This window comes from Microtus pennsylvanicus, chromosome 20 (assembly GCF_037038515.1).
Source record: "Microtus pennsylvanicus isolate mMicPen1 chromosome 20, mMicPen1.hap1, whole genome shotgun sequence".
Taxonomy (NCBI): domain Eukaryota; kingdom Metazoa; phylum Chordata; class Mammalia; order Rodentia; family Cricetidae; genus Microtus; species Microtus pennsylvanicus.
In genome coordinates this window covers 8,929,446-9,051,718 of record NC_134598.1, presented here as the reverse complement: position 1 = coordinate 9,051,718, position 122,273 = coordinate 8,929,446, and the positions used below count along the sequence as shown (strand labels likewise).

Below are 122,273 nucleotides of genomic sequence, written 5' to 3'. Positions count from 1 at the left end.
GTGGGGGCGAGAGAGGGTGGAGCACCAGGCGGTGCCATGGCAACCGGGCCAACCGGCGCTCAACACTGGGCTCAAGGCCGAGCCTGAGCGCATCTTTAGTCTCACTACACGTCTGTACGTGGGCGGGAGGTCGGGGTGCTAGTGGGAGATCCTGGTACCAGAGATGGTGCTGTCATATTTCCACTCCACCGCCATGGGGAAACATTCGTATTTGTGTCTTTGTTTTACTCATTCATTCAACAAAATTTTACCAAGTGCTTCTTCCTTTCACTTGGTATGCGATGTTTTTGTTTTGGTGTTTCAAGTCAGTCGCCTTTTAAAGTAACGCCAAGGATAGCTAACGTAGGCGAGTGTGGTCTTAAGAAGGGGAGGAGACACTTTCTATCTGAGGGGGAAACTAGGATTAAAAGATGGACGGAAGAAAAGATTAATATAGTTAGCCACTGTAGGGGAAGAGTAGCCCTCCCCTCTTCCAACTTGTAAACCTCCCTGGGAATATTCAAAGCAGCAAGGAGTTATTGGCAATAAGGACACTTGATCGTAAAAGGCTCTTAACACTCAGATTCTGTATTCTGTTACATGTGTGTGATTGTACATATGAACAGACAACAACATGTACAAGCGTGGTCACCAGCTCCACTGCAGACCACCACGTTGCCTGAGAATCTCGTGTCTCTGCAAACCTGGACTCTTCATTGGTGTCACATTCCTTTTAGCTTTCAGGGCAGCCTTCAGCTCTACCCTTGCCTAAACAGCATTTCTCAAGTGGTGTGTCTGCCCACAGAAATCTAGGTAGACAGGTATATTTGACATTGTCTTATGGGCTCCAACTCTTTTATTGTTCCCCATCATTAAGGCATATGGGAATAAAGAACCATGTACTCATTTGTGGGAAACAACCTAAAATCTCGAGATAATTTAAAACTGATTTTTAACCAGGCAATGGTGGTGCATGCACGTCTTTAATCCCAGAACTCCGAACGCAGAGGGAGGTGGATCTCTGTGAGTTTGAGGCCAGCCTGGTCTACAGAGAGAGTTCCAGGACAGCCTGGGGCTACACAGAGAAACCCTGCCTCAAAATAATAAATAAATAAATAAATAAATAAATAAATATTGGTTTCTAGTGCTAGGAATTGGAGTCGGTGTTTTTAATTTTTTAATGTAGTAAGCATGTGTTCAGTCACTGTGCTATACTCTGAAACCCTAAACTGAAATCATGTTTGAGACGTATATAGCCGAGGCTGGCCTTAAATTCACAGCAGTTGTTGTGCCTTAGCCTCCTAAATGCTGTTTTTACAGACTTGAGTAGCAACTATGGCTCTGCTTTATTTATTTATTTATTTATTTATTTATTTATGTGGAATTTTGTTTTAATGGGAAGGTCAACCCAGGTTGACCTTGAAACAGACACAAAGCTAGGCTAGCCTCAAATGTTTGATTGCTTGGTCCTACTGCTCCAAGAAGGTTAGTGGCATGCACTATGATCAATTTTGTTTCTTTCTTTTCTTCTTCTTCTTCTTCTTCTTCTTCTTCTTCTTCTTCTTCTTCTTCTTCTTCTTCTTCTTCTTCTTCTTCTTCTTCTTCTTCTTCTCCTTCTCCTCGACAGAGTCTTTTCCTTGTAGCCCAGGCTGGCTCCAGATTCTCTGAAGCCCAAGTGCTTGAGCCACAACTAGCCTGAAACCATTTTAGCATCTGGTTTGCCATGTGTTCAATTCTTACTTTTATCCTTACTTTCCTGGTTGAGAATGTAACAGTGGTGGGATGTGGTGGGGCGTGGTGGGGCATGGTGGGGCATGGTGGGGCGTGGTGGGGCGTGGTGGGGCGTGGTGGGGCATGGTGGCACACATCTTTAATCCCAGGGGGGGTCTGGGAGGCAGAGGCAGAGGCAGGTGGATGGCCAGCCTGATCTAGTTAGTGAGTTCCAGGCTAGCCAGGACCACACAATCAAACCTTGTGTGAGAGGGGGGTGGGGAGTGGAAACACACAGTCAATGTAACAGCAGCAACTCAATATTAATGTAACTCATAATCTAGAACAAAATGGAAGGCACATAAGGCAGATTTCCTCTCTTGCTTGTGCCAAGGAGACTGTAAGAAAAAGATCAGGGGGGGCTGGAGAGATGGCTCAGAGGTTAAGAACACTGATTGTTCTTCCAGAGGTCCTGAGTTCAAGTCCCAGCAACCACATGGTGGCTCACAACCATCTGTAATGAAATCTGGTGCCCTCTTCTGGCCTACAGGCATACATGCAGACAGAACACTGTAAACAATAAATAAATAAATAAATCTTTAAAAAAAAAAAAAAAAAAGAAAAAGATCAGGGCTAAGGGGCTGGAGAGGTGGGTGTTTTGTTGGCTACATTCCTAGGGCTGTATGGGGTTTTTAGTTGTCTGAAAGGCTAGGTGTCTGTGAGCTTATTAAACTCCTAACACAGTTTTGGTTTTCCTGAGACAGGGTCCCACTGTGTAGCCCCAGTTGTCCTGGAAATTGGTAGACCAGGTTGGCCTCCAACTGACAGACAGCGCCTGCCTCTGGCTTCTGAATGCGAAAATTAAAGACCATCACTGACCGGCTTTATTTATTTATTTTTGTTGGTTGGTTTGGTTTGGTTTTCCCAGTGCAGGTATTACCTGCTTCATCTTGCCGCTCATACGAGCACACTGCACAGCTCGCTGTGCTTACAAGGGAAAACTCTCTTCTTTGTCTTTAACTCACAGACTTCCCCTCTGCTTCATTCATTGGTCCACCCAAAGCACTCGGATGTTTTGCACAAACATGACTGTCTTCGCTACCACTTTCCATTGAGGAGTCTTAATGTGGCAATCTGTCCCTGGTTCGACTTGCTCATTCCCTCCCTTCTCTGTTAATTACTCTTTTACTAATTAATTTTTTTTTGTGTCTTTGACCCAGTGGGTTCCCGGGGAATCCTTTTTCCCTCAGCTTCACAAAGAGGCTGAGAGGGAAGGTGTAAACATAAAGCCGGGGGGGAAAAAATGATAGGCTGGGAGTAGCTCTAGGGGTCAACTTGAAACAAAGATTTACGCGTGTATGTGTGGTACTCACTTCAAAGTAGTGGAGCTGAGGGCAGGGGGGCATCAAGCAAGACACGCCCATCCTTTGGTATTCCTTTTTCTGCTCACTCACCACCTTCACACATTAGAATCAATCGCTCGTGTCTCACACACTCTGATTCCATTCCTGCACACCACCATCTCACGGTCCCGTACCCGGCACCCTCTACAATCTTTTGTGTGCTACTAGGGGCCATCTCCTGCCCACTCAACGCCCGTACACCTCTAACCCCTTGCGGAGCTCTTTCTCTGCACACTCCCATTGTGCACACACCTCTGGGCCTCGTTACACCTGCAGCCTCTGACGACTCACCTTCCATCCTCACGCCCACCCGCGCGCACACACCTATTCTTCTACCAGGGTACACACTCCCCTTCCTTAGCCACTCCCCTCCTTCCTTGTCTCGCACACTCGCCCCGCCCCTGGGGACACCTGCTCGTGCTGGGCAGGGCGGGGATGCGCAGCCGCGGCCCCTTCTCCTCCGCTCCCCCTCCCCGCCCCACCCCTCCCTCCATCCCTCACCGGCTCCCCGGCTCCCGCCCCGCCCGCCCGCCGCTCCGGGGGGGTCTCCGCCGCCGCCGCCGCCGGAAGGAGCCGCCATTTGCCACCGCCGAGCGCACGGGCCGAGCCGAGCCGGATTCGGGAGTCGGAGCGGGACTGGGGCTGGGAGGACGGCGATGGGGGGCGGCCCCGCCGCAGGAAGACCGGGGCGCGTAAGCCCCGGCGCCCGGCCGGCTCCGGACCCCGACCCGCGGGGCGCGGCACCCTGAGCCCCTTCCCCGCCCCCTGCCCCTGCTCGGGCCATGCCTGTCCACCCTGCCATCCCCGGGCTGATGGCCCTCTCGGCCCCGCGAGCCCTGGAGCCCCGGCGGTGGCAGCAGTGAGCGGCGCTTGCAGGCCGCGGAGACCCCGGCCCGGTCCGGCGCTCCCGCGCGCGCCCCCTTCCCGGCCTTGTCCTCGCCCCTCCCCCCGCCGCCCGGGAGCCCCCCTCGCTCGCCGCCCCCCGCCCCCCGGTGCCCGGACGATGCTCAAGTCTCGGCTCCGCATGTTCCTGAACGAGCTGAAGCTGCTGGTGCTGACGGGCGGGGGGCGGCCCCGGGCCGAGCCGCAGCCCCGGGGGGGCGGGGGAGGCGGCTGCGGCTGGGCGCCCTTCGCTGGCTGCTCCGCCCGGGACGGCGACGGCGACGAGGAAGAGTACTACGGGTCGGAGCCGCGGGCCCGGGGCCTGGCCGGCGACAAGGAACCGCGGGCCGGACCCCCGCCGCCGCCCGCGCCGCCGCCGCCGCCCCCAGGCGCGCTGGACGCCCTGTCGCTGAGCAGCAGCCTGGACAGTGGGCTCCGAACCCCCCAGTGCAGGATCTGCTTCCAAGGCCCGGAGCAGGTCAGGCTTGCCCGAGCACCTGGCTGGGCGGGGAGGGGTGGGGGCGCGCACCTGGGGTGTCCGCGGAGACCGGAGCAGGGGGCGGGGCCTGGGGCAGCTGGGCGGGACCCAGGACCCCGAGTGGGAGTGGGGTGAGCTTGGCCTGTCTGGAGACTGCTGGAGTGTGTCAAGATTGGGGCAGGGGGAGTCGGGGGCTCCCAGGATGGGGTGGGGCTTTCTCCTAGGAGGGCTCAGGATCTCTGTCACCCATTATCAGGACAGCTGTTAGCACCTGCTCCCCTCACCTTAGGGTCATTGTCATTAGCTGAGGGAGCCCGTTTTTTCCCCCCCGAGGTGGGCCGAGAGGAGAGTACATTTGTTCGCACCTTGAGAGGAGGGGCCGGCCAGGACCCTGCCTCACTCAGTCTCTCCTCTGGTGAGGCACTTTTTGCTCCATTCTGCAACTTTCCACTTCGTTCTAAAGAGCCTCCTTTGTTTAATTTTATAGGTAAAGTTGTCCCGGGATAGTACCTGTGCAGTGAGAAATGACTGCTTGACTAAAAGGGACCATGTCCTACTCTTGACCGCAGAACGTCTCCCCATTGTAGTGTGGAAGCCACGATCGGTTTTATCCATCCCAGTTGGCACCAGACCTATATGCTGGAAGTACCGTGGAGTGGGTGAAGGAAGGCATAGCTCAGCTGCTCTGACTCTCCTCTCCCTCCAGATCCTTAGGGAGAGGCTGTCATAATCACCTTTGCAGTTTCTAGGCAAGGGGAGAATGGGCTTCCCTCGCACCCCAAATTGAATTCCTTTGGTTGCAGAAGTTTTTCTTGAGCTCTGACTTCTTACTTTTATACTGCAGCCATAGCTTCTTTGCTTCTTTCTTAACCCTGCTTTGGGTTAAAAGCCGGAGCATTTAAATGTAGTAGTGTAAGCGGTTTCCTCTCCAGGAGTGCAGCAGAAGGGGTCCGGGTGATGATGGCTGACTGGGGCCCTCCCCTCTCTTCCTCCAGGGGGAGCTCCTGAGTCCTTGCCGCTGTGACGGCTCAGTGCGTTGTACACACCAGCCCTGCCTCATCCGCTGGATCAGTGAGAGGGGCTCTTGGAGCTGTGAACTCTGCTACTTCAAGTACCAGGTCCTGGCGATCAGCACCAAGAACCCATTGCAGGTGAGGAGCCGAGAGAGGACTCAGAATGGGCAAAGGCCGGGTCCATTTTATTTACTGTTTTCCTCCCTGTAGCGTTATAGCATTCCAAGACACTGGTCTGGCGCTATTCTAGGGACCTTAGAACAACAGGGAGGGAAAAGATGATGCTGGCGATGATAGTGCATGCACTCTGTTTCCTGTGTGCCGTTTGTTGTATATTAACTCTTTTAACTGGGTACCATGATTATGCCTGTCTTTAGAAACACAGGCACTGACTCACGTAGAATTACTCAACTAGTAAGAGATGGAATTAAGATTGGAGTGCCAATGTATATGTTTGGGTTTCAAAGCTCTTGTCCAATTGTGCCTTTCTAGAATAAGCTGGACTAGTTGTCTCAGGTTAGATCACCGTATGGAGAAGACAGATTGTTAGTCCTGCCTGGGGTTTAGGGAAGGCGTCTGAAGTCTTCTCTTTGCCCCGCTGCCTATCCCTTCCTGTGACTTTTTGGAACATTTTCTCCCAAACAGTGGCAGGCCATCTCCTTGACTGTCATCGAGAAGGTCCAGATTGCAGCCATAGTTCTGGGCTCACTGTTCCTCGTCGCCAGCATATCCTGGCTCATCTGGTCCTCACTCAGCCCTTCAGCCAAGTGGCAGCGCCAGGATCTCCTCTTCCAGATCTGCTACGGCATGTACGGCTTCATGGACGTCGTCTGCATAGGTGAGGACACCTCCCTGCTCTCCCCCTACCTGCTTAGCATCGCCTTTACTCACTTGCCTGGCTCCCTGCCCATCTTTCGGTTCCATAGTCCTAACCCTACCCCTGGAGACTGTCAGGGCTATCCTGGGTCCGTCCTCTATGGCTCTGTCTTCTCAGTCTGCAGACACGAATGCTCATGGACCTGTGGCCTGTACGTGGGCAGCGGTTCACCCTGGTTTTCTCATCCCTCTTCTTCAGGCCTCATTGTTCATGAAGGCTCTTCCGTCTACCGCATCTTCAAGCGCTGGCAAGCAGTGAACCAACAGTGGAAGGTCCTGAATTATGACAAGACCAAGGACATAGGAGGAGATGCAGGGGGAGGGACAGCAGGGAAACCAGGCCCCAGGACCTCACGGACCAGCCCCCCAGCTGGGGCCCCCAGCCGGCCCCCAGCTGCCCAGCGCATGCGGACGCTCTTGCCTCAGCGCTGTGGTTATACAATCCTGCATCTCCTTGGACAGCTACGGCCACCGGATGCCCGTTCCAGCTCTCATTCTGGTCGAGAGGTTGTCATGAGGGTCACTACAGTTTGACCTGGACTCCAGGGGCAGGGATCTCAACTCAGAGCGGCAGCCAGAGATGAGCTCTCCTGGCTGCTGAAGGTACGACCTACACAAGGTGTTTGGGGCACAGCGGGCCCACCACTGAGGATCTCTGTGGACAGCCTCAAGCTTGGAGACATTGTCTGGCCTCTACTGCCCACAGAGTAGAGACACCTGGATGACATTCCAGCTCTCACCGACACCACCTCGTGCTCATCTTGAGGATGGCCGGCCAGCAGGCAGGCGGGCAAGCAGCATTTCTTCTTGGAGAGAACCATCTTTACCTCAGCTCTAGGGCCTCCAGTCCCCTGGCTCCACCATGGTGACTTGGTAAAGGGAGACCAATGCCAGAACACAGGGGCTGTAGACCCCCATTCCCCACCCCACGGCCACAGGGCATCTGGCAATAAGACTAGTAAACATTGACCTCCCGTTCCCTGCATGAGGGCGGGGGACTTCCCCCTGCCCCACCCCCCATTGCATGGGGGAAGGGCATAAAGAATCATTTATACGCACGTGGAGACTCCTTTCTCATGGGGGCTTTTCTGAAGGCTGGAGGGTGTGGGGAGGCTCCTCAGCACAGGTTCGGAGTCCAAGCGTGGCTGCTCATTGGTAGCTGGAGGAGGGACCCCTGCTTGCTGACGAATAGTTCACGCTGGCCACTAGGTGGCAGTGCTCGAGGTAGCGGAGGAAGGTGGACTTGACACCTGTGAGTTATATGACTTAGAAAAAAATCTGATTTTTTTCCCCCCCGTCTACCTCATAGACTTGGAATGAGGCTAAATGAGGGATGGGTTAAATGCCAGTACAAAGAAAATTGGTAGTGGTGGAAAAGGGTTCTGGACTAGTTGCCGTCCACTGATTTCAGGCGGTAGGTGGCATATTGTCTGAAGGGCACGGAACTTTAGCATTCCGAGTGACAGAGTTACAGCGACTGCAGGACAGTGGTTATTGTAGGAATGAGAACACTTTGACTCCCCAAACATTGGACTTGGGGCAACGCTGGAGCTACTCAGCCTGTTCTGAGAACACCTGTGTTCAGTCCTTTCCAGGGACTGCGTCCCCCCAGACATGGTGTGTGATGAACATGGACTCATTCGGAGTGACAGGGAAGGAGCCTCTTTCCCTCACAGTTAGGTCTTTAATCCCAGTTGAAATTGTGGCAGTTCAGGGTCACAGGTTTGATCCAGGTGTGCCCAGCTAGTGCTATCACTGGAAGGTAGAAGCATAGGAGAGCTGTTGTTTATTAGAGAAACGGTTTGGGAAATGTGGGTCCGAGGGCTGGGGGTGCGGGTCCGTGGTAGGAGTGCTTGCTGGTGTGCATGAGGGCCTGGGTTTAACTCCCGTACCACCAAAAAACTGTGTGGCTCAGCTTGAAGCTTGGTCCCTTTCTCCTGAAGCTGGTGGCTGGGTATTATATGAATGATGGTGTCTTTTCAGTGAACCATTCATAAGCAATTAAAAAATTCCTTCATACATTGCTAAAGTCAGCTCCAGAGGCATTTTTTATTATTTGTCCTCTAATAGAAGGTTCTGCTCTGCCTCCTCTTGGGAAAGCTTGGAAAAGAAATGTTTGTCTTTAACAGCCCACCTTCCCTGGAGCACAGGGAACAACCTTGTTTATACCTCTCCAGAAGCAGGGTGGGGGGGTGAGGTGACCTTTGGCTGCTGTCCATGGTGCTGGCATCAGTTTGGCTTGTGGGTGTAGGAACCAAAGCTGCGCTGGAGGTCTGACTGACTTCCAAGTGTCCTGAGAGGATGGGGTGAAGAGGGGACCAATGTATATCTCTCCAGCTCTCTAATAGGAAATGTTTACCAGAGACACACTCCTCCACTTCCTCCCACCAGAAGACAGAGGGCTCGGACTTTATCGATGTTAATGGAAGAGCTAGTGGCGATCGGATGGGGAACAGAAAATCAGTGATTATTCTGCAAAGGAACTCAGATAAGACAAGCATGGGACTTCTGGGCCGAGCCAAGGATGTTCATGGTGGCCCTTCATGGAAGCTAGGGCATACTTAAGAACAAACACACACACACACACACACACACGTATCCATGAGCAGTCTGAGTCCCCAAGGCCCACTTTCCCCTCCAGCACCAATGGAAGTCTTGGGATGGGGCCGTGCAGCTATCTATAGAATCTGTTGCCTGTTTCTGAATTTACAGACTCTTGTCCAGGAAAGGGATCATAGCCACTGCTGTCTTTTCAGAGTGGCATTCAGCATATCTGTATAGTCACTGGGTGGCACCGGCAGGTAGACCCTTTACTGAGTTCTGGAAGACAGGCCTCATAGCTTAGGCTGTACTCTCCCCTCCAGCTCAGATCTACTAAACCTCAGGTATTTTGAACTTGGTAATGGGTGAGTAGAAGCAGATACTGAATGTATAGTAGAGGCGAGAGGAGGCGTGAGGCATGTTCAAAAACCTTGGTCTCTGCACAGGGCTTCCAGGCATGCCCTGCTTCTCTCGGTCATGTCTGATTGGCTCTCCATGGGAAGTTCACCGGCTGACAGCTTCTGTGGCTAGGGGGCCATGTCTGATGGGCCAGAGGAAGTGTGAAGCAGAAGCTACACCCAGTTAATTGGAGTGGGAGGGAGGGAAGGAAGGAGAAAGAGGCAAGTCCTGACATGGGGAGGGTAGTCTGGGCTGCAGAGGGAGCGGTACGGAGTGCTGAGGGATCACGTGGATGAAGGATGAGTGATTGTGGATACATCATACGGGGAATACTGTGTGCGGCCTATGAGGGCGGCCAGAGAGTGCTGACTTAGGCAAACAGAGATTCTCATGCCCTGGCCCTTCTCCTGCCTCAGGGCTCCAGGGTTCCTGCCCACCTCCATTCTGCTTTCATCCTGCCTGATTGACTCCATTTCCCTGCCTGTATCCCTGTCTTCCTTTGAGGAAGAGCAGAGTGGTCAGTCTAGGATGGCCTTCGATTCTGGTGGCCCAGGCTCTGAAAGCTCCTTTGTCACCAAGAGTGGAGCCGCCTCTGAGCCATCTTGGCAGATCCATTGGCACCCAGACCCACTGTACGTGGGCTTCTGTGCCTACTGTTCACCTCTGGGAAGCCCGACTAGGCTTGGCTGTTCCCACTCAGATAGAAACTCCTCTGGGTTTGTCACAACACACTCTTCCAGACGGATCGTCCAGACCGCCCCATCCTTAAGGGAGTTACTCCCAGAGCCTAAGAAGCCAAGGTGGGAGACGGGGGTGGGAGAAAAGTAGACCCCAAACCAAGGAGTAGACATTTTATTTTAACGCTTGATAATATAAATTATTTTCAATATAAAAAAAAAAGACAGGCTGGGGGATAGGGACAAGCCAAAAGACGTGAAGTAAGATGTGGAGCAGACCACTTCAGAGTGGCTGAAGAGCCAAGGGGAGCTTTAAAATACCGTAAATGAGGCTGGGACAGACTCACTTTCCTAGAGAAAAGGGGCAGGCAGAGCCTGGTGAGTGTTCATCCCTTCTGCCGCAAGGCCCAGATTCGATCTGAGGATGTACATGGTGTGACGTAGCCAGAGATGGACCCTAAGACTGCTAAAACTGTAAGTATCCCAATCCTTGGAAAGGTGAGATAAAGAGGGTTGTGAGTTCAAAGACAGCATGAATCACACAAGTGTCTGACTCAAAAAAGAAAAAAGTAGTCTAATAAACCAATAAGACTTCATCACTCTTCTCAAAGAGCTCACGTGCTTAGACAGGGACCCACCAGGGGTACACCAGGTGCACAATCACTTAGCTCATGCCACGGTAAACGCTTAGACAGCATGCCAGCGAACGCTGTAAGCACGGGAGGAACGGGTTGAATCCCTCCCCAAGCCACCCAGGACTATTAACTATCATCCGAGCTGACTCTTTAAGGATGCGTTAAAATCTGATGGCTTTGGTCCTTGAGTGACCAGGAGAAGTACCGAGCGAGAAAAAGAGTTGTGGTTCTGTGAGGGCTGGCTGAGTCAGGTCACGCACACGCTTTACACGTAGGTCACGTCCTACTTTCTGAAGTTTGTCCAGACAGACAGGCCTCGAGGGAAGGTGTGCCTCCTGTGCCTAACAGAGAGCAGATGACTCCAGCTTCCTTCCGTGGGGCTATCTGTCTACAAACTGCAGGTTGATGCTCCTCTCAGGTACCAGGACAGTCCGGGTCATGGGTCTGACTGGGAGGGCACCCGGCTCAGGCAGCACCTCAAAATGGGTCAAGATCTAAAAAGGGAAGAAGAAGGTTATCACTATGAGTGAGCCTTGATTGGCAAAGAACATTTTTGGCATCAGAATGGCCACCGTTCGGATGGCATCTGTGGCCAGGAAGGGACTTCTTGGTCAATGAGGGCAGGAGTTATGGAAGGGAAAATGAGAGTCCAAATATCTTTGCTTATACTCCAGACCTATAATGGGAATTGGCTGAGTCTTACATGTTTCACTGTGCTTGTCAGAGGACAAGAACACCCAGTCAGGAGCTAGTATAAGTTCTACATCACTTACCTGGACCAAAGCCATTTGTAGTTCAAGCTCCGCCAGGCGCCGCCCTATGCAGCTGCGTTTGCCAAAGCCAAAAGGAAGAGATGCAAATGGGTGGGGGGCTGGGCCGCCCCCCAGCCAGCGAGCTGGATTAAAAGAATTTGGCTCTGGAAACTGGGCAGGGTCCCTTGAAGTGGCATAGTGACACAGAGAGACCAGCGTCTGAAGGGGGTAAATGCAAACTTGTCAGTTCAGTAGCCGGATTGTGAGTCCACACTTGCAGTTCTAGCCCTCAGGAAACAAGCAGGAGGATGGTGAGTTCAAGGCCAACTGAGGCTATACAGCAAGATCCTCTCCCCTCCCCACAAAGCTAACAGTTTGAGCCCGAGAGTGCAGGATGGGGGACTCTGAAGAAGATTCATGGACTAGTGTAAAAGCAGACCCTGGTTGATGGTGAGGAACTTTCTTTATTGCTCCGTTATATATTAGAGAAAGGTATGATAAAGGGGGGGGGGGTCTGGAAGGTTTAGGGGAGTGTTTGAGGATGGCTTGGGCCCACAGGGGTAAGAAATGGCTTAGCAGAAGGATCTACTCACATTTTGGGGGATAATATAATCACCTACACAGATATCTCTGTCTGGGACACGGGAATTCCCAGGTACCACAGGGTACAATCTAGGTCACAAAACAAAAGATGGATTCAGCAAGGTGCGGCTGGGGACCCAGCTCCTCCTCCTTCTCGGGAGTAGAGAGCCAGTTTTCACTGCTCTCCCTCTCGGCTTCCATCCACTGTCCGCTTCCTCGGCATTTTCTCCTCCAGCATTCTCTCTAGTTCCTAGTTTTCTACCTCCTCACCTTAACACTTCCTTGATCACAGCCTTCAACAGGCGTAGCTGGGACAAAGCTTGGGGCTGGGCATGGGAGCCAGGGACCACAGCAGCTTTGATCTCACGGTAAAGTGCGGACTGGACTTCGGGGTGCCGGGATAGCTCATAGAGCGTCCAGGAGAGTGTATTGGATACCTGGAGGAACAGGTCAGACCATCTGGTGTTAGACATGGGAATTCTGGTGAAGTGGGTAGCAAAGGGAGGGCGTGGTCTGGAACCAGACAGTTCCTAAGGCCAAGTATACACGTTCAAAGTGGATGCCCTGAATAGTGGCCCTGGAACCAGGGAAAACTGCGCTCTGGAAATGGGACTATAGAGAATCCTCACCGTGTCCACTCCAGCCAGTAGTAGCTCTGTCACGTTCCCCACGATGGACTGGACAGACAACTTTTCCCGAAAAAGGAAGTGGGTTAAGTGATGCCCAGACGGCACATCCTCCCCAAGTTTTCCCTGTTTTCTCACGGCTGCTTCGCCTTCTCGCTGCTCCACGTGCTTCTGGGCTGAGAAAGGCAGATTGATGCCTCATGATGCCGGTACAGCTTTAGATACTCTAACACGTCTCCCCTCCCCCACCCCGCCCCCAGCCAACACACACTTCTGTGCCTTACCAAAGGCGAACATTTGGTCCCAGTCTCGGCATAGGCGGGCCCAGGGTCCGGGTACAAGGCGGTGCATCCAGTTAGGCATTGCCATGGTCAAGAGTGTGGACACAAACACCGAGCCCACCGCATGGATGAAGGTCTCTGTGTCCGGAGGGACTTCAGCTTCCAGGCAGCCCAGGCGCGAACCCAGCAGCACCGCACCTATGCCTGACCGGCCGGAAGAGGGCGCAGTCAGACACCAGGCGTCTAGGTCCCAGAGCCACCGACACCTGTCCCTAACTGCTATTTTAGGATTCACCTTCTAGGCCAAATTTGTAAAACTCTCCCGCCACATCCTGAACGAGGTTGGGTAACCCAGAGCCACGACCCCGCTGGCGCCTTAGTCGTCGCACAAGGTCACGGACCACGTTGTCGAGAGTTCCTGCATAGCCAGCCGCTGCTTGAGGCCGGAGGAGTAGCGGGGCCAGGAGACTTCGGAGCCTCTGCCATTCTTCACCATCCCTGCTCGGGTGCAGAGAGCGCGCATCAGGGAGGTGAGCGTGTGTGGAGAAGGCTAGGGTGACCAGAAGTATCGTGCCTGTTCCCTCCGAGTGTAGAGTGTAGGAACCTGCTCCTGACCTTGCCCATCTTTCATCTCCCTTCTTTACTCATTTCCTGCCCAGGGATGGGAGTGGGTTCTAGGGTAAGCTGAGTCACAGAGGCTTACATTCTGTACAGAGGCTAGTACCACGGATTCTTAGGATCCTGGCCTCAAAGGGGGGCGAGGACAGGCAAGGACTCGGCTCTGCCTGAGTTTGGATGGTACAGATTGGAGAACTCGGAGATGCCAGAAGGTTGGTGGAAACTGCCGACTTCTCTCCAAGCCCAACTTGGCTGGATACAGGAGAAGGGCAGGGATGGAGGATTGGGAGGTCAAGGGATCACTCACGCTGTTAGCAATCCGCAAGCCCGTTGGTAGCGGCGACGGTGCTCTGCCCAAGATGAGAAGCTGCAGCGCTCTGGACAGGAGCTCTCTTGTCGCAGCAGCTGCTCCACAAGTGCAGGGGAGGCCACATACACAGTGCGAAGTGTCCCGAGGCTACCGGACCATATTGGCCCGTAGCGCTCAGCTCCCTGAACCTGAGAACCCGTGCAGAGGACGTTTGAACACTTGGGAGGGTGACTCTTAGTTTGGCTTGTGCCAAGGCCAAGGGCGGTGGCTAGGCTTGGTTAAGGGGAGCTTTTCCAGTGCTGGCCCAGATGTTGCAAACTTTTTCTTCCGTCCCACGAAAGTTTGGGCAGGAATGACAAAATAGAGGAACTTTGCATAAAGCAGACGTTTAGGGCTTCTTTTTGGTTATCTGGCTTTAGCCTAGGGGGAGCAGTTTCTTCAAGGCTCCTCTGCTAGATTGCACCTCAAGATGAACCTCCAGGAAAAGAAAAGGAACGTGCAGCTTTAAGCCACATCAGAAGGCTAGCACAATGCTCTCACCCCTCCCGTACTCTTGTCCTGGATCTGCAGGGTCTCCTATTATAAAGTGATAGCACACCCCTTTGCCAGATGTACCCATTCTCACTGGCCCTCCTTCTTGTGTTCTTCACTGTGGTCCTTTCTGCCATTAAAGCCAGTTCTCCCAGTTCAGTCCCACCAGGGGCAGGGGCTGTCCCTCTTACCTGCAGTTCATGTAGCCTGGACAGCCCCCCTTTGCAGAAAAGTTCTGCCAGGAATCTTGGCATAGAGGGCCCAGGGATGTTAGACAAGCTCTGGAAAGCTAAGTCAGAGCTTCTGGAGGCCAGTGAAGCATCCAGCTGTGGAGGCAGGTGCACTCGATGGAGCACTCTGGAGGCGAGGCTGACAGCCTGGGTCATGTTTTATGTGCAGGGAGTTCGCCACTTCTCCAGAGCATCTTTTGCACTTGCCTGAACCCCTTTATAACCCTTGGCCCTGGGGGTGAAGACGCTCCTGTCCAGCCCTTCAGCCAATCCCTTTTGCAGAGAGCACAGCACCCAGGAGCAGTAGGCGGGGCTTACTCCCTTGCTCGTTTGGGTCTCCTGTGGTAATGATTGCCGTCAGGGCTCCCTCAGTGCTCCTCTTGTGTGCTTTGGTCCAGCGGCAGCAGCCGAAAGTTCTCTTTCTGGGAAAGGTTACTGAGCATGGATTTCCGAAGCCAGCCCCTCATAGTCCCACTACTTCCCCGGGGAGCCAAGTCTCTTCTCTATCACCCTGAATGGAAACAAGGTAAAGGCAGGTTCGCTCCCTCTCTGCCGCAGGGATTTACCTGCGATCGCCTAGCCACAACTCTCCTCCTCCTATGTCTGACACAGACAACACCACATGTAGGTCAATGGGTTAAAATGGTTCCCCCCCTTTTTTGGTATTTTAGTGTTTTTTATGTGTATGATTTGTCTTAATCCATGTGTGACATGTGTCTGGTGACAGTGGAAGTCAGGACTTAGATCCCCTGAACTTTAATTAAGGATGGCTGAGCCACCTGTTGAGTGCCGGGAACTGAACTCAGGCTTTCTACAAGAGCAACAAGTGCTCTTAACCACTGAGCCATAGCTCGAATCCCTTTTCAAAGATTTTAAACTAAGCAGATGCATGATGGTTTGCGTGTGTGTGTGTGCACCCATGTGCATGTACATGCATGCCCAGAATCCAGGAGAGGACATCGGGTCTCCTGGAACAGGAGTTACAAGCTGTTGAGCCACCCATCTTGGGTGCTGGGAATCAATTTTGGGTCCTCTGGAAGAAAACTGAGAGCTCTTATCCACTGAGTCATCTCTCCAGACTCCATCTTTGTTTCTTGGGAGAGGGAGTGTCTTAGCTCAACAAGTCTCTTCCTTTCAGACATGATGATTAGGGTTTGAGGAAGAGAAATGAAGAGTGTCCGAGGGCTAGCAAATAAGTGAACTTGACACCAAGCCCGATGATCTGAGTTTGATTCCAGGGACCCAGAGTGAAAAACGAGAACTGAGGCCATTGGGTTGTCTTCTACCATCATACATGGGCCTGTGCACACCCTCACCTCCACACACACAAAATTTAAATAATAATACACTCCAGGCGGTGGCGCACACCTTTATCTCAGCACTCGGGAAGCAGAGGCAGGCGGATCTCTATGAGTTCAAGGCCAGCCTGGTCTACAGAGTGAGTTCTAGGACAGCCAGGGCTACACAGAGAAACCTTGTCTTGGAAAACCAATAATAATGAATCAAAGGAGTTTTGTTTTTGAAAAGTATGTAAGTTTGGAGATTCTGTCTTTGGATAGTATGAAGGCTAAGGTCACTCAGCCTCTTTTGGGCATCTTTGTGGTCAGCAGCCACATACTACTTTGAGCCACAGAATCCTCCCGTTCAGGGGCTGGAGAGATGGTTCAGCAGTTAAGAGCACTGGCTGCTCTTACAGACAAACAGGACTTGGTTCCCAGCACCCACATCAGTCTCTCACAACTGTCTGTAGCTCCAGTTCCAGGGGAACCAACTCCCTTTTCTGGCCCCCAAGGGCCCAGGCACGAGTGTAGGGCACATACCTACATGCAGGCGAATACACACATACATTTTTAAAACTGATATTCCAGTTTAGCTCCCCGCTCCTCTGTCTTTCTTCCTCCGCCTTCCCTCCCTCAGCCCATCAGGTAGTAAACCAGTCAGTTAGCTGGGAAAGTCTGGAATCAAAGGTCACCGTGGTATCCCTCTCGCCCTCCAGTACGAGACGGCAACAATAACGGCAGCACCGACGGCCGGGGGACGGGAGGAGGCACGTGACACCACCCCAGCATTCCTGGGAAACCGCAGCATGGGCACGGGCACACACACTATCCCCAGGACTGCAGAGTGAACACAACGGGGGGTGGGCAACCTGAGCCAAACACACAGCTTAGACAGCAGGGCGCTGCCCTCTTCACTCCAGCTGAGAACAAAACCCCACACCCCTCCAAATACACCCTTTGGTCCAAGGTCCTTTGACCTTCTCAGTCAGCTTCTTCTGCTTTCTTCTAACAGTGGAGGGGCAGGAACACAGAGTCAGTGATGGGTGAGAACACAGGCCACACCCAGCTTCTCGGAGAGATCATGGCTGTGTCCCAGTAGTCTGAGCAGGCCTGGGGTGGGGAGTTGATCTTTCTTCTAGTTACTAGATGAGTCCAGCTCAGGCAGGGTTAGAAGTCAGTGGTCAGGCAGGGTGGGATTGGGGGTCACTGTCTGGAGGACGGGATCCTGTATCCTTCGGAAGATGGCCGGGAAATTCTTTCCTCCATTGCGTAGAACTTTCTTTCCTTCCTCAGTGGAAGTGCCTAGATGTTCCACAATGGGATCTTCACTCTGCAGAAAGAGGTTCCAGCATGTCCTTATCCACCTTTCAAACTGCCCTGGCAGACTAGACTCCCATTCCTGCCCCTACGTTAAGTTCAAGAACTAGAGAACCACTTTGAATAGGGCTGGATTCTTGCAGTTTCCCTCAGGCATCTTACTAGCTCTTCCAGAGGCACACGCTCGAACAGTGGGTGCTCTTCAAAATGGGTGCACATCCACTGGTGTAGTTCCAGTACATCAGTGATGGTGTACACCAGGCCCTGGAGAGACAACATCATCTAGATATGGGCTGAACGCAACTGAGCAACGAGACGGGCATCTAAATGTCCCCCCAGTTAATTCTTGGTGGAGAGCCCCGGGAAGGCCACCGACACCCTCCCGCTCACCCCGACGCTCAGCACATAGGCATATTCTGCCAGGAGAGTGGCACCGACACCCTCCCGCTCACCCCGACGCTCAGCACGTAGGCATATTCCGCCAGGAGCGTGGCACTGATGATTCGCCACTTATGCTTCGTTCGCTTAAAATGTGGGTCGGGAAAGAGGAAGAACATCTTTGTCAGCTGTGGGACAGATGTGCACCAACAGGAAGGCTTGTGAGTGCCTGGCTTCCCTGCTCCACCGGCCGACCAGCCCAGCCCACCCCACCCGGGCTGCTCCCCAGACTGCACCTGGCCCTTGCGGAAGAAGTTAGGCAGGTGTTTCATGGCGTTACTGCGGAGGCAGGCAATGTTCTGGAATCCACCTCCAGGAGCGGCACGGAGGGCCCGAATCCTGTCTTGTACATAGTCCGACACCTTTACCCGGATCTCCAGACCCAGAATCAGGGTATCTGGGAAGAGTGGTGACAGTGCCACTGGGGACAGAAACGGCAAAGGGATCATCAGTGTCGTAGTTCAAGGAAGAACAAAGAGGTTTTAACACAGGAGAGAAAGTTTCTGTGTGTAGATACCTAAGCCGTGAGAGGGGTCACACCCACAGAGTTTTCTGCAGGAGACAGAAAAGACACAGAACTATCACAAGTCACAGGAGCAGTGTGGTGGCTCATGCCTTTAATCCTAAGCATTGGAAATAGGGGAAGGGGGACAGAGGCAGGTGGGATCTCTGTGAGTTCAAAGCCAGCTTGCTCCAGATAGTAAGTTCCAGACCAGACAGGGCTACACGGCAAGATCCTGTCTCAAAAAATGAAACAAAAACCAACAAAGAGATCTATCTGTCATATAGACTAGAGTAAAAGGGCAGAGACTACGAGCACAGCTGCGTGTGTTTCAGCTTCCCGATGCTGCGCAGGAGCTTTAGCTCCTCATGCTGTGCTGAGCCAACCACACAATTACTTCACTGCTACTCACAATCGTAGTTTTGCTACTGTTATGAGCTGTAATGTAAATATCTGATATGTTACCCCAAAGGGTGGCGACCCACAGGTGGAGAACCGCTGCTTGAGCGTTTTCATGACAAAGTCTCATTTGATCCTTTTCACGCTCTGTGGCAGACTGTGAAGGTGGGGAAACTGAGGGCTGGAAATGCTCACGATCATAGAACTAACAGGGGAGAACTGAGACGTGAGGCAACATTTCCAGTCTCGACCATGTCCCTCTCTCTATAGGGGAAGGGTGAAACACAGACGAGAAGTTTGGCATGCACACTCTCGAAAGCCAAGACAATACAAGAGGAACCCCAAATCCTAAGAGAGTAGGGCAGAATGTGTTCTGGCGAGAAAGCGGGTAGAAGGGAGAAGCCGGTGGAATCCCCAAGAAAGACAGTTCAGGATCAGTGCCCGCGGTAGCTGATCTCTGATGCTTGTGCTGACCGGCTCACTGACCCAGCACAGGGCAGGTGACATGGCTTGTGTAGGGACTGGAGCCAGACAGAACGGCCCAGTCCTAAGATACATTTCAGGCAGCCCCCTCCCTTCTCCAGGGCAAAGGCCACAGACCCAGGGTAGAAGAAAGGTGGAGGCTCTCCACCTGAGGTCACTGCGTCTGGTCACAGGAGGAAAGGTCAACTAACCCTGTGCCTGACCTGCTGAGGTTGCAGATCCCAGGCCTCTCCTTGTCCCAGGGAGCCGGCTGGTACCTTACCTAACAAACCACCGTAGCCACACCCTATGTCTGCAAACTCCACTTGGGCCCCAGCTTGCTTCTCTTTCTCATCCTTTGCATCATCATGGCTCTTATTTTGAGAAAGCGGAGAAAAGAACTCTGGGTAAAGCTCAGACCAGTCCATCTCTTCTGGTTTCACAGGGCTATTGGAAAGAAGACAGACACATGAGACTGTAGGGCACGCCATTGTGACCTGTTTGTGTAAGGGTGGGAGGGGGATGATGGATTTCTCAAAAAAATCCACAGTCGTGGGCCATGTGGTATCTAGAGGGCATGACAGAAAGTCCCCTGGCTCCTAGGGTGTGGATCACAGCCCTTCATGAGGCTATGATTGCTGACCTGCCAGTCTCTACTTCTGGGCAGTAACGTGCCAGGGAGCTCTCCTTTCTGGAACAAAAGTTCTTTCTCCTAGACACTGACTACCTGAGGTACTGGGACACTAATCTATTTATGTATGTGTTTTCTGTGTAGAGGATGAAGCAAGCAGTGGCCAGGAGTGTGTATATGTTTATCTTTTTATAAACTAAAAAACTAAAATAAAATAAAAAATAAAAGCAAATCGGAGCCCGGTATGGTGGGGCACGCCTTTAATCTCAGCACTCAGGAGGCTGAGGGAGGTGGATCTCCGTGAGTTCGAGGCCAGCTTGGGCTACAGAGCAAGTTCCAGGACAGCCAGGGCTGCCCAGAGAAACCCTGTCTCGAAAAATCAACTTGCTTCGCTTCTTCACTTTAGTTTCAGCAATAGTGTTTTTCTCTTCCCAGATCTGGTTGGCAAGTCCACCCAGACCTGGTCTACAACACCAGGACCCCTCCCAGCAGCCAGCCGGTCAACTCCGCCTTCTGCTCGTCTCCCTAACCCGTTCCCAGCTGACGTGTCACCCGGACAACTCTCCCGGGTCCTTCTCGGGTCCCAGGCTGCTTGAGGAGCCCTGCCTCCCTCCCGGATCCCGCCCGGCTCGCTCACTAGCGCAGCGTGTGGTCCGCCATGGGGTTGGAGTGGGCGCGCTGCCGGTAATAGCGCTTCTGCGGCTGGGGGGCCTCGGTTCCCGCCATGATGCCACAGAATCCACGTGGAGAGCCGTGGCTTCGGGCGCAGGTTGATGACGCAACCGCGGGCTGCCAGTAGGCCCCGCCCCTTAAAGAACCAGGGGCGAATTCTGCTGGACGTGACGGGAGGACCCTGAAGGGGCGAGCAGGGGAGAGCAAGCGGACTGCTGGACTGACCGAGTTCGCGGGATGAGCTCCAGGCACCCCGCCTTTTCTGTTGGCTTGCTTCTGCCTGGTCTGGGCTCCCAGATGCCTCCATGCACCTGTGCGCTCACAGGTGAGCGGGCTATGAGGATCCCGCCTCTGACAGTCGCATCAAGCATTATTTCTTTTCCCTACTCGTGGTCTCAAACCAAGTCAGCCGGGTCAGACCTGTGTGGTGCTGCATGGGTCATGGTCTGTGTGCGCCAGGGACCCGAGCTCGAGGGGTCGTCCCCATCCATCTCCAGGAAGTCCAGTTGGAGGGAGGAGGGCGAGCTGGGGAGGCGGGGCCCGGTGCCTGGGAGCAGCCCAGATGGCTGGCAGTCCCCAGCCTCAACCCAGCCACCGAGTGAGATCCGAGCGCCGGCCGACGTGCTCCTGTGCTCTCTCTGCCTGATGGCCAGCTCCCACTCGGATCCTGAACCCGAGCCCGAATCCGTGTTCCCACGGGAGGTCCGGCTCTTCACCGATTCTTACTCGGAGAGCAGCCGGTTCTGCTTCTGTGGGCACGAGCTGAGCATCACGCAGAACTTTGGGTCGCGCCTTGGGGTGGCGGCACGCGTGTGGGATGCGGTGAGAAGGGGCTGCCCTCAGTGAGGGTCCCTGAGAGATCCAGTTCCCGGACCCCGCCTCTCCCATATGGAACCACGGTCGTGACAATGTCCCTCTTTCTCTTTCTTTCCAACCCCTCGTAGGCTCTGAGCCTGTGTAACTATTTCGAGAGTCAGAATGTGGATTTTCGAGGCAAGAAAGTGATCGAACTGGGCGCTGGGACGGGCATCGTGGGAATCTTGGCTGCGCTGCAGGGTGCGTGAGCTGGCATCTCGGGAGGAGGGGGAGCCGAGTGTGGAAAGTTAATACGTGGATCCCTTAGGGTGGGCAGGACTTTTGAACTCAACTCAGTTTTTTAGTTTTAACAAACCCTTAATTTACTGTGAGGCAGACAGCGCTGATCGGAGTTCAGAACACCCAGTCTAGTTAGTACAAGGGTGGGCAAAACAAACCAAGAAATGCTGGAGATGCTCTTGCGTTAAAATGCATGTGTGGGTATTCGGAAGGGAGAAGAGACCTAGGGCGTTCAACCTCATCAAAGCTTTATAGCTTCGTTATGTTAGAGTCTTTTGAGTTTTATCTTCTTTAATCTCTCTCTCTCTCTCTCTCTCTCTCTCTCTCTCTCTCTCTCTCTCTCTCTCTCTCTCTCTCTCGGATCTGGGATGGGGTGTGGTCTAGTCGAGAAAAGTCTCTTACTGCCCAGGCTGGCCTAAAATGGTCCTCACGCCTCAATTTTCCAAGTGCTGGAATTACAGGTGCATATCACCATACCAAATACAGCTTTAGGTTTTTATTGCTAGAAGAAATAAGGGTGTGAATTTTAGAGGGCTAGGGTGTAATGGTTATATATATGTATATGATATATACACACAAATATATATTCATTTAGATGTAGGTGGTACCCTGGTTATAGATATAATAAATGATAAATCTAAAATGATATAGATATTCATTTTAGATGTAGGGGGTAATTAATAAAGAGTCAGAAACTAAAAAAGTTCCTTACCTGTGATCTAAGTCATGCAAACAAGATGTCCTTGTCATAGGGGACATAACTGGGTCACGTTGAGGGAAGGCTTTGCAGACACAGACATTCATTCTTCTGTTCATTCAGTCAACATGTATTCTAAGTCCTCTGAGTGCCAAGAGTCGTGCTGGGGGCGCTGACATGGATAACAAGGATTTCCTCTCTCCAAGAACTCGTGGTCTAGGGATAGGCAGTGTGAGAAGACGCTAAGGCACATACTCGGTGGCAGGGCTCTTGTCAGAGTTACCTTGACCGCTGAAGGGTCCATCAAGGGGAAGCTGACAGCTGAGGGGTTGTGGAGGGTGGGTGGATGAGAGTTAGAAAGTTACATTAGGAGGAGAGACGCTAAATCTAGGGGTTCATGCCTGTAATCCCAGCACTCAGGAGGCAGAGGTAGGAAGATTGGTATAAGGTCAAGGGCCAACCTGGGCTATAGCATAAGACTGTCTCAGGTAGGAAGGGAGGGAAGGAAGAAAAGGAAAATGTGTGTGTGTGTGTGTGTGCGTGTGTGTGTGTGTGTGTGTGTGCACGTGCATGAGAGAGAAAGAGGGAGAGAGCACCCACTGTCAGGCCAGCTGGGGCCTTTTTGTGCCCTGTTTAGTTGCCAAGTCTGAAATCTGGGTGTGATCTATTCTTTCGCTTTGTGTCCCAGAAATCAGGCCGGTCTTGTATTCTTAACACATGCACAACTGTCTGTCCCTTGTCCCACCATGTTTGGGTTGTCCACCACCACTTCTTGCCCCAATTTTCCTAAGTGTCTCATGATGGGAAGGGTTACCACCCCCAAACTGACCCTGTGATCTTCCCACACCAAACCTGTTTCTCCCTCAGGCTCTCCCATTACGAAGCCACCACCCACCCACCCAGTATGGAGCCTTAACGTCACCTTTGTCCCTGCTTTTTTTCCCCCATACCCTTCATGTCCTGTGGACTTTAACTCCTAAAAAATCTCTTGGATTTTCTTGTGTTTTCTCGACTCCCCTCCTGGCTCCGCAGCCTGAGCCACCATCATTTTCTGCTCAGACTATAATAAGGAGTTAAACTGGTTGGTCTTCTTGCTTTGAGTCCTGGCCCCCACCTACATCCTGGCTCACTCACACCACCCTACAATCAGAATGGCGTTTTCAAAATGCAGGTATCATCCCCACACCCCACCACACCGTACACGGTCGCCCAAGTCGTCTACCGATCCTTATTTCTTTCCGTGTAAAAGTGACCCCTTTGACCTGGCTACCAATGTCCTGCCTCCCTCTGTGGCCTCTTTCTGTTCTGCTCCCTGGCCTGTATCTATTACCTTTCTCTCCATTCTACAAACCTGCTTTGATGTCTCCTTCCTTTGGGACTTCGTGGGGGCTGCACTTTCTGCTTGAAACACTTTTACTGCTTGGCTAATGCAAATGTATTCTTCATTGCTAGGCTCAAACAGCTCTTCCTTCCTCCCCACCACCCCCAGCCCATGCTGGCTTGGATCTCTTAGTACTCACACAACTGTGCTCATAGACTCACTTTAAGCTGGTTTTCACTGAGCTCAGGTGGGTCCTTGTGCTACCCAGCTAGCTTGTCAAATTTCCTTTGCCTGCTTATTCTTCCACACTCCTCTTAGACATCTATTTCCTAACCTTCTTATTCTTCAAACTGTGGATGCCTCCTCTGCAATTACCACCCTTATCTATGTATCTATGTATCTATCTATCTATCATCTATCTATCTTCTATCGTCTATCTATCTATCATCTATTTATCTATCTTCTATCATCTATCTATCTCTCTATCTATCATCTATCTATCTATCTATCTTCTATCATCTATCTATCTCTCTATCTATCATCTATCTATCTATCTATCTATCTATCTATCTATCTATCGTCTATCTATCTATCTATCTATCTATCTATCTATCTATCATCTATTTATCTATCTTCTATCATCTATCTATCTCTCTATCTATCATCTATCTATCTATCTATCTATCTATCTATCTATCTATCTATCTATCTATCTATCTATCATCTATCTATCTATCTATCGTCTTTCATCTATCTATCTATCTATCTATCTATCTATCTATCTATCTATCTATCTATCTATCTATCTATCTATCCTTTACACACAGAGTAGTATCTACATACTGGCTGTGTATATACATGTGTGTATGATTGATATATATGTACATAGCTATGCTGAATTTCTATTGTGGGTAGGTCAGCGACCGATCCTACATCCCCTACATCCAAATGTTCACGTCACTGTAGTCCTCTCCTGTCCTTTCCCCAGTCCACCCCAGTTAGGCATTTCCTCCGGGTCTCTAGCTGGGGTTGTGTTTTGAACTCAGGACCAGTCTCTAGCACACTCCAGTTGTTTCAGCACTGACATGATACTCTTCTCTCCTTGAAATGTCCTTTGCTTTCTGGGCCAGTGCACTTCTGGCTTCCACCTACACTGCTGGCATACTTTTTCATTCTTTTTATATTAATTCCTTTTCATCCTTACAACAGAGACTTTGAGCGCCCCAGAGCTCAGGAGTAGCCCTTTTGACCCCTTATTTTTTTCTGGCTATGCTCCCTCCTGAGAAGTCACATGATTTTGTGGCTTTGAGTGTCCTTTTTATGGTGAGGACCAGGATTCTCTCATTTCTATATCCAGACTTGTTTACATAACCCATTGCCTACTCAGTATCTTCCCGGGATTGTTTGATAGACATTTCAGACTTTGCTCACAAATGAAATTGCGCTCCCGTTTCCAAGTCTGCCTCCTCTCCTGAAGCCCTCTTCATTTACATCACGGGCAATTTGGTCTGAGTTAGGCCAAATGTTCAAAAAAACATTCCCAGTCAGTGGTGCGCACACCTTTAATCCCAGCACTCGGGAGGCAGAGGCAGGCGGATCTCTGTGAGTTTGAGGCCAGCCTGGTTTACAAGAGCTAGTTCCAGGACAGGCTCCAAAGCTACAGAGAAACCCTGTCTCGATTCAAAAAAAGAATCTTTAATCAAAATAAAAATCCTTAATCAAAATCTCTGAGAAAGGAGAGAGAAAGGGGGAAGGAGAGAGAGAGAGAGAGAGAGAGAGAGAGAGAGAGAGAGAGAGAGAGAGAGAGAGAAGAGAATATCAGCTTGTTGACACTGGCAGCAGTTTCAGAATATATTCAGAATCTGCTTCTTTGTCTTTGTCACTTACCTGATTTCCAACCAAGATCATCTCGCCCCATGACAGGTACCTTTGCTGTTGCCTCCTAACTAAATTCCCCTACTTCTGTTCTTGCTCTGCTGCAGTCTTTTGCTTGTGTGTGTTTTTTAAAGATTTATTTATTTATTTGTGTGTGTTCTGCCTGCATGTGTGTACCACATGCGATCCTGGTGCCTGAAGATGTCCGAAGGAAGCACCAGATCACCTGGAACTGGGGTTGCAGATGGTTGTGAGGCACCATGTGGGTCACATGATGGGAGTCAAGCCGGGGTCCTCTGCAAGAGCAACACAAACACGTGCTCTTAACTGCTGAGCCATCTCTCCAGCCCGCTTGTGGGTTTTGTTTTGTTTTTTGTTGTTTTTTTAAATCACAACAATCAAAGTACACCTAATAAACCCTGAGTCAGTGTAGAAAGTCCTTCCACTTAAAACCGCCCCACCTTCTCTCATCACAGGAGTTGGCCCCCCTGTCCCCCTCCCTCTGCTCCTGCTGCTGTTTGTCCCTGCTGCTCCATCTTCACACCTGCCAGGCATGGTCCTGCCTCAAGCTCTCTGTGCGTGCTTGCTGATCAGGTGTTTGGTAGACTTTAGCCAGGAGGAGCCACGTGGTTTGCTCCATCCCTGCTTCTCTTTGGGTCTTTCCCAAGAATGCTTAGGGAGGATTTCCCAAGCCGTCTGTCCTCAGAGGAGTCACACCTCTTCCCTGCTTGGTGCCTCACTGTACCATGTATTTGATGTATTTGTGTGTTGTCTTACTTCTTTTCGGCGTTGTTCTTTTAGATAAGGTCTAATGTAACCCTGGTTGGCCTTAAACTGCTCATCTTCTGGCCTCTGTGTCCCAAGTGCTGGGATTATAGGTGTGAGCCACCAGGCCCTGTTTAGTTTTGGTTTGTTGACAATGTGTCTTGCCATGTAGCCCCACCTGGTCGGAGACTAACAGTCCTCCTGCCTCAGCCTCCCAAGTGCTACAATTACAGACAGGTGGGTACCACTAGGCTTGGGTATTTCATTTCTTTTAGTCATATCTTCTCTTCTTGACACTGTTTGTTGTTGTTGTTGTTTTCGAGACAGGGTTTCTCTGTGTATCCCTGGCTGTCCTGGAACCCACCCTGTAGACCAGGCTGGTCTCGAACTCAGATCAGCCTGTCTCTGCCTCCCATGTGCTGGGATTAAAGGCCTGTGCCCACCACTGTCTGGCACCGCTGTTTTTTGTTTAATTGAAAAAAGTTACATTTGTTTATTGAGGGGAGCGTACTTGTCATGGCACATGTGTGGAGGTCAAAAGAACGTTTGTGGGAGTCAGTTCTCTCCACCATATGGGGCTCAAAACTCAAACTCAGATTGTAAGACTTGGTGGCAAGCGTCTTTATCCACTGAGTTACCTTATTGACCCATTCCCCTATTTTTGAAACAGAGTCTCGTGGAGTCTAGGCTGGCTTCAAAGGACATAACCAAGGATGACTTTGAACTTCTGATTTGGCTGCCTATTCCTCTCTAGTGTTGGGATTACAGGCATGTACTATCACTTTTGGTCTAAAAATTAATTACTTAATTTATTTGGTGGAATAAAACCAAGGGCCTTATGTATTCTACCAATTGAGCTACAACCCCAGCCTGTTCCCTTTTTAAAACTAATTTATTTTGAAACATTATTATTACTATTATTAGTAGTAGTGTTTTGTTTTTTCACTCCAGCTCTCCTCTAGTTTACTGAGTCAGGGTCTTGCTGTGTAGTTGGTCTCTAAGTGATGATTGTCCCTATTCTGCTTCCCTAGTGCTAAAATCACAGGCAGGTTTTGCCACGCCTACACTATTCTATAAACTCCATGGGGGTGGATTATTATTATTATTTATTATTATCATTATTATTTTGGTTTTTAGAGACAGAGTTTCTCTGTAGTTTTGAAGCCTGTCCTGGAACTAGCTCTTGTAGACCAGGCTGGCCTCAAACTCACAGAGATCCGCCTGCCTCTGCCTCCCGAGTGCTGGGATTAAAGGTGTGTACCACCACTGCCCAGCATAAGGGGTGGATCTGTCTTGTTCACTGCTGTATTCCAGACACCTGGCACAGAGGACCCGTGATGAGGATGGATGAGTGAGATCTTACTGCTTCTGCTTTCTCTACTGTTAATCCTGCTTCCGATTAAGTAGTTACTTTTGTGATTTGTGTGTGTGTGTGTTTCCATGTCCAGAGGGAAACTTTAGGGAGGCTGCAGTTTGGTTTTTCTTCCCGTTGTGTCCCTAGCATTTAGCAAGAACTCAGTCCCCGTTTGTTGTGTGAGTAAAGTATTCTGTAATACCGATCTGATCGTCTTTACCCCAGATTCTGCTCTTCAAACCTGATTCTTGGACCGGGAGTATAGCGACTGAGTGCTTGCTCAGCATGTGAACACACTCTCAAGCCTGGCTCTCCTTAGCATGCCACAGGCCTTGGGTAGGGTCTTGACATTTTAGAGCAGTGGTTCTCAGTCTTCCTAATGCTTTAACCCTTTAATTCCATTCCTCATGCTGTGGTGACCCCCAGCCATAAAACTATTTTTGTTGTTACTTCATGCCTGTAATTTTACTGCTGTTATGAATCATATGAATCTGTGTTTTCCCATGGCCATTTGGGGGTTGAGAACCGCTCTTCTAGACTGTAGCCTTCCTTAACTATGCCGTGCCCTTTGCCTTCCAGGCCCTTGTGCTCTATTTCGTGCTTGGAAAGCTTCATCTGACCAACTTGTGCTTGTCCTCTGAGGCTCAGCTGAGGTCACGTCTTCTGAGTTTGGGTGGGTAGGTGGGTGGGGGCGCCCAGCTCGTCCCCAGCTTGGTCCTGCCCAGGCTTTTGCTGACATCTGGTTGTTGTGTGTTGGGCAGAGAGGTTGAAGATTAGCTCGGAGAGAATGTTGATGTTGTGGAATGTGGAGTAACGAGACTGGCATGGGTGAGGCTGGGGTTAGGGCAGCTAAAAGCCAAAAGTATGGACTTCGGGCTTTTCAAGGCATGAGGCCTTGAGGTCTCTGGACCCTTCGGGCAGGAGTCATGAGCCTTTTCACGGTCCCTCTGACTTGGATTTCTCCTCCTTGCTCTCCCTCAGGGGGGGATGTTACCATCACTGATCTACCATTGGCCTTACAGCAGATCCAGTATAATGTCCGCGCTAATGTACCATCTGGAGGCCGGGTGAAGGTCTGTGCCTTGTCCTGGGGAATTGACCAGCATGGCTTTCCTGGAAACTATGACTTGGTGCTGGGGGCAGATATCGTGTATCTGGAACCTACCTTCCCACTGCTGGTGGGGACCCTCCAACACCTGTGTGGGCCCCAGGGCACCATCTACCTGGCCTGCAAGATGAGAGAGGAGCATGGGACTGAGAGTTTCTTTCGGCACTTCCTGCCCCAGCACTTCCAGCTGGAGCTGGCCCAACGGGATGAGGATGTGAATATCAACATCTATAGGGCCAGGCACAGGGAAGTGAGACCTGCTGGGCTTCACCCCTGCTGCTGAGCCCAGCCCCTGCCTCAGCAGAGGATGGCATATCTCCAGAGCCATAAACATCTGGACCAAAGAGAAGGATGGATTGCCTGTCTTCTTTCTTACCTCTTCCAGTTTGCTCCCCAAGGTATTCTTGGGGAGATGCAGGAGGGGGACAGCTTGTTAAAATAGCAGAGCCCTAGAAGCATTGAGTTTAAAGCACAAAGAAGGGGCCTTCAGCGGAGGAGGATGAGATGGTGTGCAGGATATCGGGGAGGGTAAGGGAGGCAAACTGAATCATGGCTGTGAAGAGACTGCCACTGATCGCTTCTTTAAACAGAATGGACTTTTTTTGCTTGTTTTTCTGAGACAGGGTTTCTCTGTGTAGCCCTGGTTGTCCTGGAACTCTATGGACCAGACTGGCCTCGAACACAGAGATTCACCTGCCTCTGCCTCCTGAGTGCTGAGATTAAAGATGTGTGCCACCACCGCCCAGCTTCAGAAAGGACTTTTTAAAAAAGCACATTCTTTGCTTGGGGTGGCAGCATATGCCTTTAACCCTCCAGCACTCCAGAGGCAGAAGCAGGTGGACCTCTGTGAGCCTGAGGCCCGCTGGATCTACAGAGTGAGTTTGAGGCCAGCCAGAACTATATAGCGAGATCCTGCCTCAAAAAACAAAAACAGAAACAAACAAACAAACAAAAACCAAAAAAAAATTTCTTTGACATTCTTTAAGGGAAAAAATGAGCATTAATCATCTCTTCTGCACCCCCAAAATGTAGATATTGAGGGGGAGCTGGTACCAAGACACCTCAGAACACCTGCGTCTTGCCTGCTATAATAAGACTCTAAGACCTGAGACTGGGTGGGGCAAGCTGCAGAGCTGTCCCTTGGGTTATACTTCTTCATCCTTTGCAGAGTTCAAGGCCTGACCACAGATTATCACTTTGTGTCCAACCTGGACTGAGTTCTAGGTTCTTCTGATCTCCAGCTTTTCCATCCTAATTTGTCTCTGCCCTCTGAAGCGGTCTGGACGGGCCTCTTTGCTTACTGTTTAGGCACACAGCTATCTCTGGTGTGTCTACTGCCTTCCTCTTAACCTCCAAACCACTCTTCAGATTCTTGCAGCCTTCCCAAATCTGCTGGATTTAGCTTCTACTGCAGGAACGAATGCCTCTGCCTGGTACCCAGGCTACACTAGCGCTCTCACAAAATACTTTGTATTTCATTTCCTACCCCTTTGTATTGCACTATTAGCCAAATTGCTAAAGTCTTACTTGTTCCCTAGCTCTGTGGCTGCATTTCCTTACTTCTCTGCTCTTCTTACAGGAAGGGCCACTGCTTCCTGTTAAAATTCGTTCTTTGCTTCTGGAAAAACAAAACAAAAACACCCTCCTTTTGCTGGTCCTTCTGTTTGGCTGTGACTTCCTTCTTGGGAGATCTTTATCTGTATAGGGACCTTATCTTGCCATATCTGATTCTATTTTCTCACCAATAGATACCTTGGAGCACAGGGCTGTCGGTGATTTATTCATCACTAATCCCCTGAAACTGACAAGAGCCCAGGGCACACTGGTGTTCCGCAGATATTTTGCTGATTCAGTAATTATATATTCGGTTTGTTGAAGGAACTCCATGCCACCTCTCCAGGTGACTTTGGATAGTTTCCTGAGCCCACCTACCTGCTTCCCCTTTGTCCTGGGTCATAAATGAATACTGAAAATGAAAATTGGAAATAAAGAAACATAAACTATTGTCTACATGTCTTGTGTTGTTATTTTGTAACAATGTTATCGTGTCGTTTTTCTGGTTTACCCACTGAGGTCTAAGTCTTTTCTGATACAGTTTAAAAAGTCAAACCAAAGAGGCGATTATATTCCTCCGGTCTGCAGGTGGCAGCATCCTCGCTCGACACGTTCCGGGAGGAGTTTTGGCCCTCGCGCCACGCCGTAGGCCGGGCGTTTCACCTATGCGCCGGCGCGCGGGCGTGTCCAGGCTGCTAGAAAGGATGTCGCTGCTGCGGTCGCTGCGCTTCTTCCCGGTCGCGTGCACTGGTCGCTCGGTGAGGGCTCGTGGCCCAGGGGCTAACCTGCGCTCCCGGGCGCCGTGAGCGTGCCCTTCCCGTTCCCCTATCCGGGCTCCGCGCCGTCCACCCGGCAGTGCCCACGAGGGCTCGCCCTGCGGCCGTGCCCCCTCGCCTCTGTCCAGCCCCGGCCGCTCCCGACCGCTCATCCCCTTTCTCCTTCCTCCCTCCAGGCGAGGTCCGTCCTGCTTCAGTCGTCCCAGCCATGGCACACGTTTCACGCGGGCCCCTCTTTGGCATCTGCCTCCAGCAAGGAGCTCCTTATGAAGCTGCGGCGGAAAACAGGCTACTCCTTCGTCAACTGCAAGAAAGCTCTGGAGACTTGTGGCGGTGACCTCAAACAGGTGGGAGGAGGCGCTGCCCGACCTGGTGCAGCGGCTCGACATTACACTTTTCTTCCGGGGCCGTTCTGGGGATCATAGATGTGACCTACGGCCCAGCGTCCTTAACGACAGAGCCAAAGCGAAGAATTTGGCTTAAACGATTTTGTATTCAATTGACCCAGAATCCCAGAGTTGATCCCATGTTAGGGGGCTGTGGGATTTGCTACTGCTTGGTGGTAAGTGTTTGTGTAAATTTCGAAGTTAGACGCCAGAGGCCCTCATGCACCGTAATTTTGTACGTTACAATTAATCCTTTAGAGCTATGTCAGCGTTGTCTGTGTAACGAAGACACTAACCCGTAGTGGGGTTGTGAAGATTAAAGCACCGGCTACCTACGGTGCTCGGGTAGAGCACTTAGGAGGCACTAGTTTCTGTTACAGAATGTGGGAGTGCAGAAAGATCGGTTGGTTTAGATATGATCTTTGTTTTTTGTTTTTCAAGACGGATTTCTATTTGTAGCCTTGGCCGTCCTGGAACTCACTTTGTCGACCAGGCTGGTCTCGAACTCACAGGGATCCGCCTGCGTCTGTCTCCCAAGTGCTGGGATTAAAGGCATGCGCCACCACCGCCGGGCTGGTTTGGATATACTTTAAAGCACCATTCATTTCGAATTTTCCTCTTTTCCATTTGTAGGCAGAGGCCTGGCTGCACAAGCAGGCCCAGAAGGAAGGCTGGAGCAAAGCAGCCAAGCTCTATGGGAGGAAGGCCAAAGAAGGCTTGATTGGACTGCTGCAAGAGGGAAACACAGCCGTGCTAGTAGAGGTGAGTTGTTGGGGAGTCCGTGTACTAGAAACAGCTTGTCTTGGAGTACAAGGCCTGTGGTACGGGATCTGTTGAGAACTGCAGTGGTGGTTGGAGTTTTGTTCTCACGGCCTGGGTTTAGTGTAGAGATGCACAGGTGTCTTGATGGGAAACGGCCTAGCAACCTAGAACGGTTCTCAGTGTGGATGCAGTGAAGCCTTGTGACCTGGAACAGGTAGGTTTTCCTGTGATCTCAACACTTGGGAGACTGAGGCAGGAGGATTACTGTGGGTTTGAGGGCAGCTAGGCAAAAGTGAAACCCGGACCCCTTTACCCCTGAAAAAAAAATAAGAAAAAGTAAAATAGATTTTAAAGTTAGTACTTATATTAACGTGTTACTCTGTATATTGAGGACTGGTAAGTAGCGGATTTAGAGGAGGCTGGAGGGTCATTGTTGGGAGCAGTTAAACCCCAGATCCTGAATTTCTTGTAATCCCCTGATCTGAGTACCTACAGCTGCTCTGAGCACGAGACCTTCAGGAGTTCCTGATGGCAGGAGAGTGGTTTCTGGTGGGTTTGGCTGGGGCGTGGCTATCTCTATATAATCTGCCCCTGAACACAATAAAGGGGGCATTCTTGAGGAATTCAAGGATGACCTGTGTCACAGTCTCTGTCTGTGTGTCTGTGTATTTTAACCTCCAGCCCCCTTGCCCGAAGCGCGCAAACTGGGTAATAGCACACAGAGCACAGACGGGGGTGGGGGGAGGTAAGGGGGGGTAAGAGGGGTTGGGGGGGGTGCGCGGCAGGTCACGACCGACAGCAGGTGCAGAGAAGGTGACAATAAAGGAATGAGATAAACAAGTGACCGTATCAGTGGTTTGGAGGGTGGGCATGGTGGCTCCTGGGTGTGATTCTAGCACTTAGAGGCGGAGGCAGGAAGATCAGTTCAGGGTCATCCACGGCTACTCACCCACTTCACGGCCAGCCTGAGACCCTTTCACAAAACAGAAAAGGCTTGGAGTCGGACGGGGTTAATGGACGAGGTGACCGTGGTGTGTGGTGAACTTGGGAGTCCTTCAGGATGTTCTGGGGCCCTCCTAGGTAAAATGCAGGTTGTTGCCGACTCCCTGCCATGGCGACAGTCACTTCCTGGTTTCTGCCTCACCAGAACTGTGGAGCTGCAGCTTTAAACCGGGCTGTTAGTTTCTGTGGAGTCTGCAGCTTGTTCTTGGCTTAGCCTCCAACCTCAAGGACGTTTAGGGACTGTCTGTAAGCAGCTTGTGCAGCTGTACTGTTGTTCCCACAGGTAAACTGTGAGACGGATTTTGTCTCTAGAAATTTAAAGTTTCAGCAGTTGGTCCAGCAAGTCGCCCTGGGGACCCTGTCTCACTGTCAGAGCCTGCATGATCAGCTGTCCACCTACACCAAGGTGAGTCTGAAGGGCATCTCCGCTTGCTGAATTTGTCACCACGCCTTAGGGGTCTGTTCTTTTCGGGGTGACCATCTCTTTATGCAAGTGCTGGGGATCCAGTTCTCACTACCTGACCTGGTGACCACGAGGAAACCCTTCCCAGAAGATTTCCCTTCAGTGATGCTCATTTCTCAGTCCTTGCCAGCCAGTATCGACTGTCCATGTAAAGCAACACTTTCACATCGGTATTCTGGTCTCTTGATAATCACAAGCTGATTCTTCAGCCCCAGCTGATCAGAAACTGCAGATTGTTAATCCAGAATATCACATCAATGACTCTAGAGTCTTTAAAGGAACTCTCAAAACAAAGAGATATCTTATTCCTTCTCTTTTAAAGATTTTTTTTTTCTTTTTTTTTTTTGGTTTTTCGAGACAGGGTTTCTCTGTGGCTTTGGAGCCTGTCCTGGAACTAGCTCTGTAGACCAGGCTGGTCTCGAACTCACAGAGATCCGCCTACCTCTGCCTCCCGAGTGCTGGAATTAAAGGCGTGCGGCTTAAAGATTTTTTATTGCATTATTCTTATCACGATATACTGGTGTGTGTGTGTGTGTGTATGTGTATGTATGTGTATGTATGTGTATATGTATGTGTGTATGGGTGCTTGGCAGGACTCAGTTCTGTCCTTCCATTATGTTGGTTCTGCAGCTGCTCAGGTGGTCAGGCTTGGCAACACGCGCCTTTGCCCACTGAGCCGTCTCCCTGCCCCCCTCAATCCCTTTTGAATCTCATTATTTTTTGTTGTATAAGGTTTATCTTATGTTTATTTGTTTGCATGCACTTGGGTGCCCACAAAGGAAGGTGAGAAGGAGTCACAGTGGTTGTCAGCTGCCCAATATGGGTGTTGGGAACTGAATTCAGATCCTCTGTGCTCATAACCTCTGAGCTGTCTCTCCAGCCTTGAATCTCATTCTCCTTTCTTTCCTTTTTAAGATTTATTTTTACATTATGCATATGATTGTTTTACCTATATAACACACTATGTGTGTACGGTGCCCTCACAGGCCAGGAAGAGCGCTGGGTCCCTTGAACCTGGGCGTATAGACAGTTGCGAACTGCCATTTGGTGCTGGGAATTGAACACTTGTCCTCTGGAAGGGCAGTCAGTGCTTTTAACCACTGAGCCATCTCCCCAGCTTCTCGAAACCCCATTTTCATCCACTTTTGTAAATAAGTGGGCTCATTGGATCATGGTTTGACTTTTAAGTATTTCTTGTTACGAAGAACGTGTAAGTGTACATTTGATTCTGGTACAGATGGTGACGTGCACACTCGTTTTTTCACTTGCGTGTATCATGGGAACAGTTCACAGCAGTTCATAAAACTTCCTTTGTTCCACCATGTTCACTATCTCGTTGTCTTTTTTTTTTCCTAGTTGCATAGTATTCTTTTGTGTGGATTATTCAGCCAGTCTCCTGTTTTGGGCATTTAGGCTATTGCCAAAATTCAACAATTAGAAATCAAAATTCATTGCTCAATGAATAATGTTGTGTATTTGCACTTTTAAAAAACTCATCAGGGCTGGAGAGATGGCTCAGTGGTTAAGAGCATTACCTGCTCTTCCAAAGGTCCTGAGTTCAATTCCCGGCAACCTCATGGTGGCTCACATCCATCTGTAATGAGGTCTGGTGCCCTCTTCTGGCCTGCAGACATACACGCAGACAGACTATTGTATACATAACAATTTTTTTTTTAAAAACCTCATCCTTTTGTATCCTTGGAAGTTCATCATCAAGCTGGTTGTGATGTGTATTTGTAATCCCAGTGCTTGGGAGGCAGAGGCAGGAAGATTTCCAGGAGTTTGAGGTCAGCCTGGGCTACAATGTGCGTTCCAAGATTTTCAAGATTACAGAATAGGACCCTGTCCCCAGAAAACAATAATAAAAAAGGAGGAGTGTCCTCAGATGCCCCGCCCTGGGGCCCAGAGTGAAAGGGTAAGTGCTCAGCGGGAAATGGCACTGTCCTCTCCTGCTCCTGCAGTATCACGAGTTCCTGGCAGCACCCCAAACCCATGAGGTTTGATCCTCTATGATTGTGTAAAATCCTGGTCCCGGTTTCTAGGAAATCCTAAGGAGGTCGAATGGAGAAAGGTGGTGCAGTAGGAGAGTGAGGTTTGCAGGCATGGTGATGCTGTCAGTCTGTAACATCCTGGGCCTCGCGGAGGCTTCGTCTGTTTATAGATGGTCATCTTACCATCTTCCCTGGTCCAGGCTCTTTGATTCCGGCAGTGCAGCACCCGCTCACGCTTGTCTCCTGTGCGTAGGGCTTCCTGAACTCCTCTGAGCTCTCTGAACTTGCAGCTGGGCCCGGCACAGAAGGCGCTCTCAAGGACCACTTGGCCTTAGCGATTGGTGAGTATCTGAGGGTTCTGGGAAGTGAAAGTCAAGGTCTGAGTTTCCCTGATCTCTTTGATGCCCCCCCAAATCTCATTCCGTAATTGGAGGTAGGTGGTAGGAGTGAATATGATAGAAATATGTCATACGTACACATGTGTGATGCTGTCAGTAATAAATGTAATAGAGATGTGTCATATACATGTATGAAATTCTCAGTAATAACTAATAAAAAAGAATGACAAGCTTACGTGCCTCTAAGGGCAAGAGTATGTGAATCTGGGTTGGCCTTCCGGGAAGCAGCAGACACCCTAAAGAGCCAAAGGAGGCAGCATCCCCAAGCTCTAACTGGGTAGCGCATTGAGGGAACTGGAGTTCTTACCACGCACTAAACAAAGATGAGGCGGCTCTAGCTTACAGGTGACCCCTTCTGTGTATGTTGTAGGGAAAAACACACAAAAGGTGAGAAGAAAATTTAAAGGGTTGGGGGATGGCTCAGAAGTTAAGAGCCCTGGCTGTATTTCCAGAGGACCCTGGTCTGATTCCTAACACCAGCTTGGTGGCTAGTGACAATCTCTAACTCCAGTTCTAAGGGATTCTGGCTTCCAGGGGCACAACGTGCATGTGGTTCGCAGACACCCATGCAGTCAGAGCACCCTACACATTAAATAAAAAGAAATTTTTTTTTTCTAAAGAAAATGTAAGCTCGTGTGCTTTGGGAATTAGCTGGTGAGTTTATGAGGATGCCCGTCTGCAGAAGCCATTGTTGGGGAGCCCCGCCTGGTCACGGGGCTTCAGGAGGGCTGCTTGCCCCCTTTCCATGTGTCCTGATGGAGCGAGGGAAGCAGGCTGGATTTTCACTGCTGGGAGTTTTCTTGCCGTCTGCAGCTTCTAGTCAAGGCACAGTTCTGCTTTTGCAAGGTGACCTCATACTGCTGCCCAGCGAGTCCTGGGTGAGCAACCAGGCCAGCAGCTGTGTTAAGAAATCCTGAAAGAAATGGGGGTTTTGACCTTGGTAGCTTCTGGTAGTTGTCTGTTGGGTAGAATTCTGATCTGTTTTCCTGTTTACTTGATTTCTGGGTCTTTTCTCACTTTATAACCTCTAGCTAAAAGTGTGGCTGTCACTGCATCTTCCTCAGACCCTGCTGTTTGCCCGTTGTCCCTCCCTATTCTTTGTTTTGGCTTCTGTTGGACGGGGATCCTGGGGAAAAGGAGAAGACTAGAGTCTGCTTTTGGGTCTCATGAGGTTTTGAGAGTGTTATCTTTGTACTTCTGGCAGGCGGACGTTGAAACTGTCAGGGGCTTTTGGTTATAGACCTTTCCCAGATCCTGGTGGTGATGGGAGTTGTGTGTTTCTGTGTGGTTGTGTTTTCAACGGTGTGGTGGGGAGAAAATCCAGTTTCTGCTTCGGGGTCCACTCTGAGTTGGAATTCCAACTCTGCCACATATAGGTGGGTGTATCGCCTGACCTCTCTGAGCCTGAGTTTAGTCTGATGAAAGTAGCCAGGTTCTGAGTGCCCGCTATGCAGGAGACACCAGAAGACATGCTTCTTGCGTATGTCGCCTCTTTATTTCTAGCAGTAGCCCTGAAAGGTAGGTAGTATTTTCATTGTATAGGTGAGGAAGCTAAGGCTCGGGCAGTTGATAAATGCCCGAGGTCACAGAGCCAGGAAGAGGCAGAACCATGCGGTGAGTCTGTGGCAGCCAGCCCCATCTAGGTATCCTGTAGGGACCCTGCCGTTTTCCTTCCTCCCCATCCTCCTAGGATACAAGATGAGGCTCGCATCCTCCGTCTCATTGAAGATTACTGCACGGACAGAAAGGTCGCCATGCACACCTGGCCACATTCCTGCCACCCTGGTCACCACAATCCAGCGGTCGTCGTTTCTTGTTTTTGCTCTTTTATAGGGAAACTGGGAGAAAACATGATTCTTAAGCGAGCTGCCTGGGTGAAGGTGCCGTCTGGGTTCTATGTTGGCTCTTATGTGCACGGAGTAACCCAGAGCCCCTCCCTCCACAACCTGGTCCTGGGGAAGTATGCGGCCCTGGTCGTCTGCGAGACCTGTGAGCAGAGCGCAAACCTGCAGGATGTGGGCCGTCGCCTGGGGCAGCATGTGGTGGGCATGGCCCCTCTCTCGGTTGGCTCCCTGGACGATGAGCCTGGAGGAGAGACTGAGACCAGAATGCTGTCCCAGCCGTACCTGCTGGACCCTTCCATCACGCTGGGGCAGTACGTGCAGCCCCAGGGCGTGTCTGTAGTGGACTTCGTGCGCTTCGAATGTGGAGAAGTGGAAGAGGCGGCAGAGGCTGAATAGGTTCTTGGCCCAGGTGGAAATAATTTATTTTTAGATCTGGATTTCCTTATTAAAAATTATTTTCTAAATCTCTCCAACCCTCGAATTTGTTTTTTTAAAATATTTATTTATTTATTATGTATACAATATTTTGTCTGTGTGTATGCCTGCAGGCCAGAAGAGGGCACCAGACCTCATTACAGATGGTTGTGAGCCACCATGTGGTTGCTGGGAATTGAACTCAGGACCTTTGGAAGAGCAGGCAATGCTCTTAACCTCTGAGCCATCTCTCTAGCCTCCAACCCTCGAATTTGTTTTCTCTTTTTAGTTTATAATGAAATTATATACTTGCGGGTAAAGTTGTTAAATAGTAATAAAGTAGGATTTTCCTTATTTGCATAATACTGGATTTAACTGTTTTTGAAATTTTGAAAAACTGTGTATGAGCACACACATGCCGGGCTTGTTTGGTAAGCACTTTTACCCAGTGTTAGTATTCAGGCATCTGCACTGGCCTGCTCTTGGGGTCCTGACCAGATACATTCTCAGCTGCAGCCACTAAGAGCACCTCCAGTGTGCGTTCGCTATGTTCTCATTTAAAAGGTGGCCTGCCCACTCCCATCTCTTTCTCTCTCTCTCTCTCTCTTTTCTTCTGCTGCTCCCATCCCCAGAGGCTGGTCTCCTCCCTCCCCTTCCTCCTTTTTCCATTCCCTTTCCCTCAATTAAAACAAAACAAGTGATCCCTGTCACATGGCATCTTTCTTTCACCATTTTTTAAAATTACAGCACCCAGTCCCCATTGTCAGTCTATCGCATTGTTCCTTGAGTTTCTTTCAGACTCTGTCTTGTTCTGTGGCAAAACAATCTGATTCTGTGTCCGTTCTGTGACATTGTAGACCGTGCATCTTTCCTGGAGCTTCCCCTGCAGTGTATCCTATGATCAGGATTTCATACTGTTGATGTGCTAGAGTGGTCTGGAAGATGCGGGCGTGAATGCTAATGACTGCAGTGCTGAAGTGTGCACACACTAGCGTGTGCCCCTGACTACAGCGAGCCCTCTGAAGTGTGCACACACTAGTGTGTGCCCCTGACTACAGTGAGCCCTCTGAAGTGTGCACACACTAGCGAGTGCCCCTGACTACAGTGAGCCCTCTGAAGTGTGCACACACTAGCTTGTGCCCCTGACTGCAGTGTGCCCTCTGAAGTGTAGACACACTAGCATGTGCTCGTGAAATGTGTGTGATTTCCTGGGTAGCTACGAGTCAGGTTTTGACATTCTTGTGCCCGAGACAGAAATATAGTGGTTCAGTTAACTACACGACTCCACAACGTAGCCATTTATTTATTTGCTTTTGATGCTGGGAATTGAACTCAGGACCTCAGGCATACTACCGGGTAAGCAGTTTACTACTGTGCACTTTGTTTTTTTAAGATTTACTTTCATGTGTATGAGTGTTTGCCTGCATGTGTGCATATGTACCGTGTCCATGCCTGGTGCCTGCTTGAGATCAGAAGAAGACTTGGAGCCCCTGGAACTGGAGCTACAGATGTTTGTGAACCACCATGTGGGAGCTGGGGACTGGCCCTGGGTCCTCTGCAAGAACAGTAAGTGCTCTCAACCCCTGAGCCATCTCTCCTGCCCTACACTGTGCACTTTAAAAAAATACTGAGCCACACCGGGTAGTGATGGTGCACACCTTTAATCCCAGCACTCGGGAGGCAGAGGCAGGCAGATCTCTGTGAGTTTGAGGCCAGCCTGGTCTACAGAGCAACTTCCAGGGCAGGCTCCAAAGTTGCAAGGAGAAACCCTGTCTTGGAACCCCTTTCCCCACCCCACCCCCAAAATAATTCGGAGACAGGCTCTTTGTAAGTCACTGAGCTTGGCCTTGAGTTCACCCCACGGTCCTGGCAGGCCTTGACCTCACTGTGTGCCTGTCCCAGCTGATCCGGTAGCTGGGATTGCAGGTTTGTGACCCAGGCCCAGCTTCAGCATGGCCTCTGTACTTTCTCAGCACTGAAATGCTACGTAACTAAAGTCACCATAAGAAGGAAGACTGGAAAGGACGCCGATGTGCTCGTGTGGCCTCTTTATTTGAAAAGTTGAGCATGCTCTGGCACGTGGTAGACCTGGGCCTTTGGAGTCTTCAGTGCGTGCAGTAACGCCAGTGTTTGCGGGTACAGGGTGTATGTAGTTTAAAGCAAATGTGGGCCCTGAGGCATTAGGTATTTTAAGCTCAGTTTCCGGTTCTCTCTCTCTCAACCTGTCTACATTCATGCTTTCTGCTGAGGCCACAAAAGCCAAACCATGAGTAGGTAGCCTTCTAGTGTACGACAACCAAGGAACGCCAGGGTGAATGGGAAAGAGAAAAGAGCACGCCGGGACTTTCAGATCTGTTGTATCTGAAGCCGCCGAAGGCCAGGCTCAGTTGGTGTGTGACTTCTTGGCTGATGTTGGCACTGTGTGCTTGCTCTCTCCTGTGGTCGGACACCAGACGCCTGGCTTTAGAAAAGCCCCCTTTCTTTCTTCAGCTGGAGCTGTTTCCAGCCAGGCAGAGCAGTGAACTGCCCTCTTGTCATGCCGAACACAGACACAAAGTCTTGCTCCGAGAGGTAATTCTGCGAGAAAAGAAAACTTGTAGTGAGACGGAAGGCAGGGCGGGCACCAGTGCCAGCAGGTGAGGGGTGGGCTGGCGAGGCAGCTGCGCCACTGGGCGCTTGCCTAGCATGCGGACATCAGTGCCAGCAGGTGAGGGGTGGGCTGGCGAGGCAGCTGCGCCACTGGGCGCTTGCCTAGCATACAAGAGGCCCTGCCTGGCTTTGAGCCCTGGAAGGGCAGCATCAGATGGATGTCCAGGAAGAGTGTAACAGACCAAAGTTCTTCACTGGCCATGGAGTCCCACTGGGCCAGTGGGAGAAGCTGATTGGATTTGTCACAAGGTCCTGGTTCCTTGCCCCATAGGCAGTGAATGGTTTTTTTTTTTATGTTCTGGATGGATTATAAACATTTGATTTTGGAAGGATGGAGAATCGAATGGAGTGTTGTTTGCTTCGTGCCCTTAACTACCATTCTTATCGAACACTTATTTGGTGCTAGAGAGTGGCCCCAGGACTACTGTCTGAGGAGTCTGAGAATGTGCTCTACCCCTGCACTGTACCCCTAAACCCCAGAATTCTTAAAATGCAAGGTTGAGTAGCTCACACCAATCCAGTGCCCATGTTGAGGTCATTTTAAGCTACAAGCTTTATTTACTATTATTTTCTGAAATAGCGTCTCATCATAGCCCAGGCTGTCTGCAACTCACGGCAAGGCCATGCTGGCCTGGACCTATAGTGACTCCCCTGCCTTAGTCACCCTAGTGCCCGGATTACTGTCATGGGTCCCCAAGCCCAACTGACCTGTGGCCTCTGCATCTAAGAACAATGTAGTCTAGATGCTTAAGACTGGGTCATAATATCTTAAGTAAGATGTTACAGAATATCCAGACTCCTTTAATCAACTCTTTCAAGGGAAAAATCCCAATCACTCATCTGTCCATTCAGCCTGAATATATTCACTCATTTAACTAGACCGTAAACTTGACAGTCCAAGGGGCGTGTATGCTGCAGGGAGCGGGAGGTCGGGACATAGGAAACTGGCGGTCAGGGAAGGCCAACCAGAGCTGAACTCTAACCGGCAAGGGGCTGGCTCTGAGGTGTTTTAGGGACAGAGAACTCTCCCAGGAGCTAGTGTACCGACACCATGGCTGGGGTGAGCATGTTCAAGGGATAGAAAAGCAGGGCTAGGAGGATGTTGAGACCCCAAGGACAGGGCCAGGCTGGAGGGCTTTGGGGTCTTTTCAGTGGAAAGCCATTGGAGATGGTTTAAAGTTTTCTATTACATTTGTGAGGGGCATGCATTTAGAAATCAGGGGACAACTCCTTACACCATGTGGGTCCCGGGTGCCGAACTCAGGTCATTAAGTTGGATGGCAGATGCCTTTACCCTCCGAGTGGTCTTGCCAGCCGGGAGGTGTTTATTTTAAAAAGAGTGGCATCAGCTGCTTTTGAACCATCCCTGGCTGTTAATTACAATTATGCCAGGGAAGAATTTGGGGCATGGTGAGCAAACAGGTTAGTTCACAGTAGCGCACTGTGGCTGGACTGGACCAGCCGCAGAGAGGCTACCGGATGGATGCCTTTGGGGGTAGGAAGGAAGTCAAGGAGGAGCCTCCAATTGAGTCAGAAGCGCAGATGCCCCTAGAGTGCCCACCGCGTGTCCAAGCTCCTGAGCCATTTCTCGAGCTTGGTGCTTTAACCTGTGGGGAGTCCACCCCCCACCTTCAGCCCCACAGCTGCATACCTCCTTTTTGGCAGGGTTCACGTCCTCGGGCAGCCCCTGGTTCTGACTTTTCCGTAGGACTTCGATAGGGTGATACTTTGGCTCACTCTCATTAGAATTCAGGGAGAGGGTTGCGTTCTTCATATCCTACGTAAGGGAAGAGTACAAACATGGGCAGGGACTGGGGTCTCACGTGTCAGTTCTGTGTGTATAAGGTTTACATTTTGGCTTCTGCTGCTTTACTCTTTGTGATCATCTTCCAGAATGGTGGTCCCCAAACTTGGATGCATGTCAGAATGACCTTGGAAAGTTGATTCAGGAGGCCTAACATGAGTGCTTAGAGCCAGGGCAGTGTACACACCGCACTTAGGTCTTTACTGTATTTATTATGTAGTACTGTATTTATTTATGTAGTGCATACTTAGGTCTTTACTGTATTTATTTATGTAGTGCTGAGATTTGAACCCAGAGCTCGTTAGCCACCGACTCCTGCCTCCAGCCGCAAGTCTTCCCTGAACACTCTGATCGCATCCCTTTCCTTGGCATTTTTATTTAAGTCCCATGTTTCCAGTGGCTAAACGCCTTGAGACTGAAGGCACGCTTACGTCCGGTTTAAACACACTAACCGCCTCCCATTCGCTTTGGGATCTGACTTCATAGAGCACAGTGTTTGGAACACCTTGTGCCTTGCATCCCGTCCTGACGCTCCAGGGCTGCTGGCTCCACTGTTTTAGCTGTTGAAATAGGGGTCAGCAGCTTGAGCTGCTGCAGATTTCATTGTCGGAAACTAGTAAAGTATCATTTGGGTTAGAAGCGGAAAAGCTGAATAATAGGTAGGTTTTATTCTTATTCTTCCTTTCTTATTTGGTTTGGTTTTTGACACAGGGTCTCATGTATCCCAGGCTGGCCCTCTACTCAATGTGTCACCAAGGATGACCTTAAACTTGAGTTGACTTTGTACATTATGTCTGTGGGGGTGTCTATGTGCACACAAGTACAGATGCTCTTGGAGCTAGAGGAACATATACTTCTGGGGCTGTAATTAATGTCTCTTGTGAGCCACCCAACACACTTGCCGGCAGTCTGGAGGAACAGTGCATGCTCTCTCTGCTGAGCCAGATCTCCACCCCCATCCCCCTCGGCCCCCAACTAAGCCAGCTCTCTACCCTTGCCCCACCATCCCCATGTTCTGTTAGGCAGGAAATTAGGAGCTTGGCTTTTTCTCCCCCTCCTTCACCCCCCACTATTTTTGAGACGAAGGTCTTACTGTGTAGACTAGGTTGACCTAGACCTCAGGATTCTCCCATGCTTGCTTGCGACCTGCTTTTCTGCTGATTTAAAATACCTCTGAGGATAGGTGTAATTCAGCAGCAGAGTCTAGTCTGCATGTCTAGCAAAACAAAAACCTCTTCGCATCCAAGGAGACAACCGGGGGAGTCCTTAAAGGCATCGAGGGTTTGCCTGTGTGGCATTTGTAGCATATGCTGTCGCTCCATGCTTCTGGAGAGAGCCTTGTCTAAGGGGAACAGCACCCCCTTTCCCTTCCCTCGGCCGTGATTCACACGAGAGCAGTGGCAGCCTTGTCTGAGGGTAGACCCCACTTACGGCCGTGATTCGCACGATAGCAGCGGCATCTCCCAGTTCTTTCTTTAACTGCTCGTATGATTTTCCCGCCTGCAAAGAAACAGAGAAAACAGGATGAGGTATTGGCTGATAACAGGGAAAAGGCATATGAGGGACCGTGTGTATTTTCAGGAAAAGCAAAACGTGGTAGAATCTTAAAGGATTTCGGTATGCTTGAGGTTCACGTAGGGTCCAAAGGGCCTTACACGTGATCAACGTTCTTTGGTGGCAAGAAGAAGCAGGTGGCCGGCTCTCAGAGCTCAGCATTCTCCCATGGGAATGAAGCCCAAGAGAAGCAAAGCAAGGCAAGGAATTCAGAGGGAAGGGAGAGTGAGGGCCTGGTTTTACTTGGCTCTTGAGTCAGTACCCAACCCCCGCCCTGGGTTCTGAGCTCCCTGGCAGTCAGAACGGCACCCCCAGTTTCTTACACTCCACATGTGAGGATCCCATGCCAGGAACCAGCCTGTGAAGGTAGGAGGCTCAAAGCCCTGCTTGATGATCAGGATCGGTGTGTCGGGGTCTCGGCCGCTGGGGTGAGTTACCAGGTACTCCTGGGCAGTCGAGAGGGCCCCTTCCTTCTCTGTGGCATTGGCCTCGGCTCCTATCCACAGGAACACCTGTGGCACCAGTTTTATAATGTCAGTGTGGTCACGGCAAGGACTAAGTGCTGCTATGCACACCGCCCCATCCCCCCAGCCAGTCAGAGCCACAGAAAATACTCTTGGCCTCATGTGTGGTCTCAAGAGGAAGGTTCTAGAAGAAGCTTGATTTTGTGATTTTTTTTTTAAATTGCCATGTGTCTCTTCATTCCCAAACCTAAGTAAACTTCCTGAATTAACAGCCTACAAGACACTCATGTTTTCTCTGTGTTCCTCAAACCTCAGCAGAGCCAAATGTAGCCCTTCTTGTCTAAGTGCCTACTGAAATGTCCATTCTTGGTATGCCTGAGCCATCCAGACAGTCACCCTAGGCCAGAATGTCACGACAGTCAGGGCCATAGTCTATATCCAGTGAGTTACTGGACTTGCCAGCTTGACCAAGGCAGACCTCTGGCCTGTCACCACCTCTCCCTTCCCGTCACTGCTTTCGTGCAGCCAGCAGCAGCTCTTTCTGGGCCCCCATCCTGCTCTCCAGTGATTGATAGGCCAGGTCCACAGTCCACAGCTACTTCTCAGATGCTACCCTAGGGTGTATCTTAGCTCTGTCTTTCTGTTTGTTTGTCTGGTTGGTTTTGAGACAGTATCTCACTTTATAGCCCAGGCTGGCCTCAAGCTTACTCTTTCTGTCTGTAGCCAAGGCTAACCTTGAACTCACAGAAATTCTCCTGCCTCAGCCTCCCAAGTGCCGGGATTGCAAGTGTGACCCACCGTGTCAGGCTTATTTATTCTCTGGTAGGATTTCACGTCTTGCTGTCCAGGTTCCTGTTCCTCTGCCCCGGGCCCTACTCATCCAGGAGCCGTCTCCTCCAGGAGATTCCTCTCAGAGCCCTGAACCGTACTGAATGTCTTCTATACCTCATAAAGCACTGATGATTCTTTGCCTGGCCCTCCCCACTAGCCTATAAACACTGTCGGGTGGGCTCTTTACCTGGCGACATTGCTTAGCACAGTCATTAGCATGGAGGAAGCTCGCTAAGCTGATCTGAAGGCAACGACACACTCAGGGAGTGTGTCATACTTCCTAGAAGGCTTTGGAATCTGGTGTCATCCATCCTCAAATAGGGGCGGGGCATATGCTACGCTTTGCTTTCCAAAGTAAGGTGAGAAAGTTCCCAGGGTGGGGAGAGGAATTTGTTTCGTTTAAATTTTCTATTGTATCCATTTATTTAACACGTGTGGGCACGTGTGTGCCACAGTGTAGGTGTGGAGGTCAGAGGACAACTTATAGGAGTCAGAGTTCTCGCCTTCCACTGTGTGGGTCATGGGGATTGAACTCTGGTCCTCAGCTTTGGTGGCAAGCACCTTACTCACTGGGCCGTCTTGCCAGTCTATCTTCTAGGTTTAGGTTTTTGAGACAGGGACCCTGGCTGGCCTTAAACTTTGATCCTCCTGCTTCTACCTGCTGGCTGCCTGGATTCCAGGCTTGTGCAGTATACTGGCTTAAGGCTGGCGCAGTTTGAAAGAAAATGGGTCTCAAAGTGAGTGGCACTCTCAGGAAGTGTGGCCTTGTTGGAGTAGGGGTGGTCTTGTTGGAGGAAGTGTGTCACTGGGGAGGCGGGCTTTGAGGTCTCTTATATGCTCAAGCCATGTCCAGCATGGCAGACCACTTCCTGTTGCCTGTGAGTCAAGATGTAAGAACTCTCAGTTCCTTCTCTCGGAGCCATGTCCACCTGCATGCTACCTTGCTTCCCACCATGGTGACAATGGATTAAACTTCTGAACTGTAAGCGAGCCATCCCCATTAAATCTTCATTTATAAGAGTTGCTGTGGTCATGGTGCCTCGTCACAGCAATAGAAACCCTAACTAATATAGTTGGTGAGTTTCATTGTTGTTGGTTTGAGACAGGGTTTCTACATGTAGCTATCCTGAAACTCACTCTATAGACCAGGCTGGCCCCAAACTCAGAGACTGCCTGCCCCTGCCTCCCGAGGGCTGGGATTAAAGGCGTGCGCCACCACACTGGCTTAGCTGCAGAGTTTTAAACACCATTCTGTTCTGACTGTGGCATAAAGCAGTCTAGTCACCACTAGATGCCTCACTTAGTTGGCCCAGCACTAGCTTTCATCCTGGGTAGGGACGCCACACATAAACCGGCCCAAACTAGGATCTTTGCTAGTTGTCCTGAACTCTGGGGCTGTGTCTTACCTGGTCCCAGGTGTCCAGGAGCATCACATCACCTGGGTTTAGGTCATCCTGGGTGAAGTCTGTGACCTCAGTAACAAGGAACCGGCCAGTCTTATTGGAACATTCGAAGAGCCGGACCTGGACGTCCAGGATTTCTTGCTGTAACCTGCAGGACAGTCACGTGGAAGGGCAGAGCTGTACAGGAATCCTGATCATTGTGTGGGTGCCTGTGTGTGTGTGCACGTGTGTGCATGTACACACGAGGGCAGAGGTGGCTTTGGGTGTCTTCCACCCTTGTTTTGGAGACAGGGTCTCTCACAGAGCCTGGAGTGTGTCAATTTGGCTAGACTAGCTGGCCAGCAGTCTAAGGGATCCTCTTGTCTCCACCCCCACATCCACCACCCCCAGCGGCAGGATTGCACCCTGAGTTGCTGTAGCTGTTTTTTGTCTGTCTGTCTTGTAATGTACATTCTGAGGGATGGAACTCAGGCCCGACGCTTGCACAAGGACTATGCTGTGTCCCCAGCCCAGAAATCATATTTAACGCCATGAAGGATCTTAAGATCTGTGCAGGCCACAAGCCTTGAGGCCAGAGAAGCCAGGATACAGGGCTGGAGTGTTCATGTACCTTTTGTCATTAGCATAGGGTGCTTTTCCTCCCAGAAGGCCCCAGAACTCAGGTGGCTCCTGGCCCTCAGCCACAGCGTCTGCGTTGCCATCACAGAGAAGCTCGATCAGCTCCTTAGCCATTGCCCGCTCGTCCCCACTAGACCCCTGAGTGGGTGAGGGAGGCATAGGTGTTAGAAACATGAGGCTCTTTGATAGGGGACGCAAGACTTTTGAAACTGTATTGGGTCAGCTCTGAGCTGCACCGCCTAAGGACGAGGAGGGGAGGCAGGCAGGACGCACAGGCAAAGGGTAGGCCTGTTCAGGAGCCCACAGACAGAAGTCACTGCTGGTTTAGCTTCTTCTAGAATCCTAGCTCCCTGATTGCAAATATGGGGGTATTTAAGCCTAGGGTCGTGCACATGCATAGCAAATGCCTCGTATCTAGAGCAAGCACTAGAACCCCCAGGCCTCGCATGCACTTTTCAGTCTTTCTCTCAGTGGAAGTGTTTTTTTATTTTTTTGTTTTTTTAAAGATTTTTTTAAAATTTATTATGTAAACAGTGCAGGCCAGAAGAGGGCACCAGATCTCATTACAGATGGTTGTGAGCCACCATGTGGTTGCTGGGAATTGAACTTAGGACCTCTGGAAGAGCAGTCAGTGCTCTTAACCTCTGAACCATCTCTCCAGCCCAGTGGAAGGGTTTTTAAGATTGGGTTTCTCTGTATAACAGCCCTGGCTGTCCTGGAACTCACTCTGTAGACCAGGCTGGCCTCAAACTTACAGAGATTCACCTGCTTCTGCCTCCCGAGCACTGGGATTAAAGGCGTGCACAACTACCTGGTCTCTGTACTGTAATTTTTTTTAATTACAGTAAAATTGACTGTGTTGGCCTTAAAAACAGAACTTGGTTGCCACAGTGCCATTACCGTGACATTTCCTACCCCTCTGGAGGGGAGCCCTGAGTTGTGAACTCACGACAGCTGCTAAACTAGGCTGTTCTCCGTTAGAACGATCTCGCCGTGTCTAGACTCTCTTAAGTGGAAGCAAGTGACATTCCATCTCAGCGTTCGGATACTTTGAGTTCGCATGAATTGAAGACTCCTCCAGGCTGAGTGTGTGAGTGGCTGTCATCTTCACCGCCGAGTGCTCCATTGTAGGAACACTTGTGTCTATCCGGTCTCCAGATTTCTTCTTATTTGAGAGGATTGTGAATACATGTGCTCAACACAAGTGTGGACAACTCTTTGTGTAAGGGGTTTTTGTGTGCTGGGTATTTTTTTTAAGATTTATTTTATGTAATGGGAGGCTGGGAGGAGGTGGAAACTTGTTTTTTTTCTCATTTTCTCAATAAAAAAAAAAGATTTATTTTATGTGTCTGAGTGTTTTGTCCGTGTGTGTATGCACTAATGCACACAGCGCCTGTGGAGGTCAAAGAGAGCACTGGATCTCCTGGAACAAGGGCCACAGATGGCTGTGAGCCACATGTGGGAACTAGACCCAGGTCCTGTGCAAGAGGCACCTCTGCTGAGCCGTTTCTCCAGCCCCTAAAGAGTGTGTGTCTCTGTGTTCGTGTGTGTGTGTGTGTGTGTGTATGTGTGTATGTGTGTGCATATGTGTGTGTATGTCTGTATGTGTGTATATATCTGTGTATGTGTGTATATATATGTGTGTATGTGTGTGCATATATGTGTGCATATGTGTATATATGTGTATATGTGTGTGCATATATGTGTGTATGTGTATATATGTGTGTATATGTATATATGTATGTCTATGTATGTATGTATGTGCATGCCTCTGTGTGTGTGCCGGTTACTCTCAGCCTTTCATTTGCTGGGGATAGGAACCCAGGTGTTTGTGCTGTAACAGCAAAGCCCCGTACCGGGTCCACCATCTCCCCAGCCACTGAAGACAGTGGTTTAGTCTACTGCTGTAAATATGCAGGGGGCGTGTTGCTGGATTGTGTGGGAAATGTGAGTGTAATTTTTTAGAAACTGTCAGGCTCTTTTCTACAACACGCCCCATTTTGCAGCCCTACAAACAGTGCAGGAAGTTCCTGTGCCATGTTTTATATTATTTGTGTTTTCGTCATCCGATAGAAGTCTAGTGACACCTTACTATGACATTCCCCAGCAGTGATATTTGGCGTTTTTCTTAGCCAGTTCCCCATTTTTTGCTTGTTTCTTCTCTCTCTCTCTCTCTCTCTTTTTTTTTTGGCACAGGGTCTTGCTGTGCCAGGCTCTCCTTGAGTTTGAGATGTTTCCACACCAACCTCCCAAGTAGCGAGAAATACAGGTTCGTAACACCATATTCATTTCCTCTCATTTAGTTAATTGACTAATTAATTATTGTATGTGTCTTTATGATGGAGGCACGCATGCCGGAGTACCTGTATGGAGGTCAGAGGGCCACTTTTAGGAGTTAGACCTCTCTTTCTACCGTGGGATGCAGGGATCAAAGACAAGCATCTTTACCCCTTGAGCCAACCCACCGGCACCCTCTTCACCCCACCCCAGAAACTCTTTTTGTTTTTGTTTTTTTTTTTGTTGTTTTGTTTTTTGGTTTTTTCGAGACAGGGTTTCTCTGTGGTTTTGGAGCCTGTCCTGGAACTAGCTCTGTAGACCAGGCTGGTCTCGAACTCACAGAGATCCGCCTGCCTCTGCCTCCCGAGTGCTGGGATTAAAGGTGTGCGCCACCACCGCCCTGCTACTCTTTTGGTTTTTTGTTTGTTTGTTTGTTTGTTTTGTTTTTCGAGACAGGGTTTCTCTGTGGTTTTGGAGCCTGTCCTGGAACTAGCTCTGTAGACCAGGCTGGTCTCGAACTCACAGAGATCCGCCTGCCTCTGCCTCCTGAGTGCTGGGATTAAAGGCGTGCGCCACCACCGCCCGGCTACTCTTTTGGTTTTTTGAGATAGGTTCTGACTATGCTCAGACAGTCTGGCCTCGGACTCACGATCCTCCTGCCCCAGCCTCCCAAGATCTGGTTAAGCTACACATCACCACACCTGGCCCTGAATTCTCTTTTAAAGCTCGGTACAGCCTGGAGTGATGGCATCTCTTGTGCTTTGTCCTTGTCAGCCTGTCCTGCTACAGGGGACGAGCGCTGACTCAGGGTCCATGCATGGGAACACACGCCATGTCTCTGGGGGCCTGATTGCGGAATGTGGACGCTTCCTCTGAAGACTGGGGGGGCAGGCCCTCCGCTTGAGGCACCAGCCTACTCTTTAGTACCTTTCGCCTTGCTGGCGGGGCTGAGGGTGGAGCCAGGGCAAGCGTGGCAAGCTCCAGGGGCTAGGACACCAGCAGCCTTCTTACCTTGCCATACCACAGGTAATGTTCCGTCTGAGTTCGCAGCAGGAAGACATCGTTAGAGTTGAGCGAGGAAGCGAAGGCCGAGACTTCCACTGCTTTGGTGTTGGATTTGTCATTTCCTTGGATCTGGAAGAGTCTTACCGGAGGGTCAGGCTCCGCATTTCCCTTCCTGGAAGTCCCGCCCTAGAGAGAAGAAAAGTGGAGGCCAGATCCATGGAGGACCACGTGAGGTGGCTGTCATGGACCGAGATGTACTGGATCCCATCTTTACCCCTCAGGGTCTTCTAGGCTACCTGGAAATGATCCAAGTGGGAATGTTGCCCTACGCCAGTGTCTGCCACCTCTCACCGACCTCAGTCTAAGTCTGTGAAGCAGATGCCCACGAGGAAGCAGATTGGCGTCTACATGGCAAGGGACTCGATGCGACAACTGACATGTCACTGCGTTGCCTGCCCATGCTCCACCAGGGCTCCCCAGAAGTGGGCCTTAGACATCTGGGCAGTGAGGGAGGAGGAGCAGAGCAGTGTCGGAAGGGTGCAGGGTGGGCAACTGAGGCGGCTACGCCTGTACCGGTAACACGGCTCGGATTGCAAAAGACGGTGAGCACCAACTGGACAGGGGCTTGGACTCGCTAGGCATGGAGAGTCCCTTGACTATCACTGTCATTGTCCCCTGTGTCGGCCCCCTGACGCACACCCCCCTCACCCAACCCTGGCCTGTCCTGCTCTATGCGGATTCCTCAGCCCTGAGCATCCCTGCACAGGTCGTTTCGTCTGCAGGTCCTCACCTCGTAGATAACCAGTTTTCCTTTAAAGATGGCCATGAAGTGGCGTGGCTCCTTCCCCATGCTCACCCGAACCTGCACTGGGGCTCCACCAAACTGCTGGTCCACCTCCACGGCCTGGTAGGCCGAGGCTGCCAGCTCATCCTGTGAGGCGTGGCGGCCCTGCAGCGGTGAGAGAGGAGTGATGGATGGACCCCGGTCCCATGGGACCGGGGCATCTGGATCCATCACTGAGAGCTGGCTGGCCTACCTGCCAGATGTAGAGGATGTAATGGGGCTTCCCATTTACTTCGTAAGTGTAGAACACCAGATAGCAGTCTCCCCCAAAGAAGAAGCCATACCACTGATGTTCCACAGGGACCAGCTCCAGGTTTTCAATTCTCCAGACCTGGGCACAAGAGGAGACATCCTGCTCAGAGAACCCAAGGGGGATGGTGCTAACATCCACCCCAAGTACTCCCCCTCTCTCTGTGTGTCTGTTCTGCCTGGAAGGCCAATCACATTGCGTGATATGAATTCTGAGGGTGGGGGGTCACAGGTTACACTGGTCCAGTACAACCTAGGTCTTCGTAGACTGAGTGATGGCTTAGATGTGTCTTCTAGGTGACGGCCATTGTGGGGATGTGTCTCTCACTTTCCTGAATGTTGTGGGGGAACAGCCAACTCCTTAGAGAGCACAGAATCGTGGAGTGTCTGCAGAACAGGCTGTCCTCCTCTGCAGCAGGGCCATCCCAGGGGCCTAGTGTTGCCCTCGCCAGGCTCACCTCGACTTTGCCATTGCCATCGTCCACCATTCTCTCCTGGGCAGCCACTTCCGGCTTGGTGTGTAGGAGGCTCACGTCGAACTTCTCCTGGAAAACTTTAGCTGCAGAGAAAGGGGTGGAGAAGGCCAAGTGAGCGAGACACACACATGCCCCATCCTAGGGCTCTAAACGCAAGAACACACACGAGGGGAAAACTCACCAATTTTGCCAAAGCTAAATATTTTGCCCAAGCCTGTAGTCTGGTCCTTCACGGACCATTTCTGGAACAACTGTTTGAACATGGCCGACTCGGCGCCATCATTGACGGTCTCCACGTTGGTGCTGCTGGGGTAACCCTTCATCTTGATGAAATCCTACGGCACTCCCATATAAAAGCACATCAGCCAGGGCATATGCCGAGTGTTTGCTCATCTGGCAATTCATTCCTCTGAAGTCAGGTGGTAGGACCCTCCCTTCCCCGCCCTTGGGAAGCATAGCCAACTTCTACCTCACTTTTTGTCTAAGGTCCCATGTAACCTGCCACCAAAATATGCAAACACCTTGGGTCTCCCTGCTAGACTGCCATGGCTATGACCGTTATGGGTTGATTTTGCAAGACCTACTGTGTAACTCTACCGACTTTGTATCAAAGCTCAGTTATTGCTTTTTCTTAAAAGAAATTTCGAGACAGGCATTTACTGCTTTTAAGGAATCATACCTGGGTTATGTGCTAGGTCTGAAAAATTTAGTAAATGCCCCTTGAAGACTGGTCCCCTAATGTGGACATGTGACACCCCCCTCACTAACATAACTCCTGTATGGTTCTGAGTGTTTTATGACTTTTTCTTTCTGTTCGTTTTGTTTTTCGAGACAGGGTTCTCTGTGAAGCCTTTGGCTATCCTGGAACTCACTCTGTAGACCAGGCTGGCCTCAGACTTACAGAGATCTGCCTCTGCCTTCTGAGTGCTGAAATTAAAGGCATGCACCACTACCTCCCACATGGTTCTGGGAGACAGGGGTACCCCTGTTAGATATCAGGAACTGAAGCTCAGAGGTCTTGTTCACTCAGCTGGGAAAGGTAAATTATGCCTCTGTATCCCACTCGCTCTGTTTAATGTGAAGTTCTTGCCACTTGTTCTGTGCTCAGTGCCTGGTGTGTCTGGGCACATGTCTCTGGTGACCCTGGCAGAGTACTTGGGTGGTATCACACATTTACAGCTCCTACCAGGGCTTTGGACATGGCCGCCTGTTTCTCAACCTTCGTGGCTCCTTTGCCTTTCCACACATAGATCTTGGTTCCGCTTTGGTCCAGGATGTAGCAGTCCTGAGTCAGCCAGGAACAGGTATGGTTACTGATACATGAGCTGGAAGGAGGACTCTGCCCAGGGTCTGCCTTTGAAGTTACTCTGGCTTTCCCAAGCAAAGTCCCCTCCAGGTCTACTCACATCATGGTTCAGTAGGTCCTGGACCAGAGGCCTTGTTGCCACCTCTGTGATTGCCAGCTGCCCAGCTGCATCCGAGACACTGGGGAAGGAGGGAGACTAACCTGTACCTTCTCTCTGGAGAGCATCCGATAGATAGCTAAAGCCATGTTGTAGTGCACAGCTTGAGTCCAGAGGGGAAGACAAACTCTGTTCTCTGGAGGTGATAGTGTGTCCCTTCCAAACTCTATCCCATTCACATCCGCTGGTGTGGATATACCAGAGTACAGGAAGTCTCATCTAGAGGTCAGGAGACTCTAACAAGAACATAGGATAGCTACCTCCTTGAGAGGGGCTGTCTCTGAGCTGCTTGTGGGAGATACCTTTAAGAAGGCTGACCCAAGAGCACAAAAGTAGATGCCTCCACCCAAGCTGAGTGCCTGGTCTTCTAGGGGCCATCTCCCCACCCCCAGCCTCCAGCCCACTGTCAGGATTGAGTGCTCACTGATACAACATGATATTTGATTTCTGCTGCTGATCCACGATCTCGTCAGGAACTGCAGGCTGGATAATGGAGCGCCGGCCAAGGGTGTCCTGGAGGATTGTCATCAGCTCCAGGCTGGCTGCCTCTTTGTCTCCCTCAACCACTCCGATTTCAGCACGGCCCCCTCGCTCCCTGTCCCGAATGTCCTTTGCCAGAAGCATGGCCTGCCAAGGAAGCCCACGGGAGACTCAACTCACCCAGTAACCCTTCCTTCCAGATGGCTTCAGTGGGAGCCACCAAGGATTGCAGATAAATTACCCCGACGCCGAGGAGCCCCAGGGTGAGACCTGCCCTCGTTCTAGCTGTAAGCTAGGGTCTGCTCTAAGGCAGGAGTCCTCCTGGAACCTCGGAAGGTCAGCCAGCATAGAAGGCAAAGGGCAAAGGCACCCAGGAGGCCCAGCTCTAGGCTTGGAGGAGATGGGAGAGAGTGAGACCTTGAGTCGCTCCCCACTGTTGCTCTCCGGGCCGTTCCACTGGATGATAACCATTCCAAGGTCCAGCAAGAAGACGTCGCCTCGGTTAAAACTGTCCCAGCTCATCTCCACCTGTGTGGGGAAGGTCAGGGCCGTTTAGAGGGCTGGTCCTAGGCGTCGGGGCAGGACAGTCACAGGGTGGGACTCACCTCAGTGGCCCTGACGTTCCTCTTCCCTTTCACGTGTAGCAGCCGCTTCACGTCGTACGTGTTGGTCTCCACGTGCTTCATCCCAGAGGCCACGCCCCCTTTTTTGTAACTGAGGGGATAGCAATCCAGTTACTGTTGGGCGCCTGCTCCTTGCTAGGTTCTAGGAGACTGTTGTGAATTAAATGCAGTAATGACACGCGGGCATGAGTTTCTACCCACGTGGGGTATTTTGCAAATGTGCAAAGTAAATGCAGACCTGCACCTGCTCTCCCGAGGGTCTCTTGGGTGTCTAAGGCCAGGGCTGTTTTTCTGAAGGGACATTTGAGCTGAGGTATTATAATGCCAAGTCCCAAGAACCAGAAGGGCCGTGCTAAGGGCAGAGGGAACCTCACAAGTTTGGATTATAGACGTGTGTCACACCCATGTTAAGTCTATGTATCCCCACACCCACGTGCAACCTCCCAGACCTCTCCCTGACGCTTCTCATATTCTGGCAGATGAATGTCCCTTCTTCATTTAGTGAAATGTGTCCTATTGCCTGGTGCACGATTTTTTTTTAATAGAAAAAGAAGTTGGCACTCTGTTGTACATCTCAGCCTTTTGTCTGTGTGTGTGTGTGTGTGTGCGCGCGCACGCGCGCGCTAGGTGTGCATTTAATCTGCTGCTGCCTACATTGACCACAGCCTCCTCCCACCACTGTTGAGAATGCTCTGGAACAGCTGGGCAGTGGTGGCACACGCCTTTAATCCCAGCACCTTGAACTCTGCGTTCAAGGCCAGCCTGGTCTGTGAAGCGAGTTCCAGGACAGCCAAAACTGTTACACAGAGAGATTCTGACTCGAAAAACAAAAACAAAACACACACACACACACACACACACACACACACACACACACACACACACACACACACACACACACTCTCACTCAGGGCCCTAGGTGTGTCAGGGGTTTAGAGTTCTGAGAAATGAATTTGCCTCAGCAGCCCTAGTTACGCTCCAGCGTGCAATGCGGGTGCTCGCCCCGCCCAGCACTGGGCCCCGCCCCACCCCGATGGGCACAGGTGACTGCTCTGCTTTGCTCTTTGCTTCAGTCTCTCTGGTCTCTTCCAAGGCCTACCGACCCTTTAGTTTCCGCTCTCGGAAACAGCTGTGTCCGTCTCTCCCGCGCATAGACTCACATGACACCCTGCTTGAAGTAGCCCCGGAAGGTGTCCGACTCGTGGTACTGGACCTCGCGATGCTGCACGGGGCCGCCTCCCAGGTAGTCGTCCAGCTGTGTGGTGTAGATGGCCGCACAGCTCTGCTCATCCTGGGAGGAGTCCTTCCCGATCCAAAAGTGGATGTCCTGGGAGAGGAGGCTGCCCACTCTCCGGGTCTAGGAGAAGCCGGAGGCGGGTGAGGCCCACACTCCCGTCTGCCGCCCTGCTGACTTCCCCAGCAGGCAACCCTCTGCTATCTATCCGTAAGTGGGCACTAGAGCTGGCCCGACGCATCTACAGGCCTGCTTGCCCACATTGGCGGAAGGTGCAGCTTGTTCGTACGGAGGGGACTCTTTCCCCAGTTGTACTGCAGGCTTAGTCTTTAGGTCCCCTGCACTCAACAGCTGTACAGCTGCCAGCACTGTTCATGCGAGGTGTTGTTTCCTCCGCCAGAATGAACACTTTTTAAAACGTTATTTTGTAGCCCAAACTAGCTCAAACTCTCTGAGGCTGGCCCTAAACTCACAATCTTCCGGTTTCACCCCACACACAAGTGTTAGGATTGTAGGAGGGGGCCACCATCCTCCACTTTTTCGGTTTTTGTGTATATCTCGGGCTAGTCAAGAACTCACTAGGTAGCCCAGGCTAACCTTGGAGTTGGGAATCCTCCTGCCTTAGCTTCCCAAAGCGCTATGATTATAGGCCTATACCACTTGTCCTGCTTAGCTCTTCCTGACTGGTGATTGATGTGGGAGGGCCCCGCCCACTACAGGTGGAGGGCCCCACCCCATTACAGGTGGTGCCAACCCTAGGCAGGTGGCCCTGGGATATAGAAAAATAAAAGCCACGCTGTATGAAGTAAAACCCTTTCCTCCCCAAGCTGCTTTTGATCAGGACATTTATCACAGCAACAGAAACTCTCTTACCTAGCTCACAATGAGAACTTCGTGGCCACAGACAGGTTGTGTATTTGTGTGGCCCTAATCAGAACACTTCAGTGTACGGCTGACCGTGGAAGGGGGAGGCGCTGTGTGTGTGTGTGTGTGTCAGAGGCAGGGGCTTGTGCCTACCCTCCAATGCACAACCACAACCCCAGGCTTGGTGGTGGCCACTCTCAGTCAGCCTGAGGCTCTGCGTGCCATGACGGAGAATCCAGACAGACACAGGCACCCGCTTTTCTCACAGTTGGGTTTCTACGGCCTGGGAACTGCCTGCTGAGGAAGGAATTTGAACGTGGAAGATGTTGCTCACCGAAAGGATGACGTAGCAATCTCCCTCGTAGAAGTTGCCATGAGCACTCTGAGGCACCAGCACCAGCTCCATTTTCTACAAGGATTAGAAGAGAATGCAGCCATACTGTCTCCCGACCTCCCTGCAGCCTCCCTCTCTGCCGCTGGGCACGGATGGAGGAAGAGCTGTTGCCACAGCCTTGTGGGGCAGGTGGCCAACACAGCACAGGCCTGCTGCTCTGACTGGGAGCTTGCCACTAATCCCTCTGGCTCCGAATTTGCTGTGGTGTCCTCCCGGTGTCCTTCCCGTGTCCTGCTTGTTCATCCCTAGTCCTCTGGAAAGGCCTGTGAGCCTCCCCCGCCCCCCAAGGCAAGCCCGTGGAAGGGGAAGAACTGGGTGTAACTGTCAAGTAAAAGCCCCTCCTCTGGCCAACCCTCAGCTCCCCCACTGACTTAGAGCCACCAGGCTGCTCAAAGGAAGTCTGGGAAGCTGACCGAAGGGGAGGCTAATAGCAGGGAGAGAGCCAGCAGCTGGTGGTATTGAGGCTGAGTGTCTTGCACTCAGAGCCTGAGTTGGGGCCCTCCCTGATCTGCTCATTCTAGGAGGGCCATATACACAGCCTCACATGAAAAACGACACAATTTCTTCCAAGTAAGGCAAGCCTGCAGCCATATTTGTGTGTAAGTTCTGTGTAAAATCTGGATGTTAAGTGTGAAAAGATTAGATACATAACCTTTGATGAGTCCGGTTTAGCGCCTAGTCCCCCTCTCTCTTACATTTATTTATCGGGCATGCCCAAGAGCCACGCTGTACATGTGGAAGGCAGAGAAACTTGACGGAGTCCGTTCTCTTCCTCCACCGTGTGAGTTCCAGGGCTTAACTCGGGTCCAGACTTGGCTGCACAATACCTATATCCACTGAGCCACCTGGCGAGCCTTCCTATTCATTTTGAAGTAAATAGGGAGGGAGCCTTAAACACTGGAAGTAGGCTGGACTTCCCACAAGCCTCTTGGAGGCTCGCCAGAAAGCAGTGACTCACACTTTGGAATTGAGCAGGGACATGTTACTTGTGGTGTTCTAGCTGCTGCAACTGACTAGGAAGACGTGGGTGTGTCCTGTATCCAGTAGGTGACCCAGACCAGAGCTCAGAGCCACTCAGAGGAGACCAAACCCACAGGGTAAAGGGATGAGCAATGGCCATCTGTGCAGCGTACCCCCCTCCCCAAACTGGTAGGGACCAGTGTTCCTACAATGATTATGTTCTGTTTCTCTGACCAGCCGCCAAGAATCTCTGGGGAAGGTAAACATCTTCGGAGGTGTTTACTGGAAGTGCAGACTCACCAAGCAGATGGCTGGATGAAGGACAAGCTTGGTTCGGTTTGGGGACCTGCACTGAGCACAGGCTGGGAAAACCTGTGCTTGATGCTGGCCCTCAGAGGCCACAGGCTCAAATCCCAGTCGTCAGGGTGGGTGTGATTCCCATTCGGCTCACCTCAATTCTCCAGGTGATGATCCCAGGGTCATTGCCCACGGCCCTGAAAGCACTGCTTAGGGACATAGTGTCTTCCTGGAACTGAAATATCACAAAGCCGGAGGTGACACCCCTCACAGTGGACAGGGAACCGCCGCTTCTCCCAAGACTTCTGTCGCATCAGCCATGAACTGCATGCCCTTTTGGTGCCCTCCGCCCAATACCATCTCACCGCGGTAGATGGTAGTTCAAGATCATAGTGATGATCTGGCTGAACCAGCCCTGCGTCCAGAGGTTTGTTTCCACCTGCTGCTCCCTGGTCGAGAGTTCTAGCTGATAGCGATCTGTGTGTCGGTGGGTGTATGCATGGGCTGTGGGTGCCCCTGGGAGGCAGAGGTGTTAGAGTCCCTGAAGCTGGAGTTACAGGTGGTTGTGAGCCATCTAAGCAGGTGCTGGGAATCAAAGTCAGGCTCTCTGGAAGAGCAGCATCTCTCTATTGGGTGCTATCAGCTCTCTGTTGGGGGCAGGGGGTGATGTCAAGCCTGCCTTGATTCACTTTGCACACATTGTGCCATGCCCAGGCGGTGGCCCTGTCACATCCTACCACAAATGAGGGCTGAAGAGGTAGGAACTAACTTGTCTACGAGCACACACTAGAATGACATCTGTTCTGTCCATAGGGTCTCTCCACATAGCCCAGGTGATCGCAGAGTCTGCCTTGGCCTCCTGACTTGCTTCAGTTACGGACTTCTACCACTAGACCCAGCTCCATACCTTTTATTTTCGTATCTTCCTGATTGTGAAAGCCTGTTTTAGGCTCAGGGTGCCAATGGGGGAAGGTGGGTGTGGCCTCCTTGCCCCTACCCCAGCTTCTCTCCCACCTGTGCTCAGCGAGCCTGGAGGTGCCTAGCACCTGCAGGGCTGAGGAAGGCTGGGAGGGAGGAAGTGCTCTGACGACCTTGGGGACCCTTTCTACGGTCAGCTGTGGCTTGGTTAACACACACAGGGTTACCCTGGACCTGTGTACATGCCGCCCTCAAGTCCTGCTCTCAGGGAGACTGGGCTGACAGTTCCCCAAATGACTACTAGACTGCTTTCTCCTGAGACTCAAAGTAGGGATGGGATGGGTGGATTTATGAGAGATTAATAAGCAAAATTAGCTGGCGGGGGGGATTATGTGGCTGTTTGCTATCTGGTGGTACACTGGGCTGGTCAAGCATAGCACGGCTGGGATGGGGTGTAGATGGGGTGTAGTTCAAATGGTAGGACCATTTGTCATCAATAGTGTCACCCCACCCCTTAAAGGAAAGTGACCATTCTTTTCGTGATCCTTGATGGACAAAACCGGGTTTGGGGAGGATTGCCATGACCACCAAAGAGCCAGGTCCCCTTGTGCGCAGCTGGCAGCAGACTAAGGCAGAGCCGTGATGCGGAACTGCCAGTGTTTGAGGATTTAATTTGATAAATTGTGCTGCCCCACCCTGAGCGGCTCAGAATCACCAGGAAATACTCTGGTTTTCTTCAGGCTCTAAATTTTGCTTGACCCACTCAGCAAAGGGAACCAGAGCCAATCTATTCCCGATTAATCCAGTAAAGCCTAACCAACTGGCATTAGCACAGCGAGTCTCAGAACCCCCAATACAGCACCATGTCCCCCACCGACTTCAAAATCCAGGAGCTGACAAGGGACACAAGATCCAGGTACTGCCACACCCAGAAGGCCATCAAATCCACCCTCCACAACAAAGTGCCCCAAAGCTGGATCCCTTTCTTCCCAAGTCCCAGTCATCAGCCCTTTAGGGTACTCAGGGGGCTGCGAAGATCAAGGGCACAGGGTGTGGTTTGGGGATTCCAAATTAAAAGCTAGTGGTTTGTAATCTGCTGGGGTTTAAACTTTTCTTGCTCCACAGAGGAACAGATGGGGGGGGGTCTTTTCTCTCCCCCCCTACCCGCCACGTGCTCAACTTCCTCAGTGGGCTCTACAGGTACTTCCTCTAGTAAGTTCACAAAGCTCTGGTCACAAACTCCTGGCTCAATCTTTTCAACAGCTTCATTCCAGGAGACAAAAGCAAAGCAAGGTCCACCAATCCTCCACTTTCTGCCTTATCTACTCAGCATCTGACTGAGTACAGAAAGTATACAGTCAACAGACTTACCTCGCCCTCTCTGTCCGTTTGCTGGCAAAGCAGCGGGTGAAGTACTGATGAGCTACCCCCCAAAAGCAGGCGGCTTCAGGTCCTGCTGCTTCAGTTCAGCAATGGCTGCACAGACGCCGGGATATATTTGCTTGTGTTTGCATCATAACCACATTTTCCTAGCTCTGGCCAATCATAGCCAAGCTAGCCCTGGGCTTGACTTATTCAAACCAGAGGGAAAGCTTTATCTCTCTGCTCCTATTCAAAACAGAGAAAACAAGAGGAGCAGACCTTCAAGCTCCACGCCCTGGTCTATTGATTTTTTTTAAGTGCACAGACCATCAATAATTCAGCGAAAGGGAGGATATGAAATCTGCCATATTGTAGATATGAATGCATTATTCTGATGACAGAAGACAGCTAGAGCTGCCCACTGTGTGCCTGGACATTCAGGATGGCGGGCTGCCCTGTCAGAAACGGTGTTTTTCAGGGATTCTTCAGTGTCATACTGCATGCTTGGACTTCCAGGATGGCGCTGGCCGTGTTTCAGGGATTCTGTGGTGCCAGGAAGGCTTTATCTCTTGGCGTCTTTACTTGCCATCCTACTATGCTCCAGGAAACTCCAGGGCTCTGAATCTTAGGGCTCCTGCTTTGGCACATCAGAATGAACAGGAGCACCGAGCATTAAATCCCCTAGGGCTCCAGTTTAAACCCTGCAGTCAATAGGACACCAAGCATATGCTTGTTAAGCACCCGGAGATGAAGGAGTTGGCCCTAAATCAGGCTGAAGAAGAGTTAATGTAGTCTAACCCCTATAACCTTGATCAGAAACCCAGTGCGTGTTCTGCTGGGGGCTACAGCTTCATGACCAAGAGGTCATACGGGAAGGACAGTGCCCACAGAGTGACAGAAGCAGCGGCAGCAAGGAAGGCAGCTCCCATTCTTGTACAGGTTTTAAAACCAGCCTTTATTAACTAATTTTAAGTAATACAAATATTCCAAAAATATAAACAGACTCTTAATGGCATCCTACATTTCAAGTTTTTGAATACAACAAATGTATCAAATCATGAAGCAGGGTGATCAAGGATCCCATAGCCCAGTCACAGTGGGAAGCAGACCCCTCCCCTCCAAATGGCATCCTGAAAGGAGAAATAGGCAAATCTGGGGTAATTACAGGCAAAGAACATCACCAGTCTGAGAGGGGCTGTCCCAGGAACTGACCCTGCACTGAAGGTGTGGGGTGGGACAGCTGGCCAGACCTGTCACCTCTATTTTCTAAAGAGACAAAAGGGGAGCTAGGGTGTAGCTCAGTTGGTGGCGCCTGCCTAGCATGCATGCAGCCCTGGGTTGAGCCAGCACCACATGAGCCAGTATGTGGCCACACCTAGAATCCCAGCACTCAGAAGTTCAAGATCATGCCTGGCTAAACAGTGAGTTCAAACACCTGCCTGGATTCATAAAACCCTGTCTGAAAAACAAAAAACAACAAAGCTAAGGTATATATATAAAAGAAGGAACTGAGAAGTAGCCATAGTTAAGTAGCCCAAAGAGAAAACAGGCTAACCGTTCTCACACTTAGCCAGGCTGACACACTAGGGCTGCACTGCCAAGAGGCCTCTGGAACAGGGCAGGGCATGGAATCGCTGAGGATCCATTTCCCAGAGAACGGCTGTCTTGAAAGTCCCATGCTTTTAGTACGAAGCTTCTCTGAGCCACTGTTAACAGAGGGGGCTACACATTAACATAGAAATCTTTGGGAGGCAGGAGGGAGTGAAACAGGTCCCTGGTTAAATGAAGGCAAATTCACTCAACCTCTTTAATTAGGGACCCACGGGCCTACAGCGTCCCCTCTACAATGTGCAGAGTGGAAACCCTTACCCGGCCCTTTAACAAACTGGTCCTGTGTCCAAAGCTCCCCCTATAAGAGGGACACGAACATCAGGCTTTTGATTTAGAAGCCCAATCAGAGAGACACACTGTGTCCCTGAAGAGGCACCTTAAAGAGCTGAACCTGACAGCTGGGCGGACTCCTGGCATGGCTCGAGTGGGTGGATGCTAACAGCAGACCAGGTGGTCTACTGACTCCTGAAGACTAGTTTGCAATGGGAAGGCCTGTGGCAAGCCTGGCGACAGACTTCAGGATGAATTGGTTCCCCCAGCCTTGCCCTGCTCTGTGCCTGCCTGAGTTCTCTGAGCAGCACCTCCCAACCATTGCCTGCCCCTAAGACATGGAACTAGCAAACAGGACAGGTCTTTAGGTTTGGAAAGAGAGGATGGCCTCGCGGTAGCGGACTACAGGTGGGAGGGGCTCTGATGACAGACAGGCCCAGAAAGCTGGGGCTCCTTGTAGAAGCAGCAGGGCTCTTCCGTGAAGCCGCACTGGGTTTTGGTCAAGACTCAGACTCTAGTCCTTGCATATGTCTACCAGCGATGGTGGAGTGCAGGCTCTTCTTCCTCTCCAAGGTAAAACATGGAGACACAGAAGAGGGCAGAAAGGGACCTTGATATTCAACTCTGAGGCTCTTATTGCTTCATCAGGACTAGCCCTCAGAGCCTTGTGAGAGAACCCCCTCCTGTAGTGTTAGGGTGGCAGTGAGACCAGGACCTGGATCTGAAGCCACAACCAAGCTCTCGTGCTCCTGGCTAGCACCCGGAGTCCTCCCCATCACTTTGGCAGGATCCCACAGGCACCAGCAAATGATGCTGGGCATTGAGCTTGGAGAGTCTGTTCTGTTGCATCACCAAAGCAAAAGAGAAGGCGCCACAGTCTTGGACTAAGGAAGGAAGACTGCATAATGCTAGAAGGTGCCAGACAGTCAGCTTCCACTTACACCACCAAGCTCCACCACCAGGATTTCTCAAAATGGTTAGTTCCTGAGGCAGGACCTAGAGGGTAGAAACTAAAATACTATTGTATGGCTCCTGAGTGGGCGGTGACCACACCTAAACAATTCACAAATGCTGGCACCTGCCTCCAGGGAAAGCAGAGATGCAGCTAGGAACTCCACCCAGCTCAGAGAGAGGGGCAGGACTCAATTAAGGCAGTGATGCTGAGGTGGGGCAGGCACCTCAGGGGCCCCCTGTGCTGGAGCACAGCAGCACCTCCCTTCCGTTTTCAACTCTCGGAAGCGTCCTTTCTGCGACTCATCTAAAGCATTTAAGATGGAGAACCTAGAGAGCCCAGAATGCAGGTCTGTGAGGACCTCGCTTGGTCCTATTACACCAGAGGCAGGAGGCATTCGCCCATTTGGCAAACAAATGACAGCGAGCCCTGCAACCCCTCAGTCTTGGGAAAGTAGTTCTCCCAAGGCCCTGGAGAAGAAGAGAACAGCCAGGAAGGACAGAGGCTAGATCAGACGAGACAACTAGGACAGGACACCAGGGGAGACACAATACAGAGCCTGCCCGGGCAACAGGAGGGCCGCAGCAGCCTAGCAACCCTTCCTGTCCTTTGGAGCTAATGTCCTTGCATCAGCACCAGCACAGAATCCCTGAAGAGCACTTTCAGGATCTACAAGCAAGGAGACACACATTTTGCTTTGGACATTTGTTTCCCCTGTACCCTAGCACCTCCCATATGCATCTCAAGCCCAGGACTGCAGCTCGGCCAGATACAAACCAGGCCCACCACTCCATGTTTAGAAAGAATTTTTAAGGAGTTAAAAGAACAGAAATCGGTTCTCTGTCCTCTTCTAGGGCAGGTAGAAGACCTCTTTCCCCATGGGAGTAAGACGATGGCTAGGGATCGAGAAGGCTGGCTTGGTGCTGGAGCCTGCAGAGACACAGCAGGACCCATGACAGGCGCTCTGCTGGAGCCGGATGCAGCCTGGGGACCACAGGACCAGACGCCTTTGAGTACTGGCTCTGCATGCTCTCATCTTCCCTGGTATGTCTGCTGCTGCTGGCTAGTATTTCATGTTTTCAGAAAGGTGTGTGCCTGGGGCATCAAGGCAGCCTCTGGCCTCTCCTTTCTCCTTGGCACAGGCCTTGTGAAGCTGAGGAGAAGCCACGGTTTGGCAAGGGAGCCTGCAATAGTTTCTATCACTGTAAAGCTCAACAGCTCACAGGTCAGCAGGGAGACACATGACTTGGACTGAGTCTTGGATCTTTCAGCTTCTCCCCTACTGGAACACTGGACATCCTAGGCCATAGTTTACTTATGGGTGCGTACACACACACACACACACACACACACACACCACACACCACACTCTCTCTCTCTCTCTCCCCTGGAAACCAAATATAGGGTGCAGACAGCTCTGGATAGGTCTGATTTGCCTGCTCTGCATCTAACCACTTTCCAGCTCCTTCCAGACCCTCTGGGCAAGTGCTCCAGCTTCTGCTCGGCTGAGTCAGTCAGGCTGATCAGAAAGGCACAGTGTAGCAAAGTCCCCTACTGGGAAGGCCGTTTCTTGGAAGCAAGAAGGCTAAGGGGCCCGCAGCTGCCCAAGGCTGGTGTAGACATCATCCGCTCCACTCAGCTCCTCAAAGACTGGGATTAGGTTCAGCAACTCTGTGTCTGCCATGTCATCAAACCAGGACTGCACAGGCACCTGGGGTGGGAAAAGGTGATGTTAATCTGATTATTCCTTTCCTTGCTAGTACTACTGGAGGCTGCTGGGCCACACTGGGGTGGTGCACTCTGGTGAAGCCCCTCATCCCAGCCCGAGGCCGTGGGGCCTGTGTGACCACTCACTGCATTCTCTGGGTGGAAGATGTAAGATGCAGGCGAGTTGTCCAGGATGAGGGTTTTTCTCAGGTCCCTTCCCAGGCGGCTGAGGTCCTTGACGTAGCAGCCCTGGTGGAACACACACGATTCCCGAAACAGGCGGGCCCGGAACACCCCACACCGGTCCAGGAGGTCTGTCACAGGGTCTGCATACTGGAAGAAGAAGAGAGGTCTTAGCTTGGGTGCTGTGCTGGGTCCCCTGTGGCTGCTGCATCATCTCCTCTTCTTTCCTCCCATCCTCTCTTGGGTACCTTGGCTAGGCTGGCAGTGAAGAGAACACATTCAAAGAGCTCCCCCATTCGTCTCAGGAACTCATCAACGTAAGGCCTCTTGAGCACATATACCTGGAGAGGCAGAGAGGGCTGTTGGAGATACTCCATGAGGAGGTAGCACTGTCCACCTTCCCACCGGCACAGAGAAGCCATCAGGCCTAGGTATCCATGCCAAGACCTAGGAACCTCTGCCCCACCAAGGATGAGTCCAACCAGGATTCTGCTGCCTCCACAGGCCCAATCCTCAACTGCGAGGAAGGAAGGCACACCATGTCCCAGAAGCCATCTTCATTCCGGGGTGGACCATTAGCTGCCTCCAGAAACAAGTAATCAAGAATAGGCCTCACAGATGGAAATAGCCTATCCTGGATTACTTGAATCCAGCCACAGCCTCCACAGCAGCTTCTGTGCTGGATCCCAGCGGGACAGCCTGTGTAGGCCCCCATCTGGCAAGGACCTCAATACCTCGTCAGACCCATGCCCCAGAGGGTCTCTGTGAACACTAGAGCAGGGCACACTACCTGTGAGGACTCTGCCTGCATTGCTTACAGGTTCTTCAGTTGCTCGTGCCCTCCCCCCGTCTACAATCTACTGCTTTCCACCTTCAGCCTGCACAAGTGCTCCTCCGTCCATTTCTTTTTTTTTAATGATTTATTTGTGCTTTATGTGCATTGGTATTTTGTGAGGGTGTCAGATCCCCTGGAGGTAGAGTTACAGGTGGTTGTGACCTGCCATGTGGGTGCTGGGAGCCCAGGACCTCTGGAAGAACTGCCAGTGCTCTTAACTGCTGAGCCATCTCTCCAGCCCTGCGTCCATTTCTTAAAGCTCTGTCTACACTACATCCTATCACAGTGTGTGCCTGAGTTAGCCGCCAATTCCTCAGGAGAGCCCTCGCAGTTCAGGCTATTCCTCCTCATCACACACAAGCCCCCCCTCAACCATTATATCCAACATGACCTCTCCCCATCCTCTTCTCAGACCCACCCTGCACAGGCAGCCCTCCTCCTTTTCAATTCCACTAGTCTTTAATTCAAGCCTCTAGTAACCAGAAGTCCCTGCACAGATTTGCCCATGGCTGACTAGACTGAGGGAAGCTGTGATGTAGAGAGCCTGCGAAGGGATAGACCGTGACAAACCCATCAACGCCTCAAGCCAGACTTTCCCCACGAATATCTCTCCGACCAGCCCAGGAAAACAGGTATCATGCCTGCTATGACACCTGCAGCAATGGTCCCTGACCTTTAGTTCCAGACAGAGCTGAGTATACATGGCCAATGTCTACTGAGCACTTAAAGAACCCAGTGTAAAAACCCAGAAGACATGACGTCAGGGAAGGGGGCATAGGAGAGGTCTGGGCTGTGGGCATGGGGAGGAGCCCTCCAGGCAGGGAACAGAGGCTCTTTGTTTCCTGCGTCTTACAGGCAGAGACACTGTTACCAAGGGGAAAAAGGAAGTAAATCCTAACAGTGCTGTAAAAAAAAATGAGGCTCCTGTTCACTTGGCAGGGATGGTGATTAAGAAATGACAGTTACAGGGGCTGCAGAGATGGCTCAGCAGTTAAGAGCATCAGCTCCCTTCCACAGGTCGGGGCTCAGTTCCTAGCACCCACACAACAGTTCTAGGGGATCTGACTCCTCACACAGACACATGAGAAGGTAAAACACCAATGCATATTACAAAAAAAAAATCATTAAAAAAAGAAATGATGGCTATGACTATTATTTAAAACCAGCCTGGTCTTTGCAGCAAGTTCCAGGACACAGCCAGAATTAAATAAAGAAACTCTGCCTCAAAAGGAGAGAGAGAGAGAGGAGAGAGGAGAGACAGTTCTCACAGTCACATTGTGAATGTAGGCAGGCTAGGAGGAGATATGGATGAGAGTTGGAGTGTTGAATCACAATAAAATAGGAGAAGCTGAAGAAAAGGAATGCCTATTTCCCATTTGAGGCTGGTGTGGCCTGGCAGACAGCTCACCTGGTGAGTGGTCCCCTCAATCTCTACAGGCACTATGAAGTCAGCATTGTTGATTGGCTGGAAAGCAGAAGTTATTGGCATCAGCATGGCAGTGGACAGGAAACTCCCACTAAGCAGTTCTTGGACAACACAGGGTAAGTAGCCTTATGCCATTCTGGTCCCCCCCCTCCCCCATCCTACCTGAGGAATTCTACCAGAGATGAATTCCAGGGCTTTGACAGGGTCTTGCTACACAGTCCAGGCTAGCCTCTAATTCATGGTCCTATCAGTCAAAGACTTGCACCATTTGATGTCTAGCTTTTTCAAGACAGGCTCTTACTGTGCAGCTCAGGGCATCCTAGAACTTATGGTCTTCCTGCCTCAGTTTCCAAAGTGCTGGGATTGTGGAAGGGGCTCCGCACCCAATTTAAGGCCTCCTTGTGTTAAGAAATATGCTGGTAAGAAAACCCAAGAGCAAAGCAGATTGAACTATTTCCATGCTAGTGGAGACAGACAGCATGTAGGCAGTGATTTATGATGGGTGCGTGTGTGCACATGCGTGTGAAGGTTCCTAACACTCTTCAGTATGGCCTCTGGGTACCTGTGACTCCAGGGTGGCCTGGCTCCTTCCCTCCCATCACTTCTGTCTTTACCTGCAGAGCACGTCCCAGCACCTGCTGTAGAGCTCAGACAGGTCCTGAAGAAGGAGGGGCCATGTGCTGCCTTACCTTAAAGGAACTGTGCACAAGGGTCTCATCCAGGTCGATGACCACACAGATCCGTCCTTGATCTTGCTCTGTCACCTCTGGGAGCAGGCAGGTCCCAGGTATCTAAAATCAGAGTCAGGATGCTGAGATGTGCCCACCAAGAAGCACGCCCACTCCCACCTCAGCAGAAGGCTACAGAGTCAGGCTGTATGGAGAGTCACCAACCCAGGAAGACCCTGCTTAAAGGCAGAGGAAGAGGCAGCAGGTCAGTGTTAGCCATAGAAGGCTGAAAACAGTGGGACCTTTGGGTGCTGGTCAGGGCTGGTGTGGGAGAGATAGCAGAGACAAGAGGGGTCCTCGGCAAATACTCAGCATAAATGGCTTCCCGGGGTACAGGTGATCACCCCACCTGCCAGGTCGGCTAGTGCCCGGAGGGTCGGCCAGATGGACATACCTGATAAAACTGGTACTGGAGACATTGCAAGAGATCCGACTGTGGGGAGAAAGGAGGTGCTGAGTGCCAGCCTGTCAGCTCCGCCCGCCCTAACCAAGCCACTGCTTCTGCCTCTCCAAGACCCAGTCACCTAGCAGCTCCTCACAGTGACAAAAGTGACCGTTTTCTGGGGAGCTGGGCAGAAACAAGGAAGGCCTCCTCTCCATAAAGTGAGTAGGCAGGACTTAGGGACTCAAATCTACTGCTCTCTGTGGTTAACCTCTGCTTAGCCCTTAAACCTAGCTTCTTGCTGATAATGTATGTTTCCTCTTGCCTCCTTGGGGCAGGCATTCTGTGTGTAGGTACTGAAATACTGAGCACACCAGCATAAAACACTACTGGGGTGCCCGAGAATATGCATGGAGACTGAATACAGAGAGACAAAGACAGCACTGCAAATGTTACACAGTGTACCAAGTGTTCCTAAAGGAAATCTTGGAAAAAAAAAAAAGCTAAATTCTGAACTTAGAAAAACCTAGGATTGTCATTTGGGCATGTTTCTTTCAAGGACAGCCTAGCATTACCCCCCCCCCATGGTAATATATGATTTTACATTTTGATTTAACTGGGCAAATAAGTACTTCTTTACTTTTATTTATTTATGTATTTTTATTTTTTTAGGTATGAGCACTCTGACTGCATTAAGCCTTTATGCCAGCAGAGAGCACAAGATCTCATTACAGATGGTTGTGAGCCACCATGTGGTTGCTGGGAATTGAACTCTGGAAGAACAGTCAGTGCTCTTAACCTCTGAGCCATCTCTCCAGCCCCAGATAAGTATTTCTTAATTTTACTAAGAATGCTCCATAAAAATTAACTGCTTAGTAATACTGTGGGGTTGTATTTACTCAACCGTTCCTCCACTGGACCAAAGGGCTCTTTCTGCAGGCTGTTCCTGTGCACAGCCTGGCTGTGTCAGAGTCACACTAGGGTTTAGAGGAGGTGTTTTGTCACTGAGGTACAAACAGCTGCAATCTGCTGCAGGGTTTGCTTGTTGGTTGCTGCTTTTGTTTTGAAAAAAAAAAAAAAACAAAACTCACTATGTAGTTCAAGCTGGCTTTGAACTCAGATCCACCTACCTCTGCCTCCTGAGTGCTATCAGGGTTATTAAGAGCATAGGCCTTTTTAAATCCTTGGTTCCTACAAAAAATCCACTTGGAAGGCAGTTTTGAGTACTAGACAATAATAAACACAGGCTTCAGAGCCAGAGATTTGAGTTCCAATCCCACCACTATCAGCGGCTAATTTGGGGTACACTTATTACATCCCTGGACCTGAGCTTTGTCTGCAAGGGATCTTTCAGGGGTCCTGGAATCTGCACCATCTCAATTGCCCACCTCACAGATGGGAAGTATCAGAAAGGAGACAGGCTAAGGGAAGAGAGGAAGGGCCTTTAGACCAGGGATCCTCATGGCCCCAGACCAGGTCAGAATGCCCGCCCCAGCCTGCTACCTTAGCGATGGTGTTTGTCTCCTCCTTGTACGTGAGCTCGGTTGAAGAGCTTGACTGGCCAACATGCTGGGTATGGAAACAGCAGAAGAGGGCCTTGAAGATGTTCCGGCTACGGGGCTTCTTAGGTGAAGACTTGGAGACTAGGCCTAAGAGAACAAGGAATGACAAAGGCCATTAGCTACAGGGATATTAGTTTCTGTCAGCAGCTACCAAATGCACATACACCCTCCAGTCTGGGTTCTGCTGGAGTAGTGGACACTGAAATGCCACACACTAACAACAAAATCTATGTGCAGGGCTGGAGAGATGGCTCAGAGGTTAAGAGCACTGACTGTTCTTCCAGAGGTTCTGAGTTCAATTCCCAGCAACCACATGGTGGCTTACAACCATCTGTAATGAGGTCTGGTGCCCTCTTCTGGCCTGCAGGGATATGTGCAGGAAGAACCCTGTATACCTAATAAATAAATAAATCTTTAAAAAAAAAAAATCTATGTGCATCTCCTAGCATGCTCCCTTCAGTGAGGAAACAGTAGTGATCTCCACTCTCTGGTCTGAGAATGGGAGACCTGGGCTGGTTTTCATACTCTGGTGCGTCTTGAGAGAGTATCACAATGGCATTCTGTGCTCTATGGCAGTACACTACCATCCTGTAAACGAACCTGTAAGGACCCAAGATCTCTGTACCCAGTCTCTTGGAAGACTCCCAGTTCTAGGAAAGGGATCAACCATGATTCAGCTCCACGATGGCTTCCCTAAATCCTGGATCAGTGGCAACAGAACTAAGGGTTGAGTTGCCTAAAATCTCAGAAATTCCTCACAATGGACTGGCTGGCTGAGATGTCAGTGGGGAAAGATACTTGCCACCTGAGCGCCACCATATGGTGGGAGAGAAGAACAAGGCCTGCATGTTGTTCTAATGCTGCTTGCCCGTGCTCACATGCACAAATTGAACAAACAAAACAATTCCCTTCCCAAGCTCCAAGACAGGAGGCATGTTAGTTTTCTTCTCATGATTTCTAATTTTCCCTACTACTTCACTGCCCACCCACTCTCCTCTCCTGTTGCAGGGAGTCTGTTGGAAAACAGATGGTTACGGCCCCAGGTCGTACACATCCTGCAGCCTTCAGTCTGCGTCTCAGACTAAAGCTGTTCTGCCCTACCTTGGCCACCTGAGCTTTGGAAATATAAATACACTTTAACAAGAAGTTTTCCAATGCAGCTCCAGAAAGACCAAACTGACATAAAGCAAAGGGCATTACAGGCCCAGCAGCAATGGGCTTCAAATTGTCCTTTTCTTTCTTTCTTTTCTTCTTCTTCTTTTTTTTTTTTTTTTTTTGTGGTTTTTCGAGACAGGGTTTCTCTGTGGTTTTGGAGCCTGTCCTGGAACTAGCTCTTGTAGACCAGGCTGGTCTCAAACTCACAGAGATCCGCCTGCCTCTGCCTCCCGAGTGCTGGGATTAAAGGCGTGAGCCACCACCGCCCGGCCAAATTGTCCTTTTCAAATTGCTGGACTCCAGAAACTGCTCTGGTAACTGTCATACAAACAAGAAGCCGCTGCAAAGAGTATAGTGGCCAGGAGGTGGCGCTGTACATCCAATTATGGAATGGTCCCCAGCCACAGGTTCCTCCTGGGCGGCTGAGTGTCCCAGAGCCTAAGTGAGACAAGCTGGTCCACTGTGAGGCAGAGGACCAACTGTGCAGGCAAGTAAGTGCCAGAAATGCCTCTGTGAGGGAAAGCAAAACAGAATGAACCCCTAGAGCTTCCCTATGTTCTTAGGGGAGGCCACCCGTGGACATCTTTTGATCCCTCAACATCAGAAGAACCAATGGGGGATGCAGAGTTCTCTCCCCTTCTGGGTTATGGCCACTGGGAATCTCTCCAAATGCAACTGAGCCTTCCCAGGAAACTGCCTGGAAATCTGGGCGTCACTTTAAAAACCATGAAGTTAGAGGACAAATTTTTATGACCTTCCTCCCACCTGTATGTGGGTTCCAGGCTGTCAGGCCTGCAGGACAGTAAGCACTTTTACCCCTGGAACCATTTTGCTGGCCGCTTTGGCATCACTTTAACCTCTTGGCTACATATGAGGAACTAAGATTTCTTTGGGCATTCTGTCATGAAGTGTTTCTGCCAAAGCAGTCTCAAAGACCAAATTCAAAGCCAGTACTTAACAACAGAAGAAGCTGTCTATCCCTTGGAGCATCCTCCAGACACTTCCTAGTCATCTCTGCAGAAACCAGAGGGACTCAGGACAGATGCCTGACACAGAGCTCCAAGATCGAATCTGAGCCTTTCCCCTTGCTCCGTGGTTTCTTCAGGCACAACCACAACTGAAGGCTTAACCCAGGCACAGTCTTTCTTAAAAGGGCACAACCCAGGCCTTTCCTGAAGAGGTCACATCAGGAATGTGCTCAATACCTTAGTAACACAGAGAGAGAGGCCCAATTCCCAGGCCTAAGGGGGACCTTGAACTCTGCATTTCAAGAGATCACAAACACACACACTGACCTTGAGGGCAGGCTCTCAGAGCAAACACCCCACCCCCACAACTGTGTCGGGAGGCTAGTCTACCGACCCTGTCTCTCACAGGCCCCACTGCACAGCATCCTTATGTTACAAACACTACTCTTGAGGGTCATCAAGGCTGAACTCAGCTTCCCCCAACATGGCTGCTTCCCCTCAGGGCTAACAAAGGCTTTGCCTGTTATATTCCACAGCCGTTGGCCCATGGCCGGCAGGTGTTTAATAATTTCACCAACTGTCTGACTACAGGGCCTCCAGCTAAGCCCTGGAGAAGCCTGCATTCTTCTGTCATTTCCCAGAACTGGGAACAGAAAAGCCTCAGCTGGGTGACTGAACCAAGCCAGGAGGCTTTCTGGGCCACAGCCAAGTTTACAGACCTGTGTTAAGACCCCTGCCATCACAGCCCCCGATTTGCAGGAGGAAACCGAGACAGTTAGTTCATCAGTCTGTGGGGGTGGGGGTGCCACACGGAGGTATGACAGCAGAATCAGAATTTGAACCCAGAGCCACGACTCTCAGGCATTTCCCATCAGCGCCTCTGAAAGGGACACTGGTGCATGTCCATGCACTATTGCCAGCCAGGCTTGGGCAGAGCCTTCCAATGGCTCCTTATAGTTCACACTCTGCACTGTGTCCCTGAGAGCCAGGAGCAGGCCAGTTCCCTGAACAGTGTGTCATGGGGAGAACCAGTCCACCTCCCCTGGAGAGGAAGAGGGGCAGGCGCAAGAGTGATCAGGTATGAAGGGATTTTACAGTGCACAGTGTCCCCAACAAGGAGGTAGGGTCCCCCTAGAAAGCTGCTCAGCCTCCTCCCCACCCCATCCTCTGTATGATCCTGCCTCCTGAGAAGTACCTGTTCTTCTTGCCCTAAACCTTGGGATGCCTGAAAAGGCCAGCAAAGGCACAATGGGGAAGCCAGCCCTGAGCAGAAGAGCTAGGTCAGCACCTGATCACCAGCCCTCCAACTCAAGACTGCTGGCTTCCTACTGAGGCAACCTATAGAGAGAGAGGCCGCTAGGGAGGTGCCTCTCTATGGGGCTGTCTGGTTGGGGTCCAGGCTCTGCCAGCTACTGATTCAATCATGCAACCTCAGTTTCCTTGTCCATAAACCGGGTTAGTAGCAAACCTCATTCAGGGCAGTCTAAACATACGAGTAAGGTCCTGGACAGCCTCTAAAACTGAATAAAAGCAACACTACTAACTGGCAACAGCCTGGGCCTCAACTGCAGGCATCAACATGAATCGGAGCTGACATGGGTCTCATTCCAGAAGCCCAGCAACAAGGGATTAAGGGTCTCCTACCCACATCACATGGTTGAAGTTCAAGGTCAGATGAGGGAAGAGTGCCTGGGAGAAATCCCCCTACCTATTCCCCAGTCCATCAAAGAACTCGTAAACTGTAGATGGTACCCTGACAGGCATCACTTGCCGTGAACATTGCCCTCTCCCCGTGCACCCCCACAGCCTCAGTAAGAATCTCTGCCTGTAAGAAGCATGTGTTTGCACATGTGTGTGTGTGCACATGTACAAATGAGCCCTGGCCTTGCCAGGATAACAGTATTTTTAACCTTCTGAAGGTCAGGTCCAGCTACCACGGTTGCCAACAACACAGCTTTGGATCCTAGGAGTGTCTCACAGGAAATCCATGCAGCCTTGGACGGGGCAGAAGGCAACTCCTTGAGCTATGGGACTTTAACAAGACCATTCCCATACAAGGACGGTTCACTCCCCCCAACACTCCCAAGGACCCCCCCAGCTCCCATCCCCCACAGCAAAGGGCAGGGCTGGCTCCCACTATAAAATGGCCTCTCTGAGTGGCCTCCCTCCCCTCTGCTATTGGAGGAAGGAGAGTATTTGGAGCATTTCCGGCCCTTCTTGGCCTGCTGCCTGGGCCCTGCAGCCAAGACACATCTGATTGGGGATCCCTGTGGAGAGGAGTCCTCCCAGGTTGTCAGCAAGAGGCATCTGTGTCTTGGCTAAGGACTTGCTCCGAAGTGCCAGATATATGGAAGGGTCCCTTGGACCAGCAGGTAAGCGGGCAAGGAGACAAAAGAGGGCAAGAGATGCCGAGACAGCTCCATGGGCCCAGAAGACTGCAAACAACGGGAAGATACACTCCCGATCCACAATGCCCAACCACAAATGTGTTCCGCTAACATGGCAGACAGGGCAAAAAGTAGATGTGAGTCTCACTGCATGGAGTTTGCGCCACAGGACTCGGCTCACACCGGCCAGCGTGACCTATGCTGGGCGCTGGTAGTCCCCGATCCAACAGCGTTTTGGTTCCTCATCCCTGGGCAAGAGGTCGCCTCTCCTCTTTCTTTCCTGTGTATGTATCTGAGGCAGCCCAGGTAGTTCAAATTCAAGTTATCTTCAAATGCCTGCCTAGGCCTAACGGTCTCAGGGCGGGGTCAGTCTTCCGCTCCCATGCCTCACAGTCTGGTCACCCTCAGACCACTGGGGTCTCTGGTCTCAATTTCAGGGACCTTCTTCCCTTAGGAAGATCTTAGTTTTGGAAACAAGGATTCCCAGGCACCTTGATTTCAGAAGGTGCCTCTAATGGGATTATTGGTAAGAAATATAGGCAGATTTCAATATTTAAAAAAAAAAGTTTAAAGGTGTGCTGGGGGCGGGGGGCAAAATAGCAGGTTCTGGGCCAGCAGGGACAAACCTGAAATGACATTCAAAAAATTGTCAAGGGCTAGCGCCTACCTTGCCACACACAGTGCCAGCTAGAGCAGGGGACACTGCCGGGTACTGGACGGCAGGCAGCCGCAGTAGCTCTCCCACTCCCGAGGGGACAGAGCAGGCTCGCGGGTGGGCTACGAGAAACCTGACAAGCAGGACACAAACACTACCCTGGTGGCAGTTCCGTGCTGTCTTTGTGGAGAACCAGGAAGAACCAGTTTCTTCCTAGGCTTCCTTTGTTGCCTTAGGTTGTCAAGACACAGCAGGATGGGTTAAATCACCAGCAAAAATTAAAATAAGTTAATTCTGGCTTTGGCACAAGTACTGCATGTGGCCAGGAGCCTCAGTTTTTTCCATCTGTAAAATGGCAAGAGGACCACTAAATCAAAGGGTGAGGATTTTAAGGGCTTCTGAACGCGCTGGCATAAAACCCCAGGCATTAAGATCAGAGCACTTCCAGTCTTGGGCCTCAGTCTCAGAAGGTTCACAGTATGACACCACTGAGATTTATTTCAGAGGCTGCACAGCAGAACCAGTGGGACAGGGAGAGGCCTGGGAGATGGCCTTTCCTGGAACTCCACAAAACTAATTTGTCTGTGTGTCTCTGCCTCAGAGGCTGGCCAACCTGTTCCTCCTTCAGGTTCGGGCCTCCACAGTGGCTTTCTGCCCACTTTCAGGACCCCTGTTCCTTCCCACTTGCCCCTGCTTCCCCTACAAGACCCAGACAATAAGAACACACTCTTGTATTCCTGAGCAGTTCTCTGTAGCTCTGGGTTCATCTGCAGGCCAACAGGGAAAGTCTTCCTGCAGAGCACTCTGGGAAGTGACTTCAGAGCTCGGTGTAATGGCAGCAGAAGCAAGAGGGCCCTTGCAGGGCCTGGGTAAGGGTGGCTTCCACAGGCCAGTCCAAGCAAGACTGTTCAGCCCTCAGCAGACTCCTCCTCCATCTGACAAGTGGGAATTCCTTCTATCTCCTAAGGTTGCTGAGACAAAACCCTAGTCAGAGCACCAGGCCCACGGTGAGTGCTCTGTAAATACTGGCTGTGGCTATTCCTGAGTAAGCAAGGACAATCGCTCTGCCCATTCATTCACACAGAAAACTCCTCCAGTTCCCAGAAGAACCGCAGGCTTCCTGAGTGAATCTGGACCCTGAGGGGAATCTGCTCGGGCTGAGCAGGCAGTTGGCTTTGTTGAGCTTCCTGGCTCTTCTCCCAGGACACCTGTCAAGATCAGGGGGAGCATTTGGAACACACATGCCTGGCCCACCTGCTGTGCTCTGAGTCAGTGGGTCCCAGGTGTGTGTGTTGGGGGTGGGGCTGTATTTTTAGTAAGTGTCATAGGAGATTCTGACGTGCATGTCCCTGGCTGAGCGCCAGAGAATTCTAAACCCCTTCCAGGATTAGAAGGCAGTTCAGCCAAAACCCCAGCAGCCCTCTCCACATCAGATCCGATGGGTTCAGACCCTTAGGCCCAGGAGGAGTTGGACTTGAGTCTGGTTTGCCTCAAGGGCCACTTGTTTTACTCCAAAACCGAACCAAACCCCAGTCAAGAGATCTGAGTTCGCAGTACCCCTTGTCCCCTCAGTCACTAGGGAGGAGGGGCCTCCTTCCGCCGCTGAGTAAATAAGAGGTGGATGCACAGTCCCTTCCCTGTGGCACACAGCCTTTTTCTCACTGAGCTGGAGCCATGTTTGCTCCCTGGCAACAGTGCAGGTGGGTAAGAGCAAATTCAACAGGATGGAGAATCTGTCTCTAAGAGGCCGGGACAAGGTGGATCCCAGCACAGGCAGGAGGCAGAAGCTCATGGGCTCAGTCTCAACACTACAACAAAACAAAAGTGGTGTGTATGAGAAGAACCACTGGAAGGGAAAGGAAATGTCAAGTCCACTCAGATCAGGTTCAAGGCTAACTGGTAGGAAAACTAACCAATAAAAAGAGAACCCCACTCCTGCCCAGAGGGAGGCTGTCCAGGAGCCATGCTGCAGAAGGTCTCACGAAGGCTCACTCTGGCTTGAAGGGCTGGATACTCAGACAGGAAACTGTTCTACTGAGTCTCTGATTCCCAGTCTCTGTCTCCCCCTTGATGTCTACTGGTTTCTTCCTAACATCTGCCTGTTGCAAGCTCATCTACATCACAGCTGGGAACTAGCTTTCAGTGCTGAACATGTGAGAGAAACATAACCACAGCTTTTCTCAGTCATGTCTAGGCACCCCAGAACCGGCCAGCTTTAGACACGATAAAAGCAGTTCAATGCTCTCTCAATGTGTTCTACGCTCAGACCAAAGTCATAAAGGCCAAGATTAAGAATATCTACTTGTCCGGCAGTGTTATCTTATGCTTTAATCCCAACACTCAGGAGGCAGAGGTAGGTGGATCTCTGAGTCAAGGCCAGCATGGCCTACGAAGCAAGTTCCAATACAGTCACAGCTACAGAGTGAGAGAGACCCTGTATCTATTTCTTGACAAAACCTATCTTTCTCATTGTTATTAAGAGTATGTAAAAGATGGCTCAGCGGTTAAGAGCACTGGCTGCTCTTTCAGAGGACCAGGTTCAATTACCGGCAACCAAATGGCAGCCCACAACTGTCTGTAATTTAAGTTCCAATAGATCTGACTCTCTCACACCAATGCACATAAAACAAATATATATGTAAGTATTTATGTGTGTGTATTTATATGAGTGTATCTACAAGAAATCTGAATCTCGCTGAGCTCATTAACTCCAAGGCAAGTGAAGACAGTGGCAGCTATTGGTAGTTCCATCTCTAAGAAGGTTTAGAGACTCTTTAGAGGCACAAGATTCCAGCTCCCACCCCACCAAATCACACAGGCAAAGAAGCAGTCTACAAGAAGTCTGTGAAAGGCTCAGAGGCCAATGCCCTCCACATCAGTGTCCCCTCAGACCCTGGGGCACTGTCTTGGGCAGAAAACCCGCACCACTGGGTACTGTTTATACAGTGCATCTTTGGGGGTAAAGCAGGAGGGCAGACAGCAGCCAAGCTGCGCTTAGGAAACAATAACAACCAACACTAACTTCCCTACACAACCCTTGGTCTCACTGCCTCACCAATCCAAGAATCAAACATCCCAAGACAGAAATAGCGGAAGAGAGTGAAGAAGGAGATGCTGTCAGACGCACACACAGCCACTTCACACGCTGTCTCACTTTCCCATACAAACATTTCTATTAAGTCTCCACAGAAAGGTTGGGAGCATCAAATCTTTTTAGAAATTTGTCTGTCTAGTTAGTCCCCCCAACACTTTTTTTTTCAAGATAGGGTTTCTCCTTGTAACAATCCTGGCTGTCTTCAAACTCACAGAGGAGGCCCCCCTGTCTCTGCCTCCCAAGTGCTGGGATTAAAGGCATGCGCCACCCACTACCCAGCTACTATTTCCTTCAATAAAATTCACTAAGGACTGACTGGGAAGGCCTCCCAGACAGTCAGCTGCCACCTCCTTTAACTGCCCAACCTTCTCTAGCTGGGAGGAATGACACAGGCCCACCCATACATTGCCTTTTTCTTTTCTAAGATTCATTTACTATGTATAGTGTTCTGTTTGCACACCAGGAGAGGGCACCAGATCTCATTACAGAGGGTTGTGAGCCACCCTGTGGTTGCTGGGAATTGAACTCAGGTCCTCTGGAAGAGCAGTCAGTGCTCTTAACCTCTCAGCCATCTCTCCAGCTTCCCCAGGGACTTCTCACCCAGACTCTGAAGTCTTACTTAGTTTAAACCTAAGTCAGCTGGCAAACCGCAGGCCCGGTACATTTACAGACTCTGTTGTGTAGAAGCACTACCCTGGGCTCTTACCGTGCAAACGAACACTAGCTTAAAAGGATGATGGAAATCCAAAGATCGAGGAGCATCTCCACCACAGCGTCACTGTTACCTCCCACCCTTGTAGGCTGGCCGAGGAAGGCCTTACCCAACACAGATGCTGACAAAACTCCTTTCAAAGCTTTTCCTGGTAAAGGCTTAGCTGCATCTGCAGGCTCTTATGGGAAAAGGAAGACTTTTCCCCTTCTGTGGAGAGCATGAAGAAAAACTTGTCACTACGGGGCTGCAGAGATGGCTCAGAGGTTTAAAGCACTGGCTGCTCTTTCAGAGGACCTGGGTTCAATTCCCAGCGCGCGCGCGCGCGCGCGCGCGCGCGCACACACACACACACACACACACACACACACACACACACACACGGTGGCTCACAACCACCTAACTCTAGCTTCAGGGGATGGGATGCCACCTTCTGACCTTTGTGGGCACTAGGCACCCACGTGGTACACAGACATACACGCAGGCCAAACACTTATATATGTAAAATAAATTTAAGAAAAACTTGCCATCATTCTGCTTTTTAGGGATAGCAGTCTTGGAGAAGAACCCTCAGTGTAACTAGCTTCCAGACCCCGCCCAGTTCCAGATGTGAGCAGAGCAATCCAAAGCTTAGGTCACTCTTCCGAGAGTGGGCACAGGATCATCCCTTAACAAGTCTTCTCTGGACCCCCTCCCAATCTGCTGCTGACCTGAGGAGGCCTCACCCCTGTCCTCACATCGGCCTATCACAGGGTGGAGCCTTGTTTCCTTTGCTTTCCCCCATCCGTCCCAGCATCTGGGTGACATCCTCACATGATGCTGTAGGAAGTGCCCATTCTTCCCAAACGGATACTTATATTTTTGATGTCATACACAACCAGCTCCTTGCTGTATCAGGGAGACATTTCTCCCATCTGCTTGGAAAGATGATCCAATTTTGATGCTTTTATCATCAATGACTTCAGCAACTTTGTTCCACTTCCCCTACTGTAATTACTTTTGAATCATCAGCGCACACCAGGCAGTCTTTAAGCTCAGAGAACAGAACGAGAAAAAGGAAAAAACCTGCAGTGGTAAACAACTTCACTGAGAGGCCTCTCCAGCCAGAGGCAGCTTGCTCCTTTCCGAAATCAACTCATTAATAAACTGTTCCACAGTGCTCCCTTCCTCTTCCAAAGGTAGATGAGGGTTGGTTGGGGAGGGGAGGTGATGAGAGAAGGGAGGGGCAGGAACTCCTAAAGGAGAGGAGAGCATTTGCTCCCTCCCACTGCTTTGTGTTTTAAGATGCAGGTTCTGTTTGTAAACGATGTGCAACTGAGCTAGTTGGCTTGGTTGTCGGTGCCCAAGCAGTCCAAAAGAAAGCATGCCCCCCCCCATGCAATCAAATTTACAAAGGGGGGGGGCACGACCAAGAAGCAAGCCTCCTCCAGGAAGAAGTTTGAAGGGCAAACCACATACACAAAAAAGGAAAAAACAGAAAGAAAACAAAAACACAACTCCAAGAAAATCAACCAAGCCAGCAACCCGACACTTTTAGGAACTCAGCTGCTCGGCTCTGCTGCCATGGCACGGTACAGATTCCCCATCTACCCTGCTGTGGTCCTGCCACCCTCAGGACACCGCCAGGAGACCCTGCGGGTGGGATGAGGGTGGTGGGTGGGAAGGAAGCACACTCATGAGGTCCTGGTTTCCCACTACGCCCCCTTCTCTTATGTCCTTGTCCTTCCTGATTTCTTCACCTCTGCCTGAAGCCTGGGTCCTTTCCCTGGGACGAGGTTGTGAAAGGGACTGGAAGGCTCTGGCAGTAAATTATAAATAAACACAGGCAGCCTCCCTTTGCAGTCCTTAGCACCACACACAGGCCAGCAGAGGCGGTAAAGTTGCTGCCTGGATCACACAGCTGGGTCAGCGATGCAGTCAAGAACAGGGACCCTGGCAAGGAGGAGGGGGCCTTCCTGGGGCTAAGATTTGAGCAAGCAGGGCTTCACCTCCCCCCAGCACTCGCCGCTGCTTTAGACGAACTGCTCCCCTTCCCCCATCCTACTGAGGAATTCCAGTGAGGCTGGGATACCATCGCTGCGGCTCTGCCCCTAGGCTAGGCAACTTAGGTAGACTCCTTGGAAAAGTGAACCCCAAGGAAAAGTGACCTGCTGATTAATGTTAATCAATAGGGGGGATGAGGTCCTACACTCATGCCCCACAGCTGGCAGCCTTCCAGGGTCTAGGCCTCAGTCTACTGAACTGTGGCACGGGCCTTTTATGCCCCATTAGAGTAGAGAGAAAGCGTAGCAGCGCTTGGGATTTGGTCCTAAGAGCGTGCTTTCCACTCAGTCAAGGAGCCAAGTGACCGCAGTCCTAGGAGTTCACTAGGATTTAAAAAAAAAAAAAAAAGGCAACAACGCTGGTCCTTACGCTCGGCGGAAATTTCTACCAGCTAGCTATTTTGGACACAATTCTCAGAGCCAGATGAACGGAGGGAAGGGGAAGATTTTCAGGGGACCCCACTGTGATCAAACCCAGCGATTCCATCTTCTCGGCCCCAACCTCCTCCCCGCCCCCGCGGGAGGCCGAGGCCTTCGCTCCAATCCCCAAGCACACCCCAGAGAGGGCCTGCGACATCCCTGTCTTCTCCAATCCGACCCTCCCACCCTCCAGCCCCCCAAAAGGCGGGGGTCGCGAGCCCCTGCCCATAGACAACTCGCACTTTTTCGCTGCGCGATTCAGAAACACGCCGGGTCCGATGCCATCCGGCGAATTATGTAACCAGGGACACCGCTCCCGGGCTAAACAAACGCGGCTCTGTGTGTGCGTGCAGCAGCGGCCCCGGGGGAGCGCACCGGGCAGGGAGGGGCTCCGGCCGGGCCTCGGGTCGGGCTCGTGGGCTCCGACGAACCGCCCGAGTCCCGCGCCCAGCGGTGACCGCGGCCCGACCCCTCCCCCCACCGTCGCCCCCGCCTCGGGCTGGTGAACTTCGCCCGGAGTCCCCGCGCGCAGCCACGGCCGACCGCCCCGGCAGCCCGGGCTTGCGGGCCTGCGTGAGAACTCGGCTGGCGGCGGCGTTCCAGCTCGGGACCCCCCCACACCCCGTTCCCTCCCTGCGGCCCCCCGGACGGACCGGCGCGCCACGGTGGGGAGGGGGAGAAAAGTGATCACTCCAGAGCCGTGGCCCGGGTGGGGGCGGCGCGGGTGGCCTGGCGCGCCGCGCGCCCCGGGAGTCTCTGCCCCCGGGGGGGAGGGGTGGCCCGACGGGTGACAGCTGCGCGGATGACACCCTCCCGCTGGGCGCTGGCAGCCCGGGCCTCGCTCGAGCCCCCCCACGGGGGTCGGGGTGCCGACGGGTGCGCCGGGGCTGACCGACCCCGGGTCCCGCCGGATTCTCCCGCCCCTCCCCGCCCGGGGGGCGACTCAAAGTTTTGGGAAGTTGCGCCCCTACCTTGCTTGGTGAGCACCAGGGCGTCTTCCCTCCGCGCCTGGGTGATGATGGAGCCGTGTTCCATCTAACAATCCCGCGGGCCCGGGCTGGCTGGGCGGGAGGACGCGCGGGCGGGCGGCCGGGCGCGCGGGCGGGCTGGGGGGCCTGGGCGGGGGCCCGTCGGGCTCCGGCTCCCGAGACTCCGACTCCCACAGCTGCTCACATCCCCCCCACCTCGCGTTTCCTCCCCGAGTCGGGAAGGGAGGAGGCCTGCACAGAGGACGAACGGCCCAGGCAGCGGCTCCCCGGTGTCCCCAGCCCCGATCCCCCGGTGGCAGCTCCGGGCTCCTCAGTTTGGGTCCAACATGGAGAATCCGGAGCGAAAACAAGAGGAGGAAATGGGACACGGGGCGGTTTCCAGGCTCCCCCCTCCCCTCCGTACTCCAGATAAACAACCCGCGGCTGCAGCGCCCACCCCCGCGCTCCTCCCCGCTCTTGAACCGGCGTCTTCACGGCCTGCCGGCGCGTCCCGCTCCGGGTCAGCGTCCTAGGCCCCGGGACCCTCCACCAGCGAGCGGCAGGGACTGCGGACCTGGCAGAGGTTTGCTATTTTGTTACGGAAAAAGCGAATCCCCGAGGGGGGGTGGGGTGGCGGGCGGGCAAGGCTGGCGGGGGAGACTTGAAACCGCTCCGGTACTCGGATTGGTCCTCTCGCAGAAAGGGGGCGTGGCCCCTCCTTACTATGCGGTGCAAGGACCCAACAACATTCCAGTCGCCACGGCCACGCCCCCGGGCCACTCCCCGCTTGCTGGGCTGCCGCCTCCTAGTCCTCTCGGCCACACCCCCTTCCCAACTACTTAAAATGCCACTCCAAAGATTCCGTGTCCCTGTTCGGGGCCCAGGTGTTTGTGTTTCTGTACCTTTCTCGCCAAGGCTCAATGCTTCTGCCCTGCGAAACCTGGGCAGATGGAGAAGCCAAACCTGGGTTCGAGTCAATTACGGCATTTCCTGCTTAGAACCCAGCGCCTTATATAAGACTATCGCCTATAAATCTGGAAAGGAGTGTGAAGGGGACGGAACCAGGACTCCAGAGTGTAAGAAATGGAATTGACCCCTGGATTGGGCGACCTCCACACTAAAATGACCCCTTATGTGCCAGGACACCGTAGGTGCCAGTCACTCCCAAATCAGGCATCCCATTCTTCTAGCCCAGCTCCCCACCACCATCCCATAGTTCCATCCTGCCTAGTGGACGCAGACTGCCCTTCCTCATTCTTTAAGCCTCCAGGCCGGGGCTTGAACTCTCCAACTGCTCTAGGTTTCACGGGAAGGAGTTCCTTTCCTCTTCTAGGAGCAGCAGCTCCAAAGAAGCGGTTCCAACTCCATATCAGGTCATTTAAAAAATTATTGTGTGTTATATGTGCGCCCCACTGCACTGGAGGAGATCTAGGGACATTTTTCCAGAGTCTATTCTGTCCTTCCACTCTGGAAGGATCAAAACTCTGGGGATCAAACTCAGGTCATGAACACTTTCATGGGAAACGCTCTTACAGTCTGAGCCGTCCGTCTCGCTGCCCCATTTCAAGTGTTTTTTTGTGATCTGTCCTCCATAGGTTGCCTTGGGAGAAAGGGAGTTGCCCAGGTCGGTGCTGATGAGACTGTTAAAGTAGTCAAGCTGTAGGGATGACTTCAAAGTGAAGTTGAGTGGAACTCACCCTGCTAAGGAAGGCCAAGACCTTATTACATGGGAGATGGGGGCAGCAGGTATGGCTCCCCACTCTACTTCTCATAGCCTGACATTTGTTTCTCCTAATCTTGTCCAAGTAGGTCAAAACCTACAAGGTGATATCGTCATGATATATATACCCATGTTCCTTAAGAGTGCGCATGCTTGCCTGTTCCTACACACACACACACACACACACTACTTTTTTACATAACACCATTTTAATGAAAATGCTGTTTTTTCCAAAATGAAAGCAACTGTTAGAGAAGCTCTGAATGATGCTTATGTAACTCTAAACGTCTGGGTTCGGGTAGATCCTAATTCATAACGGGAAAGAAGCTGGCGGAGGAGTTCAGACAGATTTGCCTCCCACCATGAAAACAATAGGGTCGGTAAAGCTCATCTTAATGGGCGGCTAAGGGGCCTTGGTAGACTTTGGCCCAGGCCCTCTTACGAGATAGTTCAGTGCAGCGAACAGTACAGGCAGGGCTGAATACTGAGGAGACCTGCTTTCCTCTTCTGCTGGGTGAAACCTCCCTGTTCATTTCCTCATCCGTAGGTACAGTCTCTCCGCTCTTATATTAACAAAGTACTTCCATAGGTATTGTCTGGCTCCTTTGATCTTTCATTTCGAGGTTAGCAGAATGGATATGTTCATCGTACAGAAGAAGAAACATGGTCTGGAAAGGTTAATTGATTCAGCAGCAGCAGTGGGGGTGGGGTGGCGTACACCAGTAGTCTCAGCACCAGGGAAACTGAGGCAGGGGTGTCATGAGTTCAAGTCCTTCCACACACCTTAAGTAGGAACTGCCTCCCTTGAGACTGGGAGCTGTCGGTGTCTTGTGTATAACCTGATAGAACAAGAGGCACATTTGCCCCGCGCGTGTTGACTGCGTGTGTCCAGGGGCACAGCAGCTCACAGCCGGAAGTACATTTCATATTGCGAGACAATGGTGATCAGTGCTTCATGAGACTCCTCATCCTTGGAATGTGTACAGTCTGATATTTCTGATATTTCCATTGCATGTCTGTCTTCCATTGCTTTGGGTTTTGTTTCTTCAAGGAGGGTGTCGCCGTGTTAGCCCATGTTAGCCTTGAACCTACATTGATCATCCTGCCTCAGGCCCCTGAGTCATGGAATAACAAGTATCTCTCCATCCATGTCTTCTATTTTCACTTTGAAGGTGATGAACCAAAGGTGTCCTCTTTAAGACCAACCACAATCCATGTCCTCTATGTATTGAGCTCTGGGTGTCTCTGAAAGATGCAGAGGAGGGGGCCCCAAGCTTTCCTTGCTCCGAAGTCAAGGAAAGTTCATGTGTAACTAGTGAAAAGAAAGGCCGGGGCAGTGTGAACACAGCAGGAAGGGAGGAGGTGGAGGGGGCAGGTCCCTGAGAGGCCGGTCGGGACTCCTGCCCATGGAGTCGAGGAAGGTTGTGCTAGTATCACTGGAACCCCCAGACCTGGACAGAAAAACTTAGGGCACCTTTCTACTCATAGATTTCCGTTCCAGAAATCCCTCCGGGGTTTCGGTAATAGGCCCTTTTCTCAGTTAACGTGGTCGGGGAGGCGGGAGGCAAGTGGCTCTTCTAACTTTGGTCTAGCAGCTTTACAAATCATCTCCTGCCTACAAATCCTGGACCAGATACCCAGGATGTAACTTTAACTTCGAGTGGGGGCTGGAGAGACGGCTTGGCGATAAGAGCACTTGCTCTTGCAGAGGGACCAGGGTTTGATTCCTAGCACACGTGAGGGTTCATAACCACCCATAACTCTAGTTCCAGGGCCTCCAATGGCCTCTTCTGGTCTCTAGGGCACTGCATGCAAGTGATGTACAGGCATACATGAAGGCAAAACCCCCTACACCCCCAACACAGAGTAACAAGTGAAACCTGGGCTCTGTAGGCCCCAGTACCCTCTCAAGAGAGAGCCTATCGACTCTCTCCTGTCACTTGCTGGCTCCAGTCGCTGTCTCTGGCTCTGTCACCAGCAGTTGTTGAGAAGCCGATTGGAAACTGCAGCACTTCCCCCAGTACTGGGACAGAGGGGTGGGTGGGTGTGTGCATGAGGAGAGGGGGTGGGGGACGACACACAGGACGGACAGGACTCAAGTGGAGCTGCTGCCTTGTCTCCTCCGGTGATTGAGATCCTATGGGTGCTCCTGGGCCAAGCCTGGAGCAAAGGAAGCAGAACTGCAAGGGTCTGGAAGAGCGTCCTCTGGACCTGCAGGCTTATGATGCCCTCCTATAAAAAGCAAGCGGGAAGGCCAAGAGAGACCTTCCATGGCCCTCTCTGAAGTCACTGTTATGTTTTACTTATTTATTTTAAAGACTTATTTATGTATACAAGTGCTTTGTACGTTGCCTGAACACCATAAGAGGGCACTGGATGGTGAGCTGCCACGTGGTTGCTGGAAATTGAACTCAGGACCTCTGGAAGAGCAGCCAAGTGCCCTTAACCGCTGAGTCCAGCCCAGCCCAGAAATGTTATATTAAAAATTTACTACATTTTTTTTCTCGAGACAGGATCTTATGTATCCCAGGTTGTCCTCAAACTCACAAGGGTAGCTCAAGATCTTGAACTTCCTGCGTGCGCGCGTGTGTGTATGTATGTTCCCGTGAGCGTGTGCACATTGTATGTGTGCATATGGAGGCCAGAAAGCCGATCCCAGGTGTCTTTGTCAATCACTCATTCATGTTTTTTTGAGACGGGGGTCTTGTATTGAATATAGAGCAAATCAGTTGGGCTAGGTAGCAGCCGGTGAGCTCCAGGGTGGACCCCTCTGCCTCTGCTCCCCCTCTCCCTGCCAGTGTACCACCTCATCTAACGCCTACACAAATGCTGGAACTAGGAGCTCAGGGCTTCATATGCACACAGTAGGTCCTTTACCATCTCTCCGGCCATGGATGACCCTGATCCTCTATCTCAGTCTTCCAGATCCTGGGTTTCCAGATGCTTGCGTGCAAGCATGCAGTTTCTGTGTCTCTGGGGCCAGGACGGGTACATGCGTGGCAAGCACTTTACCCGTTAACCTATGCCTGAGTCCCGTTTCTCGTTATTATTTTGCTTATTTATTGATTGGTTCTTTTTGGAGACAGGGTCTCTCTCTGTGTAGCCCTGGCCAACCTCAGATTCACAAAGATTTACCTGCTTCTGCCTCCTAGTGCCTCACGAGGACTGGCCATCGTTATTATTTTAGCAACAGAAACAGTCCACAGTCGGGAGTTTGCTGTTGTTTTAGCTTTGTTTGGTTGTCCTCTGATTGTTCCCAACACCAGGGGTGCACAGCCCCCATGTGGAGCCCCTGTGGGAGGGAGACCAGAGACAGTGACTGAGCTGGGGCAGGGGGAGCTGGTGCAGAGAGCATAGCAGTGCAGACTGGGAAGTGCCCAGGGCCTTCTGATTCTGAAGGAGACGTCTGCACAGCGCTGGAGGCACGTTACCCAGCTATACCAGGTCTTCCCACTCCTTCCTCTTTCAGTTAAGATAACAGACTCCCTCATGGCTGGTTGTGAATATTCAAAAAGAAAACAGGGAAAGCTGGGCTGTGGTGGTGCCTGCCTTTAATTCCAGCACTTGGGAGGCAGAGGCAGGGCCGATCTCTGTGAGTTCGAGGCCAGCCTGGCCTACAGAGTGAGTTCCAGGACAGGCTCCAAAGCCACAGAGAAACCCTGTCTCGAAAAACCAAAAAAGAAAAGGAGGGAAGGAAGGAAAGAAGGAAGGAAGGAAGGAAGGAAGGTGAGGTGTGGGGGCCTGAAACACCACTAATAAAACCCCTTCATCAACCTGTTCATCAGTCCAGAGAGCCTAAGTCACCGTTCCCAGCAAGCCCTCCCTCTCACATCCACCTCCAGTGAGTCCTGAACACTGATGGCTCCTCCCTTTCGGTTCACACTGATGTTCTGTCAGGGGAGGCTGGCAGCAGGTGCCTCATCGGTCGTTTTCACTCTCAAGCCCAGAATCCAAATCCATCCTGCTCTCCCAGATGCGAGTCTGATGCAGTCTACATAGAATGACGCAGCAGTTCACCCGAGGCTTCCGGGATGAAGCCCAAAAGGCTGGGCTGGGCACACAAGCCCCCCCCCCTCCCGCGCCCATGTGGCTTCCCTACCTCACCCCTTCCCTTTCTTACATTCTCTACTGCTGTGAGGAAGCATCCGGGACCTGGGACACCTTGTGCCTCCATATTTTAGCTCGGGAATTTCTGCCTGCCTGGAGGCCTTCCTCTCTTTGTGGTACCGCTTTACGGTAGATGAGGTTCAGGTGCCTACTCTTCTTCAAATCCTCCCAGGTCGGTGTGTGAGTTAGGTACCTGCTGCAGCGGTCTAAGCTCAAAAGCTGTCTTGTTTTCTATGCTCCCCTCTCAGACTGACAGGGAGGCCGCTTTCCCACCATTCACGACAAGAAAAACTCAGCGCCTCAAAGCTGAGCATGCCAATACCCTGCTGACCACCTAGGCAGATGCCAGTAGCCCCAGAATCAGGTCTACATCGAATTTCTGTATTTAGACTCAAGCCTACTGAGGCTTCGCCCAAGCTTTCAGAAAGGGCACGTAGGCCGCGAAAGCCAGGGCAGGGCCGACCGGCCACCCTGACACCTCATTCAGTATGGGGGCGGAGGGAGTAAGTGTGAACTAAATGCTGAACTATTTGGGGGTCTGAATCCAACTCCCTTCCGCTGATCTGCAATGGCTCATCTTCCCCTCCCAGGTCCTGGGAGACCCACGTGAGCTGGGCGCCCAGCAATGGGGACTCAGCCTGGTCCTAAATAAGGAAGCCACAGATGCATATCAAGTTTCCCGGAGTCCAGTATTTACAGGTTCCCTGGACCAGACCAAACCTCTCTCTCCTTAGCTGCTCTCGGCTTGCCCAGTGGGGGAAAGAATAGAAGGGGCCCCTTCTGTGCCCCATCCCCCTCCCTTCCAAACAGGCGTGCCTCTCCCTCCCTCTCTCCCTCCCTGCTGCTCGCTGGCCTCTCTGGGAACACAGCTCTGGTCCCTGCATTCCAAAGCCCCAGCGGCTCTTTGAGGTCACGTGGTACAATGGGGGTGGGAAGGCAGGACGCCCCTGACCTGGCAGGAGGCCTTGACGCCAGGCGGCCTTGCAGTTTCTGGTCCCGTCCTACCCCCCCCCCTCGACCTCCCGACCTCCTAGGGTCAGCTTTGGTGGCCTCTGGCGCGTCAAGGGAGCAAACTGGGTTTTTGCCTTCCTTGTGCCTGCTGTCTGTTTTCGGGGTCTGCCTACCTTTCCCAATCCAGGACCATGGTGGGAGTCAGGAGGGTCACCTATCGGAGGGACTGGAATCTAGGCCCCTAGCCTGAAAAATGGACAGGGAAGAGAGAAAATTGGATAAAACCAGCCGCGTGGCAAAGGCCACGATCTATCCTTGTCAAGCAAAGTCTAAATGGGTACCCTCTGTTAAGTCTGGTTGAAGTTTCTGGAAGCTGTCTTTTGGGACAAGGGACTCTGAGAGGGTTGATCGGTTTCCTTCCAAAATGGGCAGAGACTTTCAAGCAAGTAACTCGGATGTAGTGTAAACTTAGAAAAACCCTGCCCTGGAATTGACCCTGATCACAGGAAGGGGTCCTGGCTTCCTCTCAGGGTCGAGGCTAGACAGGAATGGCTTGGGGAGTTGACCATACCCTACCTCCATCCTGCCTCAGAAGTGTTACCTTGTGGGAAGGAGGGAGGGACACGGAGGAACGCAAAGAGGAGAGCAGGATTCTCATGATGAGAGGGGAGTGACTTCTTCGTGAGTCATTAATTCACTCATTCTAATGTTTATTGAGGCCTCAGTAAAAATGACACGCGCGTTCATCGGGGACTCCACCGTGCACTAGGCCCTTTCATACTTAAGAGTCCTGTGGTAGGTGTAAACCGGTTACTGTGTTGTGTGGTAAAGGCTACATACAGCTGGAGGCTGGGAAGGAAGAGGAGACTGGGGAAAAGGCGATGGTTAGGAAGGAACTTTACCCGAGGCGTGAAAGAGAAGCCAGAATCTGTCAGCTGGAGAGAGAGTGGATTGGGGAAGATAAGAGAAACAGGTCAAGAAGCCTAGGGTCATGGGAACTTAAACAGTCCTGCCGCCAGCTGATGGCCACCACCGGAACAGGAACAGGAGGAGATGGGGAAATTACACGGCAGAAAGAGGAGTTAAGCTGAGGAGTTGTGCCCACCCGGGAGGATGCAGGGATGTAGCTGCCGTCCCAGCTCCACTGAGTTCTGCAGTCATGTAGCAGGGAGGCTGTGATTTCAGCACTGTAGCGGCTTTACAAAATTAATATTTATCTTATCAAAATAGCGTGCTCACGGCTTAAAAATCAAACAGTGCCAAAAGGCTTCCGACAGGATCTGAAATCCCACTGGCTTTTCTCCTAACGCTGATCCGAGTCCCTGGGGACCACCCCTTTCGTTTCCTGGCCCTTTCTTCTGCTGTCTCCTCCTTGTTTCTGTTCCCTCCTTGTTTTGGTAGAGGGGCTTTGCTTCTCTGCTGCTGGCTTTTTGGCTGTGTAACTGCTTCATCAACTTTGTAAATATTGCTGGTTCCCCTTGCAAGTTTTCTGGTTCCATCCTTTTCTATTGTGACTTTTTGTTGTCTGCTGTGTTTACATCTCCTTTTTATTACAACTGTTTTAATTTTAATATTTTTTTTTCTGTCAGCTGTCTCATTTTGTACTTGCTTGGTTTCTTTGACTCTCTGGTCCTGTCTTCCCACACCCTTCAACAGCTCCGCAAAGAACCCCCTCAGTCAGTTTCACATATGGTCAAAGCTGTCAGAATTCTGTCATCTTTTCCTCCCCTCACAGACATGTGTCCTGGGATACTCCATCCTGGCAGTTTCATTCTAGACATGCTTAGTAGGCTTATGGTACACTTGTAGGCTTTTCGAGACAGGGTTTCCCTGTGTAGCCCTAGCTTTGTAGACCAGGCTAGCCTGGAACTCACTGAGATCTGCCTACCTCTACCTCCCAAGTGCTGGGATTAAAAGCATGAGCTACTATTGCAAATATGGTTTTTGTGTGGTTATTTCGGGGCTGAGCAGCTGGGAACAAACAAGCAGCCTCCTACAACCGCCCGACTCTCTTTCCCTCTTGCTGTGAATGGAACATAGGCCCCACACATACTAGGCAGGTGCTCTCTGCATGAGCTCCCTCCCCAACTCATCTCTCTTCCTCTCTTTCTCGAACTCTGTGCTTTCTTCTTGCTTGTTTTACTCTCTTGTCTTAATGAAGCATATCCTCCAGTAGCTCCCTGAGAAAGACCGCCTAAGAGGTAACATTTTTTAATAAGACTTCTGCATATTTTAAATATTTAAATATTATTTTTGCATATTTAAAATTCCATTCTTGTACTTGATTGATAGTTTTGGCTGGGTACGGAATTTTAAGTTGAAAATTACTTTCCTTCAGAATTTTGAAGACATTGTTCCTTTATGTTTCAGTTTCTAGCAGTTGAGAAGTTCTTGTTATTTCCTTAGTTTTGAGACTTTGAATTCATCAATTCCCCTCCTTTTACTTAGTTATTTATTTTGTTTTTTTTTTTGAGACAGAGTTTCTCTATGTCACCCTGACTGTTTTGGAACTAGCTCTGTAGACCAGGCTGGCCTCGAACTCACAGAGTTCTGCCTGCCTCTGCCTCCTGAGTGCTAAGATTAAAGGTGTACGCCACCACCGCCTGACTTGTTCCCCTCCTTTTATTCCCCCTTTATTTTAAGATCTTTGTTTTTGAGACAGGATTTCTCTATGCATCCCTAGAACTTGCTCTGTAGACCAGGCTGGCCTCAAACTCACAGAGCTCCACCTGCCTCTGCCTCCTGAGTGCTGAGACTAAAGGTGTATACTGCCGTACCCAGCTGGAATGTTTGTCTTTGAGCTATACTATATTGAAAGGCTGCTGACACAGCCCAGTTTTTCATTCCCCTGTCTTGACATTTGGAGGCTCTTGCCCATCTAACACCATGCTCAAACCGTGCTCTTCAGGCCCACAGCATCAAGATGGCCTGTGGGAACATGCCAGAGATGCAGATTCTAGGCCCGGAGACAGCTCAGCAGGTAGAAGTACTCACTACCAAGTCTGATGACCTATGTTGATCCCCAGGACCCACATGGCCACAGGAGATTCGCTGATCCTCACATGTGACCTGCGGTATTCCTTCTCCAAACCCGTCCCCCGGTAGGGCGTACTAAAACAACTCTGGCCCAAAGCCTACACCTACCGAACAGCAACTCCCTCCTGGCCCATGCTGACATGGAAGACCCTCCAGGCTGTAGTGTATGCTCCTCAATCTCAAGAACTTCGTATTTATTTAAATGTCTTCCATTACTGTTTTTCTCTGTTCATACCTCTACTTTTAAATTACTTTTTTTTTTTTAAATTTGTTGTCTCTGGGCTTGACAACATATACCCGTTCTCTCGGAGCTGTCTTATTGGCACTCTGTTCTTTTCTTTTTCGAAACAGGGTCTCAGGTTGGACAAGGTGGCACGCACCTTTAATTCCAGCACTGAGAAGGCAGAGGCAGGTGGATCTCTTCAAGTTCTAGGACAGCCAGAGCTATGTACAGACCTTGTGTGTGTGTGTGTGTGTGTGTGTGTGTGTGTGTGTGTGAGAGAGAGAGAGAAAGAGAGAGAGAGAGAGAGAGAGAGAGAGAGAGGGTCTCCTGAGCGCTCCACGCATCACAGACAACACTGCCTCCTGCCTCCACCTCCTCAGTGCTGGAGAACGGGGACCCCTTACCCTGCTTTGCCCGTTCTTTCTGTAACTTCTATTATTTGGATCCTGCTTTCTTAAATGGATTCTCTGATTTTCTTTTTCTCTTTTGTTAACTGTGTCTTTGTCCTGTTCCTCCCTGGGACACATTTTCTATGTACTGTCCCAATCTGTTGACTCAGTATATTGTTAGAGCCGTTTTTCTTTTCTTTTAAATCTTATTGAGTGTTTTCAGACTGGCTAGATTTTTCTTCCTTCTTTTTAAAAAAACGGTCTCATGTTCTTTGGATGCATTCCTCTCTCTCTCTCTCTCTCTCTCTCTCTCTCTCTCTCTTTCTCTCTCTCTTTCTCTCTCTCTCTCTCTCTCTGGCTCTGACTTTGAAATTTCCCCTCTTGGTCATTGTCCCTCATTCCTTTGATTTCATGTTTCCTGTTTCTCTGATTTCTATCACATAAATGACTTTCCTCCGCAGTCTGCTACCTCTTTGCTGCCCATGAACCTCTGAGAGGAGACCTCGAGCCAGGTGGAAGCTACCCATGCAGGTTCGCGGCCCAGCAGCCCAATGCTTGGGGACTCTCCCTGGGAAGCCCCATTAGCGTGTCAGTAGCCATTTTTCTCTGGCACAGTTTGCTTTTCCCAGAAGATTTGTCAGTATCCTCCCCCTACTTACAAGTTCTAAGCCATCCACCTGCTCAGGGATTGATGGTAGAGCCCTACCCAACATGCTCAAGGCCCTGGGTTTCATCCCAACACACACACACACACACACACACACACACACACACACACACACCCTTGCTCAGAGTCCTAGAGTTGGGATGTGAACAGCAAGCTTGTGTGTGTGTGCCTAGGACGTGATCTGGTTCAGGATGCTTGCTTTCAGTTTTCGGTCCCACTCCTTTTTCTCTGGTTCCACATCTCCAACAGATCGTCCTGTCTCCCCTATGAATATTGACTGGGAGCAGGGACACAGGAGGTCCCCTGATTATTCTGGCTGTGACTGGATTTCCTGAAGCTCTAACTACTCTCTAAACAGATCTTCAGGAAGTCCCCACCTGGAAGAGAATGGTCTGAACATGTCAGAGAGGAGGGGGAATAACCCAGGGAGGAGGCAGTGTCACTCAGTAAGCCTGAAACAGGCTAGGATACAGTGATGAACAGACGGAGGAGGGACACTCGGTCTGTGTGCAACAGTAAGCGCACCATTAATAAACAGGGTAAGATAACGGAAGGCGACTTTAGGAAGTGGCTTGTGTTTATTCCTTCCTTCTCCTTTCTTTCTTCCCTTCTCATTCTGTTGTATTTCAGATAGAGTTTTGCTATGTAGCCCAGGCTGGTCTTGAACACATATCATCCTGATTCAGATTCCCACATGTTAAAGTATAATTGATTTGCTAGCTTGTTTTTGAAACAGGGTAGTCTTGGATAGCCTCAAACCTGCGATGTATTTTAGAGTGACTTAGCTCTTTTTGCCTATGCTCGCTGAGTGCTGGGATTATGGGTACATACCACCATATCTAGTTTTATTCAGTGTTTGAGATCAAACCCAGGGCTTCATTGGTGTGGGAGGTCCTTCTGTATATGTGTTGCTTTCATTGGTTGATGAATAAAGAAACTTGGCCTGTTGATAGGGCAGAACTTAGATAAGCAGAGAAAACTAAATGGCATGCTGGGAGAAAGGAGGCAGAGTCAGAGAGGAACGCCATGGAGCCGCCAGAGACAGTGGCTAGGAATTTTGCTCAGTAAGTGCCACGTGGCGATACACAGATTACTAGAAATGGGTTAAATTAATATAAGAGGGGGGCTGGAGAGATGGCTCAGTGGTTAAGAGCGTTGCCTGCTCTTCCAAAGGTCCTGAGTTCAATTCCCAGCAACCACATGGTGGCTCACAACCATCTGTAATGAGGTCTGGTGCCCTCTTCTGGCCTGCAGACATACACACAGACAGAATATTGTATACATAATAAATAAATATATTAAAAAACAGATTAAAAAAATTAATATAAGAGTTAGCCAGTAAAAAGCTAGAGCTAATAGGCCAAGCAGTGTTTTAATGAATATGCTTTCTGTGTGATTATTTCAGGGCTAAGCTAGCTAGGTGGCCAGGCTGAACAAGCGGGCCCTCCTCCTACACTTCATGAAGGCTAAGCAAACACTTTAGCAACGGATTTATTATCCTCAGCCCTGGAGGGTTAACTTAGATGGTTGCCAGGACGGCCCCTGTAAGGAGACCCAGAAGATGGAAGTAGCTAGCTCACGAGGAACCACACAAAGGCTGCGAAGAAGGAGCAGCTGCCTCCAGCCTGCCTAGGATAGTTGGAATCCAGTTGTCAGTCATTCAAGGAAGGGAAGAGATGCAGGGGCAGAGTCTTCCATGGAGGCTCCTGCAGGCCAAGAGTGATAGCAATTGGAGACTCCAGCTCCCAGGCCTAACATAAACATCGCCTCCCCTAGACAGGTCAAGCTAGGTGTCAGTATCTTTCTAGAGGCTGGAAAAGTTTGAATGGAATCTGAGGGGGAGGAGCCTATGTGTTGAAGGAGTGATACCTGGGATTCGTGAATGACCTATTGTCTCTGGGACCCAAGCACGCAGCTGCTGCCTGTCCTCCCCACCTTCACATCTGCGTAGCCACATAGCGTTTCTGAAACATTTCTTCCAGAGCTGTTTCTTCTGGCGTTTGTGTGGTGCAGACACCATGACAGAAAGCCAATTATCAGTTCAAGGAGCTTTCTAGGGTCTATGTGATGGCTCCATGGTGAAGGTGACTTCTGCAAAGCCAGATGACTTGAGTTCCAGCCCCATGACCCACATGGTAGAAACAGAGGACTGACCTCTGCAAATGTTGACCTCTGGCTTCCACATGCTAACACACACACACACACACACACACACACACACGAACCTTCTAGTCAAGATCCTATGACACCACATCTCGAACTGCAAACTGTTTGTCACCCCTGTATGGTGGGGTACACCTGTAACCCTAACATTGAAGAGGTGGAGGCAGGAGAGTCAACAGTCCAAGGTTATCCTAGCTACACACGTCCGAGGGCGTACAAACCCTATGCAGAGCTGTAGACTGTGGGTAGCAGTCACACACTGCGTTTGGTGTTTGTCTGCCATCTACTGAGTTGCTACAACCTTCTAGCCAGCTGCCAACAGCCCTTCCTTCCTCACCCACAACTCCTTTCTTCTGCCAGATCCCTTCAGTGGCATGGCGAGCTGGCATGTGATTTCCGCTCATCCTGTGTCTTCCCACCAGTCTCCTAGGGACATGGAGGGACCAGTCAACTAGGCTGGACTCTTTCTCACAGGTGATAGTGGGCTTCCTCAGAGTCCAACAGTTTGAAGATCTTCCCAGTACAAGGTCCAGATTTTTGGATGTTCCTGTAGCTGACCACACCGGAAGAAGGCTTTTCTCGCGCTGGGCCCACTGCAGGTGTGGACCGCCAACACTTGTTCTCCCTCCTTCAATTCACACACCAGTTTTCTGTGGTGGGATCTTTTGGTTGTTTCCGTTTATAGCTGAGGCAGCTAAGGAACTGGGGTGGCTTGGATGAGGATGGATCCTATAGGTTCATATATTTGAATGTTTGGTGCCCAGTTGGTGGATTGTATGTTTAGGAAGAACGTGGCCTTGCTGGAGGAGGTACCTCACTGGGGATTAGGCTTTGAGGTTTCAAAAGCCCCTGCTAGGCCCAGTCACAGTCTCTCTGCTGCCAGGTTGTGAGCTCTGAGCTGCTGTTCCAGCGCCATTGCCTACTGTCTGTCACCATGCTCCCCGCCATGATAGCCATTGACTAACCCTCTGAAGCAGCAAACAAGTCAGCGTGCAGATCCACAGCCTTTGCTTCCAGGTTCCTGCTCTGACGTCCTTTAGCGAAGTGATGTGGAAGTGTTAGCAAAACCAACCCTTTCCTTCCCAGCCTGCTTCCTCACAGCGACAGGAGCCCCAGCTAACACAGGCACATAAAGGCCAAAAACCTCTTACCTTCCTCAAACAAACTAGCAAGTGGTGGAGCCAGGATCTGACGGAACCAGAGCAGAATGACGGCTGCCACCCCCTGTCTATCCATCATGCCAAACTGCTTATTCCAGGAATTTCCCTTCTCCGGGCTTCAACACACGAATAACTGAGCTTGGGGCCCTATTGAGCAAGGACCAATCCCTGCTCCCCGCCACGAGAGGGAGGAATTCCAGGAGAGATACGCCGCCTTGGCTGGTTTTCTTGAATGTTCCCCAGAAGGAGAGCTCCAGCCTTTAATTTGCCAGGTGTCGGTTGTTGCAGTGAACGGCAGAATCAGCCTTTAGCCAGAATCCTGCCTGTAGCTGCAGTCTGTGACCCTGCGCTCAGAGGCCACCCTCTGACAGAGGACATGGCTGGGGTGGAGTTCCCTGGGCCTCATCCATAAAGTGCCAGCATGAGCCGTCCTTTTTCTGGTGGAGGCCAAGGAAACAGCGTGCAGGAAAAGGAAGAACCAGGCTAGAACGGCTCCTCTTTGCGTCTCTGGATTTTCTTCCAAAATGCTGTCAGCACTGCCAGTTGGAAAATAGTCTTCTCCTCCCTTTGTCTTCTTTCTTATTTAAAAAAAAAAAAGCCATCTGGTGTCAAATTCACTCCTGGCACATCATAAAGGGTAGCACTAAAAATGTCCCTGAAAAACTAAAAGCAAAACCACAGCCTTACACATGAATTTAATCGCAGCATCCCATAATTTCAGAGTTGCTAGGAGCCCGGAGATCAAACCCTTTCCGTACACAGGAAGAAACCGAGGCTGAGAACCATTAGGTTTATTGTGCACCTACTGTGTTCAGAGCACTCACTCCAGGTGCGAGAGAGAAATGGGTAAAATCAATCTCCGCTGCATTGGACTTGTTTGTCAGTGGGAGGGAGTCCTGCCTGGGGTCCGGGTTGATGCAGGAGCCAAGTCCTGCTCTAGTGGCAGCAACAAGCTGTGTGTACATCTTCTGCTGCTTGTGCCCCCTGTCTCCCCTCCCCGCAAAGAGCTGCCGTTAGCTGACGAGGTCTGCAGCCCGCTGCTCCTCAGAACAGTCCCCTCCGAGGCTCGGTTGTCACCTCCCCAGCTTCCTCTGGTCTCAGCTTTGACTCTGCATTCCTCACGGTTGAGCAACTTTCCCTCCCAAGGCGCAAAGCGGAGGCCAGGGGAGCCTTGTGCTGGGCCTCTCTCAGGATGCTTGGTTTTGGGCGCCAAGTTCTCCCCAGCCAAAACCTGCCTGCTGGGACACACAGTATCTGTGTGTTTGGGGGGGGGGTATCGTAGAGGTGGGGGTGAGGACGGATGACGACATCCTCTCCTTCCTGTGGCTTTGGCAAGGTGGCTGCCCAGACCAGTTGGTGTGTGGGTCTGACCCTGACCTTGACCGTGGAGTTGTTCTAAGTTGGCGACCAGGCTAAAGTCAGCCCATACTGGGGTGCTGGGTGAGCTCAGATTGTTTATTTGTCTCAGTTTTTGCCTTCAGTCCTCTTTGACAGTCAACAGAGGAAGGTTTGTAGGGACGCCAGAAGGGGCTGCCAGCCCAGTCCTTGGTCTGAATCTAAAAGTTAGCTCCGGTCACATGACTACAGCCCTGTTGTCCTTTGAGCGCGCTCTCACGTTCACAGAACATCAGCCTAAGTCTGGAAGAATGCCCGTTTCTAGTTGCTTGGCTTTCTTTATAAACAAGCCCCCTCTGACGCACAGACCCCTGGGAACTCAGGGGTGCACTCCATGCAAGCCCTGGAGCCGCATCAAGCCTCCTGCCCCTTTTTCAGCTCCAGGAGCCGGGCTGTGGAGTCTGCAGGGTGGAGAAGGGTTAGATAAATGGCTAACTGTCGGTACCATTTGGCTGGGTCACCACTGTATTCAAGGCTCCTAAAACAATGCTTGGTACCTGGTGGGGGTTCAACTAATAGTTAAAGAGAGAATGAATGATGGATTATGAAGTGATCTTCAGATTCCTAAGAATTCAATCCATGGGGCTGGAGAGATGGCTCTGAGGATAAGAGAGCTTGCTGCTCTTACGGAGGACCTGGATTTGGTTCTCAGCACCTGCGTGGTGGTTCACAATCATCGATAATTCCGGTCCCAAGGGATCTGACACCCTCTCCTGGTCTCCTTCTGCATGGGCATGCATGGGGTATACATATGAAGGCAAACATGCAGGCATATAAAATAAAAATAAATATTTTAAAAAGAAAAGAATTAGGTCTATAATCTTTTTGTTCTATTTATGTATTTATTTGTTTATTTATGTATTTTGGTGTTTTGAGTCAGGGTTTCTCTATGTAGCGCTGGCTGTCCTGGAACTCACTCTAGAGACCAGGCTGGCCTTGAACTTAAAGATTGGCCTGCCTCGGTGTCCTGAGTGCTGGGGTTAAAAATATGAGCCACCACTGCCCAGTGACCTTTTATTTACTTATCTATTTGTTTAGGTTTTTTTTCCCCTGGAACTCGCCCTGTAGACCAGGCTGGCCTCACAGAGATCCCCCTGCCTCTGCCTCCCAAGTGCTGGGATTAAAGACACGCCACCACTGATGGGTTTGTCAGGACCCCTTTAGATACTTTTTTATTTTCACGTGTCTGAGTGTTTTGCTTGCGTGCATCTCCATGCACCACGTGATGCAGTGCCTAGGACATCCGAAGAGGGTATCAGATCCCCCGGAACCGGTGCTAATCCACAGCTGTGAGCCTCCATGTGGGTGCTGGGAACCAAACCTGAGTCCTCCGAAAGAACAGCCAGTGCTCTTAGCTCTCTCCAGTCCCTGAAGTCTTTTCTTTTCTTTTCTTTTTTATAAGATGATTGATTAATTATGCTATTGCTATTTTGAGATGCTTTGCTCTCAAACTTGCTCTGCAGGAGAGGGCAATCCTCCACCTCCACCACCTCCAGTCTGTGCGCTAGGATTACAGGCCACGCTGGACTTTTCTGGGCTAAGAACCAAACATGGGGCTCTGTACGTGCTAACAAGAACTCTGCCAACAAAACTATATCCAGACCTCTCCTTATAATGAACAAAATGTAGATTTTGTAGCAGAGGTAGTATACGGAATTTATGCAAACTTGTAAGCTAGTTTCCTCAAAGTTAATATTGCTACCCAGCCCTGGTACATTTGTCAAAATGGAGAAACTTGACGTAGCTCCCACACTCCTAGCTAGACTACAGATTTTATTTGGATTTCACGTTTGCCCATCTGTGTCTGTGTGTGTGTCAGGATCCCTTCAGAGATACCATTGCTTCAGGGAGGTAAGCCTTTCACTGTGTAAAGTAATCTGCTCTCCTTGTGTGGGGGCCTTGTCCCCAGGGATGCGGCAGGAAGCAGAGCCCTTGGCACAGACGGAGCTCCCTGTCCCGAGGCCTAGGAAACACCTTGAGCCCAGGATTTCCTACCGGTGCTATTAAGGGTGACTGGCTCTGAGAGCACCTGGTACAGATCCAGATTCCCAAGGCCTCCCTGTCCCTTCCCTCCAAATATATACACACCTGGGAAGATGGAGCCGCTGTGCAAACTCATCAGCATGGCCGCTGGACCTGGCTCATCCACACTGCATTGTCATTTGACTCCCAGGCAAGCCCCCATGCACCCCTTCCTAGCCTCACCCCTCCTCTTCTCAGTCCTGCCAGCCTCTTCTGACCCCAGGCCCTCCCAAGTGACTTAGCCTTCAGACTACGGATGAATGAAAGACAGTTCAGTCAGTCACAAAGAGGCACAGCTAGTGTCCCTGCTCCCCGGGGCTCCTGTCATAGAGTGACAAGTGACGAGAATGAATAATTGTGTGTCTTGTGGGACAGGCCCTATTGGAGCGAACACGTGTGTGTAGTAAAAGCATGTGTGTGGCAGGCAGCTCACAGACAAAGCCTGAAGCTGGGACAGTGAGGGACCACAGGGACAGCTTCTCAGATGAAGTCATGCCGGCGTTAGGACTTGAAGGGTGGATGCTGGAGAGAGGGGAGAAAGCCACTCCTGGCAGCATCAGCAGCAGGTACAAGGTGAAAGGGTCTTTGAGAGCAGCGTGGGGGAAGCAGGACCATGGGGAGAAGATTGGCAGTCATACCTTCAAGAAAACAATGGTCAGCGGCTTCCAGAAGCCGTGGAATTCTTAGCTTGGACCTTTGGGAAGCCCTAAGGATTGTGACTGGGGACTGGGGACAGCTGGTGGGCATCTGCATAAAAATCTAAGGGAGAAACAGTGTGACCTGGGCCAGAGCAGTCAGGCTGGGCATGGGGGACAGACCTCAGGGACTGTAGGGGGCTATGCTCAGAAAAGGGATTGGGGTGGGGGCCATGAAAGGAGTTCCGTGGTTCCAAAATTCTGCTTGCCTGGAGGAGAAATGAGACCAAAGGAGAAGAGGAATGGGTGGTATTGTCTTTCTCCACTACCCAGAAAAGCGTCTTGAGTGGGTGTGGAAGTGAGCTGTGGCATGACTGGGCCGACTGGACTCTCTGCCTTCACTTCTCATGGGGGTTGGTGTCAGGGTGGTGAAGGGGACGCAGCCTGGGAACTGCCAGCGTGTCGTTCCTGAGATCCTGGTGGGGGTGGGATGGAGGGAAGGTCCTCTGAGAGCCACTGGAGTTGAAGATGAAGGCGGCACAGTTTGGTCTGGGGGAATCAGGAGAAGCCAGAGCAGAATTCAGTACCCTTCTCTCACCTGGGTGTAAACAGCGAAGATCTTGGGATTTCCGTGGGAACTCTGAGGGTCGCACAGGTGAGCAGGCCCAGGGTGCCATCTTTAGACCTGCTAGAACTCTGGAAATGGCTGAAATCTCACGCGGAGGGGCTGTCCTCTGATATGGGAGGGGTCCACGTACTTGCAAACACCTGTGTGGGTGGCGTGGGAGCCAGGAGGAGACCAAGAACGGAAGTCTACTAACTCCCCCCCCACAGAAAATCCAGCTCTTTGCTCAGTACCATCGGGGGCTGCAAAGGGCCTGAGACTGAACCCTACTTACAGGCTAACACACCAGCCCACCGCATCACGGCTGCTGGTAAAAGCCACGCCTGCTGAGCGAGGGATGAAGACTGCTCATTGCGGTGGCAGAAGCAGGAGCAATGGTGTCGGAGGTCCAGGTCCCCAGGGCCTCCAGGGCAGAGGAAGGATTTTATTTCAGGAGGGGAACCCTCATAAGGGGAACCCAAAACATTCATGATGGACAGGTGCTTATTTCATAGAAGGGCAGTGCCACCCCTTGCGTACTCCTTAGCTATGCTTGTTAGATCCTGGAAATGATCATCGGAGCAAAAGACCCTTGGAGGAGATGGAAGAGTGGAAGAAAACCATGGAAAATTCTTCCCCCCCCCCCCAATAGGGACCCAACATTGCATTTCCATACCTTCCTTCAGCGGGGTATGGCACTGGAGTCAGGCTACCATCTTTTAGCCTTGCCTTACACGGAAGCTTTGGGGAAATCTCAATGGCTGGTGTGTAGCCTGGACACTTTCATCCCATGTCCTTTTTGTGTGGATGCCTGGAGTGTGGATATGATGTCAGGGCTTGAGCTGGATCAATAGGATAATGCTAAGAACTAGGAATGGCAGAGCAGTAAGCAGCCTAGGTGCTCACAGCAGTGGGAGTGAGCAGCTCGTGGACTAGCTGTGTACAGGCAACCTTATGGCAGAAGAAGAAACTTCCATCTTGTTTTACGTTTTAAAATTTACGCTCATCAGAACTTAATCCTAGCAGATGCTGAGCCAAGGCAGAGCAAGGGAAGGGTCAGTCACCAGCCAGGAGGAGGGTCACCAGGACTCCAGCCCCAGCCTCACTGTAGCTTCAGCCTGATGGGGAGGGGCAGAGAGGGGAGAGTCACCTCTGGTTACCTTGCCACCCACCGTTGCTATCCATTCACAAGGGAGCCTGGCTGGCCACACGACCAGAAGCATCCATTTGAAGGCAGCAAGCAACAAGCTGGCCCCATTCACAAACCCTGTCCTCCTTTGAAAACCAATCAGCTTGCGAAGCGTGACTGGGTGGTGGCCAGCATCGGCCCATCTGTCACGCCCTTTTATAGAGCCAGGCAGCAGGCGCAGGCCTGGGATGAGCCAGCCCCTTCCCTTTGTACCGGAGGGACGCGCGGTGTAAGGAGAAGAACACAGTGCCCACTGAATTATCTGGACCTGACCCGGTGTCGGTTGTTCTGTTACAAACACGCAGGTGCAGATCGCTTCAGGTTCCAAACTTCCACACCAGGAGCGGGCACCTCCTCCAGCTTTGTCCCTGTGATTTCCTGGGGTTCTGTGGCCTCGTTTGCCTTTGATTGAATCCTACTCGCTGCTAGGCACTAGGCCTTGGCACCCTTTCCCCCGCGAGTCCTTAGGCCTCATTCTTCATGTGGCAATTGCCCTCGTGGCCCACCCCGGCAGTGCTGTCTCTTCCTCCCATGCCTCTTGCCTTCAGCACGACTCTCGGTGACATCAGCCTTTTCCGCGGCTGGGAATGACAACACCCTCCAGCTTTCACGGCCTCGCTGTGAGCAGTCTGCCCCCCAAGCCTCCTATGCTAGCCCCGTCTCAACCCCCTGTCCTCTTTCCCAAGCAACAGCTCCTGCCTGCTCCTGGGGTGGGGTCTAGAGGATCCCCTCACCCCCAGCTGGTAACGAAGGCATGGTGGTAAGGCACAGTTAAGAGTAATGGAATGCAGAGATATTTTGGGCCTGACAGACCTATTTCTGGAAGCCTTAGAATTAAAGTGTGAAGCTTTGTGCCTGCAGCTGCTACTAGAAGCCTTCGGAGTTCTAAAGCTATGAATAGAGCTCGCAGGGCCGCGGCGGATCACTGCGGCTATTTATCCTGCTGCTGCTTTCATTGTACCTCTTTTATTTGAAATTTTAGAGCCTTTAGATGAAGGGAACGCCGCGGCCAGTGCAGAACACACAAGATATCCCCGTGGGGGAAAATGTCCCCGTTTTTCTCTCCACTTGTCCCCGCGGCTCTAGGGAGGCTCATGGTGAGTGTTGCCTCTGTCTCCCCTTTGAGTGGACGCCAGGATGCTTGCTACAGTGTTGCAGGAAAAGGAGCTTCTTGAGAGAACATGCTACCCCTCACGGCCTCTGTGTGTGTGGGGGGGAGGGGGGGGACAGGAGTTGAGTTTGGTTGGACTGCATGGCAGAAAGGGGTAGGCCGCCTGGGCCTGTTGAGAGCTCTCTCCTGTACGCCAGTGAGGGAAGCGGGCTGGCTGGTTCCCATCTCCTTATGCTGCTCCACCTATGGGTGCTGGCGGGTCAGTGCGTTCACGAGAAAAGGTTGTGCAAGGCAGTGGGGCAAAGCATGGAGGCTCCACTGTCAGAGTCACCTGGGGGTGACGTCACCAGCTGCAGGGTCCGGGACCTTGGCATTCTCTCCTGAAGTGAGAGTAACAGCAAACCCATTGTTTAGGTCGCTGTGATGTGTGAGGTACCTGAGGTATGAAATGACAACGTCTGTTAGAGAATTAAAGTCGGAGGCCAGCCTGGTCTACGGAGTGAGTTCTGGAATTCTAGGACAGTCTCCAAACTCCAAAGCTACACAGAGAAGACACACCCTGTCTCAAAAAAAAAGAAAAGAAAAGAAAAGAAAAGAAAAAAGAAAGAAAGAACCCCCCCCCCCAATCACAAAAACAAAAACAGAAAAAAAGAAGAAAAGAAAAAGGAAAAATAAAATAAAATTGAAGTTAGCCGGGAACTTAGGAGAGCTAGGGCTGGCTCCCTTCCTGTGGCACTTGTTCTGGGCCAGGGAGGGACTCAGGCTCTGTTAAGTCCTGGTTTTGTGAGTTCAGGTCTCCAGCACCTATGTGAAAAGCTGGGGACGCTGCTGTGTGCCTGAAATCCCACTGCTCGGGGGAGGAAGAGACTGGGGATCCCTGAAACTCTGGTTAGCTAATCCAGCAGAGTCAGTAAGTTCTAGGTTCAGTGGAGAGACACTGTCTTAGTGAAGCCATGGAGAGGTGGCTCAGAGGTTAAGAGCATTGGCTGCCCTTCCAAAGGGCCTGAGTTCGAGTCCAAGCATCCACATGGTGGTTTTGTAATTCCCAGTTCAAGGGATCCTATGCTCTCTTCTGGCCTCTGGAGGCACCAGGCAGGCACAAGATGTGTGGTGCACAGATACACACACACAGACAAAACACTCAGACATAAAAAAATGAAATGAAATTTTTATTTTATTTTTTTTGGTTTTTCGAGACAGGGTTTCTCTGCGGCTTTGGAGCCTGTCCTGGAACTAGCTCTGTAGACCAGGCTGGCCTCGAACTCACAGAGATCCACCTGCCTCTGCCTCCCGAGTGCTGGGATTAAAGGTGTGCGCTACCATCGCCCGGCTGAAATGAAATTTTTAAAAGTTAACGTTTATAAATAATTGTCCCTAAAGGGCTAGGGAGACAGCTTAGTTGATGTTGAAATAGGAGCGGTGGGGCTGCGTCCCCAGCACCCCGGCCACCTGGCTAGCTTATGCCCCGAAATAACACGGAAACTGTATTCTTTTAAACACTGCTTGGCCCATTTCTATCTAGCCTCTTCTAGGCTAATTCTCACATATTAATTTAGCCCATTTCTAATTATCTGTGTAGCCCACGAGGTGGCTTACCAGGGAGATTCTAGCCTACGTCCATCCTGGGTCGGAGCTTCATCGCGTGTGCCTCAGAGAGCAGAGCTCTCACGTCTGCCCGGGAGAGGGGAGCATGGTGTCTCTGCTCCAGAGAGCAGAGCTGTTGAGTCTGGAGAAAGGAGCATGGTGTCTCTGAGCTCACTTCCTCTTCCTCCCAGCATTCTATTCTGTTTACTCCTCCCACCTATGTTTTAACCTATGAGGGCCAAGCAGTTTCTTTATTGCTTAACCAATGAAATCAACAGATTGATTATGACACTCCCACATCAAGTTGGTAAGTGCTTGTCTGGAAAACTTGAGAACCATAGTCTTCACTCTGTGTGTGCGTGTGCGTGTGTGTGTGTGTATGTGTGTGAGCATGCACACTTCTGACAGTGGCAAGTGTGTATATGTGTGTGCACACCTCTGACAGTGGCATGTGTGTATATGTGTGTGTGTGCACACCTCTGACAGTGGCATGTGTGTGTATATGTGTGTGTGTGCACACCTCTGACAGTGGCAAGTGTGTATACATGTGTGTGTGTGCACACCTCTGACAGTGGCATGTGTGTACATGTGTGTGTGCACACTTCTGACAGTGGCATGTGTGTATATGTGTGTGTGCACACCTCTGACAGTGGCATGTGTGTACATGTGTGTGTGCATACCTCTGACAGTGGCAAGTGTGTATATGTGTGTGTGCACACCTCTGACAGTGGCATGTGTGAGTATGTGTGCACACCTCTGACAGTGGCAAGTGTGTATATGTGTGTGTGCACACCTCTGACAGTGGCATGTGTGTATATGTGTGTGTGCACACCTCTGACAGTGGCAAGTGTGTATGTGTGTGTGCACACCTCTGACAGTGGCATGTGTGTGTATGTGTGTGTGCACACCTCTGACAGTGGCAAGTGTGTATATGTGTGTGTGTGCACACCTCTGACAGTGGCATGTGTGAGTATGTGTGCACACCTCTGACAGTGGCATGTGTGTGTATGTGTGTGTGCACACCTCTGACAGTGGCATGTGTGTATGTGTGTGTGCACACCTCTGACAGTGGCATGTGTGTGTGTGTGCACACCTCTGACAGTGGCATGTGTGTGTGTGTGCACACCTCTGACAGTGGCATGTGTGTGTGTGTGCACACCTCTGACAGTGGCATGTGTGTGTGTATGTGTGTGTACACACCTCTGACAGTGGCATGTGTGTGTGTGTGCACACCTCTGAGAGTGGCATGTGTGTGTGTGTGCACACCTCTGACAGTGGCATGTGTGTGTGTGTGTGTGTGTACACACCTCTGACAGTGGCATGTGTGTGTGTGTGCACACCTCTGACAGTGGCATGTGTGTGTGTGTGTGTGTGTGTGTGCACACCTCTGACAGTGGCATGTGTATATGTGTGTGTGCACACCTCTGACAGTGGCATGTGTGTGAGTGTGTGCACACCTCTGACAGTGGCATGTGTGTATATGTGTGTGTGCACACCTCTGACAGTGGCATGTGTGTGTGTGTGTGTGCACACCTCTGACAGTGGCATGTGTGTGTGTGTGCACACCTCTGACAGTGGCATGTGTGTGTGTATGTGTGTGTACACACCTCTGACAGTGGCATGTGTGTGTGTGTGCACACCTCTGACAGTGGCATGTGTGTGTGTGTGTGTGTGCACACCTCTGAGAGTGGCATGTGTGTGAGTGTGTGCACACCTCTGACAGTGGCATGTGTGTGAGTGTGTGCACACCTCTGACAGTGGCATGTGTGTATATGTGTGTGTGCACACCTCTGACAGTGGCATGTGTGTGTGTGTGTGTGCACACCTCTGACAGTGGCATGTGTGTATGTGTGTGTGCACACCTCTGACAGTGGCATGTGTGTATGTGTGTGTGCACACCTCTGACAGTGGCATGTGTGTATGTGTGTGTGCACACCTCTGACAGTGGCATGTGTGTGTGTGTATGTGTGCACACCTCTGACAGTGGCATGTGTGTATGTGTGTGTGCACACCTCTGACAGTGGCATGTGTGTGTGTGTGTGTGTGTGTGTGCACACCTCTGACAGTGGCATGTGTATATGTGTGTGTGCACACCTCTGACAGTGGCATGTGTGTGTGTTTGTGCACACCTCTGACAGTGGCATGTGTGTATGTGTGTGTGCACACCTCTGACAGTGGCATGTGTGTGAGTGTGTGTGTGCACACCTCTGACAGTGGCGTGTGTGTATGTGTGTGTGCACACCTCTGACAGTGGCGTGTGTGTATGTGTGTGTGCACACCTCTGACAGTGGCATGTGTGTGTGTGTGTGTGCACACCTCTGACAGTGGCATGTGTGTATGTGTGTGTGCACACCTCTGACAGTGGCATGTGTGTGTGTGTGCACACCTCTGACAGTGGCATGTGTGTGAGTGTGTGTGTGCACACCTCTGACAGTGGCATGTGTGTGTGTATGTGTGTGTGCACACCTCTGACAGTGGCATGTGTGTATGTGTGTGTGTGTACACACCTCTGACAGTGGCATGTGTATGTGTGTGTGCACACCTCTGACAGTGGCATGTGTGTGTGTGTGTGTGCACACCTCTGACAGTGGCATGTGTGTATGTGTGCACACCTCTGACAGTGGCATGTGTGTGTGTGTGTGTGCACACCTCTGACAGTGGCATGTGTGTGTGTATGTGTGTGTGCACACCTCTGACAGTGGCATGTGTGTATGTGTGTGTGCACACCTCTGACAGTGGCAAGTGTGTATGTGTGTGTGCACACCTCTGACAGTGGCATGTGTGTATGTGTGTGTGCACACCTCTGACAGTGGCATGTGTGTATATGTGTATGTGTGCACACCTCTGACAGTGGCATGTGTGTGTGTATGTGTGTGTGCACACCTCTGACAGTGACAAGTCATGCATGCACTTTTGATTCCAGAGCTGAGAAGACAGACACAAGAAGTCCCTGGGACTCACTCAGTCAGCCCAGCCTGCTTGGTAAATTCCAGGCCAGTGAGAGATACGAGGAACAACAGGCAAGGCTGTCGTCTGGCTTCCACACACACAAAATAAGTGAAAAATTATATTTTAAAGAGGAAAGTTTACAGAAAATACAGGAAAAACATGGTGATACCAGGGGAGTCAATAAGTAAGATTTCGGATTTGGGGAATCCTGTAGGGCAAATGACCTCCAATCCTGGGGATGGGTGTGAAATGTAAAGACTTTTTGTGCATGCTAGTTCAACAAACCAGCTGTGACCATTAAAAAGACTACAGGGAACTTTATATTAATAGAATGCTTTTGATAACTCTGGCTGGCCTTGAACGCCCAGATATTTGTTTGCCTCTGTCTCCTGAGTGCTGAGATTAAAGGCATATGCCTGACTTGGTGTTAGTTTTTATGAGAGATAATAGTACACACTTTATCTTTTAGGACACACGATGAAGACACTACAGTTTGGGGTACAACCTGCTTTGCGAGGATTTAGCGGGGTGGCAATGTCAGCAGTTTATAGATGAGGCGATATTAGCCACTAGCGGCTAAAGGCTGGGGTTCGCTTAACTACCTCTTATTTTTGGTCATGTTTGTATATTTCCACGGAAGAGGAAGGGCGTGCGGAGGAACAGTCCTCTTCAGGTGGGAAGGGCCCTCCTGTTTGTCTCCTCCAAGGAGAGTTTGCAGTTGCCTGGACTAGCTGCCGTCTCCCAGCCCGCGGGCTCTCTCCTTCCAGCCCTCCCGTTGTGCAGCCAACACGACCTCCCTAAAATACAAGTCAGATTATATTATTTTACTGCTTAAAGCTCCTCTGGTGGCCCCCTGTTGCCAAGAGTCTATTTAGAGTATAAAATGTTTCCTCTGTCATTCAAAGTCCTTCCCAGTCTAAGCTCAGCTTTCCTGTCCGATTCCAAACTCCAGACAAGCCCCCAACTCCTCCTGAGGAAATTTTGGTCAGGTTTGGTTTGCCAGGTATTGTAAAGCCTTGGTGATTCTGTCCGGTAGGCCCTCCTTCTGCCTCTTAACCTCATCCATTGAAGACTAAAATATTTGCCAAAGGTCACTTCTCCATGACGGTCTCAAAGATTTTGTGCCGTTAGCTAAATATCCCTGCTTCCTTGCTTTCGGATGTCTGGCAGGATCTGTCTTTCTGCCCTCTGTTGTGGGATGGAGCCATCTGGCCTGTTCTAACCAGTGGGTTTGTAAGTAGAAGACAGACATTTCACTTCTGGGCCAGGAATTCAATGGCTTCCGAGTTCTCTTTCCCTCTGACTCAGCGCTGGGCAATGTGCAGATAAGGATGTTCCTTCTGCCTGGGTTCTGGAGTGAGCACGGTGCCAGTAGACCTCCTGGGCATCTGTGCAGGCTGGGTTGCTTGGGGTAAACCAATCTGGGAAGTTGTTACTCTAGCACAGTCTAATCTATCTTAACTAAGTCTTCCGTGGAGTTACCCTCTGCTCTGTCACACACACTGTGTCTCGATGGCACCTCCTTCGGGTTGGATGGCTATCTTGTGTTCCTTCATTCTGTGCCCAGGCTCCAGCTCCTCTCGTGGTGTCTGGTAGAGTGGAAGTACAAACTGTATGTGCCCATAGCCTTGGTTAGTACACGGGGGTTGAAATATGCTTTTTAAAAATGACTTTTAATTATGTGTAGATGGGCTTGTCTGTATGTGGATACGTACATGTGGGTGCGGTGCCTGCCGAGGCCAGGAGAGGGCGCCAAATCCCCTGGAACTGGAGTTACAGATGGTTGTGAGCTACCATGTGGGTGCTGGGAACCACCCCCAGGTCCTTGGCAAGAGCAGCCAGTGCTCTTAAATGCTGAGTCATCTCTTCAGTCCAAACCTGCTCCATTCTTGTGAGTAGCATCCACACTCACTAACTTAGTGATTATGAATGCCTTGAGGACTGAGTTGGCACCTGACATGTTCTCTTCAGTGGATGGCAACCTTGCTCTGGGTGAAACCTGACTCTCCAAACACTCACGATCCTTTTCCCCTCATGACTGTAATCAAATTAGACCTGGCTATACCAGCTCATTCTGGGCAACGGGGTGTAAGGGCAGGCTTCCTAAATGCACCCTTTTCTTTCTACCCCTAGTACAAAAGAGTAAGAGATGAGAAACACAGTTAGCCATTTTTTTAATTTTAAATTTAACTTCCCCCCTTGCAATATTTAAATTTAACTTTTTCTCCCCCCCATACAATATATTTTGATCTTGTTTCTAGCTCCAGGCAGTCAAGTCTGAGACAGGAATCGTGCTTATCTTCTGCATGGGGAGAGAGCCAGGAAGCAGGAAGACTGAGTAGGGAGTGGGGATAAAAAAGACGAAGTAAGCCGGGCCGGGCAGTGGCGCACACCTTTAGTCCCAGCACTCGAGGCAGAGGCAGGTGGATCTCTGTGAGTTCGAGGCCAGCCTGGTCTACAGAGTGAGTTCCGGGACAGCCAGGGCTACATGGAGAAACCCTGTCTTGAAAAACAAAACAAACAAACAAACAAACAAACAAGAAAGAATGAAGTAGGAGAGAGGGAAAGCCATTACTTTGGGTCTTGTTATTTCCTCCCAGGGACATCAGAATTTTCCCTCCAAATGGCAGAAGGTGGAACATTTATCCCACGGCTTGCACTGGTTGCCTGCCAAACCTCAATGTGCTGGAACTGGTTCTTTGCCGGTGGCTTCCTGGTGACAGGAAACTAGTGGGTGTTTCTCTGCCTAATTCTGTCCTTGCTGGACCTGGCCATGGTGTCCTGCTTTCACAGAGTCATCTCTCCTGGCTTCTCTGCCACTTCCTCCTCCCGTGCTTGTCCTGCTCTCTGGCCACTCATTCCTGGTTTCCTCCCCAGTCCCCCCATCTTTCCTCCACCCGAGGTGATGATCTCTTGGATTCTATTCTAGTCTTCCTCACCTCTCCCTGCGCTCCATAGGGACACCATTCCAGCCATGAAATTGTTGTCACGCCTCAATCCACAGCCCTAGCTCTCTCCTGAGCTCTGTTTGCTGTCATCCTATCTGTCTGTCTGTCTACTTCTTCTCTATCTATTATCTATCATCTATCTATCTATCTATCTATCTATCTATCTATCTATCTATCTATCTATCTATCTATCATCTATCTATCTATCATCTATCTATCTAACTACCTATCTAACTACCTATCTATCATCTATCTACCTGTTTGACTACCTACCACTGATTTATCTCTCCATCGAACATATCTTGATTGAGGAATATGCCAGGATTGGGGCTAGAGAAAGCAGGGGTTCGCCTTCTGTGAATACCAGCCAACTTGGAGCTAGGGGACAAGAGCCAAGGAGACAAATAAACCAGATATTTTTAGAAGGTGGTAAGTGTATGAAGCCAAAAAGCAGGTCAGTGCAATAGGGTGTGTGCATACGTGCAAGTTATTGGAAGGGCTGCCCGAGCAGGTGACATTTGAGCAGAGAGCATGTAGGGGCATGTGTCAGTTATTACTGTGCAAGAGCGGAAGTCACGGAAGCACAGAGAACTTTCTGACATGTTTGTTTACGGAAGAAAAAAGAGGGCCAGTGTGGCTGAGGTGGTGTGAGAGTGAAGGAGAGGTTGAGGATGAAGTCAGAGAAATAGCAGGAACCTGGTCGAGCAGGGCGAGGGGGTGTCCATTTAGCAAGCTCCCCAGATGGTGTTTATGTAAGCCTCTGTACATCCGAGAACAACTAGGTAGATGGAGAAGAGAGGAGCTACTCGGTGAACAAGCTATTCTTAAAAACTATTTTGGAAAGTCTAAAACACACAGAAGGATAGAGCTCCAACCTCCTATGCACCCATCACCCGGCTTCAACACCACCCACTGTATTTTACAAAGGAAACTGAAAATAGCAGCCAGGGTGTGGGAGGAAACCCAGGGAAGTATTGTGTCAATAAAGGATGCCTCGGGGAGAGGGGTCAACAGGGGCAAATAAAGCCAGAGGCTCTGCAGTTTGAGCAAAGGCCGCGTCTCTGCCAAAGCCATATTGCTGCAGTGCCTTGTTAGAAGAAGAGGTGACCACGGAAGCTCCCCCCGGCCTGCTTCATGGTCTTGGGAAGGCAGAATGAGGGTAAGGAGTAAGAGCGAGCAGGCAAAGGGGAAAGTGTGAGGGTTGTAGCAATGAGTTCTGGGCAGCTGGGCTTAGCTGGGTGGACTGTGAGGAAGCCTCTCAGGTAATTCTGAACAGCAGGAGGCCCAGGAGCCTGGCCTATGGTTTCCTATACCTTTCCTCAGGACTGTGCTGAACACAGTTATGGCTGGGTTGTCTTATATGAAGGTTGGATGAGTTTCCCAGGCCACCACTAAGGTTGCGATGTGGCTGTGTAGTATCCACTAATGAGGGCTGCTGTAGCATGGTGGGGGGAGGGGGAGTTGTCATCCAGCTTCCCCGTGACTCTGGTGGGTGAAGACAAGGGGTGCAGGCTTGAGACCGGGACTCGCTACGTACAGACTCCTGGCTGAACTGGAACTCAGTTTGTAGACCAGGCTAGCTTCAGATTTGCAACACTCCTCCTGTCTCTGTCTTTCAAGTGCTGGGATTATAGATAGGCTCAACCACGACCAACAAGGCTTGCCGTGTGTATACTAGACTCTAAACTCCCTACTGTGTGACACTGGCTTCCCCTCTATTGTCCAGGCCAGCGGCATGGGATTCATTCTAAACACTTCCCCTCATCTGTCTCAGCTTATCTGGTCCTATCTGGAAGACGCCTGAGATGGCCTCCTTCTCTGGTATTAAGTTCTGAAAGTTTTCACCCGAGATATGTTACCAAACCATGTGTAGAAGTTCAAGATGTGGAAGATCCAAAGGATTCTATATGGAGGTTCAGGAAAAGCATCCAGGAGGAAGGGAAACGCACATTGATCTGTGAGGACAGAGTAGTGACTAGCTGGAGAGAGGGCTGCAAAGAGGTTCAGTCAGAGGGAAGCAGTCATGGAGGTTGGGAAGAAGGGTAGGATTAATTTAAGGAACCACGAAAGGTCAGGTTACCTGAAGCCTGAGGGAGGAAGGAAAGGAAGATGGAGGTGGGCAGTGACATCATCGCACGAGGCTGGTCAGCAAACACTGTCTTTGTTCCAGTGGGACTGGGAAGCCACGAGGATTTAAATCAAGGCAGTGACGGCACGGAATCTGAGCTGTAGTAAGGCCAATTTGGATAAATAACGGGAGACGCATCAGTGCGCTTGGCCAACTTGTGTGTGTTAGGCTGCACCTACTCAGCGCCTGTTCCCTGCCTCTTGCCGTAGAGCATGGGTCTCCAGCAGAGGCATCACAGCCCCAGCCATACAGTCTGGTGGGATGGAACTCTATCCCCACCTGTGCCTACACCAATCAGCACAGTGGCCACCGCGGCTGGGGTTTCAAGTCAAGGAGGGTCTATGAATGAGGGTGATTTGCCACCTACTCATTTGAGGTTATGACTGCCATGGGGGAAGTTGGAGCTGTTAAAACATGCTGTCCTAGTCAGTATTTTGTCCCTGTGAAGAGATGCCAGGACCCTGGCAACTCTCAAGAAAGAAAGCATTTAACTGGGGCTGGCTTACAGTTTCAGAGTCCATTATCATCATGTTGGAGAAGGCGGTAGTACACAGGCATCTGTGTTGCTGGAGAAGTAACCGAGAGTTCTACATCTGTTTGTTTTTTTTTTTTTTCTTTGGTTTTTCGAGACAGGGTTTCTCTGTGGCTTTGGAGCCTGTCCTGGAACTAGCTCTTGTAGACCAGGCTGGTCTCGAACTCACAGAGATCCGCCTGCCTCTGCCTCCCGAGTGCTGGGATTAAAGGCGTGCACCACCACCGCCCGGCGAGAGTTCTACATCTGGATCTGCAGGCAGCAGGAAGAAACACTGGGCCTGGCTTGGGCTTTTGAAACCTCAAAGCCCAACCCCAGTGACACACTTCTTCCAACAAGGCCATACCTCCTAATCCTTCTCAAATAGTACCATTCCCTAATGACTAAGCATTCAAATATCTGAGCCTATGGGGGCCATTCTTATTCAAACCACCGCACATGATGAAGTCATCAAGAAACACAGAGTGGGGAGGGAGTAGGGTACCTGAGTCTTTTGGGACACTGTGTGAACTCTTGGATCAAGCTTGAGGCCACCTCTTTCCTTCTACCCCACAGACATATGAGGTGATAAGTATTTTGCATTGCTTAAGTCAGCTGAGTTGGAGTTTGGTTCATTCTAGCCTAAATATTCCAACTGTTACAGAAACTAGTTCATGAGCAGAGCTCCGGCCCTAAAAGCGGAACTGGCTCAGCTAGAAGAGTCAGAACTGTGAGACCTCGCGTCTGGAGCCAGGAGACTGTAGTCTAGCATAACTGGTCACTCAGGCTCCCAGGCTCCTCTTACTTCTTGTGTAGTTCCTGTGCTTGCTGCCTGCAGCAATAGCAACACTAAGACCATTGGACTGAATTGGCTGTTTCTTGTTACTGCTGGTAGACTGCTATATAAACTGGTATCATCAAACCATCTGGCTCAAAAACAGAAGAGAGGAAATACTGCATTGACAAGAGGCTGCCTTGCTTAAACAAACAAACAAACAAACTGAGCTGGATGTGATGGCACACGCCTTTAATCCCAGCACTCAGGAGGCAGAGAGAGGTTGGTGAATCTCTATGAGTTTGAGGCCAGCCTGGACTACAGAGTGAGTTCCAGGACAGCCAGGGCTGTGAAGAAAGAACCTGTTTCAGAAACACAAACAAAGCAAAAACAAAATTGCTGAGATCCTAAAACCTGGCAGGCTTGGAAAAGCACAGAAACTTGGATCCAAGATAAACTTGTTAGTAAATGAGCAGGCACTCAAGGTATGTGACACGTTTTCAGGACTGTGGAAGCAGAGAGGAGAACACACTGTGTGAGGCAGACTGGGGTGTCGGCAGAGCTGCTCCCCCTCTCTTCCCTGATACAACTCGAGACCAAGAAGACCACCATTCCTGTCACAGAGCAAGGACTAGATTTAAGCACCTCCCTCCATGTTCCTTCAATGTGTTCTAAGGTCTAACTCAGGACTATGTGTACTGATATTTTGTATGTGTTTTAACATATAAAGCTTGCCTGAAGATCAGCGTGCAGAGGTAAGCCACTAGAGACCAAGCAGTGGTGGTACACACCTTTAATCCCAGGACTTGGGAGGTGGAGACAGGAAGGGATATGGCTGGGCAGAGAGACAAATATAAGGCAGGAGGAGACAGGAGCTCAGATGCAGTCTGAGGTTTGGTAGAGAGGGATCCAGTCTGGATTGTAGTCCGAGGACACAGTCTGAGGATAGAATTACATGTTTGGTCTGAACTTTGGTAGATTTCTCTGCAGTGAACTATGAGCATGCCTAACAGTGACCTTTGAAGTCTTCAAAAGGAGGATGGGGGGCTGGAGAGATGGCTCGGTGGTTAAGAGAACAGGTTGCTCTTCCAGAGGTCCTGAGTTCAATTCCCAGCGCCCACATACATGGTGGCTCACAACCACCTGTAATGAGATCTGGTGCCCTCATCTGGTGTGAAGTCGACCATGCAGGCAAAACACTGTATATATAATTAATAAATCTTAAAAAAAAAAAGAAGGATGGGGTCCCACGAAGATGATTCCACCAGAACTAACACCACTAAGCTGAAAAACACCACCTCAAGATTGGCTTTGGACTACAAACTGCTCAAAGTGATTTTGAGATAGCTAGCTGAGATGATCCAACCTCACAGACTACTCTAGCCAGAACTTGAGACAAGCCCAGCACTTTCCCATTATGCAGAGACTGGACAACAGATGATTCAGCTCCCTCTACCAGGGCTTGACAGTTAGCCCAGGTTTTCCTTTCAGGATCTTCTAAAGGTGCCATCACCCCCAGACAGCAGGAAATAAACTTAAGACTACAACGTCCACATTCCCAAGAGGTGGGGTGGGTGGTCTTTGGTCTTTCATTGGGTTATTAATATTTGTCATTGTTCAGAGGAATTGATTGCAAGTTGTAATTGGTAATGTTCAGGAAAAAAGCTAAAAAAAGGAAATTAGATTTAGGATTCTTGTTTTGGAATAAAAAGGGGGTATAGGTATGATAACATAAAAAGGGTAGATTATTGAATCTACTCTGAAAAGAAAAAAGGGAAGATACAGATATGATAAGATAAAAAGGTGGATTATTGAATCTACTTTTAAAAAGCAGTTTTAAAAAACAATGAATTTGACCTTTGTATATTAATTTTGTATATTGATACATGTTGAGATTAATTTTGTTAGAACATACTGTACACACATTTCTACTTTTGTCCAAGGTATTGTACTTATACAGCTCATTTAACAATGTAATGGAAATTTCTCGTCCTTGAAATACGTACTACCAATTTTTAGGATAATAAGGAAATGCAGGTTAGTAATCAGTCAGTCACCTATTACAGTTGAACTTGTCGTCATATTATTTATGCTTACAAGATCAAAGATTTCAAATAGACGGGTCATCTTCAAACACTTCAGAGCTCTACAGAATATGACATTTAATATGTCTTAATAACATAGGTTATTTTTTATGACAATGAGACATGTCTGCTTATGGCAGCACCAATCTACTTCAGTGAAGCTAATGGGCATTGAAGAAACTCCACATGGAGTTTACTTTCTTTGTGGCAAAAGTAAACCGCAGGGCAAAAAATTGCTCTTGCCTTAACTACTGACAGTGTGCTGTCCTAATTGGACAAGCAGGACACAAAAGAAAGTAACTGCCAACTATTGTCAAAACAAGGTGGGACAGTCCTTCAGAATGTCCTGCTTCACAGAAAAGTCTGTTGGAGGCCGGGTGGTGGTAGCACACGCCTTTAATCCCAGCACTCAGGAGGCAGAGGCAGGCAGATCTCTGTGAGTTTGAGGCCAGCCTGCCCTGTAAGAGCTAGTTCCAGGACAGACTCCAAAGCTACAGAGAAACCCTGTCTCAAAAAAAAAAACAAAAAAAGGGGGAAAATCTGTTAGATATTCTGGCCTGTAGGCTGAAGAAGAATGCCCTAATGTTGCAGAGATACATTGGGTGACTGTCCAGGCAACCAGCTGTTTCTGTCATTTCTCACATTTTTTGGAAGTTGCTTGCTCATACTTCCTGCTTACTCAGTTAGTATTATTTCCTTCTTAGGTCTCTGAGGGAGTTGAAGACTAGATAGTTATAGTTTTCTTTATTTAACAGACTCAGTAAAGAAACTCATAAGAGGGGTGTAAAGTATATAAAGCTGAAAGCTAACAAAAGATAGCTTTGGATGGTAATGAAAATTAGAATAGAAAATTAATTAAATACAACACTTTGTACTCACCAAGATAGGATAGATAATTTTTCTCTGAATTCATCAAATGCAAATGGATGAGACATTGTTGATGACTTATTGCCTGTATATATTGCATATAGTTATTGTATTATTGTATATAGTTTTTCTTATATTAGTTATAATTTTTTTATTTTAGATGAAAATGGAGAAATGTGGAGGTATTTTGTATGTGTTTTAACAGCTAAGCTACTAGAGGCCAGGCACTGGTGGCACATACCTTTAATCCCAGGACTGAGGAAACAGAAACAGAGGGATCTCTGTGAATTCAAGGCCACCCTGAGCTACACAAGATTGAATCTCTTTAAAAGAGAAACGGAGCTCACACAAAGGTGAGCCCAACACTGGGGATCACATGCCTTTAATTCCAGTACTTGGGAGCCCCATGCTTTAATCCTAGTACTATGGAGGTGGAGATAGGAGGGACATGGCTGGGCAGAGAGAGGAATATAAGGCAGGAGGAGACAGGAGTTCAGATGCAGTCTGAGGTTTGGTGGAGATGGATGCAGTCTGAAGATGCAGTCTGAGGAACAGTGCAGTCTGAGCACTGGTAGAGGTAAAAGGTCTCTCTAGTGCTGGCCGCCACTGCTTCTCTGAGACTTCGGCTTCCATCCCCTAATATCTGACTCTGGATTTTATTTATAAACCAATTAGAATTTGTGCTACATTGTGCTTGAATCTGGGGCTTTGGGAAGACTGCTAAGGCTGGTTGATTAGAGGACCAAACAGCACTTCCCTGGTCCTGAGCAGAGTACACAGAAGACAGCTGTCAACATCAGCGCCACCCAGACTCAAAGACTAGTTTCATCTAGATGTTTGGTTTTACATACTAGCTCTCAGAATCATCCAGAAACAGAGTCGTGAAGTCAATGCTGGGAGTTACACTGCCGGAGAAATGCCTCGGACCGGCTCAGGGGAGCCACTCAGATCGTGGGAGAAGCAGGGTCCTGGTAACAGGAAGGCGCAAGTTCGGCGAATGACAGACAGACACAACACATAAGAGAGTGGTTGGAATCTGCTGCGATTTTACTGAATTCATGTTTTCATTATATAGTATTCAAACAAAGAACAAATCAGAAGGTCATGTATCATTGGTTAGCACAGTATGAAAGCTTCTTTTAGTCACATCAGCGATATTTAAGAAAAGCATATTATCAGAAACAGGTGTTAGACATAAAGCATCCTTAGAAGAGGAAATCTTGTCCTTGGGAATGTAAAACTCAGACAAGTGGTTTCATCTTATGAATAGAAGGTTTCTGTCTCGTTATCGCTATCATGGCCCTTCCTCTTCCTAACCCTTTATTTCACCTAGTGACCAAATATACCTAATCAGTTCTCTGCACCTGTTGAACTATACTTTTTAATACCTTCTTATGCAGCAGACACTATGTGGGTTGGGATCTAGCAAGCCTATCCATAAAGTTCAAAGTATAATATAACAGTCTTTGTCCATCAACATTAACCCATCTATTCCCTTGCTCATCATACACCCTGTGTATGACAAAGGTTCTGCTGTAGTCTTATACATTCCCATACTGTGCTTCCCTATCTCAGAACTGTTCCTGAAGAGAATGATCCTTGTCTTGTATATATAAAGACTATCATTATTATGAAAGAGATTGTGCAAAGCTCATATCCCGCATAGCCAGCTACTCGAGAAACCCATCTATGCCTCAGCGGTGGCTAATACTGGGCCGTCTGCCATTGACCTCCAGGAAGCCTAGTCCCATGGGACACGTAGCTCCCGTCCGGCATAATGACATATGTCATGTCACACAGATGACACTGGAGTTGGTGTGGCAGAGAAATGCCCAGCTGAGACGGAGACGTTGGGTAGAAGACTTCACAGCTCCAACTGTTTCTCCGTTTCCCAAACAGTATGAGCCAGTCTTCTCAGGGCCGAACCATGAAGCGCTGGGTTCTCATACTTTCAGATCACAGGAAGTCCATTAAAATTCAGCTTCTTGCCTCTGGGGTGATAGCCAGTCAACAGAGCGCTTGCCAAATCCTGAGGACTTGATGCTCAATCCCCAGCACCATGGAAAAAAATGGGTGTCCTTCCCAGTGTTGGGAAGGAAGACAGCGAACCCCTGAAGATTGCTGACAGACGCTATGTCTAAACCAAAGTGAATGGTCCTTGAGACACAGTCTCTTGACCTCTGATCTCCATACACGTGTGCACCCACATACAAAATTCACACACACCCCCCCCACACAAATACAGCTTCTTGGACTTTATCTCCAAAACTTTGATACCTTCCATGTAGAATTGAGCTCAGGGCTCTGCAATAATGTTCCACAGACAGGCTAGGGAAACCCACCTTGAGAATGTTACATTTAGGGCCATTACAGGGTCTGGGAGGTCCTTCTGTCTATGTGTTGCTTTTGTTGGTTAATGAATAAAGAAACTGTCTTGGCCTGTTGATAGGGCAGAACTTAGGTAGGTGGAGAAAACTGAACTAAATGCTGGGAGAAAGAAGGCTGAGTGAGGGAGCCGCCATGGAGCTGCCAGAGACAGACGTGCTGAAACTTTACTGGTAGGCCACAACCTCGTGGTGATGTACAGATTAAAAACTTTGGTTAAATTAAGATGTAAGAGTTAGCCAATAAGAAGCTAGAGCTAATGGGCCAAGTAGTGATTTTAATTAATACAGTTTCTGTGTGATTATTTCGGTTCTGGGCGGCCAGGACGAACAAGCTGGCCCCCCCCTTCTACAGTTACACACTCCTTAATCATATTAAGTATCAATATTTTGTCCTTGCAGTATCTGTGCTTGTGTAGGGCATATTCTGGGAGTTTGGCAGAGCTGTATTCATTAGCCCCCAAATGCAGGCGTTGCCCCTCATCAAGAAAATTGCTCTTTGCTGTAGACAGAGACCAGGAAAACTGCAGCATCGGAATGCAGAGTTGTAGAGCCCAGTCCCAAGTGGTACATCCACATACCAACTCCCGAATCTGCAGTTCAGGGAACATTCCAGAAGAAGGGGTGGAGAGACTGTGCAAGCCAGAGGCTCAGGGAGTCTGCTGTGAGATTGTGTCTCCTAGGAGTGTCAGAAGCCACACCCATCGGGTCTCACCTGCATGACAGCCCAAACAGGAGATGAACAGGGCAATAGCAATCGACAGAAGTGGGCGGGGAAAGTGTACCAGGCTTCAACCCTACACCCAGCATCACAGGCGGCTACGGAATGCTGAGAGCGGAAGAAACAGTCTTCCCCAGGGAAGAGCACCCCGATTGGTCAGCTCTGAGAACATATACACAAGTAACATTATTTAGACTGAACGGGTTGTATTTAGGAATATATATGTATATACATATACATCTATGCATGTAACAATGATTAATGAAAAAAGAGGCATGGATTTGAAAGAGAGTCAAGAGGGGTGAACTGGAGCATTTGAAGGGAGGAATGGGAAGGGAGAAATGGTGTAGTTATATCATGGTCTCAAAGCAAAACAAAGCAAACATGGATCCCAGAGCCCAGGGAGCTGGGGAGGCATGTCTATGGCAATGCCAGGGCTCACCTGTCCCTGTCTCTGTCTTCCGTTTTTCCATTTTACTTTACTCCAAAGGGGCTGCTGGTCCACAGCTGAACAAGTGTGTCTGGGGTCATCACTTGGTGTCCCTTGAGCAAGCAGACAGTTCTAGATGTGTGTGTGTGTGTATTGTGTGTGTGCTAAGCAGACATGCATCAGTCTGAATGATTTTCAGGCTTTTCCATTTATATTTTCTTCTCTCCACCACACTTGAGGAGAGAGTGTTTTGAGAGCCTCAGGGAAGCAGGTTTACTTTCTCAGCACCTTGGGTGACTTCCGAGTCAGCTTCACAGGCCTTGGGTCAAAGCCTGTGGGATTGTCAAGGTCAGGGTATTTAAAGTCACATTCTTGGGAGTGCTGGGCGCTGTCAGCTTCTCTCGCGGTGAGATAAGTGCTCGGAGGACCACTGTCAGTGTCCCAGCTGCTGTTAGCTGTAAAGTCAACGGCACACACACACACACACAACACAGGTATAGTCGTGTTTTTATGGGGCTAGCCTCAAACTCCCAGAGATCCGCTTGATTCTCCCCCCTGAATGCTGGGATTACAGGTGAGAGCCACCACACCTGGTTTATCCTTGTTTCTAGCTGGTAGTGTCTAAGTGACCATTTGTTTCTCTTTATTTATTCTCCTGAAATTTAGTA

General features: G+C 50.6%; 7 protein-coding genes across 8 annotated transcripts; 3 read left to right on the top strand and 4 right to left on the bottom strand.

Annotated features, from left to right (window-relative positions):
• Positions 1 to 3,502: 3,502 nt before the first annotated feature.
• On the top strand, positions 3,503 to 7,399 carry Marchf9 (membrane associated ring-CH-type finger 9). The gene is made up of 4 exons (XM_075954462.1): positions 3,503 to 4,452; positions 5,448 to 5,603; positions 6,111 to 6,303; positions 6,541 to 7,399. Exons 1-4 carry the CDS (start codon positions 4,096 to 4,098, stop codon positions 6,873 to 6,875), a joined length of 1,041 nt encoding a protein of 346 aa, XP_075810577.1. The 5' UTR covers positions 3,503 to 4,095; the 3' UTR covers positions 6,876 to 7,399.
• A 2,832-nt stretch (positions 7,400 to 10,231) lies between these two features.
• Cyp27b1 (cytochrome P450 family 27 subfamily B member 1) lies at positions 10,232 to 15,022 on the bottom strand. The gene is made up of 9 exons (XM_075954340.1): positions 14,485 to 15,022; positions 13,760 to 13,950; positions 13,130 to 13,332; positions 12,838 to 13,038; positions 12,557 to 12,729; positions 12,198 to 12,364; positions 11,939 to 12,017; positions 11,367 to 11,564; positions 10,232 to 11,087 (listed from the first exon to the last, which is right to left on the bottom strand). The coding sequence occupies exons 1-9, from the start codon at positions 14,677 to 14,679 to the stop codon at positions 10,974 to 10,976; spliced, it is 1,521 nt and encodes a 506-aa protein (XP_075810455.1). The 5' UTR covers positions 14,680 to 15,022; the 3' UTR covers positions 10,232 to 10,973.
• A 180-nt stretch (positions 15,023 to 15,202) lies between these two features.
• On the bottom strand, positions 15,203 to 20,327 carry Mettl1 (methyltransferase 1, tRNA methylguanosine). 2 transcript variants are annotated; one of them, XM_075954496.1, is made up of 6 exons: positions 20,190 to 20,327; positions 19,205 to 19,368; positions 17,795 to 17,979; positions 17,573 to 17,686; positions 17,283 to 17,384; positions 15,203 to 17,133 (listed from the first exon to the last, which is right to left on the bottom strand). In XM_075954496.1, the coding sequence occupies exons 1-6, from the start codon at positions 20,276 to 20,278 to the stop codon at positions 16,978 to 16,980; spliced, it is 810 nt and encodes a 269-aa protein (XP_075810611.1). In that variant the 5' UTR covers positions 20,279 to 20,327; the 3' UTR covers positions 15,203 to 16,977. The 2 variants fall into 2 exon arrangements, with proteins under 2 accessions (XP_075810611.1, XP_075810612.1); XM_075954497.1 differs by lacking the exon at positions 17,573 to 17,686 and having other exon boundaries at positions 15,407 to 17,133.
• Positions 20,328 to 20,789: 462 nt separating this feature from the next.
• Eef1akmt3 (EEF1A lysine methyltransferase 3) lies at positions 20,790 to 30,431 on the top strand. Its single transcript, XM_075954232.1, has 3 exons — positions 20,790 to 21,046; positions 21,169 to 21,280; positions 28,313 to 30,431. The coding sequence occupies exons 1-3, from the start codon at positions 20,870 to 20,872 to the stop codon at positions 28,720 to 28,722; spliced, it is 699 nt and encodes a 232-aa protein (XP_075810347.1). The 5' UTR covers positions 20,790 to 20,869; the 3' UTR covers positions 28,723 to 30,431.
• Positions 30,432 to 30,658: 227 nt separating this feature from the next.
• On the top strand, positions 30,659 to 38,088 carry Tsfm (Ts translation elongation factor, mitochondrial). The gene is made up of 6 exons (XM_075954434.1): positions 30,659 to 30,751; positions 30,946 to 31,116; positions 31,789 to 31,917; positions 33,203 to 33,325; positions 35,627 to 35,714; positions 37,605 to 38,088. The coding sequence occupies exons 1-6, from the start codon at positions 30,659 to 30,661 to the stop codon at positions 38,009 to 38,011; spliced, it is 1,011 nt and encodes a 336-aa protein (XP_075810549.1). The 3' UTR covers positions 38,012 to 38,088.
• Positions 38,089 to 40,061: 1,973 nt separating this feature from the next.
• Avil (advillin) lies at positions 40,062 to 58,750 on the bottom strand. The gene is made up of 19 exons (XM_075954101.1): positions 58,673 to 58,750; positions 57,202 to 57,276; positions 55,930 to 56,126; positions 54,752 to 54,860; positions 54,564 to 54,674; positions 54,091 to 54,293; positions 53,610 to 53,688; positions 53,390 to 53,488; positions 52,385 to 52,538; positions 52,186 to 52,286; positions 51,672 to 51,809; positions 51,425 to 51,583; positions 50,641 to 50,820; positions 47,345 to 47,490; positions 46,738 to 46,882; positions 44,360 to 44,548; positions 43,914 to 43,982; positions 42,330 to 42,455; positions 40,062 to 40,606 (listed from the first exon to the last, which is right to left on the bottom strand). Exons 1-19 carry the CDS (start codon positions 58,736 to 58,738, stop codon positions 40,493 to 40,495), a joined length of 2,460 nt encoding a protein of 819 aa, XP_075810216.1. The 5' UTR covers positions 58,739 to 58,750; the 3' UTR covers positions 40,062 to 40,492.
• Positions 58,751 to 61,726: 2,976 nt separating this feature from the next.
• Positions 61,727 to 83,050, bottom strand: Ctdsp2 (CTD small phosphatase 2). Its single transcript, XM_075954012.1, has 8 exons — positions 82,856 to 83,050; positions 70,396 to 70,541; positions 68,905 to 68,943; positions 68,472 to 68,573; positions 67,765 to 67,821; positions 65,770 to 65,862; positions 65,486 to 65,671; positions 61,727 to 65,342 (listed from the first exon to the last, which is right to left on the bottom strand). The coding sequence occupies exons 1-8, from the start codon at positions 82,917 to 82,919 to the stop codon at positions 65,217 to 65,219; spliced, it is 813 nt and encodes a 270-aa protein (XP_075810127.1). The 5' UTR covers positions 82,920 to 83,050; the 3' UTR covers positions 61,727 to 65,216.
• Positions 83,051 to 122,273: the final 39,223 nt, after the last annotated feature.

Coding starts and splice junctions, on each gene's coding strand:
- Tsfm (XM_075954434.1), top strand. CDS start 30,659: ATGCGCCGGCGCGCGGGCGTGTCCAGGCTGCTAGAAAGGATGTCGCTG. Junction 31,117..31,788: donor GTGGCGGTGACCTCAAACAG/GTGGGAGGAGGC, acceptor TTCCATTTGTAG/GCAGAGGCCTGGCTGCACAA. Junction 35,715..37,604: donor CCACTTGGCCTTAGCGATTG/GTGAGTATCTGA, acceptor GCTCTTTTATAG/GGAAACTGGGAGAAAACATG.
- Eef1akmt3 (XM_075954232.1), top strand. CDS start 20,870: ATGGCCAGCTCCCACTCGGATCCTGAACCCGAGCCCGAATCCGTGTTC. Junction 21,047..21,168: donor CGGCACGCGTGTGGGATGCG/GTGAGAAGGGGC, acceptor AACCCCTCGTAG/GCTCTGAGCCTGTGTAACTA. Junction 21,281..28,312: donor AATCTTGGCTGCGCTGCAGG/GTGCGTGAGCTG, acceptor GCTCTCCCTCAG/GGGGGGATGTTACCATCACT.
- Ctdsp2 (XM_075954012.1), bottom strand. CDS start 82,919: ATGGAACACGGCTCCATCATCACCCAGGCGCGGAGGGAAGACGCCCTG. Junction 68,574..68,904: donor TCCAGTACCAGTTTTATCAG/GTATGTCCATCT, acceptor CTCTGATTTTAG/ATACCTGGGACCTGCCTGCT. Junction 65,863..67,764: donor TTGAGGGGACCACTCACCAG/GTGAGCTGTCTG, acceptor CTGCCTCTCCAG/GTATATGTGCTCAAGAGGCC.
- Mettl1 (XM_075954496.1), bottom strand. CDS start 20,278: ATGGCGGGAACCGAGGCCCCCCAGCCGCAGAAGCGCTATTACCGGCAG. Junction 19,369..20,189: donor GCGGACCACACGCTGCGCTA/GTGAGCGAGCCG, acceptor TCTTTCCAATAG/CCCTGTGAAACCAGAAGAGA. Junction 17,980..19,204: donor TGGCTACGGTGGTTTGTTAG/GTAAGGTACCAG, acceptor TTCTGTCCCCAG/TGGCACTGTCACCACTCTTC.
- Marchf9 (XM_075954462.1), top strand. CDS start 4,096: ATGCTCAAGTCTCGGCTCCGCATGTTCCTGAACGAGCTGAAGCTGCTG. Junction 4,453..5,447: donor GCTTCCAAGGCCCGGAGCAG/GTCAGGCTTGCC, acceptor CTCTTCCTCCAG/GGGGAGCTCCTGAGTCCTTG. Junction 6,304..6,540: donor CATGGACGTCGTCTGCATAG/GTGAGGACACCT, acceptor CCTCTTCTTCAG/GCCTCATTGTTCATGAAGGC.
- Cyp27b1 (XM_075954340.1), bottom strand. CDS start 14,679: ATGACCCAGGCTGTCAGCCTCGCCTCCAGAGTGCTCCATCGAGTGCAC. Junction 13,333..13,759: donor GCTTGCGGATTGCTAACAGC/GTGAGTGATCCC, acceptor GCACCCGAGCAG/GGATGGTGAAGAATGGCAGA. Junction 12,018..12,197: donor GTGATCAAGGAAGTGTTAAG/GTGAGGAGGTAG, acceptor TTTGTGACCTAG/ATTGTACCCTGTGGTACCTG.
- Avil (XM_075954101.1), bottom strand. CDS start 58,738: ATGTCCCTAAGCAGTGCTTTCAGGGCCGTGGGCAATGACCCTGGGATC. Junction 56,127..57,201: donor ATTGCTACGTCATCCTTTCG/GTGAGCAACATC, acceptor GGCTTCTCCTAG/ACCCGGAGAGTGGGCAGCCT. Junction 53,489..53,609: donor AGGACCTACTGAACCATGAT/GTGAGTAGACCT, acceptor TGGCTGACTCAG/GACTGCTACATCCTGGACCA.